The sequence below is a fragment of the Ciconia boyciana genome, chromosome 10, assembly GCF_034638445.1.
Source record: "Ciconia boyciana chromosome 10, ASM3463844v1, whole genome shotgun sequence".
In the NCBI taxonomy this organism is placed as follows: Eukaryota; Metazoa; Chordata; class Aves; order Ciconiiformes; family Ciconiidae; genus Ciconia; species Ciconia boyciana.
Window position 1 is genome coordinate 38,401,171 of NC_132943.1, and position 118,635 is coordinate 38,519,805.

Sequence of the window (118,635 nt, forward strand, 5' to 3'; positions counted from 1 at the left end):
ATGATGTTAACATAGGTGAGCTTCTGTAATGTTTTCAAGTCCTTTGAAACTTGAAGCATGGTTTTCTTTCTCCACTTTAGGGGGCAGGGGTGAAATAAAAGATAAAATTATTATTTTTTTCAATGGCTGACTTATGACTACTCACGATTTGTTTTTTTAATCAGAAGACTCAAAAGAGCAATTTCCATTCTGCACTTCAGCTTCTAGCAGCCTACTTCTGCATAAATGCAATTAATCTGTCTCCCAACCTTCCTGTTTCTCTACAGGTTTATTTCAGTGGTCATTCAAAGACATGAGAGCTACTTTAGAACAGAAGTCCCCAAAAGTTTCTCTTGCAGCAAAGACCAAGCCTACAGCCTGGACAGTTAAAATTAAAGAAGGTAAAATCAAAGTTTATTTCGGAGTTCTTGTAGCACCTTATGTGTAGCTTTTGCTTATGTGTAGCTTCCACAGGCATAATAAAATATTAATGTTACAGTTTGTACCAGGATGCATAGCAAGTTTTTCTAGCTTCACAGAGTTCAAGAAGAAAACCATTATAGTTTCTAGTCAGGATCATAAACCAAATGCAGTAGGAGAATTCTTTTGTAGATTAGCTTAGTCAGACATGGAAGTAGGACCTTTTACCATTAAGAGATGCCTTCTATATGTAGGGGTTAAGGTGAAGAGGAACATGCATAAGCATAGCATCTCACTTCCTGCAAAAAAAATTTTTGGAATACGGTTCCTGTGCACGCCCTTTTCTTGCCTTAGCATATTGCTAATATTGTGTTGTGCTTGCATGCTTGTGTGTGGGAAGAAGTTCCCTGCAGGCAGGGAAGGAAAATGAAGCTATCTCTGCTCTATCTCATTCTACGTCTATAGCTTGATCCAGCCAGCCCAGAGCTTCCTAATAACTTCTGTCCCACTAACAAGGAGAGGTCTAATTTTTCTTTCCCTCTCAAAGTACAAATATATTCAGGCAGGAGCTGGCCTATGTTATTTCTTCAAATTCCTATATACAAGACACAGTTAAGCCAAGTGAGCCTTTGCTACAGAATCCTAAAAGTTTTGCATGGGTTCAGAAGGCGATGGACACATTCATAGAAGAGTAGTAGATCAACAGGTGTTAAATGCAAGAGAGCGTCTCTGGCTCATAAAGGTCCCAAGCCATAAGCTGTTGGAGTCTGAGAGTATATTCTGCAGAGGCAGTGGTACATGCTCGGTCTGTTCTCACACTCTTCCTTAGTGCTCCATTCTTTGGCCAGGGATAGAGACAGGATACTGAGCTGGATGGGCTCTTGGTCTGACCAAGTTCTTATGTTTTTATTTTCTTTCTGGTCAAGTGAATAATAAGAATGAGTAAGCTTAGCATTATAAAGTTTAAAAATTCCATAAAATCACTTTATATTTTAATTACTTAAAATCCCTGACCCCAGAAGCTATATCTGTGAACTGTAAGAGAATACAAATTGCAGCTGACAGAGTAAAGCCTTACTAGTCAATAGTGTTGATGGGATAAAAACTACCATCGTAACTAAGTTTGTAATGTGATATTGGATGTGTCAGCAAAGAAAGCGGTATTGCTGGGATTTATTTTTGCTGTGAGGACTGAGATAGATGCATCTATCAATATTTGGGGAATAGCTGAAAGTATTTGAAAACCAGGGCTTCAAAAACAAGAAGGAAGCTGATAACTTAAAGGAAATACATTTCTAGAAAAAGAGGTGACATCCTGGAATATACGCATAGGCACGCACACACTCAGAAAAAACTAATCATTTTCGGTATACTGCAGAGTCAAAGAATGACCCAGATTGACCTAAACTGTCTCTTAGCGTTTAATATTTTTCTTTTATTCTTCAATAAGCAGACAGACTGAAAGGTCAGGGTTATTATGTCTCCTCTTTGAGTACTTCATTAAAGAGAAAGTACAGAATCATTGTGCTTCAACTCAAAAGTTACTGCTAACTTTATCTTATTTAATCATTACTTTTAAAGTAGCCAAAAGCTTCCATTCTGTTTGCTTATTAAAATTGATTAATTATTTGATTTTTTTATATGGAATTAATTTTTACGTGTAGACCATAAAGTTCAAGATCATGTAGCAATGTTTTCTGATTTACTTTAGAAAAAACATGTAATTAATTTAGACTTAGGCTAATGGTAGAAAAATACAAATTTGGATGTCAAGATGAATACATTTGATGTACTTAATTTACTACTTTGATAACATGTTAATTAGGAAGATTTCTCACTTTTGGGACTATTTTGTCAAAACAGGTCATGACCAGTATTTTTCTTTCTTCCTTTTCCCCCCAACATGTTTTAACCACACTTTCAAAATCACTGAAAGCTTACTGAATAACACTTCCTTGAATGTGAAAGATTTCCATTCAAGTTTGATTGTCAGAACACATGTCCTACCAAAAAGGCTGTTGAGTATTTAGAGTACCAGTCAATGACTTGTGAGCAGCACTGAGAGTTCTTGGCTTCACCTTAATTTTAAAACTTCACAATATTTCATAAGGTGGAATAGCTATTTTCTGTCCAACCCTAAACAATGCGCTTCATTAATTCAAGCAGATGAAATCTCTGATGCTACTTTGCTAATGGCATCCCTTGTTACTGGAACGTAATTCAGCAAGTTGAACAAGAGACTATTTCTGACATGAGCACTATCTATGAAGGAAAAAAATTTTCCTGGATTAGAGATGATTATTTTTTGTGAGTAGCACATGCTAGGTCACTACCAGTTTCATTTTCAACATCACAAAATATTGCAGCAAAAACAAAATCTAAACCCAACCCTGGAAGATAGAGAGAGAGAGAGATAAAATGGGTTATACCTATAAGCCAAACTATTTTCAAACATGTTAAAAGATATTTAGGGGAACATCCTTTAAAAAGTATTAAAAAACCCACAAACACTAAAAGAACCAAAAACCTGAAAATTTTATCAGTAAAGAAGAAATGTATGTGAAAAGCCCTAAATGCAGTAGAACTAATCTGTCTAAGGAGATCCACTAGGAATAATTGGTATAGATCTTACAATTAATGATTTTATTACCTTTTAGCCATTCTTAAAATTGTGTTTGTATTATTTCACATGCTGCTTTATAATTCTTAAGTATTACTTAAATTGAAAAAATATTTAAAAATACACAAAACATTAGTTGTTCAACTAATCTATGCAAGCAAGTTCTTTGATATCTCATCCTCTACTTCAGTGAAGGCAATCATGCAGTGTTTCCCTAGAGAACAAATCATTAGGAAGCAAGTACTTTCGTAGTACTTATGCTTCCTGTAGTAAAATTACTATACCTGGTTCCCCATAAGCAAAATTTTCTGTACATTATTTCAAAGAAGAGCTCAACAAATGAGGCTATTTGAACGGCAACTGTTAAGATGCAGAGTCACCACGTCTGTTTTTTCAAGTGATGTAAATTTGAAGTGATGACCACATATAACTTTTATTGTAGCAATCTTAATAACCACTGAACTTTAGTTCTGAGCTACAATTATTTGAAATATGAGCACTCCTTAGTGTTCACAGCCTTATCCTGTCCTGCTACCCTTCTCCACACATAGGGATTCACACTGCATACTGGCGATAGACTTTTGTCATATCTATCACAGTATTGTTTCCATTTCTGCTTTAAGTTGCGTATTTCTGTGCTGTGTGAAACAACTGTTATGTTTTTTTATACCAGCAAATGATTCATATTTCTTTGTCAAATGGAGAAAATATTACAGATGGAAATGTGGAAGATAACTGTAGTAGTTTTTCAAATTTTTTTTCCCAGTTTGATCATAGCTCATGGGTGTGACAATTTGGGTGATGCTTGTGTCATCCTTCTCCACTAGCTTGCTTTTTTCCCCGCACATTTTATCTATAAAAATCTACAGTTGGACTTTTCTGTCATATGTAAACCTCAGACTTTTAAGGGGAACATTTTAGCTTGATTTTTTACTGTAATCAGTATTCAAGGTCCCCACTGACTGGTAAAGGTGATTCCTAGAAACAGTGGGGGAAAACGCTTCATTCTTTGGGTGTTCCTTGGCTAAAATTTTCCTCCCCTAAATGTAGGGTAAATTTAAGGCAGAGGGCTTTTTTCTTAGTCTTGGCTGGATGAACCATAAAAGGTATAGTATTTAAAGAGGTATGTCCCGGTAATTCCCCCGGATTCTTATGAGAGAAAGGGAGAGGGAGGCAGCAAAGAAACCTCTAATAGGTTATTTTTGTACATTTATCACTGTAGCCATGCATTAGTCCCTGGTGCTACCCCATTTATCTAGGACAGAAGAAGTGTAACAGAGGCTAAAGAAAGTAGGTCAGAGCACACGAGCTCTGTGCCTGCCAAAGAAGGCTCTGTAGGTAGGTGAAGGTTCTGAAAAATGTGGGGCCAACAGAAGCCCCACAATTTTTCTGTGTGCAGGACCACCTTGAATGGGTCCTGTTAGACTAGCTGGCATCTGTATTCCAGCATCAACGCACAACTTTCTGACCACATCCCAGTTTCAAAGAGGACAGAGATCATTCTTTGCAAACTGATCGCTCGTGGTTTATTCTGGTCAGTGGGCAGTTAGCATAGGCTAAATCATCTTCAGGATAAAGATTTGCAAGCCCATTAGGCATTCTGTCTCTATTTAGTGGCCTCACAGACATCTCTGAGATCACTGTTGGTTCTTCTTGACTCTTCAGCCCGTAAGGAAACTGCAAATAAAATGTCCCTTCTAATCTGGTTGGACTCCTAATCCAGTGCCCTTTCTGACTTCAGTATTTATCACGGTGTTTTTAAAGCTGATGATGTAACTCCTGCCTAGAAACCTAACTTAAGGTCTACACCCATATCAGTTCAAGACATTAATTTAGTTGGGTGACTCATTCTGACAGCCCTCCTAAGCTTTGTTTGATAGCCAGCAAGAAAACTCTTTAAGCCATTTGCTCAGTGGTTTCTGCCAGAGTTAACTGTAATCCTAACTCTGAAACTATACAATTGGATCTCACGTACCATTTTGATTCCACCTCTGTTCTAAAAGTAATCAGTGCTTCAGGCTGAAACAAGCCAAATCTTAGCCCACCAATACTTTCTAAGCTCATTCTGTTTAGACACACTGATAGCTCACACGTAACCAGTTTTCTTCCTGCTGTCACAAACTTCCATAGCCACCAGGCTGACATTTGATTTGCCAGTTAAGCATTACTGGTTAGTCATAGACCTGGGACACACTGAGAAAGCTAGCTCTCAATGTTGATAACAACCTGCTTGTCTACTGATTAAGGCTCATTCACGTAGTGTCAGACTAGAAGTTCTGGAGCAGGCTCATCATTCTTGTCCCTCCAGTGAGAAAAGACGTGCTCATGCATTCTCAAACTGGCAGGTTTCTGCAACGCCTGAGAGAATAGCTGCTATAGTATTCACCATCTGTTTCAAACTGGCTTTGCACACCTCTTTTATGCTCTCCCTATCCAATGTTCATGTTCTTTTCTTTTCACTTCAAAGGCCTAGTATCTCTGAGCAACTGCTGTATGTCATATACAACCTCGGCTAGAAGGACTTGGACACACACACACAAAATTGAACAGTGAGCTGGCACACATAAGAGCTTGCATGTTAATGAGAGAATAGATTAAAATAATGCCCAAATACCTTTAAAGAGAGGGGAAAAAAGAGAGCATGGGAAGTTGCAGACATGTTGGCTTCATGACAGATTAAATAATGAAATTGGTTTGGATTCATCAAGAAAATTGTAGATTATAATGAATCTGTCAGCTTGGCTTAGTGAGGATGATAGGTCTTTTGAACCTGTTGCTCCTTCAGATAAGATTAAAAGTCTGTCTGATAAAGGCAACTGTGTTTGTTCAATGCTGTTTATTATTTTTATAGGTGATCTAAACAATGGTATAGCCTTTGTATGGTAAAGTTTTCAGCTTGTGTGCCTTCACATGCAAGTTTAACAATGTAATAAATATTTATGTATTATTAACAAATAAATACTATGGCATGACCCAAATAATTGGGATTATGATGACCATTTAAAAATTCTTGTCTGTTCAAATAACAATTTGGCTTTGTGTTTTGAATTGTTTCTACCTGAAAAGGAAATATTGAACAAAACGAGTCTGTAAAAATTGCTTCTTGGCTTCTGTTGGCCAAATAGGCAGAAATCATGCAGTGGACCATGCTAGGTCACTCAGAGAGTGCCGCTCCTGATGGCTGCCATTTCACTGAAACTCCTGGTCATGCAGTTTTGAATAGTCCCCAAGTCAGAAGAAGTTAAACCAAGGAAAAAAATGCAGACAGGAAAGGAAATATATATATATATATATATAAATAAATACTTCTACAGAAATGTAAGTTAGAAGTGTAGCAAAGACTTAGGTGGCAATACAGTCTACTCTGCGGTAGTAAATTGTCGATTACATGTTTTAAAGTAGCAATGCTAGAAAAGTATACATACCATTTTACATGCCTCACTGAACACCAGGTAGAATTGATATACTATTGGCGATTATTCTTTTGAAGCTTCTCAAACAACATTTTCATTACTGTCTGAAAGCCCCATAGTGAATAGTACAATTAAACTCTGAACTGAACAGAAAGATGACTTTAAAAGGACTAGAGCTGAGCTCGAGCCAAATCTAAAGTGCTGTTTGAAACTTGCCCTAAACTCGTACTTTTGGAATAAATATAGAAAGCTGTTTAAATGTTAATCATTAATAAATCATCAAGCAAATAGTAGTTGTGTGTTTTAAAAGTAATTGTTAGCCTTATTCTTCCCTTCATTTAATTTTGCCACACCTGTAAGAGCTATGCTATTACTGACAAAGCTTGTATTTCTACTTTATTGTTATGCTTGCTGCTAGACTGGTGAACCCAGATTGTACAATGCAGACATTTTTGTAGTCTAATACACAATAAATCTTCCTGCTGAAAACCTATACATATTCCCGCAGTTTCTACCTAAAGCTGAAGCAAAAGTAGTATGACAACATGGGCTTTACCCTGCCGCCATTAAAAGCGATGACAAAACTGTTGACTGCCTAAGTACACACATTCACATTAACCAAGTTTGATCTCGGTGACATCTGCTTTCTGTTACTGTGATTTCTTCATTCGCATATAGCAAAGGTTTCCCAGTTTTTTTGATGTGGTTTCTATGAAACCTAACTTTTCGGCTATACTGTATCTTCCCTAGATGTGCGCATTTTCTCCTTCTAATAAGTGGTAAGTGTTTAAAAGGAAGAGGAAAAAATGCATGCTTTGTAGTTCCAAACTTAACACCAGTCCTGACACTCGGATTAGCAAGATGCTGCCAATTATGTGATCAGCGGCATCTTGTGTCTGCGAGGGCAGTAACATCTTCTGTCACTGAGTTTTGAACTCACCTTTCCTGTCTTTCTCTGAGTTGAGATATGGTACACCACCTTTTCCTAATCAGGTCTTGGCACCTCGCTGATACCTTTGCTGAAAAACCTTGTTTTGCGGAGGGTGGTAAGGGACACTCTGTACTCGAAAACATCTGGTCTACTTTGTCAGGCTCTAATTAAAGAGGAGATTTTTTTTTTGTTTTAATGTATCTGCTTGCGTGTTAGAAGAATGTTGTTAAAAGTCTGTGACTAACCACATTACAGTGATAATTCAGGTATCTATTTAGTATTAGGTCTGCATGGCTGCATGGTAGTAAAAATTCCTTGTATCAGAAATTCTTGTTTACTGATACTGCTCCTTTCCCTATTCCAATACTCAGTATGTTTTCAAGAAATGCAGCTCATTCAGCACCATTTGCATTTAAAAAAATTACAGCAACCAGGGGTGCTTGTTGTAATAGGATCTTGTAAACAGCCTCATGAATAGCGTGGGAGTTTAAAAACAGGATGCTCTGCCATTACTGCAAAGGAGAAAGTCAGTCATTTTTCCCTTCTGTGCCTCAGCCTGTTATCTGTGCACTGTGGAGAGCAACAGTGATCGCTTTCATGTTGAGAACTACATTAGTAGTTACAGAGAGCTTGAAAGTTCTCCAGCGAGCTCTATAAGTGCAAATTGTATCAAAACCAAATGCCTTGGCTTCATTGTAATCCATAGTTTCTCTACTAATTCCAGAGGAAGAAAGATGGGGATATTAGATCATACATCAGTCAATGTGACATACAAAAACTCCCAACGAACTGTCACGATGTTTGTATCATTCCACTTGCTTGGCTCTATATAAATTACAAATTCTGTGATTGTTAATGTTTGAAACTTCCAGAAGACTCAATATGGCTGAAAAATAATTGAATATGGGATTAAAAATGGGCTGCTGTTGTTTTAGCTGTAGGTGAGAAACAAAAAAATTGCTTTCAGCAATAGCATTTGTTCTTATTTTGCAGTGCAACTGCATGGGAAACATCTTTATTGCAACTAGAAACATTATATTTGATATTTTTAAAAAATTAATTAATAATAGAAGGAAAAAGCTTTGTGTAAAAATATTACTATAGATATTATTCATGAAATACTTTGAAATTACATAGTGTTTTATGCTTTATAAATTTAAATACCGATTTGAATGTCTCTGATGTTTTCTGTAGACTCCAGTAGCAAAAGGTCAGGTCTAACCTAATTAATCATTACAACATTGTTGCTAGGTATTCCCGGCTCTTGGACACAAAGCTGAGGCAGAAAATCATCTAATAAAGGCCAAAGAATGAGTCAATAGCAGATTTAAGATTGGAACTCTAAGTTCTTGCTTCCTGGTTTCATTCTGAATCATAAATTATCTTGTAACTGCTAAAGTGAAGAAGGAGATCAGTAACAATTTAATTACATTTAGGCTTCTCACATTTGTTTCCATGCTTTCTAAAATCTATTAGTTTAAAACCGCTAAAAGACCGGGATTGTCTGATCCTGATTTCTAATGCAAAAGTGCGAACTGAAAATTAAATAGCAGTATTAATATGCAAAAAGGGCACAGGGGGTGGTGCTGTTATGAAAAAATGAGATTAGAAGGTTAATTCTTAAGCCTGTCTCCCATGAACTAGGCTTGGGAGCCCTGCATCCCAGCTGGCTGAGCTGGCCGCGCAGCAGTGCAACCCTCTCAGTCACAGGTTGCGGTAAGGGATAGCCCTTGTGGAAGCCTCTCGCTGACATTCACGGCATGGAAATCTCACTATTCCTTAAAAATATATGCTTTTAATTCCCCTGGCTTCAAGAGCAAAAAATAGTAGTGATGTGACTCATCTAATAGGCGAAATGGTGTTTCTCTGAATTTGCTGTACATCGGTCGAGAGCCACGGCTCGGGGGAAAGGCGAGAGCCTCGTAAGTGGCAGGGGGCCGCTGGCTCCCTGCAGCCCCCGCTCCGTGGGTGTCCCTGGGTTCTTTCTGCTTCCTGGACCCCATCGCGGGTGCGGTTCCGTGGTGCCGACAGAAGCGCCCTCAGAAAATTAGGGTCACCGGCGATCGATGAGAACTGTGTCAATACACGCTGTGCAATGCTTTTCTGAGCTTCGGTTCTTGACTTCAGTCGATTAAGTAAAAAAATTCGGGTTTTGTTATAAACCCTGAAGAAAAATGGATGTCCTTCACGATTTTGAAGCCCACCTCGGGACTCTACCTAAAATACAGCCTAAGGGGTCTGATGTTAAGACCCGCCACCCTACGTAAGCGAACCTAACGTTCGCACCCCGTGCTTTCCAGCGGGGCGGAGGGGCTGCCCTCAGCACCGGGACGCCGGCTCCCCTCCGGCGGCGGCAGGCCGGGCCCGCGGCGGGGGCTCCGCGCCCGGCGGACTCCGGGCCCCGCCGCGCCGCCGCCCGCCCGCAGGGGGCGGCCGAGAGCCGCCCCACGTGACGCGCGCCGCGCCGCCGTGGCCACGCCCCGCGGAGGCAGCAGCGAGGAGGCCGGCGGCGGCGGCGGGAGGCAGCGCCGGGCAGGCGGCCGCGCCACGGCGGGGCTGCGAGCGGCGGGGCCCGGGCCGGGGGCGCGGAGGGCAGCGGGGCAGGATGTCGCGGTCGGTGCTGCAGCCGAGCCAGCAGAAGCTGGCGGAGAAGCTCACCATCCTGAACGACCGGGGCGTCGGCATGCTCACCCGGCTCTACAACATCAAGAAGGTGCGGGGGCCCCGACGGGGAGGCGGGGGGAGGAACCGCCCCGGCGCGATCCCCGCGGCCGCCCGACCGGGCCCCGGCCGGCCCGGCGCTCCGCCGCCGCTGCCGCGCGGCTTGCGGCTCACCCGGCCGCGCTGCGGCCTAGCTGCGGGGCCCGAGAGGCAGGGTGGGGAGGCGGCGGGAGCTGCGCCGCCGCCGCGGTCAGGCGCTGCGGGCCCGGGGGCGGCGGCGGGCCGGGGCTTCCCGGGCGGCCGCCGCCTCGCTACCTGGCGGGAGGGAGGGAGGGAGGGAGGGAGGCCCGGTGCTGCGCGACGCCCGCAGGCCCGGCGCCCCCCGCCGCGGGGCCTAGGCCCGGCGCGGCCCCCGCGCCCGCGGCAGCCGGTGCCGCCCGGAGCCGCTCCCGCCCCGCCGTGCGTGAGTCACGGGAGCCGGGAGTGGGCTGCTCAGCCCGGGCTTTCCCATGCCGAGTTGCGAAACGTGTCGCTACCGGAGGGAAGGGTTTGGGGTAAAATTAGTAAGTTTAATTTCAATAAGTTCGAGGCGCGCGGTTGCTTAGCAGCTCCCGGCGTGAGATGGAGCAGATGTTTGAAGCTGTCGTGGGTGCTAGAACTGCTCCCCGCCTTCCCGAGATGAAATAACTCGGTGTTTGCATAGGTGAGGTGGTTTGGCGGTGCAGGAAGCGGCAGGTCTCGGTATGGACGGAAAGGATGGGTTACGCCTCCCTGCTGAGTTAATTTCTCTTCTGGAGGAAATCGTTGTGCTTTCCTATATGGAAGAACGTAGTTCACGGCCATCCCCTGCTCCGGGCGCTTCATGTGTCCTTACCAGCTTAATTTTCCTAACGCGCCATACGTTATCTGAATGTGTACGGCTGCTCCATCCACTTCCAGTAATGAATATTAGCGAGGATTTTATTGCTTTGCCCTGAACACAATTACTTTTCTGAGAGGGTTTTCTTATTTCAAAGAAAATGTTAGTTATTACATTCAAGCAACGAGCATACCTTTGCAGGTTTAGCATGTTAAAATTTCTGTGCCGTTCGCATGCTGGGTTCAGCTGGCCTGCACTGCAGCAGTAGCAGAGGGAGTTGGAGAGTTTCAGGTGCTTACTTGATCGCTCTGACTTCAGAACCCAGGCTTCTGTCAGGAGCGATCCTGCCTAACAGATCTGAGGTAAAGGATGTGTTTTGTCAAATTGTTTTGCTCATATGGGAGACTTGCATTCCAGAAGTAGTAAGGGCTACTTGGCTACACCAAGTGCGATATTGATTTTAATAGAGGTGGTGTTTCCAGGAAGAAAACCCAAATGATGGAAGTATTCAGAAGTCAGTGTTGATCCAAAGCAATGTCGGTGGTTGATGTGCACTTGAGTGTTCCTGCAAATCTTCACTGACGTAAATAAAGCATTCTGACTAAATTATTGCGAATTCCTGTCTTTCTGAAATAGAAATGAGGTTCCTTTTAGTTTACAGTTTTGTACGTTGGAAACGTGCTTCGACGTAATAATTGTAACAATATAATCATACTTTTAACACAAAAGAGAAATTCCCAATTTAGAGGGAAAAGCATCAAAATGGGGAAGTCATTTGTGTGTGCGCTTGTTATGCTTTGAGAGAAAAACAGGCGAGGGGAATTTCTCCTGCGCATAGCCGTGCTTTGGCGGGAGAAGGCAGGAAATGAGACAGGAAAAATTAAACCTCGTCTTGACATGCAGCTATGCCTTAACCATTGTGAGGGCGGACTCTGTTTTCATGACCAGTGTTCTGATTTGGGGACACTTAACTCCTGTTAAGCGGTCCAGTGCCTACAGACGTGTTTCTGCTGGCACGTTTAGATGGCAGAGCCCTGAGCACGTTTGCCCATATGGTGGTAGCTTCTGCTGTTACTCATGTTAGTGAAGTGATGCAAATGGATAGGTTCTCGGTAGGGGAGCATCAGTGCTACAGGGGACACCAGTTTTTCCTGCAAATGCCATGAACTGAGTCCAAAATTGCATAGGTCTTACATATAGAGAGACAGGAGGCATGACCAAGTGGCTTGATTACTGTGTGACATATAGTTTTGCGAATCTGGAGATGTCCGAGACGCCACTCTGTGTATTCATATAGTGATTTGTGATTCAAATAGTTGTTTTCTTCAGCTGCAGTAAGTACTGCTTGACAGTGGTAACTAGCTAGCTCTAGTGAGCCCCAGAAGTCTTGGGATTGATTACTGTGTTTTATTGTGGATGTCTCTTCAGACCAGCTGCAGCATAGCTGGCTTCTTGGAACACTTTATTTTTCTTTATTTCTTTTTTTTTTTCTTTTTTAAAACTTTTTCCTCTCTGAAAACAGTCAATTCCAAAACTGCTGTTCAAGATTCTCATGGCTTCCTCCATTGAAGATGATACCGAAACTCAAGTTACAAGAGATAACCACACAATATGTGGTATTGCGGTTAAAGGAAATGGTTAAGACTATTTTTTAATAAGAGGAAGTGAAAAGTGAAGTATTTGTAGCTGCCTTACAGATTGCTGTAGATGCTGTCTAGGGAGTAGAGATTTTAAAGGATTAAGAATTTTCTCTACTGTTAGAAACAAAGCAGGAAAATTTTACTTCCCAGGGAATTACAGAAGTTGTTAAAAGCAGTTAGAAACTTGATATTTATACTTCATCTTCCTATATAAATTTCAGTTTTGATGTCATTGTGCTTATAGCTGTTAATTGTTCATAATTTCCTGTTTAATGACCTTCTGCGCTGCTGTTGTCTTCTGAAACAGTTTAAAGTTTGTTGTTTTAAGATAGAGTATCTGAATGTATGGGGTTTTGCCCCTGAGTGTGACGTGGAAAATATGGAAAGGAGTTACTAAGGTACTAGTGCATGATGAGACAAAACTCACGTTTGATCTGTATGTGTTGCTTTTGTTATTTTGAAGGATTATCCTTTGCTTGCTGATTTCAGCTGTCTTTTGTACTGGGACCAGTATTAGTCCTGAACTTGGAAATCTTATTGTTGCGGTTTCTCTCCTGGTTTGTTCCTTACTTTTTAAGAATTTATCCTCAATTATCCAGGCTAGCAACTGTGTTATTGCATTTCCATGTAACTCTTTTGTCTTGTGTACAACCAAACCTCTATAAATCAAAGACAGCAGGGTTTTTTGCATGCCATCCTGGCTCAGGTGAAGCTTGAATTTTGTGGTTACTTTTCAGAGCAGACCAAGACTGTGTTGGTAAGCTTTGTGTAATGCTGCCAGTCCTGTCAAATAAGTGTACTGCTCAAGAGTGGTGGCAGAGAAGTAATCTTGTTTTCTTTGGGCCAGTCTTTTGTTTGTTTATAAAGTCCTTGGATACCGGGAAGTATTTGCAATAAGAGATTTCATCTTAAAATACCTGAAGTACAGATTTAGCCAGAACAAATCAGGAGAGTGTGGTTTTGATGAATGTCGAAGCAGTGCTACTGTCAACAGAACTGCTAGGGATAAAAGTTAAGGTTTTAAATTATTTAGAGTATATGTTATTCAAACGTCATGAGCCTGTTATTTAGCATTAATTGCTTTGCTAGCAATATCCTGTTGTTCTTCATGGTACAAGTTGTGGATTTATGTGCAAAATTTTTTCTTAAAATGTCATTAACAAAACAAATTCTTTTGACTTTCACAACTCTGATGATTACATACTATCTGAAAAATGAGAATCTTAAACCAATTCTCAGATATGAACTGCATAACCAAACTGACATCATAGATAAGGAACAGAATAAATATTTGCAGGGGCTTTAGCTGACTTTATCTTTACCGTTCCAAACTAAAAATGTGGTCCCAATCCTATTGTGAGCACCACATATCTTAGTTAATATGATGCCAGATTTAAAATCATTTAGCAGGTGATTAATTGCCAGTTAGTTCTTTAAAGATGCAGTGATTGGGAATATTGGATTTTTACCTGTATTGAGCATGTTACTTGTTAGCCATTTTAAAGACTGAGTACTTTTTATTTTCCCTATTTCTTTTCTCTTCTGCAGCAGTTAAAGTACATACTCTTTTCAAAAGAGCAAGAGAAGGCATATGCTGTGAGGGAAAGAGGAGGACTGCATCAAGTCTCCGGTGGTAAAACGACCAGTTGACCAGATCAGCCAAGGCTGAATAGAGGTCAAATGTCACTTCACCAGCCTTTTACGCTGCTCATGACATTGCGGTGAAGAAAAAGATCGCAAAAAGCTCTGAAACTGGACTGGAGAGGACTTGGCAAAGTCTAGACATTGCAGGGAACAGTTGTAAAAGCCAGTTGATAAAGTGTACTGTTTTGCTCAGGGACTAGGGCGGTTCTTCAGGAAAAAGGAGGAGAGATTTTAGGTGACTGGCAGAACATGGAGAAGTTTCCAATCTGAAGTGTGGAAGGATGTAGGATTAGATCACCCTTTTGACACTGAGCTCTGTGCTGGGGTGCAGAGCTTTGAGCTGAGAGGAAGAACTCACAAATAATCTTGTTTTGAATTGTAAGTTTGGTATTAGAAAGAACAGATAATGTCTTCAGGTCATCAGGAAGTGTCTTAGGGTGGGGCAGTATTGCTTCCAGTGCTTGATAGATGTCAGCAGTTCTTTAAAGGTTAAGATGACAGTATATGTTGGTCTATTTGTGTTTGTGATGTTGGAGGAATGGCTCAGAATGCTGTCCCACTGATAAGGAGAGGAGGAAACCTCAAACAAACTTACAGTCAGTGCTGGCAATAAATAAAAAAATAAATAAAATTCCTTTGCTCAGGAAGCAAACACAAACTGATGATACCATGTCACATTTTTTTTTAACTCAGAGAAGCAACTAATTTTGTAAAAAAACGATGAGACTTTGTAATACAGTATAAAAATATCCCATGATATCTTCTAAAATATACAGAGAGAGAGAGACAGGTGGATTTATCCTTTTACATCAAGTGTAGATCCCAGAATTATGTTGCATTGTTTCTTTGTTTACAAATATGAATTACCTGGTCCCCCAATTCCTGTTCATTTGCCCTGCCATGTGTTGACACAACAACAAATTCAGTTTTAGTTGCAAGAGATTTTTAATATCGTGTGCGGAGGAGATACAGCTAATAAGTCTTAACAGTTCACATTTTAGATTCAGAATAGACAGGGCATTCCCATTGCCTTGCTTTCTTTTATTAAGATGTTACTTTATAAATTACATTTAGGGAAAGTTTTGTGGCAGTGAAACTTCTCTTCATTTTTTTTTCTTTGCGTTTTACCTGCCCATATATGATTAATAGAACCAAGTGCTTACTTAAACAGGTGCTACAAACACAAGAGGACAATGTGAATTTATCACTGTACAGATAGTGTCAAACCAAGCGTATTTCTTTCATCGGCAAGGTGACAGGTCACTCTAGTATGGACAACATAGAAATTGTACACATTGACCTTAGCAAGGCTGCTGACATTACCTCATCTGATTGTTCTCACGAACGTTCTAAGGAAGTACCGTCTGGATGAAATTGTAATGATGGCAGATGGATAACCATATTACGGAATGGTTACGAAGATCTCATTGTCAGGCTGTGTTTCAGCAGGGTCTCGCTGGGGTGTGTCTTACTCTGGTTCCAGTCACTATTTGTATTAACAGCTTAGATGATGACTACAGTATGCTTAATAAATTTGTAGGTAGGAAACTGGGAGAAGCTACAGAAATAGTGAAGAACCTAATTGGAATTCAGTTTGAGCTTAACAAATTGTAGGTATGGTCTAACAAACTTGGAGGTGGCTGAGCAAGTATGATTGTAAGCTATTTGGTGCTCAGTGAAATTTAAAATACAAAATTAAAAGTAATGAGATAGCAAGTCTGCAGAAAATATCTGGGAAAGGTTAGGGACATGCCAGGGCAAATGTGAGGCAACTAAGTTTCGCTGCAAAAAATCAGGGACAACATGAGGTTTTATAAATGTGTGAGCAAGATAGTCTGAAGGCAAAGGAAGCAATCCTTTTGCTCTACATGGCATGCATTGAGACTCATGCGAAATGTGTCTGATTCAACACACTTTTCAAGAAAGATGTGGACAAAATGGAAAAAGTCCAGGGCAGAATAATAAGAAAGACCAGTGGTGCAGAAAATTTCACCCATTAAGAAAATGGGAATATTTTTTCCTAGTAAATTAGTAAGAGAGACAAGTTTTTAAGGATTTAGGACTGCTGTAGAGAGAGGGGGAATAGTTAGTGCAATTCAGTATGGCCACAGAGATCAAGAAGTGATGGATTACATTGTAGGAAGAAAAGTTCAGTTTAGATCTTAGAACTTTCTAACGAAAAAGATTGTTAAATATTGGAAAAGACTGTGAGAATGTTTTTTAATGTAGCCTGTTGGGAAACCTGTAACTAAAGAGTTGACAGATGTCTCCCAGGAGCGACATAGATACAGTTGATCCTGCTTTGGAACAGGAAAGTAGGGTAGGCAATTTCTTGAGGTCCTTTCTAGCCTTTTCTTCTGATTTCACATGAGTTTACGTTTTAATGGGTTGGATCTCTGAGTAGAGATACACTAGGATTTAAAATAAAGTATATACTTAGGGGTTCAAGACATACCAAGCAATGAATAGTGGTGGGGAAGACATCTTGTTTAGCTCTAGGAAACATTGGACTGACTTCTAACACCTTTAATTGTAATTTTGAATTAATATGAAAGTGCATTATCTTTCAAACTTTTGAACCTTCGTGCATGAGAAGTGTAATAGCTGTTAAATTTGTAATAATTTTGAGCCATATTTTGGATATGTCCAAGGCCTCTAGAGACTGTCCAAAAATTAGTTAACTAGAGACTTTCTTCTGATTCCAGATCCTAATTGGATCATGGGGACAATACAGTTCTGGTTGAATCTATTAGCATAGTTTATATATTAAAAATACAGGTTTACCTTTTGTACAGGTATCATTTATGTAATTGCAAATATCAGTAATGTAATTTACTTGGTACAAGATTACCCAAGTGGTAACGGTGTAGGGCAGTTAAATTTTAGCCATTGAAAGTATTAAACTATACTCTAATATTTGTCCATGTGTGACCAACTAATTCTTGCATCTGCTTGCATTGCTGTTGAGAGGGACAAGGCTTCATTCACAAGGTCCCATTTATCTGGGACCAGCCTGTTTATTATTAAACTTAGGCTTCCACAAAACCTAAAATACAGCAAAGCAGTTGTGGTAGGCTTCATCAGAGAGGTTAAGGCAAACGTAGTGTAAACTGTTTCCTTATGTATTCGCCATTCAAAGCAGCTCTTTATTGATTATTCACCTCTCTCTCTCCTCAGGAGTTTTGCTTTTTCAAAATTAGAGATTGTCAGTTCGTAATCTCATTATTTCAAATGCATGACAGAAGCAAAGGATAAATAATATTTTTATCCTACAGAAATCTAGAGTTAATGATGAACCTGTCTCTTTGTCATGTATTATTTAGTATAATTTATAGGATGCATAGCCACAAACCAGGCATTCAAACTTATAGCTACATTTTAGGGTGAAGTCTTTAATGTCAGCAGCTGTTACAAGGGAAGAAGAACAGTTTTACTGTGCATGCCTTTCTTGCGTGTCAAGAGAATGTGCTGTAGTAAACTGTAAATGGTGTGTACAGGAGTTTTCCCCACTTTTTTAATATGGGAAATCTTAGCCTATTTCCATTTACTAATGAAAGTTACTAGCTCAGGGGATGCCATATTTTTTGCTGTTGTTGAAATGCCATCAATTTGCTGGTTAAATTCACAGAGCTTTTTTAGTGCAGATGCATTTGTAAATGAAACTTGAAGGTGAGGTGATTTGTTGACTAAGATTTATTTCAGTATATTTTGTCACAGTCCAGTGGAACTGTGCTCAGCCGTGTTTTACCTCAAGCCCTCAGTAACAGTAAATCAAGATCTCTTGAAGTAATAAAAACATGTTAAATTGCTGCAAAATATGACTTGTTTTATGATCATCTTCTGATGTAGGAGGTTTGGGGGATGAAAATAGGCAATTATTGATTCAGATGGTCCTGTTTCTCTTTTGTTGGGAAACAGCCCTGCTAACCATTTGGAATAGGTTGGGCTTAGCATCAAAAAGAAGGATATAAAAGGTATTTCCATAATACAGTAATAAGGCTTTTTTTGGATGATCCTACACCATGTAACTCAAGTAATACTTCCCAGTGTTCTTACTCAAGGACACGTGGCAGGTTTAGGTAAAAAGCATGAGTGAAGTTTAGGTTTTCTAAATGCAAGTTTGCGCCCTGTGTATACTGTGTCGTGGCACTGGCTTTTGACAATGATTGTACCTGAACATAAACTTCCCTTTATTCATGTCACATCACCTGGATATATGTAGTAGTTTTGTTGATGGGTGTTTTTTTGTTCTCATCCAACATCCTCTGTCCTCAAGTAGGAAGTAAAATGTTAGGCTTTGATTTTTGCAGTGATAGCTGTAACTGTATTGGGGCAAAAAGTCTCTTTGCTGTATCTCTTAATGCTGGTGTGCTCTGGGCCAAAGGCAGTTGCACTGGATTCTGTGTTCTTCTTTAGAGGCCACTTATCTTAAATGCAGACGTTAAGCAGGTTTTTGTTGTTGGATACTTTCTTGTTGGCTGCTTCTGAATGGGAACAACCTAGAAAGTGAAGCTATGTAGTATTCTTCATTTTCAAAGTGGAAATAGTGTAGAAGAACCTAATCACATCAAGTGAAGAAGAGAGTCTGAATTTGGTTTAATAATAATAATCTAGTTACCTAGATTGTTAGGGTAGATAGGAAGATGCTGCTCTAACTCGAAACGAATGGCATAGTGAAGCATCTCTAAACAGTACATGTAGTCTGATCTGTCTTATCTGAAGTTTGATGCCCTGTGCATATGACAGCAAAGATATGTTCTGAATAATGAATCTCTTAGCTATAGAAACCATGTTGTTCTTGTTAGAGTTGGATGCACAGAATCAGATCAGGAAAATATGTTCACTTAGTTGAGAGCCTATCATAGCAGGATACCATTCTAAAGTGCTGTGGAAAGAAATGCTGTGTAACTTGATAGAAATCCAGTGTCTGAGTCCTTTTTAGTTTATTTTTTTAAAATTACTTAATTAGTCTCTATCGGTAGCTTTGCATCATCTTTTTCAGCGTAAGTGCTTGACAGCTGTTTAGTAATGTGCAAAGGAATTTAGAGATGACTGCTGGGAGGTTCTTTCAGTATAATGTTTCGGGGCTGAAGCAGCTGGAATCCCATAGCTTCAGAGCTGTATTCCATGAATGCTGCACTAGTAAGAACATTTTTTAATTCCTGAATTTCTTTTTAATGCTCAAAAAATGTAGCCATTCTCGTGGTTTTTTTGTTTTGTTTTGTTTTTTTAAAGATAAGAAATGCAAAAAGGTTATTGCAGCCCACTTAGGGGAAAAAGTGCTATTTGAGGCTGATTGAGAAAGGGCTACTGCATTTGGCTAATTCTCAAAATTCTATTTGGATGGCTGAGAGCTGTATATGGCAAAGTGATCTTTGTATGTTGTACCACGATGTTCCTGCCTATTACAGTACTGACAAGGGATTTTGTATTGAGTAATACAACTATTAAAAGCAAAAGCTGCCTTTCTTATCTATATTCTAAGACCATTGCCCTCAATGTCTTTGTTCTTTCTACAGTGCAAAATTGTGGTTATGTGCCTTATCACACTTTCACACTTGTGCGGAAGTGCTAGGATTGCGGTTTGTATTTTCATTCTTTTATGCTTTCTAGAGTAAACTGTAGTGAGCTTAAGCTTCGTAAGTCTGTTTGCCATTTTAGGAGAGATTTAGCTTATGTGGACTGTTTTACATGTGATGCTGAATGCAGGTAACAGTATGGATGAAAACTGTATTGATGCAACAAGAGCTAGTAATCAAATAATATCAGTTCTTAGAAAGGAGCTGAGCTGCTGGGGAATATGGGAGAGGGAAGGAAAAGGCCTTGACCCACTCGTTCGGTGGTGTCTGTTGTCCTCTTTCTATTCAGTCCACGTAGTAGGCTTGCACAGCTTTTTAGAAGCTGGAATTTTGAAAATGCTGGAAGGGTACCTTTAACCTTTTATATCTTGCAGCAATTTTCTTTCTTATCTATGGATCAATCTTGTGTAGTTTATCAGGAGAAAGAATTGCAGTTGCTTTAAGTGTGATGTTAGAAAACAACGGGAAGGAGTAAAGAGCTCTCTGGCATATTCAGATATATTGAGAGGATTGCCAGTTAGACTGAGGATAATATTCGTCATCTCTGGGAGTGGAGTTCCTGAAGCCATGTGAGGATGTGCATGTTAGTGTTTTCAGGCATCTGTTTCTGTGTGAATGATCTGTGTGTAAAGGCTTGGGTAGAACATAATTTTTAGTAAACATTTTGGAGAGCTGCTTTATAGGAGGAAAACCATCTGTTGCTAGGAATAATAAGGAGTGTATGTGGAAGTAATGTTTCAATTCAGACTGAAAACATTAGGAAGTCAATGGTGGCAGATACCTCATCTCCTATATAAGAGCAACCATATAGGATTTTAACAGGCCACAAATATATGTTGTCCATTAAACTGTTTTCTTAGCTTGTAATCCTTCTTTTAGTAGAGAAAGTTATATAATGTGTGGCAAGGACAGAAGATTCAAATAATCTGACACAGACTCTGACAAACCCATGCCATCTAGTTAATTATGACTTCATAAATTTGAAACGCACGTTGTTTACTTTTTTGACGCCTATTTACAGTGTAACTTTTACTTTTGAAATTGTGTAAAGGCTTTAAAGTGTGTACAGAATAGATCTTCTGTGGCATGTGTTGCTTTGATGTTCTTACAGCAGCAAACAATTATTTAATATCTAATTGATAATGTGGATGTGGCTGAATTCTTTTTCATTATAAATTCCTCTTGGAGTATTATAGATGCGACGTTAATAAAATGTAGTATTTTTGTGGAAAAACTAGCAAATGTGAGAGTTTGGGTTTTAGAGTAGTATGTTAGCATACATCATAATGGTCATGTACTGCTGGTAGGAGTTTTAGAAACTTACAATAATGACTCTTTTGTTTTTTTTCTTGGCTACCGTTTCTTTTTCAGGTATGTAAAACTTCACTGAGTTTCTGTCCCTTTTTCCCCTGTAGTTGCATGTGATGTTTGTTAACTCCTTTTTTCCTCTCCCTACCTGAACTTAGTTTGGAAATACTATTAGAAGTTACCTGTTTCAGCATATAAGCAGCACTTTGCACAATAGTAAAATTCTGATAAGTACGTGTAAAGTTGTTTGTGAGTAGTAGAATAATCACCATCCAGTAGGAAGTATGCTGCCTCGAGTAAGAGATGATCATAATGTTCTCTTGGATATAGGTAACAGTGTATTAGTTCACTTAAATGTAACATATTTTAGCATTTAAGAGTAATTTGTTTATATGTAATTTTTCTCTCTTTTTATTACACTGCTTTCCCAGCAAGGACAAGTTTGGAAGGTTTGCAAAGCTTTTCACCTTCCCTTTGCCCGCTTGCCCGCTTTCAGAATCGGTCTCATACTCCATGACTTCTGTCTCTACAGTCCACAACTCAGTCATAGAAATCAATGTGGAAAAGTTTTTAAATGAGCTGTCATTTGAGTTCACTATGTTGCGTAGAAACGCCTAGCATGTAATTTAGTTTTGCATGAGACACGAAACTCCTTTGCAAATCCCTATGAGGACCACAAAACTAAATTAATATTTGAGAGAAAATACAATGTGAGCACAAATTTTGTCATGTAAATAACGCTGCTTTTAGTATGTTTCTCCAAACTAAATGGTATAGCATGGCTCGCTAGTCAGAGTAGTTGAGAAGTAGTGTGTCTGACAGCATGCACTGTAGCTGGCAAAAGTAGGTGCTTCGTCAGTCGTTTGTCCACAGAAGCTGTTCTGATATGTCTATGCAAGTTATTTTAAGAGACTTAACACTTAGTTGCGACTTCCGTTCAAATCAAAACTTAATGAAATTTCTTGATTGCTGCTTTTAAAGCACAGCCTGTGCTACTGTAGGAGTAAAGAAAATGAGCAAAACTTGAGTTTTTAATCTAAGGAAATAGGATACGTCAGGCAAGTACTGGTGGTTTTATTGTGGGATGGAAAATTGTCTTGCAGTTAACAATTTAAAGAAAAATTAAATGCAGATTGGTGGTGGGGCTTCTAGTTTTGTTTCACAAAGGATAGTTTAATCATTTAATGTGCCCAGCACTGTCCTCCACAGATGATGACATGATTGAATTTTCTAACAGTTTATTAAACTGCAGATGAATACAACACTACCTCAAACCAGGAATAGCATTAAAAGGAAACCATTTTTTTTCTCCTTCTTTTAGGATTGAGTTTTTTCCCTCACTGCTGTTCTGCACTAACTGCTTTGATACTTCCATGCATCTTTTTCAGTAGAAGAGCATCTCTGTACTGTTTCCCATTGCATATTTCAGCTGTGACAGTCCCTGCACTTTGCCTTTCATTTTATCACCTGCTCACTAAAAACAAACAAACAAAGAATTTTTCTAGTTTGTCTTCAGATTTGCAACTATCACTTAGCTTTAGATGGTTCATTGTGTTTTTACTTCATTTTTTTATTGTATTTTTTTATAGGCATGCGGTGACCCCAAAGCCAAACCATCCTATCTTATTGACAAAAACCTGGAATCTGCTGTCAAATTCATAGTCAGGAAGTTTCCAGCAGTAGAAACACGCAACAACAATGTAAGTAACTAAATGGCTGTATAAATATTTTTCTCAATACCCTTCAGCACTTGTTGCTCAAATCTGTGAGGTTTCATGTGTTCTTATAAAGCATCTGATGCTGACAGTTGCAGTTGGAATATAGTTGTTGATTCAAATGTCTGACAGGATATTTTAGAAAGAACTGTCTCCAAAAAGAGCACATTATATTGTAATTCCGGATTGGTTTTATTAGGGTAGGACACTTTCTGGTTTTCTTTTTGCCTACTCTCTTCTGTTCCATTTCAAAGAATTGTCAATGGGAAGTAAGCCTTGAAAAAATCATGCCTTCCTTTGATAGCAGAAATTCTTGGTGAACAGACTGATTACAGAAGATGGAAGTTGCATAACTTTATGTGTGATGAGACCTGACCAGCAGATCAATAAAAGGCACTTGACTGCAAAGTAGGAAAATGTGTTTGTACTTCACAGGTGCTCGTACCTTACAGGTGCTCTTGCCTATGGGGTCAGTCCCTGTGGGAATAAAGAATGCTTTAGTATGTAAGGAGAAACCTTGTGAAGTACAAAAATACAGAAATAAATTGTTTCCTCTTGAGATGTAGTGAGTTCAAGTGCAGTAGGAAATTATTTTTCACCCTTCTGAGTGATCCAGTATTGCTGAATTTGACTTTGTAGCCTTTTAGAGATAATTAAGATTATTAGAATACAGGTAGGCTTTTTGGCAGGTGATGTACACTTGTTTCTCTGTTTCAATTTGAAAGTCAAGGGAAAGATTTTTGTTTTACCTGCTTACATTTCTTTCCAAAGGTGGAAAGTGGAGGTAGGTGTTGGGTTTGCATGTTCCCTGCATGCAACTACTTGCACGTGTGCTTGAGAGGTTTAGGCTTGCTTTAAGCATTCAGGTTTCTGCAGAATGGTAGTGCTAATAGCAGTGGGAGTCATTGGTTTCTTTTACAATGCCATCTAGAATTTCTATGTAATGTCTCCAGTAATACCAATGAAAAAAAAATTGGAAAAGCTTTCCCTTATGGAGGAAACTATTTCAGTAACAATCTTTCTCACTTTAAAATTTGTATATGTTTTGTACTGTTTAATATTGCTCATCTTTGCATTGAATTTGATTGTGTTAGTAGCAAATATAGCAAATTCTTTATCAAAGTTATGTAAAATAGTAAACCCTTTAAACCGTGTTTGGTCAATGCTTCCGTATTCTATAAACTTCAGTGGCAGATCTACTATGAAGAGTAAAAGGTTATGTACAAAGAATTTGTTTAATGCAGTTGCCTGTATACTCCATATGTCTTTGGTTGTTGACTATGAATTTGGAGCTTAACTAATGATAGATATTTAAGGATTTGGTACTGTGAAGTTTATGGAAAGAGATCAAAGCTAACTTGATATATTTTGACAATCACAGTTCCTAAAATAGGACACGCTGATAATGTTTTGTCATTGCCTTGTGTTTATTTACCATGAGCCAGCCAGGCCTGTGTTTATTGAGCACAGTTTTCAAAAGCCTACCCTCTTTATGTATGAGCACAGTTTAAAGTAGGGGTTTTGAGTGCTAGCAATAGGCAGCTGGGATTTCCCTCTCTGCGGTCAGAGCTGACGGCAGTTTGCTTGTCTTAGTTGTTTACATATGTTTTCCTGTAGAGCATTGTATCTCCCAAAAGAAACCTTTACCCATAACAGATACGTTCTAGTTTGATGTAAGATAAATTTTTGTTTGTAAACCTTAGCTTCAAAAAGGCATAAACATCTAGCTCCTGGTCAGGAAGATGTTCCCCTCCTCACTCTTCCTTTGTCTCCCTCCTCCCGCTGGCCAACAACCAGCTCACCATGTATTAGGAGGGCACACCAGTGGGTTCCTTCAGTAGGGAAACGGGTGATCAGAGATTTAAAAGGGCAAGAAGCTTATTGGAACAAGGACACATCAATTAATGAAGTATTATGAAGGATTATTGTGGGGAAATAGTTGAGAAATCATAACCCGTGCCGTCTTCTTGCAGTGAAAATTCCAGGACAGCCTTCCAGGGAGGCGTTTTGGATTTTGTATGTTCAACTGCAGTGGTTGCCATAGCTTAGCATTGTGCATCTACACAGTAATACCGTTGACATGTCAGTAGGTGATGTTGCCAAAACAGCTTGCATTCAGTGAGAGAGGCAGTGGTGCCTGCTTTTTTGATTTTTTGACCTAGTCTTAGCTGCTAGTTTGGTTTTCTCAGGTGCCGTCATTTACAGTGTTTTGTGTCTCAGAAGTGAACAACACATTTTATTGAAGAGTATGGGCAGTCTTTGCTGTAATCAGATAGGTGCCTGCTCTTGAAAAGCCTGCATTTTTAGTCTTTTGAAACAAGTGATTCTGTTGTTTGCTATTGATAGCTTTTATATCTTTACTCGCAAAAAATACAGCTCCTAGTTTTGTTCCTCTGTCAGTGTTTGGCATGCCGAGTCAGACTAGAGCGATGTCTGACGATCGCTGATTTTCAATATTGTAGCAAGAGTGAAAGTTTATGAGCAGTTCAAACAAAAATTAAATGCCTGATGAATCCTTGCTGACCAGGCTGAAAAATAAAATGGAGTAGTTCATCTTCCAAAGGATCGATTATAGATAACTGTGGACCTCATCAGTTCATAACTCACTCTCTCCCGTTGTCTGAGGGCAGTCCCTGTGATCTCTTACACTTGCCCTTTCTTCTTCAGTCACCATCGTGAGCCATATAACCTTGAAAATGTGCAGTTTGAAGACTGAGCTCTTAAATCAACTTAATGATGTTGGCCAGCAATGTAGTACTGCTTAATAGTCTATGAAATACCTGCGAAGAAGGGAGTGTATGTAAACAAAAAATCTGAAGGATTGACAAAGTGAGAAACAAACATTTTAGAGTCCTATTTGAAAAGGAAACTATATAATAATAAAAAGTATCTATCTTCTGTGTTTGGGAAGCCTTAGTATTTACATTTATTTTAAATTAACTAAAGCTTTGCTTTTAAAAAGCCTTCTAAATTGGAGAAGGCTTCCAAAAAGCTTTATAGCACCATCGTTCTTGGTCAGATCAGTGATCTGATTGTGCTAGTGTTGACTTAGGGTAACAGACATTTTTACTGAATTTCCTTGACTAGCTTCAGAAGAAAAGTTCCAAAGTAAGGGGTGCAGAAGCAGCCTGATTTTTCTGAAGGTTTTTTAGACCTCATCCTCTTATAAGGCATACAGGCAAGGTTCTCGCCACAGAGAAATCGAAAAAGAATATACCGAACTCCAAAAAAATGTAGTAGGACCTAAAAATGACTCTTTTGTCAGTCAATGCTAACATTTAATGCCATTGTAAAACCAGAATAAAATACTTCACAATGGGGAGCTGGAGATGCAGGGAGAAAAGACGTAGATTTTCTGGAGATTGTGGGTGGGGCCTGAAAAATCTGCTGCCTGCACAGGTAAAGCTCTGTGTCTTTGACTGATGGAGCTAGCTTCCTTTCTGCTTTCCAAAACACCACATATGGGAAGTGGTGAGAATATCTGCCTTCTTTCTTGAACATATGTTTTTCTTTTACTCAGATTGCTCCTCAGCAATTTCCCTGTAGAAAAACTTCCTATATTTTTAAATGTCTACTGGAGAAGTTGAGGCTTAGTCATTGCTTAGTGGTAAGCAGACGAGTGAAATGTTACTCAGAAGTTTGTAAGTGTATGGTTAGTGGGAGAAACGTCCATGTTTTCCACATACTGCTAATCTTCATCTTTTAGTAGCTATCTTTCCAGTATTGTTCATATCGATTGCATTGTGTTTTGTATTGACTACACATTCAATTTCTTAGGAGGTAATATTTGGGGTTTTTTTTCCCTGATTTAATTGTAATAATTTTCTGCTGTATTATGTCAGCAGGGACTGGAAATAAGACCATGTGAGAGTAGAGTAAAAGTGGTGCAAGCATTTCCAGCCTCCCTGGATTAGGATCTGTAGATACGAATTAGTTCACTTTATATTTTATTTACTCTTTCTTCATGGGTGTGTTGGCTTTTTCCTTACAGATCCCAGGATGTATGTTTGGTCTGCTTACTGTGCCTTCCACAGTTTCGCTTCATAGCGAGCTGGTTGCATAGCAAACTAGCTGGGTGTAGGAGAGGTGTTGTGGGCACAGCGTGGCTGGACCTCCTCGGCCAAAGCCTATTAGAAGACATTAATGCATGATTTTATTAAATGCTTTCTTCTATAGTAAAATTATTGAACTATGCACTTCATAACCAGTCTTGATTTTAAATTTGTGATAGGTGCTTCCAATAATTAGTCTTTTTCAAAACACTTAACTAAATACAAATAATAATTTGCTTTTTGAAGTATTCCTTTCTGCCCCTGCAAGGGGTACAGTGCCAAAAGGAAAATGTCATTCATTTGCTTGTTTCTAATGAAGCTTTTAATATTGTAATTTGCACAGTGCTAGTGAAGATAATTTAGAAATTCTCTTCTGAGGAAAAACTGGGGTCTCAGCTGTGCTGCCTCATGTATTGGTAATTCTTTTTCTCTATAAAAAAACTTTTGAGGAAACAATAGGGTAATTAACACCTATGGCAGGTGATTTCTTAAGATTAACTTAAGCAAAGTAACTTAAATCCTCAAATTCAGTAAACTTAAAATATTTTCCCCAGCTTTCTGGAGTTCTGGGTATCTTGTCTGGGAGACTCGCTTTTTCAGACATCTGATTGCTTACTTAAGCAATAAAAACCCAACTCCCTATATTCCACCACAAAACTAACTGGGTTCCTGGCCATGAAGACTAGAATCTGTTCCAGCTAAGAGGATGCCACGCTTTCCTTGCTCAGCTCCCTGTTCAACTCTGCTCACTACTGCTCAAGGAACTTACAGTGCTGAAGGGACTGCAAACGAGATTGGTTTTCCAAAACTCACCAGGGCAGTAGTTTAGTTTACAGGAGATCCCCCTGCGTGAGTAAAGCCAGCCAACGAGTAAATAGTCTCTGTTCAGCTTTGTACAAGCAGCTGAGATTTCTTATGCTTGAGAATAGGATGTACTAAGTTTATTTCAGAAGAAACTGCAAAATATCTGCAACAAATAAAATTTAATCTACATTTTTACCAAAAATCATTCAGAACTGAAATTGCTCTGCTAATGCCTTGCTCTGATACAACCATACCTACTCTTCTGATTTTGTATGCAGTAGCATGTCTGATGTCTTCAGTTGTTGCCTGCATAAGACTGACTTTGCAGCTTAAAATGACTTATGCTATAATATAATCAGAGAATAGTATGGAAAATTTTTCAGGCTACCAGTCATTTGAAAGTGAGCATTTTTTTCGTAGCGATTCCAAAAGGTGATGTGAAATCTTGAAAACTCCTTAAAATGTTTCTCCAAAGAGAACTGTCATAGTGTAACTTATCTTTTTTCAAAATCATAAGCGCTGTCAGCAGCAATGCTTATATTCATGGCTTAACCCTTGATTGTGCATGAATTTGAGATGGAGTAGCATCCAAAACCAATTTAATTTTTGTCATTATTTGTAATAAGTCATTGTAGTACATTGCTGTAAGTCAAATCGGTCCATATGAGTCACTTGCCGAAGTAAACCAAACTAGTCATGTCCTCACTCTTGTTGCTTAATAGTGTATGCAATACCTGCAAAGGAGCGAATGTTTGTAATACTTAACCTCTTTTCTTCATCCATTAAAACTGAAATCCGCTTTTGATTTGATGATTGATAACTTAAGAGCTTGGCCATTAAAAACCAAAGAAACAAAAAAACCTCATTGATACCTAAACAGTATTTTAGTTAAGCAGTGTTACTGAGATGGCATTCCAAAATTAGTTTTCATGCATTTTAAATGAATAGTTCTTTCATGATTTCATGACATAAATGTAAGTATGCAGGCAGCTGGTGACATAGGTCCAAAACATTTTTGTCTATAGAATAGCACAGCTGAGACTTTTATTCTGTAAATAGTTGCCTTGGAGATGTCAAGACCTGTAGCCAAGCTTGTGTGATACAATAATATGTAATGAGCCTAATGTAGGCATTACTGTCTGAATTTATGCAAAAGGAAGTGAGAGAATGGGGAAACTGTTCCTTATGACTGACAGGTAGATCAGTTTTTAAAGAGGAGCCTCACTGCTCTGGTTGTCTGCCATTATTAATGATATGATCAACCCTAGGGACATTTAACAGTTGTGGAGGGTCATGGGTGGCTATTTCCTTTTCAAAAGAGTTAACTTAGTGCTAGAAACTTGAAAACAAACCAAAAATAGATCTGGCAGTAGAAACATTAGTTAGTAAACATGTTAAATATTCTATTACATCTTTTTATATGCAGCATGTCACTTCAGAGGCTGCTTTTAATTGGAAACGACAAAACCAAGGACACATCCATCATTCTACAGTTAGTTTACAGAATTTTAAACTCATTTTCTTCATTTGATTAGATCCTCCTCTCTCCCCACTGTTCTGCTATGGATTTTGTAGACACGGAACTTTGTTCACATGAGTTGAATTTTTAAAATCTTCATCTAAAGACTCTACAGGTGGCAAGCATAATGAGTATAATAAATGACAGTAAGAATACTGACAGTGATTATTTACCCTTATCCCCAGAATTTTAGCAATCAGAATTTGTAATACTGCTTTTTGGTGCTTGTATTCCAGCTAGTAAGATTAAGTTGATGGTGTTTTCTCTGAGGACATTGTAATATCTATGGTGTCAGTTTGTAGAAAACAAATATAAGTATTTCATGATCATACTTGTAGGAAAAATAGCACACTGATATAAGGAGGAGAAAATTCCCCTACCTACCATCTATTCATGGGTTGTGAAATAAGACATTTATTCACATACTACTGCTACCAGTCAAATAAATATGATAAAATAGTCGCAGAACTACAGTTATCCTCTGGTTTTCCACACATAAAACTCTCTCAACAACTTTTTCTAGTTGTCTCATATTTTTCCTGTGCCTTCATATTAAATGCGTATTTATTCACATTGTTAATATGCCAGCATCTGTCTCTGACCCACTGTGTACGTGTAAGCTTTAAGGGAGGCTGTCTTGCACTTTCTGATCCCCCCCTCGCTTCTTTTAAGGTACTTTCTCTGTGTACATAATCAGTTGTGTAAAGATTTTGGGGGTTTAATATGAAGAAGGAAAGGCACAAGATAACTTGGTAAAGATCAGTTCCTTCTCTTGTAGATAATGTACTTGACAAAGTGTCAGCTTCACTCTCTGCTATTTAAAATCCCGATTCATAAATAATATTCAAATATGATTGGAGATGTGGTATTTTGTTAACAGACAATTAAATGATTTCAGATAAAATTTATTTCAATTTTTTTTATCTTGCTATATTATGCTAAAATGTCTACACCTTTTCATATGTCTTAAAATCTAATTCAGCTTGTTCAAGAAAAATACTGTTGTTCTTAAAATACTGTTGTCCTTGTTCCTATAATTCATATTTCAAATTCTTTAAGAATAAATAAAACACCTATGTCTAACCAATCAACAAGGCATGGTTAGCCATAGTGAAAATAATCTTTTGATGCTAGTAATGTTTTAAGAGTTATTTCTTCAGCTTATCCTATTTTAAAACTTTTGTTGAATATTGGAAACAGAAGTGTTTGCTGATAAATGGAATTGCAGGCTAAGGAAGAAAGCCTCAAACCAAATACAAAATGATATAGCACCAGCTATTTCTTAACAGCTGTTAGGAAATTAGTAATGGAAAGTTTTGTTGCAGTGGGTGTGGAAAGAGCTACGCCCACATTCCTGAATGATAAAAATGCAAATAAACATCCAAGACCCTACATGCTGTAAGCTGTACTTTTAAACATCACTGATCAGGCTGTGCTGTATGAATTGAACTGTTTGCACCATACTGATTTAACAGCGATTACAGTTGAGATATTGTTTTATTTTGATACTAATATTTTAAATAAAAGTTTGCTTACACCCTCAACACTCAGAGTTCAAAGAACGATCACCTTAACTCCATATGAAAGTTTTAGCATCATTTCAGTATAAATATTTCTGGGAATACAGGTAACTAATTAACAGTGCACAGCAGTGGTTCCTTAGTTCTTGATTGAGTGTAATGAATACCTCCTTGTATTCTCTTATTTAATGTACAGCTTCACAGAATTTCTGAAAAAAAGATTATTTATTTTGCAGGCATAGTTCGCAGCACCATCTCCCTTTTTGCCATATCTCCCCGCTTCATGTACTGTGGCCCAAACGTGTGTGGCTTTGAAATTGTAGTGTCCTCCAGAAGTGGACAGTCAGTTGCTATTTGTTATACCAAACATAGGTGTTGTGTACAACAGCCTCTAATCTTGATAGTCTCCCTTAGCATTGCACCTCGTTTAGTGTGAGTTAGGATTGCAGTAGAAAAAGTTGTTAAAGCGTATGTACAGTTGTAATGCAAGTTTTGGTTTCGTCATCTTTCTGCACTAGAATTATTCCTATTTCTGAACGATAGCATGTGGTCTGTTCCTGAAAACTCATGGACCAACTCCTCAAAGTCATCCAATTCACGCTTGTGTTAGTTGCACAGAAACAAACCCTATTTCTGCTTGGTGTTTTAAAAACAAATCACTTGCAATAAATAGTTTAAATGACAGGGTCATGATGAAGCTTAAAACCAAGCATCTTGGGCAATGAATGTTCATCGTGTAACAACTGTTGACTGATGAAGCAGCCCTGAAAGTACAAAGCGCTCTTTCCTCTGGGGAGGTCCCGAGTATAGATGCAGGTTGGCCCGAAGGTTTGCTGGAGCTGTGCAGACCTGCAGGAGCTCCAGACTCCGCACGTGATGATGCTGGATGCTTCCTTCTCTGGGCACAAGGCAGTTAAAGTTTAAGGTACGCACTGGGAAAGGTAGTAGCAAATTCATAGGACAATTCCTAGGACTTATATTTGAAAAGAGGTTTTGTACAGCAGCGGTTTAAATGGAAATTACCTGTTTCCTAGTGCATGAGATTATCAGGAGAAGTTACAGAATAAACACATGTACTTGCACCTATTTTTCATTTGAGTCCCAGCTGATGACTATGTGAAAGAAACTTAAGTATTACATAGGGCAGGCATTCGAAGTCGGACCTTCAAAGTTAAACCCTTTGCTCTGGTTTAAGAGTAGGCAGGAGTATTTTATAATGTAGCCATTCCAACTTGCTCCTAATTCTGTATATGCCTGTCTTCTTGGCTATAATGAAATTCTTATGGCTCAAGGCTTCTCAAAATCGTAATTGCTTCTAAAAATCATAATCGCCTCTAAAAATTCAGAGGAAAGAAGCAAAAGTTATCTTATATATGATGTAGTGGTCCAAGCAGTCTATTTTTTTAATTTAGAGGAATTTTAGTGCTTTACATAAAACTGAGAACACAGAGCACAACTTTATAAAGACTGGGAGATGAAGAAGCGTGTTCAGTTCTAACCTCTCATATGAAAATAAGCTAACCAATTTGAAACAATTTATTTAATCTTTCTTATAATTGATTGCTCTTGCTGAGAAGAAAATCCTATTTAACTTGATCAGTCTTTAATTTAAAATCTTGCAGCTTTTTGGAGGGCACTTTTTCATATTAAGTGTTATGACTGCTTTAACTCATTTCAATTCATATATCAGGAAAGAGACTTAATTAGTAGCTGGATATTGCAAGTTAAATAATTGGATTCTTGCAGTGCTGTGAGACTAATACATAGATAAACAGAATGGCTGTTCAGTAACAGCTGCTTTTTTTGTGTTCTTAATTGTAATTAAGTAATCTGTCTGGTTCCTCCAGAAAATTTTGAAAAATATGGAAATTAAATGATATTTCATTGTCTGTTTAAAAAAATAAAAAAAAAAAAAATCTATGTGAACTATTTTATGCCTTTGTATTCACACTTGCCTCTTCCATTTTATCCACCAGTGTCTAATGCTAGTGTTTTGCTTCTTTTTTGTTTCTTTATTTTGTTGCTTTTGTTTGAATGTATTATTGTGTTTATATGGAACTGGTCAAAGAACCGTTACTGTATTTTATGTTTGTATCTACATTTTATTTTGCATGCTTAACGTGGCTTTGCCTGGATATTCTTTTTGGTAAGTTCAGAATTTAAAAGCATAATGTTTTTCTGTAGTAAAGTTTGTAACCTGCCACCTTCTTTTCTCCCACCTCAAGTAACATCATTGGGTTTTTTTGTCATACTGATTCGTGCTCATGTACTGTTCTGCTTTTGCTAATTATACATATGATAACACTGTTTTCCTAACTACCCATTTTCATCTCTAGCTCAGCTAAACAATATGACTTTGGTACTAATGTGTACTAATTTAACTTTTATCTTCAAAGTATAGTCGGCAGCTGTTAAAATAATCTGTTCTGAGAACTCTGTGTGTATTTGAGACACACAGAACCTCAGTCTTGGAAAGCTATGTTAAGGCTTCTTTGCATAGCCTGGTGGTTACTCTGTGCTTCACAGGTATTATTTTTCAGCAGTCTTCTCAAGATCTTCTAAGAACAGTGTGCATGTTTATGTTTCTGTTCTAGCAACAGCTTGCTCAGCTCCAGAAAGAAAAATCGGAGATTCTGAAGAACCTGGCATTATACTACTTCACTTTTGTTGATGTTATGGAATTTAAGGTAAAGTATTGCAAATATGACAGTTGTTTTGTCACATCAGGTTTCTGTCTTTTTATTTATGAAGTAACATTATATAATGAAATAGCCGAACTTGTAGCTCTGTTCTTTAAAAAAAAAAAAAATCGGTCTCCCTCACTAAGTATAGGAAAGTGGTTTATTTAGATCTTTTTAAGCTAAAGTTGTTCCTTTGTTTTTCAAGGACCATGTTTGTGAGCTGCTGAACACTATTGATGTTTGCCAAGTCTTCTTTGATATTGTAAGTTTCTGGGTTTAAACTTTCAAATGCCACTTAAAAATGTTTCTAATCAGAGTCCTGTGTGGAGAATTAGAAAGACTTGTTCATGTTAGTCCAAGAAACATGACATCTCTAGTTATAAAAATGCAGGAGAAATAAAAATACTGTAATCTTCAGATCTCTAACTTTTATAAATAGCTTGAAGTCAGAAGATAGACCATTTTAAACAGGCTACTTATGGACAGCAGTAACAGTGTTGTCCATTACCAGACATACAAATCTTCTGTAATTTTTGCTTTATTGTATCTGTAAGTTTATTCTTAGAGGTTTATTGTCATCTATATGCTTAAGCCATGTAGGCTTACAAAACAGCAATATTACTGCTAAGGGATATGTGAGGACATAACTTCTGGTATTGGCTAAAGCAAGTACGAAAGCAGCTAGAAGTGTTACATTGGGGGGAGGGGGGGAAGCCAAAACACCCCAAAACAAAACCTCAAACACCTTTCCTTTTTGGTTTCAGCTTTGTCACCTTCCTAGTTTTAGTCATTATTCTGAATTTTGGCTGACTTAGTTTCATACTATGAAAGAGGAGCAGGTACATATCCTATGGGATGATCTTACCAGGCCAGTGGGATATGGGCTAGTTTTTTTACATTACAGAGTCTTATTAAGATATAACTCACAGGTCAAGGCACTCGCTGACTGCTTAGTAACATGCAAGAGAAGTTTTCCTATCTGTCAGCTAACCTGTGACACTTGAGCCTGGAAGGATTTATTTGCATGCTTGCTTTCATGAATACAAACAGTTCTGGGGATTTGAGTGAGTAAATTAAGATTGTAAAAAGTCCATATGCACACAGAGCAAAAACTTTGATCAAGACAGTCTATTGTATCTAAAAAATGCTGAAAATTGGTGGAAAGTTAGGGAAAAAGTTTTGTACTTGTTTCCGAAAGTTTTAGAATGATAATTTACTGTTTTTTACCTCTAGACTGTAAACTTCGATTTAACAAAGAACTACCTAGATTTGATTATAACCTACACAACTCTAATGATATTGCTGTCTCGAATTGAAGAAAGGAAGGCTATCATAGGATTGTATAACTATGCCCATGAAATGACCCATGGAGCAAGGTAAAAATCTGTTGTGTAGGAAGCATGTTTAATAATAATAATAATAACTACACCTGAGTGAATTGTTTGTTGTTGCTTTTAGTGACAGAGAATATCCACGCCTTGGCCAGATGATTGTGGATTATGAAAATCCTTTAAAGAAAATGATGGAGGAATTTGTACCTCACAGTAAAGTATGTAACTACTTTTCACAGGAATACAGTAACCTTAATTGAGAGAAGCAGAGATAAAAAAGTAAATATGCAAGAGTTTGTTTTGTCAAAAGCCATCAGGTATAAATTTTACAGGAGATTTTACTTATAATGGATGTCTGGGGCTGGGGATTGATACCCTATTAAATAACAGAACCTACAGAAATACAGGAATGCTAAGACCCATTGGTAAGGTTCCATTTTATTCACTAAGGTTTAGAAATTGATTAAAAATCAGTTGTGGATCATCTGAGAATAGCTACATCTGTTTTGGTTTGGTTTGTAGCTTGATATTAAGGAGATTTCTAATGTTTGTATGAAACCTTTTTTTTGCTGGTTTACCATCCTAGATGAATGTGGTTTTCTATTTTGTAACCTGAGGGTTTTTGCTTTGGATTGTCCTTAAACTGGGAATGCTGGAGATCACCACTGCCTCTTTCATAATATCTCCTGTACTCAAAAGCTGACATTGTGTACCCTGCTCGGTTGGCTTCGCTAACTTAAATGAACCCAATATCTTTAGCTTTTTCTGTATAAATGTTTTTAAGCTCTTACTCTTACACAGCTGGTTGTGCTGCCGTTCTGTGATGATTTATCTAGGCTGTGTTTTCATATGAGAATACCTTGGAAAAGTGACAGAAGCCTCACCAAAGTCAATGTTTATCCTGTTTATCACTTCACATTTGTCCGCTAAGCTTGCTCCTCTGTCAAAGGAAACTAGATTTGTTTGATCGGTACTGACCGACTGTAATTTATAAAGGTGTTATTTTCTAGGTGCTTGCAAATTGATTGCCTAACAACTTATTTTGGAATCTTTGGCAGGAATTTAAGTTAAATACTAAGTTATCGCCTGAAGTTTTTAAGGTTTGGGGGTTCTTTCCCCTGTTTTGAAGTCTAGGTTTATGTTTTCCTTCTCTAGTCCTCTTGAGATTTTTCTTAATTTCCTTAAACTTTTGAAGATAGTCACTAGAAGTTCAGAGAGTTTTTCAGCTACTTAAGTCCCGTGAAGTGAAATGGTTTTGAATACTTCTCATTTGTCTAAATAATTTGTAATCTTATTTTTGTTATACTGTCTTCTGCACGATTCTTGTCTTGTTAGGACTTACTTAGCTAAGGATCTCATTTGCAGTTAATCTTTTCTTGTACAGATTTTAGCAAAGGTGCTTCACTTTTCAGTATTATTTTTGTTTATGCTTTTGTATGTAATAGTGGACCAATCCTTTCCCTTGAAATCTTTTGTAAAGCCATTTTTTCAGTCTGATTTTTGCTCTTCTGCTTATTCTTTGCTAGAGGTATAAACTGGGGTCAGGGATCCCTTCAGGCACCATGCTATAGAAACAAATACTTAGGTTACTCTCTCATGGAACTGCACACTTAACTTGACCTTCCATCATCTCACTACTTTGCAGTAAATCTGACAGTTGTTTGGTCCTTTAAATTAGCTTCAGCACGTGACTTTTTTTTTTTGGTGCCTGAGTGACCTTCTTTGCTCGCATAATGCTTAGACCTGGCTCCCTGAGGACTCATACAAGCACCGGTATTGATGCAAAAGACAGGGAGAAGGTGTGGGACACCACTTGCTTGGATAAGCTTAATCTGCTATGAAGATGCTCCTGTAAACAGTATCTGCTCAAAATAATTATAAATTATTAGTGAAGAGGGAAGGACATACTAAACGAAGTGGCAGAGAAGGCAATAACACAATAATTGGGTTGCTTGAATAAATAATTAACAACTTTCAGTTGTACATAACAGATTTGTTGTCCCCTATTGATATTTTTTTTTTCATGTCCTCTAATTCTGTACTCAGAGTTTTATAACTCTAATTAAAGAAATAATAACCCAAAACCTCCTGCTTCTCTTCATCCCTCCCTTAGCCTGGAATAGTCCTTTATATGTGAAATAAACTAGATGCATTGGGTTTTAACCTCAAGTTTAATTTCAGAACTGGTTCAGTAAAATGTTTAGATTATTGTTAGTAAAAATGGTGAGAAAACAGCACTACTGGTAAAATAGTGCTTAGTGTCTCTTGTGCTTGGAGTATGGCAGTGTCAGTACACAGTTCACAGCATGAAGTAAAGAACTTTGATATTTATTCAGGACTGAGCCTTGAGGACACCTTTGAACTAATCATTGGTCATCTTTTTAGTCCCTTTCAGATGCTCTGATTTCACTCCAGATGGTCTATCCTCGAAGAAATCTCTCGGCTGACCAGTGGAGAAACGCACAACTACTGAGCCTCATCAGTGCCCCCAGTACAATGCTTAATCCTGCACAGTCTGACACAGTATGGCCTTTTAATTTGCATTATATGATAATGTTAAGCAGGGTTTTGCATAAAATAACATAGGGATGTTTTGTTTTCTATTCGATGACCTTTATGTGGCTTTTAATCAGAGAAGTAAATAGGTTAGTTGAGAGAGGTGAATACTTTAGTACAAGGGAAAAGTTTTCTCACGTTAATTAAAGCTTCTGTTGGTTAGCTCATGCCTTCATTTTCAGTATTTGATAATCAAAAGATGAAGGGAAGCAATGTTAACTTCTGCAGTGTAGATGGAAGGAATCCTGTGTACCGTCTCAGATGTTTGTGGGCCAACAGACTGAAAATCAGAACTGATACTTCCTTTAAAATTTTTATATTTGCATTTGCTCCCTCAGTTGTGTAATGGTCATCTTTCTGAAAAAATTCAAGCATTAACAGCTGTCAGGTTGTGATTAGTATACCTCAAAAGCCTTTAGTTCTTTAATATTCTTAAATACAATGTATGTTTGAAGCTAAACATTTGTCAAAATTGGTTCACCATTTCGGTAACGGTATTGGAGGCTATGGAAGCTCATTTAATGTTCAAACCCTTAGTTTCTAGAGGGTTGAAACAATGCCCTGTTAGTAATCAGAAGCAGTCTTCCATGATTCATGAGCATTTAAGGCTTTATCTGTACCTTTTTCTAAAAAGTACTTCTTATGAAATGCATTGTCTTTTATATAATTACTTTGCTACAAATTACTGGTTTTTTTCAACAGATGCCATGTGAATACCTCTCTCTGGATGCAATGGAAAAATGGATCATTTGTGAGTACAATGCTCTGAAACAGCTCATGATTGTATTAAAAAAATTAGTTAACGTTTAAAAGACTGCTTGCTTTTCTGTACTGTACAAAAGCTGTTGTATTCAAATTAGATTCTAGAGAACTTGATTAGATCTTGTTTGTATGTATCGTACTTCTACATGCAGTGAAGTTAGAATTCAGCGTATGATGGAATAGAGTTTGTCATCAGTTTATTCCAGACTTTGACTAAAAGTGAGTGGTTTAGTAACTCTGAAAATTGCTGAGTAGTATCAGCATTAAGTAATTCATGTTACAAAAATATTACAAAAATACCTCCACTAGAACAGTATTTTTTCATCTATGGTATCCATTAAAACAGTTTATCAATGAACTATTTGAACTATTTAAGAGAAAATGCATAATAATCTCACTGTTCTCTTACTGTCTTTGTGCATTTGGTTTGTGGCATACATCACTGTGAACTTTTGAAGTTGGATTTATTTTATGCCATGGAATCCTAAATAGTGACGCTACAGCTTTGAACCTTTGGAAACTTGCACTTCAAAGCAGCTCTTGCTTGGCTCTGTTTCGAGATGAAGTATTCCATATTCACAAAGCTGCAGAAGACTTGTTTGTAAACATACGAGGGTAAGTTTTAGTTCTCTTTTTCTCCTTTCAGGACTTCTGTTAAAAAAGTATCGTTTCTTGAAGAACTGTTTTGAAAATGTTACTTCTACTTCATGTAAGTTCTGCTTGAGGATAGTCAGTACGCAAACATTTTTGCTTAGTATCTTGACTGTTTCTTTAATGCATAACTTCCAGGAGCCTGATTTCATAACCATCATGCCTTTTTTATCTCAGTTCTGAAAAAGTCTGGTGAATCAGTCTCTAAAATGGCAAAAGTTAAAATTAATGATCTCGCCCACAAATCTTAATCTAGGGAAGAGAAATGATGTCACGAATGCAGAGTTTGCTTGAAAAGTTGCATCTGTCTGCCACTGTTTCTGCAATATATCATATGAAAACTCAGGCAGTAACAAAGTTGAGGTCTCTACCAGCTAATACCAGCACCACTTCAGTGGAGAGTATTTTTGGTTTGGGTATACAGTTTTAGCATTTAGCTCTGAGCAGGGAAATAAGTCTTGTGTGAGTGTTTTGCTGTATCCTAATTCCTGTGGCATTGCAGCTCCTCACAAGTCACAGCTCTTTCTAAATTATGCTACTGATACTTATTACTGTATTGGATTGTTTTTTACTTGCAGCTACAACAAGCGTATTAATGACATCAGAGAGTGCAAAGAAGCTGCTGTTTCACATGCGTAAGTGTCTTACAAAGTTTTGCTGACAGATTTTAGTGTTGTTTTTCTTAGTGAAGTTATAAAGACTGTATAAACAGGATTTGTTGAATGCTGAACAAATTGTGCATTTTCAAATGAGATCAGGTACCGATTGTTCTTTTAAATTTGGATTTACTTAACGGTATGCCATTATTGATTTAACTTCCCAAGTTTTAGATTATTCTTCAAATTTTCAGGACAGAAGCATTTAGTTTAGATATGCTCCAGTTTTTGTCTAATTACTTAATGTGAAGGCAAACTAAATGGAAATGTCTTAGTGGAGTCAAATGCAAATCACAGACCGGGGCAGAGAACTTGGTTTTTAAATTTAATCATACTTCAGGAATATACAGCGTTGATGATGGGGATGCCAATTTTAATTGAACCACATCCTTTGAAATACTGAACTTTTGAAGTTGGTATGTATGAGCTGCCTGTGCTGGGGATTAAATGTTTAGAAGAATCAAGTGTTCTGTGGTTAGCACAGTGCATGATGTTTTGGTTTGTTCTTTTGATGCAGTGGTTCAATGCATAGAGAGAGACGCAAGTTTTTACGTTCTGCACTCAAAGAACTGGCTACTGTCCTGTCTGATCAGCCAGGCCTGTTGGGTCCCAAGGTAATTACGGTTCTTATGTTTTGCATTGGTGCAATCTTACTTTTTGTTTCTCGGTGATAATATGACATTTAGTTTGTTTGTGGGGGGGAAAAACCCACACTTTACTCTGAGAGAAAACCTACTTAGGTTATAAGATTCTTTGGTTTTAGAGACTAGTTGCCTCTTAGTGTGTACAAGGTGTCCAACTGTTGTATATAAGCTTGTGAACAACTTCTCTCTTTCAGGCACTTTTTGTATTTATGGCATTATCCTTTGCTCGTGATGAAATTATTTGGCTTCTTCGTCATGCAGATAATATGCCAAAGAAGAGTGCAGATGATTTCATAGATAAGTATGTTAACAAGGTTTAATGTGACACCTTAAATATTTATGAGAATTTCACAGATGAAATGCATTTGAAGGCAAGGGAATCTTGGGAAAGGATGGCTACATGGAAGAGTTGGGACTGTTCAGAAAATCTTTGCCTGGAAATCCCAGAAACTGAAGCACATGGGTGAAAGATTGTTTTCTCTAGAAAATGTACTTGTAAAAATATTTTACAAAAGTTTTATGCATTTTTTTCCGTTGAGAAAGCAAAACAAAAAAAAAGCTTTATCATGTGTCTTCAGTGTTACTGATTTGCATTGAACAAATCAGCGGTGGGGGGAAGGAAAGTGTCAAAAAGCTTGATTTGTTGATTTGTAGAATGTCTCCTGTATTGTAGCAACACTGTCTTTTAAATCAGATAAGGTTTATTTATATAATAAAGCATTAACGTCATCATAAACAAAAGTGAAAAATGAGAAATGGGTTTAAGAGATTTATGGATATGGATAGGCAGAAGGGCAATAGTTGTCTTTGAGTTATTCTCAAGATTATTGAACACAAGATTGAACTGAAGGTCTGTGTATTGACCACAGGAGTTTAAACAACAAGTGACAATCACAAGGCTATTTCTACAGCTGGAGTAGGAAAACCTTGGGTTTTCTTCACTGGACTAGGTGCTAGGGATGGAGGTCCCACAGCCTCTCTGAAACAACCTGTGCAAGTATTTAACCATCCTTATGGTTTTAAAAAACAAACAAGCCAAAACCAACCCAACAGAAAAGCAGTTATTACCATTGTATTTTTCAGATTTGACCACTTCTATGAAAAAAATTTTTTTTTTTTTTTCAAATTGAGCACTATAGAAGGGCTTCTTCAAAAAATAAGTGGATAGTTATACAAACCTTTGAGGATTACTATGAGGGCATCCTGCTAATTTATCTCCTGTTGTGTGGATTTTACCTGGCAGAGAAAATTACCTATGTAAACTCATTTTACAATGTGACCAAATATTTTCATACAGAAATTGCCTATTAATAATAATTTTAAAAGCAAGGTATGGGAGGAAATCCCCTTGAGAAGCATTCCACTGGTAGAAATTGTTTTTAATATTTTTTGGATGTTTTCTTATTTGTAAGCTTTTCCTTGTCATCTTGCCTAGACACATAGCCGAGCTAATATTCTACATGGAGGAGCTCAGAGCACATGTGCGAAAATATGGACCCGTGATGCAGAGATACTATGTACAGTATCTCTCCGGCTTTGATGCAGTGGTCTTAAATGAGCTTGTTCAGGTATGGCAAGACTGTGGGTTTGGCTTCTCAAATGCAAACTTTAAAAAGGGCTATTTGTCCAAAATGTCTTTATGAAATGCATCCTGGTTTGTGGCTTTTGATGAACATTATGGAATAAGGCAAATTAACTTAACTTGCTGTTTAATTCTGGGATTTAGAGTTGTACTTTTGGTTGTTATACGAATACTTAAGTGTTATTGAGCAATGTTATGTTCAGAGACAATGAAACGAGTACTGCCACTGAAGGAGCTTTGCAGAAACTTTTTCTTATTTAGCCTGACAAAGAAATGATAAGCTCTCTGAACTGTTTTGGTTTTATTCCCTAGTGACCACTAGATGGAGCCCAAATTTCGCGACTAGGTCAGCTACTCAAACTTGACAAGTTTGTACTGTAAGCTTTTTTGTTGTGTTCAAAAATTAATTTCACACTTCAAGCATTACATCAATTACTAGAAAGTGGAACTTACATACACTATTGTTTATTTAAACGAACTATTTAAACAGGTTAAATACCAGTTTGTGTCACTATTTAAATTATTAAATGTAACTGAAGCTTAGGTTTACCTTCAATACCAAAAGAACTGTATTTGGGGCTTTTTTGCTTATAACTCTATATACTTACATGTTAACCGATTTTTTTAGAGTGATAGAATTAAATTCCTGGGAAATTGTTTCCTGGGTTTAGTGAATGACTTCTAAGGGCTGTACAGGTGGCACAAGTGTTCTGTGTTTGGATAGGGTAATCCTTCAGATCAAACTGAAGTGAAAAAAAAAAAAATTGGCTTGAATTTTAGCTGTAATTAATTCTTAACAGGTATCAAGCACAAGACTAGACAAATGATTGAGTGGTAACTTGGATTTTTTCAGCCTTTAGGTTAAAATGTCAATCATAGCTGGAATTATAAGAAACTTCTGTATTTTATTTAATAGAAATATGATCTTATCAGTTGCTGAAATTGCTTTTTCATTAACTGTTTCATTTTGTAAAATTTGAAAACTTGATAGCTCATCTTTCAGGTGGTATAAATCATTCAAATCAATGTTAGTAAAAAACTGTTGAGAGGCGCGTTTGTGGGAAGCAAAGTGATGCTGATGTGGACTCCATTATATCCTGCCATGGCCCAATTTTCTTTGCAGACAGATCAGGTGCCTGTAGAGGTCAGAAAATTGTTTGCTGTCTGCTGTATAACAGGAAAATGTTTGGTGTCCATTTTGTAAATGACTACAGCCTGAAAATGCATGGCTACACTTACTGACAGATTTTTCCATTTTGAGCAGATGTTGGTTTGGAAGCAAGCTTTTCTAGGTATTTGTCGTCAACAATGAATTAAAAAGTGAAAGCTGTTAAATAGTACTATTTGAAATATTCCATCGATGAAGTTACCTTTTGTAAATTTTTGTACTTTTCAGCTGATAAATTGGGCATGGGTATTGACATTGTTTCGTAAACCAAACACAATAATAGCAACAATATTTATTTTAGAATCTTTCAGTGTGCCCAGAGGATGAATCAATCATCATGTCCTCTTTTGTAAACACAATGACTTCACTAAGCGTGAAACAAGGTAAGTTGAAATGAACTTGGGCAGATGGTAACAGAATGACAGATGCCTCTGGAAGCTTCATTGCTTTTTGTTTCATGCAATCAGTAGAAGCAGATAACTTGCATAATCTGAATTTGTTCCCTTGTTTCTCTTTCATTACGGTATCTACATCTTATTGTATGTTCCTTTTCCAGGGCAGCTCTATACAGATAGAGCTTTTGAAGAATGCTATTGGGAAGTAATCCTACCTTTTAATTTAGAAAGCGTATTATATATATTTTAATCTAGATATTTTAATTCCTATTAGCATGGCTGTGCTGGATTGAAATTCTTAGGTAGAAGCATGAGGTTCAGTACCCAAGTAATTCTTCAGTACTTTTGGGATTTTTTAGAAAGTCTGATATAGTATATCTGAATTTGTAGTTGTATTCCCAAAGGTTTTATGTTCTCTATTTTTCCCTGATGCAGTTGAAGATGGAGAGGTGTTTGACTTCAGAGGAATGAGATTAGATTGGTTTAGATTGCAGGTAAGACTTTGGTTTTCAGCATCACACATATTTACAAAATGTTTAATAAATTACTGCTTTTCTAGATTACTCTCACACTGTAAGTGGATGACAGGCTATCTAAGAATAACATACTCTTTTAAAATGAAACAAATACTTAAGCAGATAAGTTGCTGCATTTTGGTGTAACTTTGCATTGCATACTTTTTGCAAATCATTCTTTCGGGTGTTTATAACAGTTCGGAAATAGAATGTGTTGAGGATGAGCAGTTTGGCGGCTCTGCGCTGTACGGAGTGTGATTCAGCCTGCCCAGCCAAGGGAGGGTAGAGACTGTTCAGAGAGAAAACAATGTTGAGTGAGATCACTTCTGTGCATTGCAATAATAGTATCTTCACTTGACTCAATAGAGGAGAGTACGGTTTAGACTGTAAATCAGTTGTCTCAAGGTTAGATAGACATGTTATTTTTATATTTTCAAAATATGCATTCTTTTTCTTGCTTTCCAAAACCTGATTTTTAAAGGGGGGGTCTCACAAGCGCGTGTTTGTGTTTTGTTAATATATTTGTTCTACAGTTTATCTGTCAATTGGTGTCATATTCAAATGACATTTGGAGATTTCATTGAAAGGCAGTTTGCTTTTCTTAAGCTATAGTGGAAAGATAAAATAGTCTATCCACGGTCTTTTAAGTACATAGGTGTCCTATGCATAGCATAATCAGTATTTAACCTTTATGTTGGGCAATAGCAATGGAATTTGCAAAAAAGCAGCTCTGGATATAACATAAAATTTTTCTTGTGTCCTTCCAGGCCTACACCAGTGTTTCTAAAGCTTCGCTTAGTCTTGCAGACCATAGAGAACTAGGAAAAATGATGAACACAATCATTTTCCACACAAAAATGGTAGATTCTTTGGTGGAGATGTTAGTTGAAACCTCAGATCTCTCTATATTTTGGTATGTTACTAACCTGGCTGTAGACGCTTTTTATTATTTATTGTTTGGTTTGTCCTTGCAAGTGTAATTTTTAAATAGCAAACTTTGCAGGAGGATAGGCCAGTGGGAGAATCAATTAGAATTTCTGGTTTCCATCAGAATTAGTTTGATAAAGGTATTTCTGAAGATCTGTCAGAGAGATTCTTCAAGCAGTCACATAATTGATCTGGGGTCATTTGCAGATTCTTCCTTAATACATTTTTGCAAAAGGTGCAAGTTTTTGCAGTGCCTATGTCGCAAACATCAGAATGAAAATATGGTAATAATAATAAGAGATGCAAATAAAATGCATAAGAAGTGAATGCAGAAAACAAACTTCTTTGAAAGCATGATACAATTTTTGGTATAAGTTACAACTACAAATCTGATACTATTAGCATATTTGGTTTGTGTGAAGTAGAGTTTATTTGCAGCAAAATTATGTATGTATTCCATTTAAATGTCTATTTCTGATCAGTTTTTATAGTCGTGCTTTTGAGAAGATGTTTCAGCAGTGTTTGGAGCTTCCCTCTCAGTCAAGATACTCAATTGCATTCCCACTGCTTTGTACTCATTTTATGAGCTGCACCCATGAACTATGCCCAGAAGAGGTAATTTTTAAATATGTTGTCTTAGTTATTTTAGTCTCTTGTTTAAAGTAGAGAGGACTAGACTTGAACACTGCAAGAAGGTGTTTATTATAGCAATACAAGATTCAAGGGAGGAGAGTGGTAAAAAGGGAAGTAAAACAAAGATACCTTCTTACATGATTCTTCACCCATAGATCTCAAAATCCTTTTCTGAAGTAAGTATTATCTTTGCTTTAAAGAGAGATTAAACTAAGGTACAAAGATTAGATGACTTTTCTAGGGTCATTCAGGCTTAGATGCTAATAAATCCCATATGCCTATTAAAATTTACAAGCAACAGTGTTTCTTTCAAATGGTTTATAAGCTCATAGTTAGAAAAGGGAAATAGGAAGTTGGGAGTTCTGTATGGCTTGTTATAAATAGTGCTTCTTCAGTAAGATTAAAAAGCAATATATAGTATAATGCAAGCCCTCTTTGGTTAGAATTAGAAATGAAAAAATGCGGAATGTTGCTTAAAGAAATGGACCCTTTGTTTAAAGGAAGTAGTTTGATTCTGAGGAAATTCTTTCTATTTTTGTTGTAATGAAATAAATTCTTCAGTACACTTCCTGTATGTCCATTGACTTTGGAATTACTCCAGGGGTTAACTTAGCCAATTTTGTGTAGTGCTCATGAAAGTGTGTTTTCATTAGCAGTGCTCATCTGAAACAATTAGCTGAATAAGATCTATTGACATATGCACAATGTGGGCTTTTCTTATTTAAACATTAAATCCTCTTCTGCTAAACATCATCTCAATATATGTCTATATCATTATTTTCCCTCTATACTTTGCTTTAAACAGCTGCAAACTCTATTTATACTAGACAACCACTAAAAAGTTTCCAGGAAAGCTTCCCTTCAGAGATGTCGTTCAGAACAATTACAGCAACAGTTAGGAATCGGTGGCCAAAGTCCACTGTACGCTAGTTACTGTGAATTCAGCTGCAGTAAAGCATGTTTTGCCACAGCCAGCAGAACTTTGCATTCAATATCTGAATTGTATGACTTGTTAATTATTATCACTTTTGAAAAATAATCTTCGCTGTACTGTGTACAATGTGTAGTAGTGTGGCTGTTAAAAAGTAAACATTAGTGGTGAAAGAAGGTTTTCACTGAGACAGAAGGCTATGCTTGTGCAGATCCAGGGACAAAGGAACTGAATCCAGAAATCAATGCAGTAGAGCTTCACTGTTGACTTTTTCAGTGGTGTGAATGACACTGTGCTTTCTCTGTAGCTTGAGTTGCATGCCTTTTTTTCCTCTTGGATTTAGTACTGGTACAAATTAATGAAGAGGAGATTCACAGAAGCCTTGAGTATTGGACACTTTAAAGTAGAGTCATTCCAAAATTAAACATGAAAACGTGGTTTTTAAAATTTATTTTGCCTCCTTTTGCAGAAAATGTTTTGCAAAATATAGTAAGCAAAATATTTTTAATGATAATATGCCATTTTGACTTCGAACATTTCATGGTTCAAGTTGCTTCCAAAAAAAAAATAAATTATGGAGCTGAGACTATTAAGAGCTAATGAATTTATTATTTCTTGTACCCCAGTTCTATGATTTAGTGAACCATTAACTGCAGTACAGGGTGTGTGTTGTCTGAATATTGCAGCATTGACAGGAAACTGAAAATAAGACTTCCTTTTTTTTCCTCTTTAACAGCGACATCATATTGGAGATCGTAGTCTTTCCTTGTGTAACATGTTCTTGGATGAAATGGCTAAGCAAGCTCGCAATCTTATCACAGACATTTGCACAGAACAATGTACGCTGAGTGATCAGGTGAGTGTGGTTGTGTCTATTCTTTTAATTCTCCTTTGAGATTTTCTAGGTGGTTCAACTTTCTGAATTTTTATGGTTCTATTTCCTGTTCATCTCTTTTCCACTGTTTTGGGGAATTTCTGTTTATGAAATGGAAGGTGGTTTGAGGAAAACTTTTTATATTAGAATTGTGTAGTTAGTAGTCAAAGGAAGAATGTGTTACTTGTGTGATGAAGTCTCTACCTGGACCATAAACTTATTTTGTATTTCATGGCTGCTAAGAAGTTGGATTTTAATTTGGGGGGCTATTTTTTTTCCTCTACTAGTTGCTGCCAAAGCATTGTGCCAAAACCATCAGTCAAGCAGTGAACAAAAAGTCAAAAAAACAGACTGGAAAGAAAGGTGAACCTGAAAGGGAGAAACCAGGAGTAGAAAGCATGAGGAAAAACAGATTGGTTGTGACAAAGTAAGCCTCTTCTATTCCTTTCACCTAGAATCCCAAGTCAAAACATGTGTGTTTTACATATTGAATGCTTCTTGCTTAATTTATCTGAGTAAGTTTAATTGACTGTAAAAAGGATGACTTTGTAGTTTGTGAGCACATGATGCTTCTGTAGCCTGTATAGAGACTGAATTCTGTTACACAGAGCAATAGGAATGTGTATCTCTTGAATTTATCGCCTCGGCTGTTCCCTTTCATGAGCAGAAAGGATCCCTGTGCTGTAGCTAGGTTTCCTGTATAGTCATATTAATAGTTGTGGAAGTGTGAGTCCAAGGAGTGGGTGGCATCTTCGATTCTGCCTTGCTTTAACACTAGGTAAAGTACAGGCTGGGCTGGAAGTCCTCGCTGCTGGAAAGGCTGTTTGCTGCCTTCAGCTGCTGGGATGGAGTGGAGGCTCCAGTGCTTGTACCAGCTGGGGAAGGTTTCCTTGTTAGTGGCTATAGAAAAATTGAAAATGCCAGCAAATAAAAAACAAACACAAAACCCACCTGAAAGAGATAACAAAGATTATTAAATACAGTTTGGGGCATAAGAGATTATAGGGGAGGAAAAGGTAGAAGATAATTGTCAGGAAAGATCACAGGACAAGATGGTAGAGTGATAAAAGTATGAAGAGGAAGGAAGCTAAGAAAAGGAAACAATAAATGTTTAGTATTGTGGCTGGGGGTGGCTAAACACACGCTGCTGAAAGGGAAGTGGTTTTGCTACAGTTGCAATAACCAAACATCAGAGAACTGTAAAGATTAGAGAAGTAGAGGGAAAAGAGCTTACTTGTAGCTTAAGATTCCCTCCCCCAATATTTTCAGGTTGTTAGTACTGGCTAGTAGCAAACATGACTTGTGTTGCTTAGTTCAGTTAAGAAAAAAACACTTTAACAGACTGTTCTTTGGGGGGGGGGGAATTATATGTATATATATTTAAAAAAATGTATATCTCTTGCATCACTGTATGAGATGCAGATCAGTATTGCAGTTGTAGGATGTGTTCTTACCCAAAATACTGTTTTTTAAATAAGCTAGAAGAGTTGTCTCAAAGCAGAAAAAGATAGTGAAAGGAAGAGTTAGAGCTGTACCTGTACCTCTTGAGGCGTCTTCCATCCAGCATGTGCTTTCTGTGATAATACATACTTGTATTATGTTAAATATTTTTTGTAATTTCTTGTTGCCTGTTCTTAAAGCCTGGACAAACTGCACACTGCACTTTCTGAGCTCTGCTTCTCAATCAATTACGTACCAAACATGGTGGTTTGGGAACACACGTTTACCCCAAGAGAATATTTAACGTCTCACCTGGAAATCCGCTTTACCAAGTAAGAAATATTGTAAAGTTAGAAGTATTCGTATACAAGATAAGTCTTTGTTGATTTGATGTTGGAAGTATTGTATACTTACTATGGAAAACTAGTTTTTAAAAGGATGGATTGCGAAACTCGTCAAATTCTGACTGAAATGACAAATAAGTTATATGTGCAGACATATACAATTGTTAGTTCCTATTTTAAAACAAAATATATTGGAAATTAATATCACCAATACAAGAGCCTGATCCTGCATTCCTAGTCCTATGTATTTTGTAGGAGTTTGTGGCACCTATTTTTAGGCATTCATAAAGACTGTCTTCCCACCATTCTTTTGCACAGTGCTGGATTGTTTCAAGTGTTTGAGTTTAGTGGCTTGCTGAAAGGGAAATCTAAAAATCGGAATTCAAGACCTGACAGAGCCAACTGAAAAGATATTTTAATTACCTTTTTTCTTAAAATAAAAAGTATTGCCACTTGATATTCCTCTCTGTTCCTACTTTGATCTTCCCATCGTTGTTTACAGAAATAGGCAAATGGCAACTTCTGGAGAGGACTTCATATTAAAACAGCCAGCTATCCTGGTTATCTTTTATGCCAAGGATTACTAATTATATATTCCATAGAAGGTATAAAGACTTAATAAAACTTTTCCTCATCAAGAGGTAATGTTAGGTCTCTGGAGCCCTCCATCTTTAAAGTAAGATAAGGTGGCATAAAAGTGAAGATAACTTCATGACTTCATAAGAAGTCAGCTGTAATCTTCACGTTTATGAACCTAGACCAGTGAAGGTCATATTTGCCTGATTTTTTTTAATTTTGGGGGGGTTGGCTCATGGATTGGGGCTGAAGCCACAGGCAGATGGCCTTCAGAGTGTGCTTTCCTTTTTCTTGCCTCATGAAAGAAATGAGAGTTTTTAGCCAAACAGAATAAATGTTCAACTTATAATTATTTTTCAGACAGTTAAGTGGCATTTCTTCCAGAGGTTTGCAATTTACCTTTAAATAAAGAATTAGTGTTTCAGTGTTAGGAGGTTTTTTGTTTACTGTTTTAACCTTCTCTGTTTCATGTATGGTTGGACTAGAGCCTATTATTATGCCACTTAATCTTGTAATAATACCAATTTTGAATTGGTTTTAAAACAAAGACAGACTGTCTCAGAAGTAAACTTGTGAAAATAGGTTTATTTGCACATTTCCAAGCAACAACGCAAATGTTACTTAAATGAGCTGATGTTCTCCTCCAGAATAACTCATCCTGTTCACCTCTGATGAAGGTAATAATCTACCGATTTGTCTTTGTTGTTGTTGTTGCTGTTCTGCCTTTGAAAAGTACATACCAGTCAAAAGCTTAGCTCTGAAAGGCTGAGACTGTTATAAGTCTAAAATGAATACTACAACAAGTATTTGTTTACTAAGACGACTTTGTTTGCTTTAAGGACCCCCTGATACAGTTTGCTTGAGGGCCTGGTTTCAGTGAGATACTGGGTAAAGTTCATTTCCATTTATGTTAAAAGGGAATATATAGTCCTTTGTGCAGTTCTGATCTAGCCTGAAAGCTAGCCTGATGTATAGGACATCTATTATTAGAAGCCTGGTTTTACTTATAGTGAGAATTTGGACAAATCAAAGTGTGTCCTGCAATTTCTTGACTTTTTGATTAAATATAGAAATCACTGTGTCAGCTAAAGGGAGTTTTGTTTTTCATTAATAAGATTCCTATTTGTTTCCTTAACATATACCCAAATTTTTTAAATTGTGTATACAAATATAACCGAAGATTACCTACCAAATGATGTAAAAATACTTCTGTTTATCTAATTACAAGATAATTGCTGGGAGGCATTAGCTGTTGAAAGCAGAGCTTCTGATAACTTTCTTGAAAAGTTATTTAAAACAGGTAAAGAGTAATTTAAAAAAAAAAAAGTGGGCTCTAGGAAAGCTATCTGTATTGCAAAAGAGAAGAGATCTTTCAAGATAGCTTTGAGGTTTGTTTTTTTTTTTTAATACTGTGTGAGCTGAGGCAGAAAGATTAAATGGCATGGTCTGTGTCTTGCAAAATTTATGCACTCAAATACAGTAGGCATAGTTAATATCACAAAATAATCAGATGTGCCTTTAAATACTTACGCAAAGTAGCCCAAGATAGAAGTTTTGCTTTGAATATTTTCAATTCATACTTAATTATAGCCATAATTTCTTTTTGCAGATATTTCAAATTAAAACTATGACAGCAACTTTGGTCAAAGAATTTTGTCTTAGTTAATATGCTCTGAACACTTTAATATATCATGGCTCTTGCATTTCCCAGAAGCTTTGCATTTTAAAAGACTTCAACATTAATTTATTTACCAAAGTAGTTGTAATATAAATCTTCCACATTGTGGATTGCCCTTATATATGGGGAGAAAAAAAGCTTTATTTTAAAAATACTTGGTGAGTATTTTTACAGTCTCATGAAATTTTTGCTGGAACTATGAATACAGTTGTTGTTGGCATCTAGAACTATTTTTGAAAGTGCTGGTGTAGTATATTTGTTGATTAGAGTTTTATATTTGCAGGTTGGAAAACTATTCAGAGAAAAGCTTTGAATATAAAATCATTTTTATAGCTGCATCTTTGTTTAATTTTACTAATAAATGCAATTTATTTGTTTCCAATTTTTTTTATTTCTAAAAGGTCAATTGTTGGAATGACTATGTATAATCAAGCAACACAAGAGATTGCAAAGCCTTCAGAACTGTTAACCAGTGTAAGAGCCTATATGACAGTCCTCCAGTCAATAGAAAATTATGTACAGATCGACATTACACGAGTATTTAACAATGTTCTGCTTCAGCAAACCCAGCATTTAGATAGTCATGGTGAGCCAACCATTACCAGTCTGTATACAAATTGGTAAGTAATTATATGAACACTTGTTACAAGTTTTTTATATTATTTTTATTTAATTAAACATCTGGAATTGGAGAAGTGGAGTTGTTTGAAATTTTCTTCAGTTTCCGACTTTACAAGTTTACTTCTCCCAGTACCTGTTAAAAGCACTTTAAAGTTTGCCTGTTGTGAAATTTGCTTTTTATAAGGGGGAGATGTAGACTAAGATACAGATATCAGTTGAACTGTGAAAGTAAAACTTTAGTCCACAGACTTTGCTGTCCCTTGCCAACACAAGTACATTTCATCTGTATAGAGCATCTACGAACATGTGTCTTCTCATCTAAAACTTTCTCCCTTTCTGATAAGGTATTTGGAAACTTTGCTACGGCAAGTCAGCAATGGTCACATAGCCTATTTTCCAGCCATGAAGGCATTTGTGAATTTGCCTACAGAAAATGAATTAACATTTAATGCTGAGGAGTACTCCGACATATCAGGTAAACGTTGATGTTTCTACTGAGTGTTTGTGAGGGATAGTTATCCTGTGCTTGAGTAATTGGAATAACAGCACCTCTTAGAGTTCTATTATGCACAGCATTTGTTAACCTTCAGTAGTATTTTAAGTACTTTTTATTTGTGCTGCCTCTATGACTTGAGAGGGCTCGCTTTTCCTACTTTTGGTCAAAGCAGGGTTGTTGCATTTAAGCTACAGAGATAGGAGTATAATGTGTTGGTGACTGCTGCTTCAGTTCTATTACGATACAAGTTCTCATCTAAAATTCCATTTTGTGGTAAAATATTTTTGCAATTAAAACACTATTGCTCGATACATGATGGGCATCGAATAACTGAAGAAGGAATGTTTGAAATAGAACAGTTTGTTTTATTTCTCAGAAATGAGAGCCCTTTCTGAACTTCTGGGACCATATGGCATGAAGTTCCTAAGTGAAAGTCTGATGTGGCACATTTCTTCACAGGTTGCTGAGCTTAAGGTAACCTTGGGAAACTGGTGGGTGGGGAGGCGGGTTGTTTTCTGTTTAAGCTTCCTTTAGGATATTTAATAGCTATGCTTCTGCATGCCATCTTTTTGAAATTACTGCATCAAACAAACTCACAAAGCTGTGGATTTTACTCTTACTTTGTAGTACATTTGCACATGTAGTGTGTGTGTATCCCACATTCTTCAACAGCTGAATGGGCAGAACTTTACGCAGGCTCTGTTGATTTCTATCTTAGATACCCTAAGTTATGAGTAAAGTCTCTTTTTATCATCAGTGTGAGAAATGTTTTTAGAGATCTCCAGGTGCTTGTGAAGCGCTTACCCAAGTCTGTTGACTCTCAAAACTTAGCATGAAAATCTCAGTTGTATCTTAGTCATCTATAAGGACTACTTTCTTCACCATGTGTGTTAGCATCTGTTGTTCAGTTTACATGGATGGGAGACTTCACGTCTTTTTTCTTTGTTAGTTTTCCTTGGTTTTAGACGTATCTTCCCCTCTGGCTGAACAGTATCCGTTTCGTATAAATGTCTGTATTCTGATAAATGGACCTGATACCTACAGCAACACAAACAAACAATAAAGGTGGTGCCACGAAAAAGTTGGAAATACGGGCATCTCAAGGAAGCTAGTTGCATGTATATTCAAAACAACGAACAATGACAGGGGAAGCACTTGGTGCCTATGTAATTAACTCTTTCTGGAAAGAGGTTTGAACAAGTTTAATAACATGTACTACTTTCCCAGGATAGTCATACTATAAAAATGCTACTAATTGGCATATATTTGCTTTTCATATGACTTACTGTTTTAGTGTCATTTCCAAATTTAATTCCAAATTGTTATTACATCTCATCATCTTCAATTTATTTAACCACTAATTACAATAAGGGTTTTTTGGTAACTATTCATGCATGCTGTGTTTTTAAAAATGCACATGAATCCTTAAGAGATCTAAGGAACTTTAATTTTTTTCTTCAACAACAATTTATTATTATTAGCATACCAGGCCTTTAAAAGTGTGAGTTTTAAATATATCCCATGTTACAGTTTTGAAGATCTTGTTCTCCCTGTAAACACAGTGAATTTTGGTGCTGCTGAGTTGCTAGGATGTATAATGCCCTAAAAGGTTTTGTAGGCTTTTATTCAGTGTCACAGCTTAAGGAGAGGGGCTGCTCATGCTTTCCCAGCTGCCGCAAGAGCGTGCAGCAGCCCTGACCTGAGTGAGCAGCCAGACAGGGTAGCTGATTCCTTAGGCCCATTCCAGTTTTGGAGTTTTAGGATGAGACTTTCCAGGTGAGAATGCTATGATTTTAAGGTTAAATTATGTAACTCCTGGCTATGCACAAGGTGACATCTGTCACATTTCAAGTAAAACACAATTGTTGGTCACTGCTGTCTTTGTCCACTTACTGTGGAGTTGTCATACTTCCTCAAAATCAGCATGATTGCTATTATATATAGCTCTGTGTATTTTTTTAAAAAGCAACTTTAAATTGTCTCTGAGATTTCTGGTACTGCTAAGGATAAGCAGAACATAATGTAGATCCACGTGCACGTGACCACATATTTGGACGAAAAAAATAACGTAATAAAATGTTCATCTCTTTGGCTGAGATGCAGTTGGCTTAGCAAGAGAGCACTGAGAAACATCTGTGTTTGGGGGAAGGAAGCAACAAGAGGGATAGAATGGGGAATTTATTAAGAGTAGGGTTCAACATGCTTGCTTTGCTTTCCGCAGTGGGACCAGGTGTTGGTTTTATATCTGAAGTTTAAGACTGGGGCAAGGAGGGGAAGTTTGCCTCATTTAAGTAACTATTTGAACTGTATTCCAGCCTGTTCCTTTTAAATCTTAAACTAATATGCTGGTTATTTTTCTGTAGAGCTGAATGCTTGACTCAATAACAATGTGCGTGGGCTATTGACTTCAATCTTGCATTCTGGAGAGCTTTGAGGGATTTAAATTAAAATGTCACATATCTGCCAAGTTCTGATACATCGGCTGGTTTAAAATTGCCCATCTTGATTTCAGTGCAAACCAGTCTTGCTTTGGCTTTCAGCATAGAAGTACATCTTGTGTGTCTATGGGCGTGCACATGTACACACATTCTTGGAGGGTGGTTAGTTTGCTACATCTTGTATAGCTTATTTCTTTCCTTGCTTCTCACTGAAGATGAGAATGAAAGTGAGAAGACTGAGTGGATTATGAATAGACTCGAGGTTATGGAAATAGCACGACCATGACACAATGTAGTTGAATCTGAGAGGTCTAAGCTGTTGGACAGATCTGCTTTGCACAGGCTACTTGACTGGGTGCGAGTAAACACAGACCACCATTTATTTCGTAACAGCATTATAGTTTAAGTTTTATTGGGTTTTTTTCTCCTCCTGTGGTCACAGGAATATTTACTCTGAGATTTAATTTCCCTGCCTGCCAGTTGCTATCTTTTACCTGGTTTTCAGCATGGGTTGAAGCAAAGTAAAGTAAAACTATTAAAGCAGTTAGCAGAACTATCAAAGATGAAATGTTCTCAGATCCTTAGCAGTAGGTTCCTGCAGGTATGTCTAATCTTAGATTTTAAATTGTATATCTTAAATTACATTCCAGGCTTATAATGCCCTACATGTTTGATGAATAGTAGTTTTTCCTGCTCTCTCCTCATTGCTCCTTTTGTTTGTGCTGCCTAGCAAATAAGGGGGATTGGAATGCATCCACTTGAAAAATAAATCTATTAATAATCACTTTGGAAGACCACCCCCAATCCAGAATATTTTGTTTTCTTCCTCCATCTTTCAGCTCTTTCCTACCTTGATATTGTTTAGTATACAAAGCACTAAATTAAGTCTTCTTTAAAAGAAGGGAAATGCTTCCTTCATTTCATGTTCAGAAACACACAAGATACCTAAATTTTCGTAGCCGCTGGTTGTCCTCTACCTAAAGAGAGATAATAATATTTTCCATTTCTGAAATAGGGTACTTTGCATTCAAACTGCAAAAATATTTTTTGTAAGAATAAAGTACCTATTTCTTGCTTGAAGAGAGTTTAAAAATACTACTTGGCACAACATAAGTTCCTCAGCTAGCAAGAAACCCTTTTTGGATCTGACATTTTAGAGATGTGATTATACAATCTCTGTAATTTAAATTTAAATCTGATACATATTTGGAGAATTATTTCAGGGAAGTTATTACGTTTACCCTAATGCTACAAGTTGCATGTATGAGAGCTGTTACAATTTAGAAACAGACATGCATTTTCTTTTGTTTTGGTCAAACTGACAAGAAAAATATTGCACTTGAGTTTCACTGTTCAGGCTAAGGTGTTGGGACTTTAATGAATGTCTTTGTTTTTATTTTACATTTTAATGGAAGAAAATTTCAAGTAAACTGCACCAAGATTTAACAATCTGCCTCTTACACTCTTCATTCCATTTTTCAATTTTACCAACATTAAATTTCTAATCCTTGCAGCGTAACTAGTGAAAGGAGCAACCCAAAAGAATGGATTACTTTGTGAATCTGCATTTTTATTGAGATATGTATACTTTTCTTATAAAAAGCCGAATAACATCAGGAGCTATTGTCTGGTTTTACTGAGTTTCATTCCCTTGTTTTAAGAAGTTGTACGCACTGCTGAATATAAAAATCATTGTCCAAGGGGCATCTAATCCTCTGCTTTTTGATTCAGAGCTTGCTGTTGTGTAGAGTAGTGCCTGACGATAATACTGATACTGTAGTCCCGTTAAGAACACAGTGGGTACATCTGTATTCCATGAGTTTAGTTGCCTCTCTGCCAGACTGAAATACCCTAAACCCTGCATTTATCCTGTTAACATACTGAGATCTATAGCTGACCTGAATCCTTGCTTCTTTTTAGAAACTTGTGGTGGAGAACGTTGAAGTTCTAACACAAATGAGGACCAGCTTCGACAAGCCAGACCAGATGGCAGCACTCTTTAAAAGATTATCATGTGGGTAACTAGCAAGGTCCTACTAAAGATAGAGAATTGTTTTTTATCTTTGTCTTTGTAAAGAAAATGAGAAAAATTAATTTCTATGTATTAAGTATACGGAAGCAGCAAAATGTATGTGAGCTCATATAAACTGATGCACCTTTTCAGAATTTTCCAGTCTTCTCATGTACAGACAAAATGAGATTTCAGTGTGGATTAGTGCACGGGCACTACAGTAATGATGAGCTTTGAGTGTCTTTTCTCTTCAGGGATGGTAACACATAGCAGTAACAACCAGGTACATAGCCATAGAAAAGAAAACATAGGCTTTTTTGGCACACATTTCTGATTTGATTCTACCACAGTGTAAGTTATTACATTCTTTGGAAGGATTTTTACATGAAATTAACAGAAGTAATTATTTTGTCAAAAGATTATTATTATAAAGAGACATTTTTGGCCTCAGGAAAACACAGAACTAGTGTTAGCATCCAGTATTGTCAGTTGTGTGTAACAAGGTTCATTCCATGAAGCAGTTAACAGGATACATCATTTTCTGAAAATCCCATTGTCAACTCGGCTATAAAAACCTGCTTAAGCACTGTTTATTTTGGCTCTTTTAAGGAATGCCATTGTTTCAGTACCTTGCGTTTTTCAATATTTTGTTAAATGTTTTCTTTCTCTTTTTTGAAGAATTGAGCTTTTAAACATCAACAGGTTTTTGTTCACTACTGTTCTCGTTTCTCTTCAGCTGTTGACAGCGTTTTGAAGAGAATGACGATTATTGGTGTTATCTTGTCTTTTCGGTCGTTGGCACAGGAAGCACTTAGAGATGTAAGAAATAACTGAATATCTTCCGAATAATTGTCATTTTATTTAATTTAATGGAATGATAAGGTATTTGAAGCGTCACTATTTAGAAATGCTACCTCTTAAAAGGTTGACATGTGGATAAAATGGCAATACTCAGTCATAACTGAACTTTCAATTGCAAGTTGGGGGCAGATCTACTTTTTGAGTAGTGTTCAGAGAAATGCTACATTAAAACATACAGGTTTTAATCTGAGCATGCCTCTCAATGTTTTCTGTGTTTAGTACATTTTAAAAGCTTTCATTTCACTTTGTTTGCAAACAGCTTGATTTTTAGTTTATTAGGCTTTAACATCTTAAATCTGCAAACAAATTAGTACGTCCAGTAAAATAATGGTAGTGTCTATGGTAATGATCACTAACATGGGAAGTATTTTTTCTCATTTTGTATGTGTTCATGTCTCTTAGGTCTTATCCTACCACATTCCTTTCCTTGTAAGTTCCATCGAGGACTTTAAAGATCACATTCCAAGAGAGACTGACATGAAGGTAATGTTTGGCCCAAAGGGTGATGGAGTAATTTTTGGAGCTTACTGAAAATATGTAAGGGGCAAGACTTTCATGCTTAGTGTGAAAAATCCAGGAAAAAAGAACACCCTTTTTTTTCCAAAGAGCTAAGTAGTTGTGCATCTGCCGCCTCCTAATGTTCTGGGGGGAAAAAAACCCCAAACAACTGGCAGGATAAGCACAAGTCTCTATCTGCCAGTGATCACATTTGAGAACTGTCATGGAAAGAATTAAGAACAAAATTTATCAAATGTTAAAACATGACTAAGCGATAAAGGGAAGAATACTGAGCTGCTTCATAGTGTGAGCAGTATGACTGGTAAAACTAAAGGTTTCAAGGACTCCGTGTACATGGTTGGAGCTCTATGCATGTAATGGCTACAAGTCTGATTTTGACCTTAAGTTGAAAATTCTTGTGAACCCACTATCTGAAATGCTTGGAAAAAAGTTAGCAGCTTAAATAAGGTGCCTTGTGTCTGAATGGTAGTGTGTTTCCATCCAAAAACCCTTGTCAGTACATCACGTGGCTTCTGGACACATAAGCAGTGTAGCTGCAGCCTAGCTGGTTTTTTAATCTCTCATTGCAGCTTGGAGCCTATGAAGGTTTGCAAGCTTCTTAACGGTATTGTGGCAATTTGATTTGCAGAAGATGTGTAGTGGGATATACATTGTGCAACTCTTGATTCACTTTTACAGAAACAATTTTTAGAAATCTGCCCTTGAGCAAAGTATGGTTTTTGAGGGCCAGAATATGTTGTTATTCCTGAACTTGAAGTTTACATTTTGCCGTTTACTCTTGAGGAAAGAAACTTAAGTTCTGTTGTGTATGAAGATTCACTAAATTTAAAAAAAAATCCTTTCCTTTTTAAAAGTACATTACAAGAACAGTTCAGAGTCCATTATGGTGGGCCTCATGATTTCAGAAGACATGGTTTAGCAGTCTGTCTGAAAATGAGTCAGAGATTTCATGAAGAATATAAGTTACTGAAATTTCACACGTATGCTATTTTACTCCAAAACATAATCACATGCTCTCTGAAACTTGCAATACTGATAAACCAGCCATCGATGTTTGATGTCCCAGAAAACATTGAAATGCATACCACAATAGAGGAATTCTGTGAAAATGCTATGGAAAACTACTGTCAAGGATACTGGCTCATGACAAAAATTATATTAAAATGATGCAAGTTGCCTTTGCACTTTTCAAGAAATGCCTTTCTAAAATTCTCACCTATGGTTACAGAGAAAATCATTGATCACCAAAGCATCACGTTCCATTATTGAACTTGAGGAATCAGCATGCAGAAGAGATGAGAAGGGAAGTTCACTGCTTACTTTGCCTGATCTTTTCAGAAAGCATCTTACAGCCTTTGGTATCAAAGGCATCCTGAAGAGTAGGGTAGGATAAAGGCTGCAACAATAATCACTGAAGACAGTATTTTACCACTGATATTTTTAAGCTGATGGTAACAGATCATTTTAAACATCTCAGTGGATCTCTAAAGACATCACTGAACTAATTTGTGTCAGCAGGTACAAGAAAGCATAGTACTTGCTGCTTCTCTTCTGGAAGTCACTGGAGTAATTTGGAGTCACTGGAATAATAGGATGGCAAAAAAAAGGCTATCTACTGCTAAATAAAACTATGCTGAGGACTGTTCTCTGGCTCATGCCACGTGGCACCACCTAGTTGCCTCTCCTTCACTTAATATTTGACTGTTGGCCTTCTCTGAGCCTGCTGTAGTTCCGCTGTGATTCTTAAATATACCTATTTTGTGTGTGTTGATTTTTGGTTTTAGTTCAAAATGCCTGAAATAAATTCTAAGTGCTGTGATACAGTCCACCATGCTGGTGTTCGCATGGTACCAACTGTAGATGTCACGTTTTGTGGTGTGGCGTGGTGCTGTGCAGGCTTGCCTGGATAATGTTGGAGGACTGTGCATGGAGAAGGAGCCAAACCTGTGTAGTCTTGCCCATAGTGCCTACTGGGAATACTGGGAACTCTGACATGTGCTACCCCACAACTCTGCCAGAGCTTTGTCTTGAAAACAGCTTGTTGGAAGGGCCAGAACTGTGCTATGAGCCTGATAATAATTAAGCCCTGGGGACAATCAGCAGCTCATTGTCTGAGCTTTCCCCTGGCCTTGTCACATACAGCAGTGCAATTGTAGGTGGCAACAAAGGCTTCTTTTGGGACAATAAGGCAGACGACTACTTCTTAAATGAAGGCGTGTCAACAAAAAGATCTTTACAAGGCTTTGTACAATGGGTTGGGACAGTTGTCCAATTGGGCATATTTTAGGACATAATAACATAGTAATTTCCTATATACTGAATTTACCAAGCAAAGTACAAATGCTTTAAAGCTGTTGATGAAATAAATAGTTGTTATGAAATGTTATTTTTATTTTAGTATCCCTGAAACTTATGATTTGGGGTGATTGGCAAAATGGGGATTTGTTCTCTTTTTATTTGATTAGTTTTTTAATATTAAATTGTTGGGATATCTATACAGGCTTTTAGAAACAGGCTTGCATTTGTTCCACTTTTGTGCCTTAACCAGTTTGTTGTGAACCAGCTCCCGTCCAGATGCTCTGTAATTCTTCTAATACAGGACCGTACTCAAGCGAATATCATATGTCCTGCTGACAGCATAGCACTGTGCGAACAAAATTGTATGCTTTTCATATCAGAACTTGCCCTCAGGTAGCCAGGCTGGAGCACACGAATAAGGATAATCTGCACAATATCCCCGACGTGCAGCTGACCAACTATATGTGAGAACTTATGGGCAAAGTGTAAACCTTCTCAAGTGTTAATGGCAGTAAGACACATTGCTAGCATTTCCTGCAGTCCTTTGTATTTGGTCTAAACTTGCTTTTGGAGAGATTCATCTGAACTACAGCTTCAGATACTTTGTCCAAAACGTAAACTGGGGAAAGAGAGAACAACTGTGTTGAAAGTTTGTTAGTGGCAATAAAAGATACAGCCTAGGACAGGCTGGAAAATTGAATACATTTCAAGATGTTCTTAGTTCCTCCAAGTGTTAGGGCCACTTAGAATCTAATTCTTGGCACTTGGAATCACTGGACACTGAATCTGTATCAAATTTGGCTGTTGTAAGATTTTTCTGCCTTACTTTAATATTTCACCAGATTGTGACTTTTGGCTTTTGTCTAAAAATGCTATATTTGCAGATGTTAGCTGATACTTCAGATCTGGTAAAGAAAATCTGTTGGTTTCTTTTGAACAGTGAAGAAAGATGTAGAAACAGCTAATTGGAAGTCAGGGTGTTTGCTTTGGAGGTAATGTAGAAAAGTGTACAAGCTTTGTTTTGGCTTGACAAAAAGAAATTCTAATCTAGCACACCAAGTACTGACCCAGCTGTTCAGTGCAGGTTAGAAACAAACAAATATCTAGAGTCTCTTTATCTTGTTTTAGCCAAGTCTCTGAAATTCCTTAGTGCTTCAGACTCTAAATGAACATTTTAAACATGACAGAAAAACTGTACTTCATCATGTTTACACAAAAAGCATTCAATGTTGTCTTTTTTTGTAATTATCTGTCTTCTGGTACTCAGGTGGCAATGAATGTATATGAACTGTCATCAGCTGCTGGCTTACCTTGTGAGATTGATCCTGCCTTGGTTGTAGCACTGTCTTCCCAAAAATCAGGTAAGAAGTTACAACTTAAATACAAATATTAAAAAGAAAAAAGGGGGGGGGGGGGTAGGGGAGGGAGGGATAAATGCACTCAGGCATGGAAGTGTTTAAAGTGGTAGGAGACTTTTATATCTTGGGTCCTTTGTATTCCTTTGATGAACTTCATAAATGGCATAAGAACATGAATTATTTGTGCCTGCTGCCTACTGATGTGTTAGCTTGAGAATCTTTTCAATCACATATGAATTAACTTGTTGACCTGGAAAAGAATAACGAGTAGATGTTGAAGGAGTTTAATAGGTAATGGTGAAAACTGCTGTAATTTAAGGCCAAGGAAAATAGGAGACTATTGTGAACAACTACGGACACGATCAGTTCTGTTGTATAGATCTGTAACAAATCTGTGTCACGTAAGCAGGCGTTAGGAGCTGAAATGCCAGCTGAATGCACTTCATGAATTTCACAACATTGCGTTACTGGTGTGTCATACCAGTGTTAACATGGAGCTTACAAGGAGAAACATGGTAAAATAAACACATTTATGTTCTAACATGTATAGTGCTTCCTCTTATTTGCTTTAAAGCACCACTGTCTAAGCTTTTCAGTTTTGTTTACTCTGGCAGGTTCGAAGGCATGAATTAAGACTCTTAAGTGCTTTTTGACAGTCTTCAGCTTTGTTCCCTATCTTCCTTACTGAGCACTTCATTGCTTTTTTTGCCTGTGTATAATGGATAGTTAATGTTATAATGAGATCATGAATATTTTAAATGCTACCTAAGTTGTTCTTTCTTGCTTTAATAGTAGGTATTTTGGGAGGGGAAAATACAGCTAATTCCAAGGGGCATTTTAATACTCAAACTTAAGTGTCAAGCAACATTTCTTTGTATACCTTTAAAAAAAAAAAGCAGCGTATTTGTTTTATATACATTATATGTATAATACAGGTAGGTATATCTTTGGAAGGTAGCTAGTATCTGAAATGGCATTTTAAGTAGGTTATTTTAATTGTGGTGCAGCTGCAAAATGTTTAAGCTGGGTGAATAAGAGGATTTCTGTATATTTTCATGATTGGTTAGGGTCTTGTGTTTTGATTCTTACTTTTGCAGTTTGAAGTGTTTTGCTTTTAGTAGTTCAGCTTGTACAGATGTAAGTACCGTATTTCACCAACTGTTGACTTTTTAAAACTTATCTTATGCTAATGTGTGGTGATGCTGCTCTTTTAGAAAACACGTGGGTTTAGTGTGAATTGGGGTGAGTGCACATCACCTTCTGCCCATTTACCAAAAGGAGAGTGCAAGAGAAGCTCTCCTCACCTCAGAGCAATAACTGGATTTACACCAGCATGTAAAAATACTATTCTGCTCAGCATATTGAAGTCTGAGTAACTAAATGGTTAGAAGTGATAGGGTGGCAGCGACTTGCCTTCATTCTTGTAGATAACAAACTGGACATTTTGAAGCTTCACCCTGTGTCTTTTGGCAAGACTGACATAATATTCCTCCTTTCACAATACAGACATTGAGTTTGTTGTTGTTGGGTTTAAACTTCAGTTTAGTCAAACGTTTTACATTCTAAACTACCTGCAGTTGAAAGGAAATATTTTAAGATGACTTATTTAATTAAAGAATGTTATTGGTTTTGTTTTTAGAAAACATTAGTCCGGAAGAAGAATATAAAATTGCTTGCCTTCTCATGGTCTTCGTGGCAGTCTCCTTGCCAACTTTGGCTAGTAATGTGATGTCTCAGTATAGCCCCGCCATTGAAGGTAATGTAGAGTCAGCAAATATTTGCTGTGAATGCATTCTTCATAATAGTCCTGGTAGTTTCTTGAATACATTTGTTTAAATATTTACTTACATTTTGTAGTGAACAAAATTTAAAAATAAGTTAGCCCTAATCCAGGATAGTTCTTCTGAAAATTACTTTAAAAAGCATTTACTTAACTCTTGTTTGAGATAACTTTCTATGAAAAATTGGTCTTCTACTTGAGGTTTTGAGAACAGTTCAGATACTGTAGGGGGCAATCTCGTCCTAATATGTGGAATTGCTAGGGCATACATTCTACATTAATTAGCGTGAGACTTACTACATAATAGTATAGATGTTTTAGTAATCTTTACATTGGCTTTGGGCCACTCATACAAGGTGTCTTTTCTATATTTAATATGCTGTTCATATTACTAAGCATAAAATTTTGAAAACAGAATCTGGAAGGTGTAAGCTGTGAACAGAGTTATATCCTATGCAGTAGTTCAACTTCTTTAAAAAAAAAAAAAAAAAAATCTTTGCCTCAAGGAAATTCTTTGCATATAATCTACAAAAAAAAGTTCTTTCAGACAGAAAAGTTAAAAAAAAAAAAAAAGACTGACAGAACTGTTCCAACACATACAAAAGTCACCTTTCAGCTGTTCAAGCTATTTCCTTTGTGATGTGTAGCATGGCTCACATAAAAGACCATGTTTATTCTGCATGCACTTACTGGGTACAGTGTGGGGTTTTGTTTTTTGGGTTTTTTGGGGTTTTTTTGTTTTTGTTTTTTAGAGTTGCATTATTTTTAATCCGGTCAAAATTTAACTCACAAAGGATGTCTAAACTGACTGCTGAAAATTTAAAGTACCAGGAAAAGACCAAAAATTCTGAAAGCCTTCCGTATCGCTTAGTGTAGCATGCAAATCACATTTTTTGAGACCCAAGATTGTTGTTTTAAATGGGGTTAATTAATGTTTTCTTCAGTTTTGAGAGATTAGGGATTTGTTAGCTCTAGTTTCATTTTAAACAGATAGTGTAGCCTTTTGCCAATTGTGAAAAAGTTGGATGAATCTCTGATGGAATGAGTAGAACTTGAACATTGATTTGAAAAGTTATGAATTTAAAGTTAACAGCTTTTTCTGATGAATAGGGAGAACAATCTGTAACCTACAGAGTTGTTTCATGTTATCTGCACTCTCATAGTATTTCTACCACTTTCTGTGAGCTTTTTCAAAGTCATGATGGCTGAATGAAAATCTCAGAATATAGGCAAGAGCGGGGAATAAAAATGTGATTGGTGAGGGGCACGGGTAGAAACTTGCTTGTTAAAGGACAATGAGGTTGGTTCTCTTAACTCAGTCCAAATGAACTTGCTTATATGTGTTTAAGACCACATCTTTTAAATATTACTTGTTTATAGTTTTGTAAAAGAAGCCCCCTGGAAGCACTTTCTGCTACCAGTTTCTCCTTTGAAAGCATCTTACCTAGTGTAGAGTCTCAAAACTTATACCACTTGCCAGGGGGACAGTACTACAAGTTTTTAACAGTCATTATATTTTCACATTCACCCCTCTGCAAATTTATTTCTAAGAACGTGAGTCAGGCTAGCTAGAGGTTCTCCAGCAGGTTAGAGCTCACGCAGGTTTGCGTTCCTCAAACTCCCCTCTCTTCCAAGGACTCTCTTAGTCCTCAGGTTCTTAGCAGGCTGAAACAACAGATAATTCTTCTCTTCTGCCTGTTTTATATCATGGAAATTAAATATTGCAGTTTCTGTTGTTTCATTTACATTCAGTAACTCTTAACATGAAGTCAGTCAAAGCCTTGTTTCAAAGTGGGTTCTTAAAGTAAGTATAGTTAATAAGATCTCATAAAACTGTGACTGGAGAGAGGTTACATCTAGAACTCAAATAAGCCCATATTAGGAGTTGCTACTGATTTTATGAGATGTGGCCTCTGTATTATGTAATTCTTTACTGAGTGGACTCTTTATTGAGAGGAAAAGAGTCTGGCAAAAGGAATACATAAAATATGTTCACTCTACAAAAATAACTGAACAAACAGAATAGACCTTGTCAGTCCTGCCTTCCTTGCATAATATTACTTTTTCTTGTGTTCTGCCCTTATTGTAGAACATCTGGTTTTAGACACTTAATATAGATGCTATTTCCAGAATGAGAAGTTAATAAATGCTGCTTTTTATGAAGTAAATTCCCTGGACAAATCCTGAATTTATCCATCAACAAGTCACAGATTTGAAGGAGTTTCAGCTTTCTAATCTGGCAAGACATACCACCCAAATACAGGCAGTTCTTGGACAGCTTTAGCAATGTCTGTGTTCTCTCTGCCTACTTCAGGATCAAGCCTGTTTCTTCCACTGGCTCCAGATAAAGGCTCAGACTCTAACAGGCCTTTACTTTTGTTCCCAGTAAGAAATCTGAACCACTAGTCAAATATCAGGCTAGAGGACTAATTTGTTGTCTAGAAGCTAGAATAGAACGCTAGTCTGCAAGAGACATAGCCTTTTCTAAATACTTGAAACATGTTGCAGGTTGGAAGACAACAATTCCTCAGTTGAATTCCCTTGCTGATGCTTTTTCTACAGTCTCTGAGACATAAAAACAAAGTCACTTCAAAAAATCAAGGCACTTAAAAAACAAATATAAACTTAAATCGGTGGAATTAAGCAGAACAGATGTTCTTGACTGATGTTCAAGGAAAGTGGTGATCTCTTCTTCTTTTGGACTAGCATATTCACGCAGCAGTGTTTAATTAAAAACAGGAGACAGAGTAGGAGTATCAACTCTGGGGGGCTTGCTGGTGGAGAACCACAGGGGTCTTTGCTGGGACCTACTAGTCAGCATATTCATAGACCAGCTGGAAGAGGAGGTGAAGAGTGAGGTGAGAAAATTTTTGTATCATGTAAAGTTATTGAGGGTATTAGAGGAGTAAAGAGCTGCAGATAGATATCATGACACTGAGTAAATTGGGCAATAAAATGAAAGATGAAATTTGTTTTAAGAAAGAATAGTGATATGCATGGGGGAAAAAGTTATTTTCTCTCATGTGGAGTGATGGGGTCTAGCTGACCTCACTGTTCAGGCATGATCTTGGAGTTATGATAAAGGACTGAGTGCAAAAATGAGCTCAGTGCTCAGCAGTGGGCAAAAAGAACTGGTAAGAATCAGCAGTGTTTGCATGCTTGAATGCTTACTAACTTCTTCAGAGACCACCTTCTTTTCATATGCTAGCACTTTCCCAAGATAGTTGCCCAGTACCACCTGGGCAATTTTGTTGTCTATTAATTTTGTTTTAAAGTGGTAGATTTGACTTAATTTGCCTAGAAGAGATACCAGGCTTACTGAGGAGCAGTTCTGCTGCTGTCTTTGAAAACTGGTGTCATTTAATCACCTTCCACAGCTCTGAAGCCTGGGTGAATTTTAGGCAAGATGTTATGTACAGCAATTAGCAATTCAACAGATTTGTTCTTGAGTTCCTGTAGATCTCTTGGGTGCATGTTGTCTGGGCATGATGACTTGTTCTTTTACACAGAGGGGAGAAAAACAGCTGATTAGCTTGAAAAAATCCTGCTTGCACATGTCTTTTTAGCCTAGTCAAGTGGGAATACTCCCAAGTTTTGTAGAAACCAAATGAACTTCCAGTATATTCTTTTTCCTTATTTCTAAAAGCCATGAGGATCTTTGTCAGGTTGTTGTGACCGTTACAGCGTTCAGAAGGGAGATCTGTACTTCTGGTGGCTTTCCTGATACCAAGTTCAGCGTGAAAGAGTACTTTGCTCCCATTGTGTAAGATGCTAAAAGTTGATCTTTCATTGTGACAAGTCTATTTACTCCTTTGGTGATATTTTCCAAAGAATACTGTGATTTTCAAACCTGATGCTGAGGTAATTTGTATATGCTTTTGTTTAGGGCATTGCAACAACATTCATTGCTTGGCAAAAGCTATCAACCAGATTGCTGCAGCTTTATTTACCATCCACAAGGGAAGCATTGAAGACCGTCTTAAAGAATTTTTGGCTGTATGTATAACTTTTAGAGCTATTTCTAGAGCTATCTCCTCTATAAAAGAAGAGAACTCGCACCCCCTAATGCCCCTCAATCCGTTTGATACATAGTCTAGCTTGTGCAGTGCTGTCATGAAATTATCAATGTGTTTGTCATTGCAAGTGTTACCTTTACAGTGGCAATTAGCCATAAGTAATCTTAATCACAAGGGCATACTCTAAAGATTTAGATTAGTGTGGATGAGTATTGATTAATCAACATTTATTCCAATAGCAATAATGCTTGTAATGTTACTTATTTTCCTGTAGTTACAGATTGCAGAGAAACTAAAGTTATTGTATAATACAGTGTTGATTTTGATTAGGAGAAAATCAGGTGTGGATAAGTTACTTTTTGAAGTCTAGCACTAGGTTAAAATTCATATCTAAACAAGAAAAATATCTATTGACTTGAAGTATTTTCAAATTCAGGTAGAAAATGTAGTATTAATTTGGGATGCAATGCAATTGATTTCATATAAATCTGGTTTTGGTGTGGAAGAGAGAAAAAGCATATTGTTAATACAAGTCTATATGTAGATTAAATTTAGTAGTAGTCCTTTAGCAATAGTTAGCTGTGTGTAATGTTGGAAAGTAATGGTAGTAAATCAGTACAAGTGTCATAATTTTTTTTCAGTATAATCCTTAGTATTTTAGCACATACCATCTCTTCCAGTGTGTGGCCTATGACTGGAAAAAGAAATGTGTGCAATGCATATAAAGTCAAGATTCTGTCTAGCAGACTTTTCCCGTGATGCGTTCCACACTAGTTTATTTTACCTTTTCAAAGAAGGTAACTCCAGAATGGCTTTTGAGTTGTACCTTTTGACATGCCTGCCCTTCTTAAACAGTAACTGTCTGATAGGGGTATGTTACAGGGATATTTGGGAAGAGGAATATTTATGCTTCAGAGTAGGTTGAAGATCAAAGCTTCTGAAATCCTTAGTGACGCTTCAAAAAAAATCAAAAGCCCTTAGGTGGTGGTGATGCATTTTAAATACATTTTGGTGTGCTGCTCGAGTAGAAATAGAATTTTTAAAGTGGCTCTTAAGTAGCCAATACTTGAAGGGAAACTAAAGGAAACAGCAGCTTTACTTTAATTTCTAAAAATTACTGCTGTTTTTGAGTGATTCTTGATTTTTGCTGTTTGGCCTTGAAATGTGAAAAAATATCCCCTCCCCCCCTTATTTTAAGTGCCTTAACACACTTATGGGGGTAGGATAATGGCAACTTTCTGTAACTAGAAGTCCACAGAAACAATTTTTCTTTTATTTTCTTAAAAGGACCTTTAACTTCTGGAAGTTCATTGCATTTTGTAAAACAGAAAAATCCTTTGGCCATTGACCTTGTCTAATGCAACTGCTGGCTGTAAAAGATGAAAGAGAAACGGTTGTGTCAAGTTGCATTCGTTTGACAAGTGAAGGAAACCAGTGTAGTTTCATGTGATAAAAACACTTTTGGTACGAGGTTTGCATTTTTTCAGTGTTTATGAACTGGTTTCAGACCACTGTTTTTACTGCGCAGGCCATGACTTGATGGTTCAGATATTTTGTTAATCTTTCTCTTCTAACACCTTTTATATATCACTTACTGTTAGTCTGAAAGAAAAACATTTCTCTCAAGAAGAAAATGTACTGCTGGAGATGATCTGCTTTTCTGTCAAAGTTAATTAAATACGGAAAAAAACTTCGTAGGTTATTTAATAGTGATGAGTATGTGCTAAGAATCTTTTGAAGTATGCATGTTCATTTTATATTACAAATTGATTTGTGACAGAATTTAAAATCTAAATCACTATTCCTCGTGAACAAAGTATTTTAAGTTAAAATCCATATGTGGTAAACGTGGTTTAGGCACATCGACATTGCTTGGTATGAGGGGATAAATGATGACTGTACATCTGAAAGTTGAAAAAGAAGGTCTTTTTTCAGATTTCCATAAGGCATGAAAACATGGGTTATCAATGCATCTGCAAATTAAGTATTGTATTCTCATCCTGAGCTTGTCAATACCCAAGTATGTGTTATAAGCTTCTAGGATATCTTTTAAAATGACTATTGTAGGGTTGCTTATGGTCTGATAAAATATTATTCATTTACATTTAGGATGGCATTTCTTCCAATTCAAAATATAGCTTAGGAAGTAAAACTTAATTTGTCCTTCTGTTGCAAAATGGGTATAACTTCAAACAATAAAAACTTCAATCACTTTAAATCTTACAAAAAGGCAGTAAGTTTATATGTGTATTGGGAAGGACAGAGGAAGTGAGAGCTTGATCCCATGGGAGTCCTGTCATTAATTTAGTAGACTTTACAATGGTCAACCAAGGATTAGAACCAAAAGTTCTTTGCAATAAATTAATTCACTTTTTGTATTAAAATAGCACATATCACTTATTAAACACTGCTAGAAATAAACAAAAATGGCTCACTGAGACTAAAACCCAGTGAGGGTTCGTGTGCTCAGGATGACTTTCCTTCGTAGTTATTAGTACGACGCAGTGTCCATTGGCTAGGACATTGATTTCTTTAGAAAGGTTTTGTGTCTGTAACAGAATAGCAGAAGCCAATTTATTGCTTTGAAATACTCATTTTACATAGCTTGCATCGTCTAGTCTACTGAAGATTGGCCAGGAGACGGACAAAACTACTACAAGGAACAGAGAATCTGTTTACCTACTACTAGACATGGTAAGTGTTTGTCTGTTTTATTTGTGTTACTAACTTAAGGAATAGGCGCCGCATTGCATCGTTCAGCAAGGGATCTTGCGGTGTCACCTTGGGTGTTGTAGCTCATGAACCAGCGGAAATCATTTTTTACGTCATTCTTCTTGGCGTTCTAATGTCAGGAATTGATTTTTTTTTTTTCCCATTCCCCCAACACATGCACACATTTTTACCATTGTCTTTTGTTGCCTAGAACATTGTATCACATTGTTCAGATCTCTTTCATTGTTCACTTACTACATACAATATTAAAATGAAATTTAACATTAAAGAAGCACTGTTCAGAGTGTGTGGGAGAAAATCCTCTCTGCTCAGATGTTTTCCTTTCAGTATTCTGTATCTTTTGGAAATGGCAGGAGTGCTATATTACTATATATATAGGAAAGCTAACTGACTAGCTTTGAGAAGCGGTGCGTTTATAGTGATGAGTTTCTCCCCAATGTTTAAACTTTGTATTATTTCTTTTTGCTATGAAATACGTGAGTGGTGTTGTGGTACAGACCAGAAGTAGCTACACGCAATAGATTATCAGCAGCAGGCAGTAGAAGGTGTTCTGCAAAACCTTGTGTTTCTGGTATTTTTCAGATTGTGCAGGAGTCTCCATTCCTGACAATGGATCTCTTGGAGTCTTGTTTCCCTTACGTCTTGCTGAGAAATGCATACCATGCTGTCTACAAACAAAGTGTCACATCCTCTGCCTAAGTATCTACTTACTGGAGATAAGACATAGCACGCATCTATGTGGCCTCAGTTTTATCTGTAAACTGTGGAGCTATTTTACTTTATGGCCTGATGAACAGTTTTGTGGATTATAAACTTTTTCCATAAAGTTGTATTTCTGATCAGTGGTTTCTTAATATGGTTGTACTACAATATAAGCTTGGTTGATTTTAGGTTGCACATTCATGGAAAATCTTTTTTCTCATTTCTTCCTTTTTATTTTTTATTTTTACTTTAGAGCATCAGTTATGTTTAAAAAATACTACTTCTGCTATATGTTTTTGATATTGATCATGCAAAAGAAAAATTGCTTGTTTATTTCCCAGAAGAAAAATGTATTTAGTGATTATTTTAGATAGTGTAGCTTTCATCTGTGTGTAAATTATTTCATATAGGGAGAGTTATAATCTTGTACCTATTGTTCTTATTGAAAACAAATATTGGATGTGCATTTCTGTGAAGTAATTACAGCATTTCTAGTTTTATTTTGAAACATTCACCAATCTACATACTATGACACTATCTAACATTAAAAATGTTATAGGACTGCTTATCCTTCAGACAGCGATCCTCTCCCGATACTCTTAAACAACAGCAAGTGGTGTTGTTTGTATAAAGCATAGTGGAAATTTTTTTTAAACTAACTTCCGTGGTGCCCTGTTGGCATTAACACTACCATTGTACCCTGCTGTATAATAAACATTCTTACACATTTATCACATGTTGATAAAATGTTAGCCCTTAACCACTTTTTATATGTTTTAAATTTTTGAAATTCAAGTGTACCTTCCATAACATACAATAAACACTAGACTGTATTATCTGTAGGTGAATTATTTTTAATATAAATGTTATCCTAGTATTTTAAGCTTAAACTGTGCTGTTGTGCATTGATTTACATCTCACAGTTCATTAAATATCAATCCTTAGAGCTTTTATGTGAAGACTTCTTTTAATCCTTCACCTTTTGGCTTCTGCGATAGTGAAACTTGTAAAAAGTTGGAAGAAGGAATTAAAAATAATGTAAAAAGTGTCAGTTTAGTGCCATTATCCTTTAAATCTTAATTTTACATAATAAAGCGAGAAAAGCATTTATATAGTACGCAGCGATGCCAGTTGTACCCATAGAAGTAAGTGTATTGTCAGAGTATAAAACCTGAAATAATCATAAAACAGGAGAGTGTTGCTAAAACCGTAACATCAGACATTACTGAGACAGATGTATAATAGGCCTTTTCTTATCAATCGTGCAAATTGGCATGCAGGATAACATTGGCTCATTTAGCCTGAAAGCTGACCAGATGGTTGTGCTCTTTAATCCACAGCATATAAAAGCTATGTGTTTCTCAACAGGCTCTGGACATTGTATAGAGCCCCTGTTCTTGATGCAACTTATGTGCATGCTGGTAACTTTTTCTATTATGAAAGAGCTGTTGTGTGCTCATTTACAATAGCTTCCTCTGTCCAGAGGAAAAAAGTACTGGAATAAAATTGTCCTAAGGAAGGAAGACAGTACGTTTATATTTTTCCTAATTATGCATTTTATGTTATAACCACGGAACTGTTTTTAAATTGATAATTTAGGACCATAACAAATAAGTTTGTTCATAAAGAAGTTAGGTTGGATGCGAGACATAAGAGTTCTATTCTGTAATATTTATACATTCAAATGTCTTGATTTTAATTAAGATTTTGATTGTAATGTAGCCTTTTGTGGAAAAATAATGCCTATTTTCAAGACTGACTCTTGAAAAACTCAAGTTTAAGAAATAACCTAGTTTGTGTCTTTAATCTTTTTAAGTACAAAGCAATTGTATTTGGTTGTTTACCTCGGATCCCTGTCAGCTTTCCACTGAGGTGTTACTGAACTAGTCCTAGAAAATAGGTAATCTCTGACGAATAGGTAACGAGTGCAGTACCTCTGCAAGAAGCTACTTCTGACGCAGTCGGATTAGATTTGGTTGTGAACCTTTTAGAGGCGGTAGTTTGTGGGAGCCCTTACATGACTGTGCTGTGCTGTCAGGCACACAAATGCCTGAGATGATGCCTCCTTAACTGCCCTTCCTGCAAGAACGCAGAGCAAGCTCAGAACCAAACCAAAGAACAAGGGAATTGGGGAAGAATTATGTGGACTCATCCCTGTATTGGGGGGGTTTGGGTGGGGGCTGGGAGGGTGCCTTGCTTTGTTCGTGCTTGCTGTATTTCTATTATTTCTGGTTTCAGCTGAGCTACCACAAAGCTATGTAGGGTTCAGCCTGCTTGTGGAAGGCAGAGTACATCAAGCATAGTCCTCAAGGCAACCGGTGTCCGTGCACTGCACAAACCGTGATAAGCCTGTCGAACCAAGTTTGTTGGGGAAGAAGGTAGAGAAGGAATTCTTCCTCTGGAGCCGGCAACACCCTGTCCACAACTTAGTAAGTTCAACTGTTGACATTGTATATTGAGTCATCTCAGGTGGCCTTCTGTGCATTTCCAGAAGCATTTGTAATTCCTGGAGCATGAAGCACAGACAGCCGAGCTGGTCCCATATGGAGCCAGTTTGGATCAAATGTCTAATTTGCGGGGGAGGGCTCTGCCTCATGCGAGAGAGAGCATGGAAGAAGAATGTCCTGTTGCTGCCCAGAAAACTTTTTTTCTAATTTAAAAAGATGTGTCCATCAGGACAGAAGATTACCATTGAAAACAAGGGCTACTGTTAAACCTTTTTCGCTGTAGCAATTTGTTTTCTGGATAGGAAAAGAAATTGGTAACCAAACTTGACACTTGGAGTATATGAGTTTTGATGCACTGGAGAATGGCATTCTCCCCAGAAAATGCTGAAATGAGGCCGGTGATTTGAGGAAAGATATGAACCTTCTTCAGCAGGTCATCATGGGCTTGTATGACTTCAGAGCTTATTCATTCCAGATTCAAGAATTCTCAACCATAAGTAAATATGCCTTGCCTCTAAACTGTATTTTTGCCAAAAGTTTCCTTGGTCCTGGGATTCAGCATTGTGATTCATACTGAAGAGTGAACTCTCAGTTACTTACCAGTAACTGTTATAAATTCTGTAAGTACACGTGTGTCCAAACTGATGTTGTAACATTTTTTAGGTGAATCGCTCAGTCAGGCTGAACCAAACTCAAAGCTAGGTTTATAGGTGTAGCCAATTATCCTGTTGCATCAATAAAAGAGTTTTTTAGACATAGGCTTCAAAATGTTTTCAGATTCAAATTCAAGCATATTTTAACTCTGTAATACATTTTGGATACTATAGAAGTAATTTATTGTAGTTGTATTCACTACTAAACTTGGCTGGTAAATGAAGGACTGAGTGAATACAGGGAAACTGCTTTCATTTCAATCCTTGTGGCTAGCCCTGAGACACTGACACGGCTGGCTGTGCAAAGCAAGGTAGTTTAAATGACAGCTACACACAGTTGATTTGGTTTCATGGATGAGGGCCACCGTTTTCAGTGCTGTCAAATAACCAGTTTTCAAAAAAAAGTGAAGTTCTGCCTATTTTTTTCTTTACGTACCATTTTTGAATCACTTTTATGATAAAGGTAAACCTTCCCCTGAAATGACAAAAGTTTTTTTACTTGAGTTGACCATTCTTTGTACGCTTTTGCTATTTGTCATGTTATAAAGTCTGTAAATATTTGTACTAACACATAACAAAATCAAAATAGCCCCCTGACCTGTGTCCAAAACCATATCTGATTTGTTATTAGTCATGTTGTTTCTAGTACTACTGGGTCAAAATGACCTGCTCACTGGATATAGTGTCAGTGTCTTACACAATTCAGTAACAGAAAATGTTGGTATTAAAATCAGAATGAAAAGCGTATGTTCAGCTTAGCGTAAAGCAAGAGGATCTGAATAGTTTCTTGTGTAGACTTTCAGGCTGTTGCCTTGTTCACGATAATAGTGATCTTAAACAAGGCCTTCTCACAAATAATGAAGGTAAATAATAAAAAATTATACTGACACCTGTGTGAGTACAGATGCGAGCTGCAAAGCTATCACAGATGAATGGTTAAAACCCTGATGCTAGTAAATCCAGTTCATTGTCCATTAACAACATAATTTCATATCTTGTCAGTACTCACTTCAGGTTGTGACTGGAAGATGGGGAAAGGCATTACCGCAGGTTACCTGCAAACTCTTCTGCTCTTGCCCTCCCTGCCCTTGTCGTTAGCCTTTCAGTTTGGCTAAATTTGAGGTAAACTCAATGGGTAGCCAGTGCAGAAAACAGAAGACTTGCGTTTGGCAAGAGCAGTATTATTTCTAAATACAAATTAAATGATAATCTGTGCAATAATAACAAGGACACGATAGCAACAACAATGAAACCATTCCTTGCACAGGCACACAAAGAAAAGAGGAGTGAAACTAAGAATGCGTTGTAAATTAATCTTATGCTAATTATGATGATATAAAAGAGGAGTGAAAAGAAAAGGGAGGTAAGAGGGGAGTTGAAAGTGGTGATCACAGAGTGCTCAGAGAAGTTGGGAAATACATTTCTCAGTTACTCGGAGTCCATTTTGTAACTCTGAAATCTTATTTGACACTTCATGGATTAAAGCTAGATTGTATCTCACAGACTTCAGAATTGCATTTAAAAAATCTCAAGTGAGGTGTCATCTTTTTTCCGCTCTGTACCTGAAGCAAACTTATCAAACTTTAAAGGATGCTTGAAAGTGTAAAACTTGGAGGCATCTTAGTACGAGCATGTGTTTGTCAAGACCGAGTCAGCAGAACTGGACAGGAACTTCTCTTATGCCCGTGACAGTGAAACACTAAAGACAGTCTGTGCTGTTTGGATTTAGTTCCATTTATATCTTTAAAGTGGAAGATGTCAGGAATGATGTTTAGTGTTACAATGAGATAAGGTAAGCGAAAGAGTTGATCTCAGCAGTTTATAATTTTGGATAACAAAGCACTTCAAAGGGCCGAAAAGCAGCTGAGAAAATGGGCTGAGCCTGTGACCCTTGCTTTAGAGGTAACTTTATTAGGGAGATAATTGCACCACTATTTTGATACAGATTTTTGTTTGAATGCCAAGAAAATACGTTAACTTTTATCTAGTAAGAGCTCAGAGGGAAACCATAGCGACAAGACAGTCCAAATGCATTTGAATTTTATCATGTAGTACTAATTTTTTGCTGGCTGACCCGTGGTGGCACAGGTGCCGGTTGAAAGTGGTCACAGTCATTTGCGAAGGGGTGTATGGAATTGGAGTTCATTTGGTTTAAATATGTCTCTTCAGCTGGTGGAAATGGACACCGTCCCGTGGATTTTCTTGGCCGAGCTGACACTTAGCATAGTTGCAATAGGTATCACATGCCTTTAAAGAAGGATCCTGGAGCATTTCAAACCAACATCACCTTGGAGCTTCTCAAAATCCCAGTTACTGGCAGAAGATCCAAGCAGCAAAATAAGAGAAGTTGCGTATCAGTATTGTAATTTTGCAGGGAGGTAATGGGGACGGAGAACAGCGAGTAAGGACACTGCCTCTGGCGTAACATTGAGGTGCCTGGACCTCAACTTCTAGGTCTATGTGCTGTTAGCACTCGCTGACCTTAGCGTGAAGGGAGGGAGAATGACATTAAAGCCAGTGATAACCACTGAGGACCATTTTAAAACCACCATATAGGCTGCTTGAATCAAGTGGGATGGGGCTGTGAGAGTGTGGATAGCTTGCAGAAGCACTGGAACCGAGATGCAAAGCAGGCGAAACCCCTGCTGCCTTCTCCCTAAGGAAAGCTACCAACAAAAAATCCTGTGGTATTGGAAAATGTCTCTTTCTAAACTTGTATTCTAATGATTCCAGCATGGTGACCGACAGCCTTGCTAATAGAGGACAGGCTCATCATGTATTAGTCCTTAGCGAGCAGGTAAAATATGCAAGCTTTTCTAAGTCACAAAACCTTGATCAAGTTTATTCCTGTCCAGTTAAACGCGCAAATATTTGTGTGTACGCTTGTGAGCTATACTGCTAAAAAAGGATTTGTGTTTCTAATTTTAGTAAGCAAGCCTGTGGCTTCGGGGAGAGGAAAAAAGCAGCATTGTTGTATGAACAGTCTGTAAATGGGGGGGGAGCCCTAGCCTGAGAAAAGCTTGTTGGGAGGTTAGTTTTATGGATCTTGCGAAAGAAATACTAGGGGAGGGATAGTGAAATGGCCACACTTAAAACCTATAAATATTGTCTGGAAAAATGCCACTAGCTTTTTCCCTTGGTATTAGTTGAGTTGGAAGTTTGTTGGAAGTTTGTTGAGTAGAGAAGTAAAGCAAAGCAACTTTAAAACATTCAGTAATCAACACTGTCATCCCATTATTTCACCTTTTTTTAAAAAAAAAATTTTAGTTAAAACATTCTTAATATCAGGGAACTGGAGGAAGATAAACGTTAATAATTTTCTGGGCGTCGTTTTTATTCTGCCACCACCAAAGTATGTGTGGGATTAAGAATTGTGATCTGAAAGTCCCAAAGTTCCCAAAATATCCCCCGAATCACTTCTTTTTTTTTTTTTTTTTTGGGGGGGGGGGGGGGTGCTTTAGCATGGCCCAGTGCATACTTTGAAGTGATTGTAAATCACTGGACATACTGAGTGCTGTGGACTGCTGCAAAGGGCTAAAAGATCTGGTGAGCAAGGAAAAGGTTCTGCAGAAAAATAAGATTTTTCAAAGAGACTGGGCACTTCCTTTAGGCTAGGCTGTGGATTATATTATTGTGTAATGGCTTCACACTTAAATAACACTGTGGTATTTGTGCTTATAGACCACCAGCTCTTCCTTAATTTTTGTGACTCTTTCTATCCCTGCTTTCTACCTTCACTACTATCTCTCACAGAAGTAAAAATAAAGCGGCAAAACGTGAACACCCTCGCGAAGTCGCAGCAGCAGCTGCAGCCTCAGCAACTCTGCCCAATTTTAAAGCTTTTCAGTAAATCAGAAATGAGACAAGAAACTGAGTTGTGAAGTTAAAAATAAGCATTGAGGAGCTACTCATCTGGAAAGCATCGTCGTCTGTGCGTGCTTACTGCTGTAAGAGGTCTGAGGGAGCAAGGGTGCGATCGTAAGGCAACTGGGAACCTTAACCTGGTAGAGTTAAAAACTTCTGTGCGCGTGGGTTGACTTCTTAAAATGAAATTGTTTATACAGGATTAGATTTCATCGTTTTCGGCTTTCTAGAGCATCTGCTGTTTGTGTGGCTCGCAGGTGTGTTAGTAAAAGCTCTCAGGAAAGGCAATGTTTCTTTTCCTACACTTGCTGAGGTTCCCATACAGAGCCCTTTGTGATCCCACCAGTAATTGCTAAAAACATGAGTAAAATACACACAAACTGTGTTGGCTTCTATTTATAGGTAATACTTGGTCCTAGGGCATGTCAAACCCAATCAGCTCCTGCTGAAATCAGTGCTGAGTCTGAGTTTCAGCACCTGGTGATATTAGGCTGTTACTGTAAAACTCAACTGTTTGTGCAGGGTTTATTTTTAGGCACGGGTGTGATTTTGGTACTTAATACTTCTGGGTGCTGCTAATAAATCTGGGTAAGCGGGAGCAGAGGCAGACTTGGGCCGTGCAACCAGAGAGGCTGTAAATCTGAAACAGCAAATTTATGGTTTAACAAAATTAAATTCGGAGTGGTTATGGCCTTTAAGCTAGGCATCTCAAATTATTTCTGCAGGGGCCAGACTAGAAATGCTGCGTAATGTATATGGTATTATAGAGCTTTGCAGGGGTGGTTGGTTTTTTCTTTTTTGCCTTAAACACTCCATCTGGAGGTGATTATAACTCAGAGAGGGTTCAGTGGATTCTGTTGTGTTTCTAGTATGGCCCACAGTGAGAGGGAAGGATGTATTTTTCATTATGTGCATGGTTGTCATAATAGAGTATAGCAATTTGTCGCATTAGAATAATGAATGCATATTTAAATTGAACATCTGTACGTAACGCTACCATGGAGGCTATCTAGCATTCATAAATACTTGAGCAATAGTTTAAAAAAAAAAATAAAAATTGTATGCCAGGAAGTGAAGGAGAACAACATCCTCCCCGCTGTCCCCTCTGGTGCAGCAGCAGGTTTCAGCCACCAGAGCAAGAATGGCCTTCAGGACACTAACTATGTTTCAGTCAGTGCGGTTAAGTGACTGTAGATGGTTGTTCTTCATCTTTGCACTGGGGAATTGCTGTATTAACACTGACTGATAAGGAACAGTGGAATGGAATGAAAATGGAACTACTTTGCTCCGAAATGCAGGCAAATGCTTTCCCAGTTTTAAGTCTACAAGCCTGAGTGCTATCCAGGCTGACTGTGCTTTGGGTGTGTGATCAGTTCAGCTCCCTTCTGCTGTTTTCTCAATATTTTCCACAACGTAAATTGATTTTGCAAGTATTTAGACAAACATGGTAGTCTTGCAGCACTCGCAGTACTGTTATCTGAAGGGGGACCTTTGTGGAACTGGGGACGAAGTTTCTGTTCTTAATGCCTCTGAAAAATAGGCTCTTCTCACGTTTCTTAGTTTTAAGTACCTGTTGGATGCTTTTGCCTTACTTTCCTGTACCTTTGGTGATGAACTTGCATGACTCTGAAGACATTCAGATATCTTCATATGAGCTCTTCAGTGGAAACAGAGCGCTGTATGTGTGGTGATACATCAGAAGTACTTCTGCTTTTCTGTATTTTGAAATGTGAAAACATTGTTCTGAATGTGATCACAGGCGTTAGGCAAGTCGTTTACAAAGAAGAGAGAATTACAGTGGACAGGATATTTAGATGATTGTAAAGGTTTGGAACAATAAAAAGTTCTCTGCTATTAATTTTGAATTTTGTGCAGTGGTCACGAATTTGAGCAGCTGTCGATTATAGATAGAAAGCATTTATTGCCTCTGAATTTAAGATGTGCTCTCCCAAAGGAAAGATGGAAGTTCCATCCATTGCTTTACTCCATTGTGCACTTAATACGTGCACAACCCGGGGATGAGGAAAGTTGTGGACATCGTAATTCCAGCTAAACAAGAAACAGGAGCATTCCTCTTTCCACTGGCATCTCTTGTGCTCAGATTTGCACAATATATCCACTATTGCACTTAAAATGGGCTGGGAGGATTGTCGGAGGAGGATTGCAAAGACGCATCAGGAGGTTCAGCTTTTTGTCTTCTGCTCTAAGTCTCTTCAGCATGGCTGAGTGCTTTGGAACGCAATAAATCGCTTGCAATAAATTTGGCTGTGCTTTTCTGCAGGAACACTACTACAAGTTCCTATGTCCAGGTGGAAAATCAGCATTGGAGGTAGCAAACTTCAGGATTGAGAAGCTGTAACCCCTGACTGGCCACAAAAATCTGGGAAAATCCCAAGCAGCAAACAAGTTCATCCTGCAAAATGAGACTTCTATGGGACATGTATATGTGTGTGTCTGTGTCGATAGTCTGAAAGCCTACAATAGGCAATATTAAACAGAATCGCTATTGGCATCATTTTGTCTTTGAAAGGCATGTTAGTTGGGCTTCTTGGTGTTTAAAGATAAAGCAGCATATTTTCCTAGCTGTACTATTAATTTTACCAGTAGCATAGGATGCAAAACACTGGGTGAATAGGTTTTTTTTGCTAGGACCTCAAGATGACAGGTAATGTGAGCAAATATTAATATGAAAAAAATTATTCTAGGAGGCATGCAGACCCCAAGGGCACGGGATAGTTAATAATGAGCTCTCTAATAAAAAATGCCCCCAAAATTACAAGTCTGAAAGACTGCATTAAAAGAACCTTTTCTTCTTCCTTGCTACTTCCAAGTCATCCATGTAGAGGCTTGACAGATTATTAAAATAAGTTAACAGTCCCCTGTGTTTTGTCTACCTGAGGGAGCTGAAACAAGACCCTGGCTGGGACAGGAAATGTACAATAAATCCCATTTTTATGACTCTGTAAGTCAATGATTTTATGGTTTTAGTAACAGCTGTGTAAGAAGTATTTTAGGGTTTTGTTTTTGGTGAGTTTCTTGGTTGTTTTTGGTTTGTGGTTTTGTGTTTGTTTATCTAAGGCAGTGTGTATAAGCAAATTAAACTGTATGTAACCCTGAGATTGCTATAGAAAGGTTCAGGAAAGTGAAAACCTGTTCTGAAGAAGTATTTTTATCTGAGCTAGTTTTCTTCTTAGGAACAGCCTGAATAGATATGGTCATGCTTGCACTTTTTTTTTTCAGTTGGAATGGGCAGGAGCAGACCATAAAACAGAGTACCGGGTTTATAAACAGCAGCCTGCTGGGCTCTTGGGCAGCCTGAAGCAGTAAGACGATGGGAAGCCCACCAAGCAGCGGATGGGCTTGCGTCTTCTCTGAACACTGCCGCAGGTTGCTGGTCTGAAGGGTCTGGCAGAACGTGCAAGCTGCAAGGGAAAAGGTGACTTATAATAATGTCACCTAGAGCTTTCAGCCTAATGCAGGCTGTTCCCTACAGCGCCGATGGGGTTTATGGTATCTACGTGTCCTGGTTTCAGCTGAGATAGAGTTGATTTTCTTTATAGTGGCTGGTATGGGGCTATGTTTTGGATTTGTGCTGAAAGCAGTGTTGATAATACAGAGATGCTAAATACAGATAATACAGAGAGGCTAAACCATGACACTACAATATAAACGTGCCATGCAACATGGGCCTTTCGTCATCAGGGTAGTTGTTAGACCAGGAAAAATGACACGTTTTCTGCATTTTTTCCTGATCTTTGCTCCAGTTTTCCCTTTCTGAATTTCAGCTCTTCCTTATTAGTTTTAGACGCGTACTCAGTTCTTAACAGGTCATAACGGACTATGGAGTGATATGCATCCATAGTATCTACTTAATATCATTTCTCTTAGAAATCTAAATACAGATTTGTTGATCTGCTGAACTCTGCCCCAAGCCAGAGTAGATGCTGCCTGATTTGAGCTGGGCTCTCGTCCTCCCTATGCCTCCTCTGGCCTATAAACACCCCCTGCCTCATAGAGGTAGGCTGCTAGGATGTATATGCGGGGATGTTTTATATACCTAAAGGGAGACTATAGCACTTGAGGACAAAACTGATGCTAACAGATGCGCTCAGGAGTGCCTTGGCTACAACTCGTTCATCTTGGCCAACCCCCTATGCATTTCTTACTGTTGCAAAGAAGGCTTCGAATTTCAATTTTCTTTTTAATAAGGTAATATTTCTATTCAGTAATTTAGTTCTTCCAGCTTAAACTTAAAATATATACATTTACGTATTTTAAGCCACAAAGTTTTGCTGATGTACAGTTCTAACAGCTGAGCTGGATATCAGAGCATCTCAGAAAGCCCGCTCTTGCTTCTTAAGCCCGCTGCTGTTTATCTGACTCCCACGAGAGAAAAACAAGCGGGGTGGGGGGGAATAGACACTATGTAAGGGAAGAACCAACAAAGGAATAAATTAATGCCAGCCGTCTGGAAGCAGTTCCTTACTGAGCTTCCTTTTGGGGAAGCGTGCAGAAACAAAGCCCTCAATCCCTTTTCATGTTCTCTGCAGCCCTCCTCATGCTGCTATATTTCTGTACCCAAATAAAGTCACTGCACCGCCCCAGAGCTGTGAGGGTTATCTAGCCACCTCCCACTGAAATCCATCCTCCCGGCACCACAAGGCCACTGAGTTGGTTTTTTAATGGGGTTATAGATGAGTAACTGAGGGCAGTTTGGCCTCGGGCTGCGTTTTGCACTGTTGTGGGTTACCGTGATTCTTGCGGGGTGTAATAACAATAATAAACTTTTTCTGTAATTTTCATATGAGCTACTCCAGGGGCAAATCCTCGCCTAAGGCCTCAGCCCCACCGAGGGCTTACTTATTCTAGGAAATGACTTTGTGTGATACTATGGGCTGTAGTATTATTTTTTTAAATTTCTAGGTCTGTACCAACCCCTCAAAGCCCACCAGGAAACTGAGGGGCAGGCAGTGCTGATCCCAGACCGCTGCCTGGGCACGCTTTTATTACGAAATTCCTGCTAGTCTTACATGACATCGAGGTGATACAATGAAAATACAATAATTCGACTAACCCCTTTCGGAGTTGTACTAGACTAGGAATCTGATTATTGTTCACCACCCACCCCCAGAGGTTTAACATTGCCCTTGTTGATGCAAGCTGTAGAAAGAGATTTTGTTTTCTTCCTAAATCTTAAGAAGGTGGCAGGAGAGAAGGGGATGGAATTGCCAGCAGCAGTGCGGGGGCACCCAAAGTAAAAGCTACTTTTCTGCCAAACCTTTTGGATTGTATATGAGTTTTGGGTGCAAATCCGCGTGTTGTTTGTGCAGTCACCTGGAAAGCGTGCGCCCTCGGGGCTGCGTGGCACAGGCAGCCTGGGGAGGGCTGAGCAAATCTCACCTCTCCCATCGCACTCCTCCCTCTGCAAAATGGGGGTGGGGTGGTTTTGACCTCTCTTATACAGTATTTTGAGACTGGTGGCAAGTTTTAGATACCGCAGCACGCACTTTGTTCGGCTAATGTGTGAACTCCACCTTCCTCGTTTTAAGTCCGTACGTGTATTTTAGTTTGTTAGCAGTTTCCGTGTTTTGCAGCAACTGCATGTGAAGACAGAGCAGGTTGGTACTTTGCTCTCTTCCTCCGGCCGTTTTATATTCCCTCTAGCGTAACCTGTCCCTGTGCGGAGCAAAGCACTGTGACCACACTGCCATAGAAGAAAACCACAGCCCTCCTCTTCCCTGTCTCTTTTCCTCCTTTACCAGCCTCCTCACCTGTTTAAAAAGCTGTTGAGACTGGCTATAGTGCAAACACAGACCTTGGGGTATAGATATTCTGTAAAAATAGCGTTTCAGGTCAGTAACCAGATTGCCAAGTTTCAGCCAGAGGTGAATTTTTGCCACCGGCCACAAGCTGATTTATACTGGAAACGCTGAGGGGTAATTAATGCCGACAGCTGATCCTCGCCCGGGCGCTGGCTGCCTCCCCCAGTGCAACAGCACGAGGGGCTTGCCAGCGGAGCAGGACGGTGGGCGATGCTCTGCCAGCTAGATGCATCGGAGGTACCTCCACACCAGCACTGGGAGATTTAAAGCCAGATCTCATGGGGACGTATGTTAGTGCTTGTGAGTTTGTGGGGACGTCAGCATTTGCTGTACTGAGAAAGCATTTGCAGTATTTTTACTGTTTATAAAAAGAAGTGTGAGGTTGTCTCACGTAGATCATGACTTGGGGTTAAAAAATTAAACGTATTTAAGTGACAGCCTTACAGCACGTGTAGGAATATTCAACACATCGATGCTTTTTCCTGCAAAGCACAGGAAATTATTTTAAAGCTGTTCTGTGTAATTACCGATTCTAAAACAGATTGGAGGTGATCTGAAAAACTTTTCCCAGAAATAAAATACAGAGATTAGAAAATTTCATGTTGAAGGGGAAAAATAGGTCATTCATGTTGCTGGTTCTTTGCATCGCTCTAGCCCGTCTTGCTCGACTCGGATACCCGGGGATGCGCCACTCCCACATCCATCATCGCTGCCGGGTCAGGTCCCGCAGAGAAAGCCAGCGTATTCAGCTCCCAACCAGCTGGGTGAGGTTTTTATTACACCACATACTTTTTAAACGTGTATTTTGCACTACAAGAGGAAATTCAAGCCTCAGACCTTGCTATGACTTAATTTGAGGAGCTGAGAGGGCGAGTCAAACCAGATCTCTCTCTAATTCCCCCTGCAGATGAACAAGCTCCCCTTTCTTTGCCCTCATGGCTATTTTGCAAACCTGGATGCAGGCTCAGGGGCATGGGCAGCCCGACTGACAGCTCCTGAGGCTGTCACACGGGCACCCGTGTATGGACGTTTCTACTTGTCTCTGAGGCCCAAACTTTCTTCTGGAAGTGCAGGGAACAATTCAGTCCTTGAAATTAGCACCTGACGGCAGAGGCGGGCAAATAAAAGGCCAAATACTTGTGTGGCGATGCTGAAACACGCACGTGGTACCTCCACTCCACTGGCTTTATTGCAACTCGCTGTTTGCTTGGTGCGTGCCTTCACTGGAGCCAACAGGGCTTTTGCAGCTGAGTTAAAGGGATCAAGGTTTCATCTGCAGTGATAAGTTAAAAAATGTAGAAAAGCCTTTCCAGGCTTCGGACCCTGCGTTTCTAAGTCTGTATCTATGGTTGCTTTCATAAGCCATCCAGATTTTTGGTCTGGTTTCCAAGCACTGGCTTCTGGTAGGTGTGTGTCTACTCACAGGTTTGATTTAATGGCAGAAACTGAAATAATAAACCTGCTAATACCCCAGTAAACCTAAACCAAACACATGATCGAGCAGTTGCTCGATACCTTTATAACTAGGAAGAGTTTATTCCGTTAATAAATGTTAGTTCGTGTGTATCAAGGCTCTTTTTTCAGATTAGTTAGGCCACCCTTTGTCGTGCCATTGCTGTGAGCTACTTAAATCTCAATATATGGCCTTTTTTTTTAACCTTATGAAAAGAAAGCACCTCTAGCAGCCCTGCTGAATTAATTTTTTTTTCTTTAAACCTCTCACCATTCTTACAGGCTCTCCTTTGAAGACGGTCACCCATCACCATTTCAAGGTGACTTCCACCATACGCTTTCTCCATGCCCACCGCCTTCTCCCGCTATTCCACCACGCACAGCAGCGCACGTGGAAGCAGGCCTTTCCCAGCTAACACGTGAGTTACGGGTCTGGGGGAGGCTGATTCTGCCCCTCTGCTCTGCCCTGCCCTGCTCTGGTGAGAGCCCCCCTGCAGCGCTGCGTCCAGCTCTGGAGCCCCCAGCACAGGAAGGACACGGAGCTGCTGGAGGGCCACAAAAACGATCCGAGGGCTGGAGCACCTCTCCTATGGGCACAGGCTGAGAGAGCTGGGGTTGTTCAGCCTGGAGAAGAGAGGCTCCAGGGAGACCTTATAGCAGCCTGCCAGTACCTGAAGGGGGCCTACACGAGAGACAGGGACAGACTTTTTAGCAAGGCCTGTTGTGCTAGGACAAGGAGCAATGGTTTTAAACTAAGGGAGGGCAGATTTAGGCTGGAGTTAAGAAATTTGTTACAATGAGGGTGGTGAGGCACTGGCACAGGTTGCCCGGAGAGGCAGTGGAGGCCCCATCCCTGGAACCCTTCCAGCTGAGGGTGGACGGGGCTCTGAGCAACCTGATCCAGTTGAAGATGTCCCTGCTCTTGCAGGGCGTTAGAGCAGATGAGCTGTAAAGGTGCCTTGCACCCCCAAGCACTCTCCGATTCTGTGATCTGCAATGACTGCATTCGTCTCTGAACTCACAGCCGCGTGTTCAACTTCTTCCCGAAGCAAGGGACGGCCCGGTTTTCACACAAAAAGGGCCCCTTCCCTCCGCTGCCCGGGCCGCGCCCGCCGCCGCTCTCCTTTGTTCGGGGCCAAACCTGGGGGCGGCGCGGGGCGGCCCCGGCCCCGGCCCCGGCCCCGGCGGGAGGGCGGGCGGGAGGGGAGGCGGGGAGGGCCCCGGCCGGCCGGCGGGAGGCGCGGAGGGGCCGGGCGGCGGGCGGGGCCCCGCGGCAGCGCGGCCGGCGGCGGCGGAGGAGCCGCCCCCCGCGCCCAGGTCTCGCCGCTCGGCCCCGGGGCTCGGCGCGGCGTGGCGGGGGCGCGCCGGCGGCATGTGGCGGGGGCTGCCGGTGCTGGCCCTGGCCCTGGCCGGGCTGCTGGTGCTGGGGCGGGCGCCGGCGGGGCGGTCGGCGGCCTGCGAGCCGGTGCGCATCCCGCTGTGCAAGCCGCTGCCCTGGAACATGACCAAGATGCCGAACCACCTGCACCACAGCACGCAGGCCAACGCCGTGCTGGCCATGGAGCAGTTCGAGGGGCTGCTGGGCACCAACTGCAGCCCCGACCTCCTCTTCTTCCTCTGCGCCATGTACGCGCCCATCTGCACCATCGACTTCCAGCATGAGCCCATCAAGCCCTGCAAGTCCGTCTGCGAGCGCGCCCGCGCCGGCTGCGAGCCCGTCCTCATCCGCTACCGCCACGCCTGGCCCGAGAGCCTGGCCTGCGACGAGCTGCCGCTCTACGACCGCGGCGTCTGCATCTCCCCCGAGGCCATCGTCACCGCCGAGGGCGCCGGTGAGTGCCCGGGGCCGGGGCCGGGGCCGGGGCCGCTCCGCCCGCCCGCCCGGACAATGGGCGCCGGCGAGCGGGGAGCCGCGCCCGCCCCGGCGAGCCCTGCCTTTTCTCCGCTCTTTCCGACTTTTCTCTAAGCCGCTTTTCTTGCCCTCCGCTTTTTTCTTCGCTTTTCTCCGCCTTTACCAGCCGCAGCGCTGCTGGAAAAGTTTTGCTCTCGGGAAAGGGGGTGTGTGACAAATGACAGCCCTGCCGTCGCGCTGGGCAGCGCTCAAAAGTGTGGGAGCGACAGCCCGCGTTTCACGTAGACGGCAACGCTTCGATACCCGGCTTTGGTATTACTTCATGGGGGCGGTTGCCTGTTGGCAAGGCAGAGCCCCCCAGGAGAGCGGTGCTCCTGCTTGTCCCCGGGCTGCCAGCTCCCCCAGAGCCTCTCCTTGCTCATCCCCAGCCGCCCACTCTCCCCAAAGCGGGCTGCTCCCCTCCCAACAAGCCATCGCCCCCCTGGGCACAGCCAGTGGATTTTGGGGCGAGAGCCCCCCTGCCCAGAGGAGCCCCGGGCAGGACCTGGGGGGCTGTCGTCTCCCCGGCCTCCTCCCGTGCCGGCACTGGCACACGCACAGCTGAAGGGGAGCGAACGGCCTCATCTCTCTGGTTCGTGTTGAATGCCCGGTTACTGCACAGGTCCCTTGCCAGGTCCCTGGGCTCGCGAGTTACGGTCAGGAGAGCGCAGCAAAGGTACAGCCTTCCGCTACCTTTCGTTCCCGGCGTCCCCGAGCGAGCCGAAGGCTGCCTCCAGCACTGAAGCAGCTCCAGCGCAGCTCTGGTGGTACCTGACCCCCATCACCTCCGAGGGGCCGTTGGAGCCCCTCGGCTTTCTCGCTGCGTCCCGTTTCACCGGCTGCGCTCGCTGTGGTCCCACAGGACGGCTGGCACTGGGTGTCCGGCTGCCGTCTGGGGGTACCGGGGAGGCAGGAGCATCTCCGGGCGGTTGGGTGAAGACTGCTGACCGCTTTGGCCACCACGATGCTGCAAACCTGCTCTTGCTCAGGGACCCTGCTCTGTTAGGGGTGTGCTCCCATCACGGCTGCCTCTGGGCTGGAAGAGTTAGCAGGGCAAAGCTGCGTGACAAGATGAGCACCACAGCAATATTAAATTGAAGGAGCTATTGAATAGGAAATCAAAGCAAGCTAGTGGGTGGTTATCATGAGTGAGGTTTGACCTTTACAAGATAACCACAGTTCCTGTCTCACTTGAGGAAAGCGTTTGCTGGTGGTGGAACAAACCTGCGTTTCCTTGCTGCAGAGTTGCAGCGTTGGGTCTGCTAGACCTCTCCGTCACAGGAGCGGGAGAGCAGAGCTGGGGCAGAGGAGCAGCTAAGAGGGGTCAGAGGCTGAGGCGTGCCAGCACCCATGCACTCCATGGGCTCATTGCGCTGCTGTCCGGCTCCTTCGGTGCCCGCAGCTGCAACGCCGGGTTGTGGGAGCTCGCTGATGGGCAGCGGATCCCACCTCTCCATCCTCCCCCAGCAGTGTCCTGTGAATGAAAGGGTTTTTTTTCACGCTATGCTCAGCACAGTATTTGACTGTGCTTCTGTCCTGTTACCAAACGCTTTATGTATCCTACTGCCAGCAATGCCAAACACTGTAATTCCTGTTCTCCTCTCCTAACGAAATCTCATGCTTCGGTTTCCTGACTGTGCTCCCCAGCTCAGGTGAGCTGCTCTCTCCCCTCCTCCCCATTTATTTGTAGGCCAGACTAACCCTGCTCCTTCTCTGACTCCATCGAGTTACCTTCTCCACCTCTTGAAATCTCAACTCAATGACCATACCCTGAATATCTCCGGTTGTTACTACTATTTTTCTCTAACCCGTCTAATTGCTCCCCTCTCACCTTTCCCTCTTTCCTCCTCCCTGCACTTGTCCCCAGCCCGTGAACCCCACCATCTGTTTTTGCCTGCAGCTCCCTCGCTGCTGCTGCTGCTGCTCTCTGGGGGCTGCAGACCTGCTGGGATGGTTTGGGGAAGTGCAGCTTTGAACGCCAAGCACCTTTCTCCGCGGCATTGAGGTGCTTTCGAAACCGCCTTAAAAATGGCTCCAAACCGAGCGAGGCTTGGCAGGTCTGCAGCGATTTGAAAGCAATCACATTCAAATCTGGAGGGAGGAAGTTTGGCTAAAATTGCCCCCGAGTTACCTATTTCTGAGGACCTCAGCAGTACAATAACCTCTTTGAGGGATTCCAGGGCTGGATCCATGAAAACTCTCTTTCAGTGAATGAGAACCTGATGACATTCTCATTTCTGGGCTGAAAATTTTGAACTGATGCATTATGCACCAGACTGAAAGAATCCTTCTTGAGGGAATAAAACTGCTTCTTTAGAAAGCAGAGTGAAGGATTCCTGTTCTAGGAAGAGGTAAGGTGAACACTTCCAAAGTCGATTCTCCAAATAAAGGATTGCAGCCAAGTAGAAGACACGAATAACCAACTGCCTAATGGGGAGCGTGCAGAATGCTTGCTCTTATTTTATCTCCTAAGCACTCCCACCCCTTGTGCTGTCTGTAAACTATGTCTAATAGGGCAGGCAGAAATATAAATCCATTTTTCCATGGGCTTCTGTTGTTGGAGAGGGGGGTTTTTTACTGTTCAGAAGTGAAATCATGATTTTTTCTTTCTTTTTCGCTACCTGCAAAGTAACAGGATTCTGCTGTTTCCTTTCCTCTTGAGGTCTCTGCGTTATTACTGGTGAGGATTAATGCATTTGTCTGGTCCCTTCTGTACGGCAGCAGCCTGAAGGATGACAGGGTCAGATGTTTGTCCTTATCAGGGGAACAGGGTTTGGAAAGCCCAATTTCCATTCCTTTTCCAGTATTAGACCATGCATCTTTCTTAGGAGCACACGGTTCAGCTGGGTGCGAGGGCTCTTCTGACCCTCAGGACACACTTTCTTCGGGTTGAGCCGCCTGCAAGAGGCTGCAGCGGGTTAACATCGTGCTGGATCAGTTATCGTCTGCTCTTCTGCAGCCGGGAAGAGCTTGTATAGACACTGGCAAAAATTCCCTGCCACCATTAGAGTAATTGGTCTTGACTCTGATTTCAGTGATGCCAAGTTGAAGATCATTTGAAGTTCACTTTTTTCCTTTGGCTGATGGTGCAGTAAAAGATGAGAAATTCCTCTCCGATCAGTTGTATTCCCCATGCCTGGTAGACTGTGGCTGTTGCAAAATGTGGAGAAACTGTGGTTAGTAAAATCTGTGGTGAATCCCAGTAAGAAGTTTACTTTTGGTTATTGAGGCACAGGTCATGAGTCCTCCACAAACATCTTCTAGAACCTCTTTCCACGTGCAGCCGAGGTGGTGAGGAAGATCTAGAGGCTTCCTCTTTGCAGGAAAGAGGGAGGTATTTGTGTCATTCTCCCGATGTTCTTCAGGGCTGCTGACACATTGAAGGGATGAAATAGCCGCTGCTACGTCTGTGATGGAGAAGGCTGATAAGAACGCTAGAACTGCCTTGTTCAGGGCTCAGTTAGAGGAAAAGCCCTGCAGACCCCCTGGGCTTGTGCTGGTCTCCAAAACCTGAGTGGGAGCTGCTGTACCACACTGCTGATTTGGACGCCTGAGGTTCCTCAGGTTACGGGGACCACCTTCAAACAAGCGTCCTGTGGGAACCATATCTTTCTTGATTTTTCATTATCTTTGGGAAACACCTGGGTTCCTTTACACCCAGGCAGCAGAGGGATGCTCGGGGCACCGTGTGGGTGTTCTGGAGGCAGGTGTGTCACCAAGTATTTTGGCTTTCTGTGGAAGATGCGACAAATCACAGTCCAGGATGGAGGGTGAAAAAGCCTCTTGACAATACATTAACATCCCAGATGTGAGGTTAGTGCAGGCGAATGTCTGATGTATGGCTTTTATCCTGCATCCCTGCCCTTTGCTTTTTGGGGATGAAAGCGGTTCTGATCGCAGACATCGATACAAGCCATCTCGCGTATGCAGGAGGTCCCATTCCCATGCTCCATCTATTTCTTTCTCCTTGTGCTGGGTGCATATGCCGACTGCCTGATGTCTATCAGGTTATCCGCTTCCTTCATTCAAGGTCCTATCAAATCTTCTTTAGTCGATGAAGCAGCAAGGAGTGCAGACAGACAAAAACTCTCTTGAATCTAAAATTTCAATAGCGGGACCTGTCTTTAATTTTACATGTAATAAATGACCAGCCTGACCACAGTCATTGCTGGTGTTGGGATGTTGACTCAGAAAAGCTCTTCAGCAGATGTGTTTATGTCTCAAGTGACATGTTTATTCCTGTTTTGAAGAGGGAACTGGCAGTAAAAGGAGAACGGTATGATGGGTACCATGCATATCGGAGGACAGATCCGGCAGTTGGATTTTTGTCTCATCGGATCTTATTTAGATAGAAAAATAGCTCGAAGGCATGTTGGGTTGTTAATGAGATGTTGGAGAAAAGGGAAGCATCATCACAAGGTATCAACCACGTGTAATTAATGTCCGAACCGTTTTGGGTGATTATCATAAGATGGCTGAGGAGAACTCTGAATCTCTTAAAAAAAAATACCACCTCTTGAACATTAAAGAAAATTAAAGATTATTCAAGTGAAGGAGACGTATTTCCTTAAATCTTATATGAACCCATGATTTCTCCCTGTAGGCCAAGTCCTCCGTACCTGCCTGTCCGCCTAGATGAATTCACAGTAATCTAGTATGTGAATTTGGCATTATATGCTTAAAAGAAAAGTGAAAGAGCCGTTTCCCATGCTTATTTTTCATATGTTATTAACTTCATTTCCAAAACAGTGGTTTCCTAACTCCAGATCAGATTTGCTCTGACTCAGACTTTGCATAGCTCCACTTATAGTAGCCGAAATGCACGGCGGTGTTAGGAGAGTGTTTCAGACTGTACCGAGGGCAAGCAGTCATGCCCAGGTTGTCATTTTAAAGTCGAGATTTGTTTTAGGTGTTTGCTCAAAAGTCAGAAGCAGCCTCATTTCTGAGTTAAAGAACAAGATCATTACAAGCTTCAAGCCTTAAAGACGACAGGAAAAGTAAATGAAGAGTATTTAAAACTTATGAATGGTGATACCATTGGTGGTGTTATACTATCACTTCAGTTTGTCTGCCTTTGTAGGCTGAGTCCCCTAGAATGGCTTTTACGGTCTAAGCGTCAAGTCAAGACCTAGGCCGTTAAATGGCATCAAAACCCAGCAAGATTTGTTACGTGGAATAATTCATTACGTGGAACGTCCATGTTGTCATGTTGCAGGCTGCTCTGCGACTTGGAGTTCAAGTGATCTGTATCAAATTCTAATGAGGATCAGTCTTCCTATTACTTTGCTTTGCTGTGCATGTTTTTGCAGTCAGATTAGCAAGGATTCTCTCTGTGTTAAGACCTTAAGTAGAATACAAAGTCTGAATTCATGCATATTTGAAGGTTTCTTAATCAATGGGGGGCTCACAGATGTCTCCATCTGAAGAAGGAGCCCAAGCAGCAGCCGCTCGCTGTGGTTTTGTTCTTTGGGGCAGGGTGCTTGGGATGGCTTCAGTAATAGCTGGGCCATATTCTTTAATTGCAGTGACAATCAGGATCATGTTAATTTTGGCTCTTCCTCTGCCTTTTTTTTTTTTTTTTTTTTTTTTTTTAATTTAAACTGTGATATAAGTAAGATGTTTGCTCAAAACTAAGTTTTACCAACTTGCTTCCTTTTCCCAAACCTCTCATCCAAATCTGTGATCCAGGCATTGTTATTTTGTACACTTACTAAGGAAGTGGCTTTTGTTCTGCTCTCCTTGTTAGTGGTTTGGTTTTTTTATATAGCATCCCTCTGAAAAGCGATTAATTAAAACAGCTTATTGGAAAAATCAGTTTGGACTTTTTCCCCTGCTCTTAAACAAAATTTAGTAGGAAGCCTTTGGATTGGAGCTCTGGATAATATTTCCCCTTTGGCAATCCTGCTAATCGTCGATGACAGATATTTCTTTCAAAAAGATTGTTTTGCATAGACAAAACTTGGCAGAGAGGTCGCCTCAGAAGAGAAGTGGAACAATAGGAAGTCAGTTGTTTATTTTTAAAAACAGCTTTTTTTTTTTTTCTCTGTCTGCATTACGGCTGGAGGTCTAAGCAATGTGCATCTCCTGATGGGAGAGAGGTCTCTGCCCATGAGACTGCTGGGGTCAGGGGATGGGATTTCGTGGTTGCTCACACCCACCTAAGATCTTGCGAGTGGCTGGTAGCAGGGCTGGCCCAGACCCTTTTTCCCATCGCTTCCCCGGTAGATGAGAAGGGAGCAGGCAGTATGAGCTTGACCGGAGGAGGGATCAGGGAGATGTGAAGCCTTTCCCAAGATGTGTTGTACAGTGGTGGAGGTCTCCGGTCCCCTCCGCAAGCCCACGCTACTCTCCATCAGTAGAAACTGCTCATCCCTAAATAAGCATGAGTGCACCGGGAAGGATAAGCATCAAGGCAAGGTCAATACTTGCCTGGCCCAAGCCCTTGCAGGTAGGGAAACGAATCGTAAAGTGACGTATCGGTACCTGTTTACTCCTCCTTTGCCCATTGACAGCCACCGTGCTCTGACCACAATTGCAGAGGGCAACAGGCTGCGCACCGCAGCCTTCGCGCAGGCAGAGAAATGGGAGCCGTTTCCATTAATAGCTGCTCCGCACACATCTGAATTACTCTTGTTGCACAGCCAGCTGCTTCGTCAGATACCCGCAACCGCTGGTTTGGGGTAGGACAAGTGACCTGGTGAATGAACGCAGAATTAGGAAATGGGTTGAGGTTGTGGTGCGTTGTAATTTGGTAAAAATAAAGTAAGTTGTGTACTTAGGAGTGGAAGGGAACGTCTGGTGGAAAGGAGTTTAGTTCCATGTTTGTTTGCAGGACCAGGTTGATCTTGGGCATATGGAGTGTTTACCAGCCCCCCTTGCATCGGTGTAAGTTTGAAAGAGAGTTCCTCAGCCGATACACACGAGCATCGTACCCCCGAGTGGGGTCAGGGGAGGCTGCAAACCCCTTACTGGGCTCTGGTTTATGTTTAGTTGTAATTCCAGAGTGAATTGGACTTGGTTTGCTCAAACACCATGAAGTCATGACTGCTTGGATCAGCCCTTGGTTTAGGAAGGGAGAGTGCACTTCAGGGCTTCTTTTTCCTTCCCTGTTCCCTCCGTGGATGTGAAGATGATAAACATTCAACCTGGTATTTCCCTTGCCTCCTCTGCTGATGAAAAGTTTTTCTGCCCCCAGTACCAATTTTGTTGGCATAGGGCATGTGCTTTGGAAGTGTGAACGAACCGTCCCGTCGGTCATAACTGAAGTACCTATTTTTGCAGGAACTGTAGCTTGCTGGCTACAGTTCCTCCAAAGAGTCCACAGACCTCCACCACAGCTTTGGTGAAGCACCAAAGAGTTGCCTTGGACGTGTGCAATGCCAGCCAGCCTTGAAGGCAACCTGAGAAGCTGGCCAAGGCAACTGAACGAGAGGGACTGCGAATCTGGAGAGCTTTCTTTGCTGGCGTCTTGAATGCCCAGAGAGTGGTGAAAGATCTCAGGCCAGTCTTAGGCACACGGAGAGGCAGAGCCGCCTCTCCGTGGTCGGTGGCTGGGAGGTTTCGCGGATGGGAGCAGATGGAAGCATAATCAGGGTATAGACCCGAGTGCTCTCTCTGCTGTTACCATGTCAGAAGGAATTACAGGTTTAAAGCGAAGCACTGGCTAAATGAACAAGACAGCAGGGGGTTGGCCCAGGAGAGGAAGAATGAGAAGAAATGTGGTCATCCTTTACTTAACCATTTACAAGAGCAAGACCATTTTAATTCCTCTTTCATCCTGTCCTGGAATACAAGAAAGCACTTGATACGGCATAAAATGCATTTAAATTTGATGTAGATCTCTTTTTTTTTTTTTTACCATGTACTATTGGTAAGGGTCACAATCTTTAACTACCGCCTGGTAACAACAGCTTTTTTAAAATTTGAGGATAGCTCAGGTGAATAATGAAAAAACCCACATAAGTAAGAATTAGCTTGGGTAATTTGCCTTGTTACAAGGCAGCATGGAGAAGCCTTACAGCTGCTGTGGAAGTACCTGATAACCAAAGACCAAATAGGCTCTGTGAAAATGTTGGGTTTGTTCTATAAGTGAAGATCCTGCGGTAGTTTGGAACTTTATTTGGGAGAAAATGGGTGGGATTTTTACTAGCAACAGGGTATTGGATGTAAACGGCATCTGTTCAATCTATTCTGTTCTATGCTATTTTCTCTACCCTTTGCTCTTTATATTGGTAGGAATAATTACTCTGGAAGTCTCAATTTTTTGAAGTTAATTATTATGTTAGTAAGGGGAATTAGTTGTTTTTCAGATTTACTCTCGCCCTGTCATTTAGCCATATCCCCATTTATGTAAAGGAAGTTTCATGTTGCTATGAGAAGTATAAATATGCATTAAGATGGAGATTTTTGTTTAAAAAGGATGGCCAAATTAGAAGATTGACTAAGTAATATTAGATCTCTTGTAAACAGTTATTTTAAATACATATTTACAGAACTTGTGGTTAAATAATGACCCTTAAAATGTAGTCCAGACATCTAAACCCTTCACCTATACCGAATACCATCAGTGTCCTGGGCTGTATTACAGCCAGATCCTTATAGCTTCAGCTGCAGGAGAGGAGCTTTTGTTACATGGTCTTGTATTCATTTGTTCTGTATTGTGAAAGCAGTGTGATATGATAATGCAAGGGTATAAGAAATATGATGTTTGTATGATACCAGCTTCCAGAGTTGAAAAAGCTGTGTAAACGTTTGGGCATGCAAACTTAAAGAAGGGCTTTTTATTTGACAGCTCATTTGTTTTTCCATTTTGTGTCATTCCAATAAAGTATACTGCCTCTCTCCCAAGTCTTGTTTCTCTTGCCTTTTTTTTCCTTAACTTGCACAACATTATATGCATTAACATACTTGTTTTTCATGATTAAGTATATGTATAAATGTATTAAGTGGTGTGATTTAATGAACAATAGGTTTGAAATGATGCATCTTACTAATGTGGGACACACTCCACTTAGGAAAGTGTCTAAAAGCAGTTCTTTGGGCATAGTGCCTTTTTTTCCTTCTGTTCCTTATCTGTCCTTCAAAATAATCAGTATGTTTTTAAACACAGGGGAAGGGGAAGGTCTGAAACATTTGTTTTGGCATTTGCTTCAACGATATGACTGTGGTTGGTTGGTTTGATTTCCTCAGTAACCAAAAAAACAAACCAAAAGTAATTTCTCCTTCATCATCTAATTAAATGCAAACAGTACGTGTACTTTTTGTAGATGCTTGTAAGTTCATGCCATGAATTTCCATCCTTGTCCTAAACCTGCCAGCCTGTGCCCCAGTAGAAATGGGATATTTAATCTGCTTCAGCATTTAACATGATGTTCCGGATTCGGGTGAAGTTCAGATAAGAAATAGTGTCAACTTTTAACAGAGCTGGCCTGTAGAATGTTACAATCTGTTAGTTGTTTAAGTTATTAAGTTTTAATGTGCTAAATATTAGAGAAAGAGAAAACATTGTAATGTTGGGTGTATTGAAATAATCCAGTATTAAAAATACTAACATTTCTCCACATATTTTATGAACCCGTGCCAGATTTCCCTATGGATTCTAATAATGGCAACTGTAGAGGCGCCAGCATCGGTGAGTACACTTTTATAAAACTGTATAATAAGCTATAGTCTTTCAAATACTTTTAATATTTGATTAAGTAGGAGGGGTACTAAGTGATGTTTAAATACGCTGTCTTGTCTTGGAATCCTGTAGATTGTGCTTTTGTATCCCGTGGGCAGGTGGGATTTGGGGCTGCTCAGCCCGTGGACCTCTCAGCAGGCGACTCGATTAACTCCTTAGCGCGTCTTTTAGCACTCATCCCTTCTGCTATTGTCTGGGCAAAATTTCCATCAAATCAAAAGGGCTGAGCTGATTTCATTAAAAGTTTTGTCTCAAACTGTGAGAATGATCATTAAATGGATTTTCACTGGGGAAAACCAGTGAAGGTAATGGTTCATTCTGACTTCAAAGTTTGCAAATTAAATTCTGACCTCCTTGTAGACAATGGCAAAACTCCCGTTAACCTGAGGCGATCGAGGCTGAGACCTTCTGAGCCTGGTTTTATTCCAGCAGGTCCCCTGTCGCTTTTATTTCTGTTTTGTTTTGGTTTTGCTGGAACGGAGTAAAACCCCTTGAGTGTTACCACTAGTCGTAGGCAATGCAAAGAAGCACAGCCCAGATTGGTAGCTAATAGGTTACAGGAATGTGAATTTGTTGCTCAAGCAAGCCGATGACTGTAGGTTTCCTTGAATTTTATTACCATTCCTTCAGAAGTTTTCCTCTTAGGCCTTTGTCAAAAAGATGACACTTGGAAACCTAGTGTTGGCCATCGTGTCTTTCCTTCTCCAGAGGTGTCGACCAGCTACAGCATGCACTGATGCTCAGTTTCTTATATAAACGCCTAAGTATGGTTGTGGAGCATAAAATGAGATACCAAGTTTTGATAACTTCAGCATTAATCTCTGTGACCAAATTGTAAAAAAGTATTGGTAATGCCCAGCTTATAATGCAGTTTTAAAATGTGATCAGTAGGTCCCAATGTGACAATAGCTATGTAGGTGCAAAATGTTATTTAAATCGCAGTGCGCATCCTTCAGAAAGCCAGCTGCAATTAGAAAAACCTGATAAAAGTAAGCCCCTTAACAAGCTTCACTTTAAATTGCCTTGAAGCACGTCTGAAAGACTTTGTAAAGATTTCTATTGCTAATATTAGTATCTTTTCAGTTTTAAGCTATTTTCAATTGCATGGCATTGAGAAAGCGTGGATTTCATGCTCCACAGTGACTGTATAAAGAACATACAAGTTACACTGAGTATGAAAGTAAAGCTGGATACCTTCAACATCACCTTATATCAAAAATATTAAACATATCTTGAGCACTGCCTGCGGTCAGGGATGCAGACTGCATGTAATACCGGTAAGCAACCCTGCAGTCGAAGAGAAAAGAGTAAGATTTAGTTATACTGTTGCTGTCATGATGCTTTTCAACTAGCAAAAGCAAAATGAGACCTAAAAAAATCCCATCCAAAAGATAGGGTGAAGATGTGCAGCAAAAGAGCTGATGAAAAGGAAGGGTAATATTTTTATCACTGCTTTTTGCTGTAGAAACACAATTTCTGGTTCAGTGCACTACACCTGTTTCAACCAACAAACACAGTTTAGCCACCTAAAAGGCTGTGTTTCATAACTGCTTTATTTACATGTTTAGTAAAGTAAATTTGCAATTTTGCCATTGTAAATAGAATTTTTTTTTTCCCCGCAAGTAACAACCTGATGTGTTTTAAAAAATCCTGGACTCAGCTCTGTAGTTTCTGGAGCATATTGCCATGCGCTGCTGCATACGGTTGCAGTGAGCAGGACTCGTGTATTGCCCCTCTTCGAGGTACCTTTTATCCCTGGCAGCGTCCGCTGGCAAAACCTTCCCTCTGAGTCTGCAAGGGGCTGGGGGGGGGGGGCGCAGCTTTTTTGCCTCTCCTGGCAGTAAACTACATTGTTGTCTGCTTTATCAGATGCTTTTCAAGTCACTTAGAAGTTTTTCCAGAGTTTTTTTTTTATCCTTAATTTATCAGGCAAGCATTTGCCAGGTTTGAGTGCTTGTACTGATCACTATTACAGCCAGGTTTCAGATTGTGTATGCATGTATATTTAAGATGGCACATAGAATCATAGAATCATTTAGGTTGGAAAAGACCTTTAAGATCATCAAGTCCAACTGTTAACCTAACACTGCCAAGACCACCACTACACCATGTCCCTAAGCACCTCATCCAAATGTCTTTTAAATACCTCCAGGGATGGTGACTCAACCACTTCCCTGGGCAGCCTGTTCCAAGGCTTGACAACCCTTTCCGTGAAGAAATTTTTCCTAATATCCAGTCTGAACCTCCCCTGGTGCAACTTGAGGCCATCTCCTCTCGTCCTATCACCTGGTACTTGGGAGAAGAGACCGACCCCCACCTCTCTACACCCTCCTTTCAGGCAGTTGTAGAGGGCGATGAGGTCTCCCCTCAGCCTCCTTTTCTCCAGGCTGAACAACCCCAGTTCCCTCAGCCGCTCCCCATCAGCCTTGTGCTCCAGACCCTTCACTACATTTCTTGGTAGCGATCCGTGCAGAAAACCCTTTTCTCATGTAGTCCATTTGTTTTGGCATTTATAGGGAGAAGTTTTCAAAGGTCTAAATGTTGATCTTTTGTTAGTCCTATGTTGACTTGTATTAAAAAGGAGTATTTAATGGCAGAGTTATCTGAGATCTGAGTCAAAACTGGTGTGAGCCTCTGCTGCCTGTCTCAGTGCTTGGGATATAACGTTATTGTGGTCCCAGAGCTCTTCTGGTAATTCTGGTAGCTTCCGAGGAGACTATCATGTTGGATGGGGCTTTCCCTCTGCATCAAGAGATGCAATACGTTTTTATAGCTACCTTTTGTGGGTGTTCCCACTCCCTGGGGAAAGCTCAACTTTGCAAGAAACATGCATCAATCAAATATGTGCTTCCTTTGAAAGCCACTGTAACAGGAGTTGGGAGAGAGGAGTTGGTTCTAGCTCTGCAGCTGACTTCATAGCTGACCTTGGCAAGTGACTTTGCATTAGTTTCTGTGTGTCTAAAGAGCAGTTAGAAATAATGCAGCGTTTTGTAAAGTTCTTTGAAATGTAGATTTGAAAAGCAGTAGGTCCACTAGGAGATACCCGTCATTAAGAACATGGGCAGGTCTATAATTTGTTTCTAGAACAAGACTAATAAAATATATTCCTCAAATTAATAAAATTAAATAATCCAATACCATCTTAAAATTGAGGGAAATGTGAGGCTATATATTCTCGTCTTGTAATTTAGGCCATTTTATTCTACTTGTGCTGCAGAGCAAAGTACTGTAGAGCAGGAGAACGTTAAAGTGTACGACTTGCTGGACGCGAGGGCTGAGATGCCTGCGTGTGTGTGGGTCATAGGAGCACTTCTTTTATGGCCTGTTTCGAGGCAGCTTATAAAATGGGCCATAATTTGGCCTAAAGTATGCATGAGCTCCCACAGGCAGAAGGGAAGCCAAAAATCACTTCCCTTCTCTGCCTTTATTATTTTAACACAGTCTCATAGAAAAGCTGAAGTCTGTAGGACTCTATATATAGATTCCTGAGGATGTGTTTGAAATTCAAGGAAACAATATCCTCTTCTTTTGATATGTTCTCCTCTTTCCTGTATCTTTTTTTATATTTTCAACTACAAAAATTCTTTCAGTACAAAATAAATAAAGATTTGAGAAGTCCGTAACCATATGATGCCACCTCTTTTTTTTTTTTTAATGCAGAATTCTGATATAGCAAATAAAAGTTCTTTTTCAAACTTTTCACATGGGATTTAACTAAGTCACTAGCTATATGCATTGTTATTTTAGAACGATGGTGTATAGAAATAGGCTGCATTAAGTCTACTTCCACTTAAATGCCAAGTCAAATGTCAAAATAGATGACCACCTATACATAACACTGAGACCTGCAGTGGGTGCAGCAGTGGGCTTGGAGGGGGAGATATCAGTCAGCTGGGCTTGACCGTGTGACTCCACCAAACTCCACTTACACACTAGCTTGAAAGAAGTAAATATTTGCATTAGAACAACCAGCCATGAAATATCAGTGGTGGTGATGAACGCATGTGTCTGGAGCTTCAGCCCCAGCACTCCCTGGGCACTAATGAAAGCATTTCCCCCTCTGTTGTGGTCCCCAGCTGTCTGGAAGCTGCACCACTGGAAATGCTGCTCTGACAGTGCTCATTTGTATTGTCTTTTGAAGGCCGTCCTTACCGCCCTAAAGGCTAATAATTTCCCTATGTTAATTAAACGTGAAGTTCTGGGTCATAATTTTATACGACAAACCCAGACAGCTCTGTAGCCCGTGTTTGTTATTACCTGTGTCTGAATTCCACATGTGTGGCATGGGCTTAAATTATACTCAGGTCTGATGATCCATGGCATAGATTTATCAGAAGGGTTGTTGGTCGCCTTTCCAAGCAGCTCCACTAACCGTACGTTTGAGATGCTTTTTTTGGTTTGTTCTGTCACAGAATTGGTAAGATCAAATGCAAACATGCCAGTAGTTAATATTCTCCACGTAGTGCTCTAAAATCTCCGTCTGGGCCAGTCCTGTGTAGAGCGTGAAGCCATTGGGTCAACAAACCAACCAAGTCTGGTAAAGACTAATCTACGGTTCAAAGGCCATTTGCTCAAGGCTGGTGTTATTAATTGAGGGAGAGTCCAGAGCAGAATCAAAGGTAACACTAAACACTTGCAGTAGTCAAGTGAGGCCCTTCAGCCTCTTAATCTTAAACTTAATCTTAAACTTAATCTCTTTTAAATTTCCTGCCAGACACTGCTGAAGAAACATGGTTGAAGTTTCATTTTGTTGGGACCATCCCAGAGCAGGGAGCTACGTGCAACTTGGTCCCACCACCCTCTGACATGCTTCATCTGTTGACTGTAGCTCTTGGCCATGTTTAGGTGTAAAGAGGCTGTGCCACTGTAAGAAATCTTACGGTGCAGTTCCAGAGATGGGCTGTATGTGGAGAATTAGCCACAAAAATCGTATTCCTTGTGGTGAATGCCTGCTACCCAGACTATCCCAATGTGTTAAACTGAGCTGGGATGTGTAGTCTCCAATCAAACGTTAAATCGTGCCCTGTCGTAGTATTTTCTTTCTGTGTCTGTATTACAGTCTGTATGATTAAAGGTGCAGAAAGGAGGGCGTTCAGTAAGTGTAGTACAGAAGAGAGAACGGCATTGAAGGATATGGAATCACAGCACCTGTGAGCACAGAAGAAACCAAGACTGAACCTTGAATGGGCTTAAAATCGAAGATCTTGTCACTTCACACTCCAAGTCCTTGTATCTTTGTTGTGGGCTTAGTCGGTTGTAATATTTTTGTTTTGCTTTGTTTTTTTTAAATTTCCGCATGTCAAGTTTTCTCCTGGAAACCTTTGAGATCTCATGGACAGTTCCACAACATCTTCCAGCAGAGCAGAGCAGGAATACCCTGTGGGTTTTAATGTTTCATTTGCCTGTACTAAACAAGTCAATTCAGGGCAGTTTTCGTTAGGCATGAGTTTGGGGTTTCGGGGAGATTGTCACTGAACATATGCTCTTTTCTCTCTAAACAAAAGTTTCTGTCTTCTAGAGCGCTGCAAATGCAAGCCTATAAAAGCTACCCAGAAGACCTATCTACGCAACAATTATAACTATGGTAAGGACAGCTGCATGGCCAGCTCCTGGCGTTTTTAAGGCTAAAATAAGGGGAAAAAATGTCATTAAAAAAGCCTAAGGGCCCAATTACTCACGGTTAATCCAATAGTACTTATTACAGAAGGGAGATGCAGCCTGAAACATTTCCAAATTAGAAGGACGGGGGGGATTAGCTTAATATGTTAGTACAAGAGTGTCTTTGTTGCCGATGAGCGTTATTTCAGTGTCAGCGCGGGCATTTGGGGTTCGTGCGCTTCTTTAGCGTGAAAAGTGAAGTGACCAAAATGACGTTGTGGGCTGCTATGCCTGAACTGCCTCTTTGATTTCCAGCCCTGATATGCTCTCCTTTCACAGGAAAGGATGTTTTTACTAACTTTCATGCCTACAAACTCACCGTGGGATCTAACAGGCGTCCTAGGTTCTTTTCGCGTATCAAAGCCAGCAACGAGCATCTTGCCGGCTGTGTTATGCTGTCAGTACTACCTATAAAAGTGCACCGTGTCCATATTATGTCCTCTCTTGTCCAGATTGTCCTGGACTTCAGGCATATCAGAGGTCCAGGCTGCTACTTTTCTTCATACTGTTTGTTTTAAGCCAATTAAGCTGATGAAGCCAGTGAATACGTATCACAGGAATTGAACAATTGGGCACATCCTTCTTCCCATTACTCATGTGAATAGCCTTAGACTTGCTGAACTTAAAGACTTCATTTAAATGGTAGTAACTGCGTAATATTTATTAAGATTATGCATTTATACAACTGTTGTCAGAGAAGACTCTTTTAAAAATAAATCCTATTAAAAGCTAAAAAATTTAGTTGTATTCCATCAAATGTCGTTGTTATTTTTTAGGTGACTAGTTGGTTTTATGTTGTTTTGGTGGATTTGTTTGGGAAATCTTTAGACAGTGACTGTTCTCTAGTGGGTACCACACCTGCACGTGGTAGAGAGTCGCTGAGCATGCTACTGCCTATCTTTTCAAGCTTTGGAAATTAAAGAGGTTTCAAAATGCATTTGAAAGAACTCCAAACTAGAGCAAGATTTTGTTTTGAAATCTTAAGAGGTTTTAAGGAAGTGGATGGCTTGGGGTAAATTGTGTATGTTAAACGCATAACAACTATTAATTGTCGGCAGCTGTATTTAACATGGCTGCAATGCATGCTGGCTGATTGTCTTTACGGGCAACGCATGTGAAGAGAAGAGATGTATAAGTCCATGGTCGTCTTTCTTCCGTATTGCCTTTCTCACACAGGTTAGAAGAAATTGGGAGGAATCTGCTCTCTGTAATGGAAAGGGACCCTTGTTTGCAAGCTGTGAAAGATGTGGCATTCTCTAGAGCATGACCTGTGGATTGGCTTTGCATTTGCATGGGGTATCAGTTCACTGGTCACCATGAGAGAAACGAAAAGCATTGCCTTTGAAAGGCAACCTTCCCTCCTGTGCAACTTAAGGCAAAAAGAAAGGGTGAGGAAGGAAACAATCGGACAGGTCATCAGGTCAAGATCAGGAGCGTTTGGAGTTCATAAAGAGCAGCGCAGATTGGTGCTGGGTCACTGGAGAGCAAATGAAAAAAGTAAGGGCCTGTCATCCAGCAGAGGTAGTGGTACGAGAAGTTTTAATGCACATTCACGTTTTGTGAAAGGCTGGGAGTGACAAATTAAGTTCGGTCATCTGTACTGCAAGTAGTCAAAGAGGGAGCAGTTACAGCTTGTGGGAGCAGGAGAGCATACAAGGAATGAATCAAATATATAAAGTGGAAAGGGTGAAGAAGAAGGGATGGTAAAAATTAAGCCTAACTTAAATAGGGCGCAAATCCAAGTGGTTCATAACTCCAGCTTGTGACCATGCTATTAGGAGATATACTGAGCTACCTGCACCCTCTTGGTGGAGGATAAAGTAATGAAGAGATGGGGGCAGGGACGCTGCTGGAGTTCAACTAAGCTTTTGATAATGGACCATGCAAAAGACTAATCCCAGAGGTCACCAAGAACGGCTTGGGGGTGACCTGCATTATCTGCTGCTGCCAACTATACTCTTTGTGACTTTTTCCCAGTCATTCGGGCTAAAGTGAAGGAGGTGAAGACTAAATGTCACGACGTCACTGCGGTAGTGGAAGTAAAGGAGATCCTAAAATCTTCCCTGGTGAATATCCCAAAGGACACTGTAAACCTTCACACGAACTCCGGCTGCCTGTGCCCACCGCTCAGCGCCAACGAAGAGTACATCATTATGGGCTACGAAGATGAGGAGCGCTCCAGGTAACTCTTCATGCGTTGCCCCTTGGAGCATATTTGTTGGTTTTTGTTCCCCTGCCCGTAAAGCTGAACTTCTGAGCCACCAGCTAGGGAGAACTTGGTGTGACACTCTGTACAGCTCCTTAATGGGTATTCAGGGGGGACAAGGCTCTCTGCAGGCTCAGAGATCTTAGTCTGGCATGTGTTGGGTTGTATAGCTTGTGCGTGTCTGTTGATGGAGTAACAGGTTGTCTCCATTGTGTAGGTTACTCTTGGTGGAAGGCTCCATAGCTGAGAAGTGGAAGGATCGTCTCGGTAAAAAAGTAAAGGTAAGAAAATATCTCACCAAAAGTAAAGTGTTGCAGATACCATGAAACATCTACCTAATCTTTTCAAAATAAGGGAAGGAAATACACGTGCTGATCCCAGTTGATTGATATCCACTATCAAAATTAACTTGGTGTGTTATTTGCTATATTATTTAGAAATGTAAGCCGAATAAACTAAAGGGATAAATTGAATTACCCAAAAGTACACCAGTGTAGCAGCAATCAAAACCTCCGTCTCAGAAAAGCAAACAGTAGGGGTGTTTTAACTCCGTAGGCAAACTCTGCATTCTGCAACACACACCTGCTTAATTGGGATTGTGGTACTAATTAAAAAAACCAGGGCTTTACAAATGTTTTCCAGACTAAGTCAGAATTATACTTTTCAGATTTAATGTTCTTTAAATACCGTTCTCTTACCAAATTGTGTGGATTAGCGACTATTTTAAATTTACCTTTCTGGCTTAGATGAGGGAGGTACATGATAAGGAAGTCATGTCATAGCGAATTGGAAGCAATGAGCTCAAATGCAAGCAATATATGAAAATATATTCTAATGTTTTCTAATTTAAATGTATTCTAATGCCTTCTAAGTTCTGGAAGGATTGCCTTTTTATGTTTTGATGCACCGCAAAGTATCAGTGATTTCAACATGGTTAGGAGTGTCATTTTACACAGAATATTCTTATTTTGACACAATTTCTCAGCCATTGATTTGACATAATGGTTGTGCCTGTGCAAACCAGTCTCAACCAGTTGAGTCTTCCACTCAACACTTTCTTCAACAGCCTTAATGGTGACTGGCAGGAAGATACTGTTCTGATTACAAATGCAAGTTTTTCTGTGCACATTTGTCACGTCCCACAGAGATTACATGAGTGAAAAGATATGGGGATCTTATTCCAAGTTGTTTGATTTGGCAGAACTTGATGAAATCCAGTGCTGTAGAGCAAATACCACATTATTGCCGTGGGCTGACTTCTGCTTAGTTCCAGTTCTGGGGTGGCAGTGTCATTTGTTGGTTTTTTTTTGGAACTGACTTATTTTCTCACTTATTTCCTTGCGGCCTGTGACCCACTGCGCTGTGCCCTCGCGCCCAGCCTGGGGCTGCTGAGGACCACGCCATGTCGCCACCCGCTTCTCGTCGCAACCTCCTTTTCCAAAAGCATCATGGGTTGTACCAGCTATATTTATTATGTCTTTTTGTACTGCGGCTGCTATTACCTGGCAAAGTAAAAATAAATAAAGAATAATAATTAAAAAAAAAAAATTAATAAAAATCACTTGACTGTTTTTTCATCCTGCTTCCTGCCAAGATTGCACAGATAGCTTCATTTACATTCTGTTACTTAGAAGGTGAGATGCTTTTCTGCTGAAGCCATTACGCCTTGTATCAGCCCCTTCAGTCACAGAGGCTACAAGAAAGCCAGGAAATGGTTTTTCTTATTTTAAAATGACTTTTACTGATAACCTCACATTCCACCATTTGAGCCCAATGGAGGGTAATGTGGTGGAAACAGCGACTGCTTTTATTTTTTTGCTGCTGCTTATAAACATATGCAGTTGATTTACATGTGACGTATATCTTCTTCTGTAATCTCTTTTGTAATTTCTTTGCCTTTCAATATGCAGCGCTGGGATCAGAAACTCCGCCACCTTGGGAAGGGGAAGGGAGAGCCCGGACAGAGCGACTCGGCTCCGAAGCCCGGCAAACCCAGCAGTGCCCGGCAAGCCCGTAGTTAGATGTGGGATGCCGTACGTTGACATGCAGTGGACTATCTACCAAGACTTCATTGTTGGAGCAGCAAAGGAGAAATTGCACTATTGCACGTTATATTCTATTGTTTACTACAAAATAATGTCTTAGCTTATATTAGTTTTTATTCTCCCTCTTGTTTTCTGCCTTTTTTTTTTTTTTGGATGTGTGCAAGCTCTGGAAATATATATTTTTTTTTCTGTTACTAAGAACTGTAGAAAACTGCCCTTATGAGATGGGGAAAGATCAGGACATGTAGAATTTACCATTTTATCTCCTGAATCTTCTTAGGGAGAAAATTCTGGTGCAAGCAGGATTGAGATCTGGCAAAGACCGTTGCTTGAAGTCATGACTGACACTGGCTTCCCCCTTTCACTCTTTCTTGGTCATTGTTTGCTGAAACTTATTGTGTTGCGGGGAGGTTGTTACCTGTTTTTAAGTGCATAATTTTTTATTCTGAAATATATAAAGAAATGATGTTAAGAGAACTGTTTTAATCAGTACACCTTTGTTACGTTTTCTTATAAATAAACCACTTGTGTAAGCCAAAGTCTAAGTATTTCCTGCGACAAACAGAGTGTGCTTGTACACAGGGGACCTGGGTTTTCCAGTGCTCTGGACCTTGCAGGAAAGGTTGTATAGTTCTGTTACTGCAGGAAGTAATTTATAATATACTTCTTCTCTTATAACGGCAGTTTTTTTCCCCTTTTCTTTCTTTTCTCTGCTGAGTTGTAGGAGTAGACTGAGTTACCAGGCCTGCTTCTCAGTACAGGTCTGCACTTTATCCTTTTGATTTTGTGGTGTTATTCTTAAATCCGTGCCTACATAAACAAGTGTTCAATGCTCAGTAAAATATGTCCAATAAAAGAATTGTAGTTGTCAACACAGACCTTATCTGACTTTTGAACCAACGTCATATTTTTTATATTACTGTTCAAAATATAAAAAGAAAAAAAAGTTCATTTTTGTGCTTTTATAGAATTCTTTGCAGATAGTGCCAACATATTTGAAATTATCTTCTGTTTTCCTGTTCTCTAATGCTCAAAATAAATCAAAATGGGGTAAATAAAAGAAGAGTCCTCTTCGCTGTAGTCTACTTAAGATGCAAATGGCTGTCGTGTTCTCAGCAGTCAGTATAGTCTTAAGTGCATTAGGGCTGCCTTGCATAAAGAAAACGGTGCAGTTGTTAGGTGTTTTGAAAATACAGTGATAATAAGTAAACACAGAAATATTTGGGAATATTTATAATAATGCTATTTTAAGATTTCGGTTAATAACCAGAGGTCTCGGGGCAGGTTTTCCATTGGGCTGGATACCAAGCACATTGAAACATAGAACTGTTTCGGGCAACACTCAGAATCTTTTTTTTTTTTTCTTTTTAAAATGAAAAATAAAGGAGTAATTTAGGGGAAAGGTTGGCTCTGAAGGCCAGCAGTGGAATATTAAGTCTCCAGCTAGTTCAGTGTTTGCTCAGGGTACTACATGGGCAGGCGTAGAAGCTGCAGAAGGGCTTCCAAAGAGGAAGCTGAATTAGAAGAATAAGAATTATTTAAACAACAACAAAGCTATTCCCATTTGAAAACATGGCTGTGGTGTATCTTGGACATTGTAGCTTGGTGCTTCCATTCTCATCTACTCTGTCGCCTGGTTCCTGCCACGCTACCAGCAAGCAGGTCTCTGCCTGTGGTGGTCACAGGAGGTATGGCAAGGTGAGCATCATCCCTGAAGCAGCAAGTCCTGTGAAGCCCATTGTCAATCATATTTAATTACTGGGCTTTGGACTTTTTTTTTTTTTTTTTAAGAAATCAGTGAATAGTAGGCAGTTAATGTGAGAAGGAAAATCTGCTGCACAAAAAGCCAAGAAAACCAAACTTCTGAGTAATCTTGTTTACTACTGTCCTCCTGTCTCCATTCTCAGAGCCTTCTGAAGGAAGCAAACAAGTTTGTTATTTTACATCTTGCTTAATTAGGTCTCAGTTCGAGACTCACCTCACCTCCCATGCAATTTAGAATTAGAGTTTATGGTGTGAAAATGTTTTGGTTTTTTTTATCTTCCCCAAGTTGTGTTGAGCTTTGCCTGGTGCTTCCCCTTACTGTCACCCCAGTCCTGCACTTGAAAGCAGGTCAGTGTCTGCTAACAGGTAGTGTTTTACTCAATTAAATTGTTTGTAAAGGTCCTGCTTCCCATCCAGCATCTATTTAATTCCTCTTTTAAAGTAAGATACTCTTGCTTCATCTTTTAATCCCCCTAGCCAGGGTCAAAGGAAAAATAATGCTCTTCGGGGACAAAGAAAAGGAAAGAAATAGATCTGCTTCATTAATTGATGAGAACCGGTTTCTGATCATCTTCATCATCTTTGTTTGCTAGGCTGAAACTCATGCCCGTTCTTCACGTGATCAACAAGCTGACGACCAGAAAGTGAGGCAGCTGTTTTCGGTGTCGTTAACCGCTGCTGTTCTGCATTTCCAGTGAGGAGAGGAGGGTGCGGTGGCTTCCTCTGAAGGAGAGCAGAGGTGCTAGCGGTGGGTTTGCTCTCCTCGGCACTGTGCCAGCCAGGAGGACTAGTTACCCATCTCTCTTCCCTCATCTAAGGGAGCAGTTGAAGAGGCAAGAGGGAGTTTGTCGAGATGTGTTTGCCTCTGGGAGAGCAAGGTCTTGGCAGCGATCCCCCGAGAGCCCCCTCAGATGGCTGAGCAGTAATGCTCATGGGTGAGGAGCATCTTGGTCTGGCTGGGGCTCTTAAATGGAGGGGTTTCCAATACAGCAAGCGTTGGCGTGGCTGGGAATCCATGTGAACTGATGGTGCGTTGAGCTGTTTCCTTTAGCTCTCTGGATCCGAGTTTGATATTGAGAATATCCGTACTGGAGGAGCATGGTCTGGCTGCTCACTGCAGCCATAACAGCATCCGAACTCGGGTGTCACCAGAGATGAAAAGCAGCTGTTTATTTTGTATCCCGCGCTGTGCGGTGTGGTGTTGGTAAGTGACCCTGCAGTTTGTGCAGGGCTCTGTTCCCACCACGCAGCCTGGCTCTGTCGCTTGCTTCAGGAAGAAAAGACCTCGGATGGCTGCAGAGCAGCAGAGCTGCACCATGGGCTGCACCGAAGCTTCTGGCGTGGGCTTTGATGGTGTGTCCCTTTTAAATGGCCATCCACGTGCTGGAGGGAAAGCTGGTTTCCCTCTGTTTCCCAAGCTCTTCTGTAACAGTATAGAGGCAGTATATAGCTTTTAATCTTCCCTTTTTACCTGCAATGAAACTACTTGAGGGTCATGCTAAATCTATTATGAAAACCTTTGTAGCTATGGAAAGAGTGCTCTGTAATGATTAAGAGTATTTACTTGTTTCACTTGCGCATGCAAAGTCTTTTTTTCAGAACTAGTTTGTTTGGGGGCAGCACTAAAAATCCTATAAAAGGAGCACAAACCAACCCACGTATGACAGCCAGCTTATTAATTGTGTACAACGTGCTTATTTTATTGGGTGATGCACGTACCTACACATGCATGTGTGACCAAGTGTCATGGGATGTACGGAAGGATTGATTAAAACCATGCCTTTCCCACATCTGGATTATATTAGGCCAGAGAGAAAATATGCAGCTTAAAATCTCTGTGGATAATTAGCTTGACATGTTGCTTATCAGAAGGCACCCTTTCCTTCTGCAGCTCAGCAGATGAGAAGGCAGGAGGAATAAACACCAAAGTTGCTTATTCGTAAGCAATGTCTCTAGTTTCTGGCAGGGGTTGACTCATGGTTTTAATAAATCTGCTCTGGACATGTTAGCAATGGCATGAAAATAACCAAGCTTAATTTCAGTCGGGGTGGTGTTATTTCGGTGTATAATTCCTTCCCTTAAAGCCAATAATAAGCGGAGTCTGTATGGTGAGAACAACTTTCACATTAATGCTAATGAGAGTAGCATAGTTCAGTTGAACAGGGTTGCAGGGAGAGCCAGCGCCGGTAGCAGTAGGCAGCCGGAGGGCCTCCTGCTTTCAGAAAGCCTTTGTTCGGAGAAAAATGCAACATCAGGATCCTCGGGGGGGTGCGGCGGTGGCGGTGGGGCAAGAGGAATGGGAAGATGTCAGCGTTTTTAAAGGGAGGATAAGATATCAGACTATAGAATAGGACTCAACTGGAATCAGGTTTTTTTCTTTTTATAAGATTCTAGCATATCGAGCCTGAGAAAAGCATCAGTCGAGTGTAATATCGATGATGGGATGAAATATGTCTACTCTGAGTTACACCCTGGGCGAGTCCAGTGTCTGCTGGGAAGAAGGAGGCTGCGAGGGTCCCCAGCTTTGGGGGGCTGCCAGTGCCTTTTTCTGGTTCCCCTGCACATCGCTGCTATTCTGTAAGATGCCAAAATCCATACCTTTAAGAGTTTGTATATTATAAATTAGGCAGGTAAGTCAATGAGGTGGTAAGAATGAATGAGCAAATGAACGTTATTCTCGGGGGAAGTAATACACCTGGGGACGCTTAAATCCAGCTGTGCGGGAGAGATTTACTGGCTACTATTGTTTCCCTTCCCTCACGTGAAATAACCCAGGCCCTGTACCAGCTGGTAACGTCTGCTCATGGCCCAGTCTGATCGTCTGCAGAGCGCCTGGGGTCGGGACCCCTGGCTTGCCTCCCCGCTCGGTGGCAGTGCTGCTGTGTAGCTTAAAAAGAAAAAAGTCCTTTGCTTCATCTATAGAACAGTGCAATAGCTCTGTCCTGCAAGAGAGAGCTTAATCAGCCGTTCTGCCACCCTTGGAGGGGGGATTTTCATTCCCTCCATAACATGGTACAAGTTATTTGATTATTATTCACTTTGGACAGTGGTGCTGGAGCAAGGGTAGGTGCAAACTCTGAGGATTGCTGTCTCGCTGCCTGTGAGCCGTGGCTAGCGGTTTCTTTGCACTTCAGTGCTTTGCAAGCCTTCATCCCTGCAATGCAGTTGCCCTTTCCTGATGAGAAACAGCTAAGCCCTATCCATAAGGTGCACTCCTGAATGGTCACTGCACCACAGTACTAACAAGGACGACACCAAAAAGCAACGTGTCCAGAAAGCTGTCTGCAACTGCGTCACCCGCAGCGTCACTGACTGGGCACCGCTAGCACTGAGATCAGCAGCAAAACTGCTTGGGCTTGACCCTCTTTGTCAAAATGTTCTTGTTCTCTGTCTTTTGGGGGAAAAAAAGGCTTTGTTCCCTGTAGGGGTCTTGGGAGAGATGCATTTGCCCACCCCTCTGACCTGTCACCCTGGGGATTGCAACCCCCCTCCCCTGAGCACTGGGTTAATTACTGCCTGGTTCTTCCCACGCTTCCCAACCACTGGAGAGCATCACCCCGTGCTCCAAACCTGGAGCCGCCTTGCACGAGGCTTCCCAGACGTGCAGTAAACCTCGATTTTCATCTGGAGAAACACGTATAGATGCAGAATTGTCTAAACCATGGTAGGAGCAGTAGCTGTTCTGATGGGCAGCTTCTCTATGGTTATGAAATAGGGCAGATGAGGATGTAGGAAATCCTGAGGCTGAATTACTCCCTCAGTAATTCCCTACGAATGAGCCCACGTTATGCAGTGAAACCCAGGGGAAAGACCCCACATCAGTGCCGACTGAGCCCGCTGTTGTGATCCTAGGTTGGGCATGGAAAACTGGGTAACTGCTTCGTTCACAGAGCAGCTCTAAATGCCTACACGAGGCCCAAATAAACCTTGTCACGCAAGAGAGATTAGCTTAGAAGTAATCCCACGCTGGCAGATACGGTGCTTTGGGCCAGCCAATTGCTGTCTCACCCGCTGCAGGGCTTGAAAGCTTTAATGAGTGATAATGAAGGGAGACAGGGGGGAGTGATGGAAAAGGGGTGTCCGGATGAAGGCAGCAGCAGAAAGTACTTGTGGCTCTGCTCTTGTGCACCTTTCCCAAGCGATGCACTGTGAAAAGTAAGTGATGCACCACATTCTCCGTTCCTGGGGCCGGGTGGACGCCTGGACAGCAGATGCCGTGTGCTTGCAAGCATAAATGAGCAACCCTCCGCATCCTATGTGTGAAATGCAGCAAAAATGTGAGACTTTAAAACATCCCGTCCCAAGGTGGGACCCTGCAGCTAGTGGGTATTTCTGGTGGGATCAGTTTAGCTTTCTGGCTGTAAAATGAGGATGATAATTTCTCACAGAAGATTAAGTTGTTCATTCCTGTGAGTACTTGTGGCACTGAGAACGCTACTGAAATGCTGTGCACCGCATTGGCTCTTCAGCAGCTTCAGGGGGTGCTGAGTAGTTAAAAAATTCAGGACCCCACAGATGAAATAATATGTTGCTGTTTATCTAAAGGCAGCATCATACATCACAGGTCAATAATGGGTCTGAATGCATGTGTCATCGTAGCTCTAGTATTAGGACTTCCTAACTGTTGAATGCTTAAGGTAGCAAATCCAGCCTTCCCGTAATAAAGATTTGTGTGCAGTTATCTAGGGTTTGAAATAGGAGACCTGAAGAGATTTTCATCACGTGATCCTTCATGGTCCATTGGGAAGATTGAACCACTTGGTCCTCCCTATGGACCTATTTCTGTCCCAGGTGGTGTGTCTCCTTATGGCCCTCTCTTTGCATAGCTGAGAGAGGGAAATCTGTACCACCTTTTTTTTTTTTGTCCTAGACTGAATATCCGTAAGCGGACATTGGTCACTGGGTTTTACAGCCATAATCCCAGCTTGTTCCAGCTTTTCCTTCTGGGAGGTTGTTTGTCCGAGTGACCATTCCTCCCCACAGCATGGGATAGCCAGGCTTCTCTGTCCCATGCTCCAGTCTCCATCGCCCCAGGGACTTCACAGAGAGGCTCCTAGTCCCTCCACTCCCCCTTGCTGGTGTTGTTTTCCTGCTCCCCGGGCCTCACGGAGCCTTTACCCCAGCACCCTTGCTCCGACATTCCATCTGACGTTTCCTGAGGGCTTCCTTTCCGATACGGGCTTCCCTCCTGTTCGCCGCTGGATGCCGGTCTTGCTTTTCCCCTTGCAGCTCTCCCTTTCTGCTTTCTTGTGGCTTTCTGCCCTGCTGTCCCCTGCCTGTTTCCTGGCTGCTTATCTCCCCTTCTTCCGCTCATTGTCCCCTGTTCCTGCAGCTGGAGCTGAGCCTCCCACTGCCAGCTGCTGGGTACCAGGGACGTTTGCTTCCCCCCGTCGCCTCGTGTCCCCTCTCAGGGTAGTCTGTGGGTATCAGTTACAGGGAAATTTGCCCAGTCTTTGGAGAATTTAAACTGAAATGCTCAAGAGCTCTTGGTACATCATTGATCCTGCGGCAGCCCTCACGATCTAATGCCAAATTTCTCCCCTCACCTCAGATTCCCAAGAAATGGAAGCGGTGGAGCTGCTGAGAGAGGGGACTGGCTTCTCCTCGCCTGTGTGGGGGGACAAAGTGTTTGTCCCTAGCTTTGCCCCTGGAATGACTGCTTCTGAAACCAGAGCAGAGCAAAACAAAACAACCCTAGCCCCCAAACAGCTGATATTTAATATTTTAGGCTGTGCAACTAGTCAGTAGCTAAATATTTCAGCTCAGGGCTTACAGCTTGGCAATGGAGAGCTGGGTGTTATTAGGAGAAGCATTGGGCAGCCTTAAATTGGGCAGCCTTAAATACCACGGTGTGAGAAACCCCTTGGCTGATATCTAAATACTGAGTAACTCATTGCCCAGCATGGCCAATTTCTTCTCGAGTGCAAAACACAGCACAGGATGTTCTTAACATACTACTTAAGGGGGGGGGGGAGGGAAGATAAAAATAGATGTTAGCGTTTGCCAGTTGAATTTCAGTCGATGGTTTTAGCACATTCATTCTTGTTTAACGTCACTGGGCGTCTGCAGCTGGCAGGAGGGCTGGCTCTGGATGGGGCTGGGGAGGCTCTTCAGGCTACAAGTTCTGCTGCAAAGAGGGTCCCATCCATCCAGCATGTGACTGCTGTGACAACCGTTTGGTATCAACTGGAACTCCAAAATATTCTCATGCCTTCCAGGTATTTCTGGGAGTGGTTCGGAAAGACAAGAAGTGCAGTTTTACCTTAAACGGCCCTGAAGATCAGTCAGGCTTTTGGTCCTTCCCCTGCTTAAAATCACATAGTAAATGGGAAGCAAATGCTGATGGCCACATTCCTGCCATCATTATCTTGAAAACAGGTTAACTCAAAGGTCTTTAATCCTTGAATTTTCATGCTGAATCCCTGGTAACCCTCTCTTACCCATTGTAAAGCCTCTGTTGATTCCCAGAAGACTGTTTGACTCCCTTCAGCTAAAATTCTTTTTTGCTTTTGATGTCCTTCCCTGTGATTTGCATCTCCATCTTTTTGAGAATTTAGATGTCTCTGGAGCTTGATTTACATTTGTAACTAAGGCTTTGTGAGGGCTCCCAGGGAATATGCTTGATGAACCCAACGGTGAATAGGTTTCATGAGGCTTTACTGTGCCAGCCCATGTGCTTGGAGGTAGAGGCTTTCTCGCCATTCCCTGTCCCTCTGGGACCAGCCAGATGTTTGGCTCCAGGAGAGTTCATTTGTCTTCCTCGGGCACTGCTTGTCGGAGAGGGGGAAGTTTCTCCAGTGCTCTGTGAATGAGATGAATAGAAATAATGGGAACTCTCTGAGCATCAGCTACACAAGACTGATGGGCATCCTATGTGCTTTCAGGCATTTCATTTGCAAGAAATAAAGGCTGGACTTTGTTGCTTGTCCCAGCCACCACCTGGGCACGTCTGTAAATCACCCTCTACTATAGAGGAATCTCGTCCTCCCCTACTGCTGTATAATAGTTTACAAGGGATACCAAGTCCTGTAGTATTCTGTGTAACCAGCAATTAACTTGGAAGAACTCCCCCCACTCCAAAAATCAAACTCAATGCACACCCTAACGTCTGTCCAAAGCTTTTTTTCTGCTTCTGCTGACTGACCTGAAATTCAGTGTGTGTTTTTAAAGGCTGCAGTTTCAGCAAGGAAGGAGTTAACATTTTCTGCCTGGGAGCAAGGAAATTCTTAGTTTTAGTGCAGACATTTTTTGCAGGGTTAGAGGGTTGGATCAACCATGGGGAATTAATTCATACCCTCCATGCGCTAGAAGAAGGATACACATCGTTGCTAACAAATTTGCCAAAGACGGTTTCCAAAGGAGCCAGGAGACCTGTCTTTGCATTCAGCTGGATTTCAGAGTATTTTGTTCCTGGAAGGTTGAGAGGAAAAGGTAAATGTCAGGGTATTTCTGTCTTTGCCAGCATGTTCATGGAAAACCTATTTAACAAACAGCTTTCCCCTTCACTGCTCTCAGTCCGTGCTCCCTCCCCAACCAAAGACCTCATTCAGCCCCTCAGGGCTCTCTTAATGCACCGTTCACCAAAGAGAGTCTAATGACCTTGCAGGCTCTGAAGCACAGTTTTCCCCCTCCTTTTTTGTCCTCCCTACCTTCCACCAACACTTCATATCTCTCCCCGTAGTTACACGTGCTCCACTACATTTTTTGGCAACGCATCTTCCATATTGCACCTCTTGTCCTCTCCTGGGCATTTCCCTCTGTGGCTATTCCCAGGCCACGCAGGAATCCTCCTCTGTCCCGCACAGCTGCAAGCCACAGCTGGCTTTCGGCTTCTGCTCCTCTGCTCTGCTCAGGTCGCAGCTGCATCATGGTCATTACCAGCCCTGGGAGTAATACCCACCAGCACAGCAGGTTCCTGGGCTGTGTCTGCAAGCCAGGGTGAAGGAGGACATGGTGGGAAGGGGAGGGAAGACCGGCAAGTGCTAGCAAAGCTGGGGGCTAGAAATACAAACCCATTTGTGCTGTGCGACATCCTGTCTTTCCAAGGCCGTTCAGCCCAGTAAATGCTGTGCTGAATAGAGTTGGGAGCAAATGTGGCAGGGAGGCAGGAGCGGGCATGTCCGCAGGCTGGGAAAATCAGCTGTGGCTCGGGAGAAAAGCCTGGCAGCATCCTCTCTCTTCTAGAAGAGCTGAAGTGCATAATGCCTTCCCCTTTAACTTGGCCAAGAGTTTTGTGTGTGTTGCCATTAAGAAGATGAAGAAATACTTCCTTTCACTTTTCTGAGTAGGAAAAAAAAAGTCATCCCACAATGGACATTTTGCACAGGCATCAAAGGAATTATGTCATTGCGCATCGGATCCATCAGACCCTCCTCCTCCTCCTCTTCCTATAGAGGAGGTCATCACTGTTATGTTCCTAATCACCTTAAACTAGTTTATTAAAACTACGTTTACCTCCTAAGTGTTTCTAAATCTCTTCCTCTTATGGTATCTTAAGACATCCAGGGTATGCCTGTAAAAGATATTAACTTCTTCTAGTATCATTATCCACAGATATCTTCAAATATCACGTTGTCACTCATGGAAAATGCATCTAATTAACTTTCTGTAGGGAAAGAAACGTGCGTCATTGTCAAGGACATGCTTTTACCAGGTATTGTGTTCAGCAAAATGCTAGAAGTCCTCTTGGGTCTGCTGGCATGCTTGCAGTAGGCTTTCCATGCTGACATACTCCGCTGAGTCTGATGTATGTTTTATGGCTGATTTCTGTTTGACAGTGTTTTTTTCCTACTTGCAGTCTGCTTTTTAAAGTAGCCACCCTAGTATGTATCAAAATGATAGGTATAATTTGATGGCACTTTATAAAACCCTTTTGGATGTCTATTAAACTTTTTAAAAGCGTTTTGCTAAACCATTTGAGAGCAGGAAACAGTCCAGGGAAGTTGCTGATCCTAACGCTAAGACCTACCCTGTGTTCAGCTCTTTCAGAAGAGAAGCCTGATTTCCATCTGATGTCAGTGTTTGATGACTTCCACATGCCCCGTATTTTAAACAACTTAATCTGATCATATTCTAAGACTGTTTGTTTGGACTGTGCCTGATTCTGAAACTGTTTCATATCAGGAGTTACTCGATATGCTTTGGTGGTATGTGGAAGATGGGTGTATGACACTTCCACATATAAACTCAACTGATGTAGATTGATTTCATGCTATTGTAAATTACACGGTTTGGGTTAATCTCCCCTTAAATTCCATATTTTGAGGATAGACTTTAGCTTTTTACAAAAAAAATTTATGTAAAACATTGAAAGACCCATCTCCTGCGGTCAGTTAAGGAATATACTCTGAATCACTCGATAAAAGAAATGTGCTTGATTGCCTAAGTATTTTAGCCACAGAGCTTTGAGAGTCAAACATATTTTTCAGATGAAGAGTCCATTAATTTTGGAATATATGCTTTTTTTTTGAGATAGGAGAAAGTTGTGATGTAGCTTGAAATGCTGTGGTCCAACCTGAAACGAGAGGAAGGAATTACATGCTAATATATTATTCCAGGGATGCATGCAACTCCAACAAACACAAATTCAAACCTGTACAGGAAGTTTGACTTTTGCCAATCCATTACTTGAAGTGATGTTGTCTTCTAAAAAAAAAAGAGAAAAACCTCAGAAGGTAGAGACATTTCTTCTTCACCACCTGTCACAAAAAGTGAGTTTCAGCATTGAAGCGCGAAACCGGCCACGGTGCTGCTATATGTCAGGTATGTTTTACAAGGACTTTCACATGCGGTAAAGCTGTTGGGTTTTATGTTTTGTGGAAAGGGACAGGTTAACGTTTAGCACAGCTCTCCTTTGGGACTTGGAGCCATGCACAAGCTAAGGCTGGGAGACTAAGGGAGGTAGGGGAGGAGGTGGACATGTATCTTGGGGGCAGAAACACTTAGGGTGAGTTATGCGCTATGCAGGCAACTTGAAGATAAATGGCAGCCAGCTCCACGTGGGATAAAAGCTCAGGGTTGAGGCATAATAAAGTAGGGATTTGTTACATCAGTGTCTCAGTATATCTTGCTCCTTTCCAGGAAGGGAAACAGTAAGTCAACATAATCAACACTGGCACTGCAGCCAAACCTCGCTGCCTCAGGCTTTGCTTAGGATCTGCAAGGACTGTTGCCAGAAGGTCTAATATTCTCAATAAACCACACAGGAATTTCCTCCGTATCGCTGTGACATCAAGCTGTGCCCACGCTGATGACGGGCAGGAGAGCACTGGCAGGGGTCTGAGGAGCACCAGTGCTGCCACAGGAAAGCG

General features: G+C 40.1%; 2 protein-coding genes across 5 annotated transcripts; both read left to right on the top strand.

Annotated features, from left to right (window-relative positions):
• Window positions 1-9,841: 9,841 nt before the first annotated feature.
• NCKAP1 (NCK associated protein 1) lies at window positions 9,842-71,674 on the top strand. Of its 4 annotated transcripts, none has more exons than XM_072874233.1 (32): window positions 9,842-10,076; window positions 22,644-22,754; window positions 33,259-33,351; window positions 33,551-33,607; window positions 34,579-34,721; window positions 34,804-34,894; window positions 37,062-37,199; window positions 37,935-37,983; window positions 38,453-38,609; window positions 39,224-39,280; window positions 39,819-39,915; window positions 40,140-40,246; window positions 41,381-41,513; window positions 42,997-43,078; window positions 43,526-43,584; window positions 44,373-44,518; window positions 45,015-45,147; window positions 46,833-46,952; window positions 47,258-47,397; window positions 48,611-48,742; window positions 51,410-51,628; window positions 51,974-52,104; window positions 52,502-52,599; window positions 56,484-56,577; window positions 57,311-57,393; window positions 57,838-57,918; window positions 59,183-59,338; window positions 61,520-61,613; window positions 63,250-63,366; window positions 67,277-67,386; window positions 70,011-70,100; window positions 70,722-71,674. In XM_072874233.1, the coding sequence occupies exons 1-32, from the start codon at window positions 9,969-9,971 to the stop codon at window positions 70,836-70,838; spliced, it is 3,543 nt and encodes a 1,180-aa protein (XP_072730334.1). In that variant the 5' UTR covers window positions 9,842-9,968; the 3' UTR covers window positions 70,839-71,674. The 4 variants fall into 4 exon arrangements, with proteins under 4 accessions (XP_072730334.1, XP_072730335.1, XP_072730336.1 ...); XM_072874234.1 differs by having other exon boundaries at window positions 33,265-33,351; XM_072874235.1 differs by lacking the exon at window positions 59,183-59,338.
• A 14,685-nt stretch (window positions 71,675-86,359) lies between these two features.
• FRZB (frizzled related protein) lies at window positions 86,360-107,605 on the top strand. Its single transcript, XM_072874587.1, has 6 exons — window positions 86,360-86,911; window positions 96,554-96,601; window positions 102,171-102,236; window positions 104,288-104,492; window positions 104,734-104,797; window positions 106,427-107,605. The coding sequence occupies exons 1-6, from the start codon at window positions 86,452-86,454 to the stop codon at window positions 106,535-106,537; spliced, it is 954 nt and encodes a 317-aa protein (XP_072730688.1). The 5' UTR covers window positions 86,360-86,451; the 3' UTR covers window positions 106,538-107,605.
• The last annotated feature ends 11,030 nt before the right edge of the window (window positions 107,606-118,635 follow it).

Excerpts from the sequence above, each read along its gene's own strand:
- NCKAP1 (XM_072874233.1), top strand. The coding sequence starts at position 9,969 with ATGTCGCGGTCGGTGCTGCAGCCGAGCCAGCAGAAGCTGGCGGAGAAG. Across the intron at positions 39,916-40,139 it reads CAGGCCTGTTGGGTCCCAAG|GCACTTTTTGTATTTATGGC; the intron begins GTAATTACGGTT and ends TCTCTCTTTCAG. Across the intron at positions 44,519-45,014 it reads TCAGATCTCTCTATATTTTG|TTTTTATAGTCGTGCTTTTG; the intron begins GTATGTTACTAA and ends ATTTCTGATCAG.
- FRZB (XM_072874587.1), top strand. The coding sequence starts at position 86,452 with ATGTGGCGGGGGCTGCCGGTGCTGGCCCTGGCCCTGGCCGGGCTGCTG. Across the intron at positions 104,493-104,733 it reads GAAGATGAGGAGCGCTCCAG|GTTACTCTTGGTGGAAGGCT; the intron begins GTAACTCTTCAT and ends TCCATTGTGTAG. Across the intron at positions 104,798-106,426 it reads GTCTCGGTAAAAAAGTAAAG|CGCTGGGATCAGAAACTCCG; the intron begins GTAAGAAAATAT and ends TTCAATATGCAG.